The sequence below is a fragment of the Homalodisca vitripennis genome, chromosome 2 (assembly GCF_021130785.1).
Source record: "Homalodisca vitripennis isolate AUS2020 chromosome 2, UT_GWSS_2.1, whole genome shotgun sequence".
NCBI lineage: Eukaryota > Metazoa > Arthropoda > Insecta > Hemiptera > Cicadellidae > Homalodisca > Homalodisca vitripennis.
In genome coordinates, this window is record NC_060208.1 from 46866697 (window position 1) to 46982922 (window position 116226).

Genomic DNA, 116226 nt, shown 5'->3' on the forward strand with positions numbered 1-116226 from the left:
AAGCGCGCACGCTGTACGGCGTCTGTGCCGTGTGGCGGGGAGAGTGTCTAGACACTGCGTCTATTGTTTCAAACAATGTAACGCGACAGCTATATTTTGACGCTTGACATAGATCAATAACCCACACACATGGTTGACGCATACCGTTAGTGACATTGATCGGATTTAAAAGGAACTTAAATTTGCTATAGACGCAGTTTTGTGTCGATGCGCCGTACCGCGTCTTTGCCGTTTGGAGATAGTTTGTCTATGCACCATACGGCGTCTGTGACGTTATAAGGGTTAAATCTGTTTGTATATAAGTGAACATTTTATTCTACCTCATCTGTGTTTGAAGCTAGAAGCCGTAAAAAAAACAAATATTTACCTATTTTTATTACTGTATTTTATTCTATGCTTTATGACGAACAATTGTATATAAAACGTGTATTTTTATGTACAAATTCTTATTTTGATGTAAACAAAAAGTCCTTTACTGTGTCTTGGATACTTAAAACCAAATTCCTATCAATATTTATTTGCAGGAAAAGATTACACAGTTCATAAGGAAAATAAATACTACAATAATATGACACAAAGTTCTGGATGGTATAGATCGGAGCGTTAGATTCCCTAATGTTTCAATAGCATTATTACATGAAATCAGAAATAATTTTTTTTTTAAGAGGTAGTTAGCAAATCATGTAGTTTACATATAATATCTTGATGGTTTTTTGTTTGTCTATAAGCTAGTTTATCTAGATAGAGTTATACCAAATCGGGTAAAAACATTGGTTTGTTTGTTCACACCCAGTGGTTACACTTACGTTTATAGTTATTTTTGTGAAAATTGCCTTTTTTAACTCTGAGAGATTTCACTCAATATAGGATATTTCCAATAAAAACAAACATTCATAGATTTTTACACCATCATATATATTATGTAAGTGGAAAAGGGTATAGAATACTCTACAGAAAATTCATTTTCAATGTAAACATATTTATTTATTGCTATGGTATAAAGAAAATAATTTCTAATTATTTACAAAGATTTACAAATATTTTGAACAAAGACTTTTTCATAGAAACAGTATGCAGCCTTAACACAAATGAATTTGAAAACTATCAGTAAAATAAAAAAAGTTCATTATATGGGAGGAAAGAAGTTACAGAATGGATAAAAGGATTTACTAAGTTAAATTGCAAGAACTAAATAAGTTATCTGCTTTCTTCTTCAGGTGTAAAATTCTAAAAAAACAAATGAATAAATGTAATGTAATGAGTAAATTTTTGTAAACTTGCGTGGGAGGAGCAGGAATTACTTTTTTAATTCATGTGGAAAGTATTAGAACCACTCATGGTATAAAAAGTTATTTTTTTCATATATTTGACCATGGCTTTGCTAAATGCTTATGCTATATTTCTCTGTTTAATCGGAAAAGATCTGCATTTCAAGAGTTTCACTTGGAAGTCATTGTTAACTACTTGAAGAGAGCATGGACATACACTACAAAAAGAAAGGTGGACACGTGTCTCATGGAGACATTGTTCTATGTTTAATCAACGACACTTCCAAGTTTTATCCCGCCGACTAAACAAAAGAAAACCCAACGAGGAGATGTGTCGTCTGCAGCACAACCACGAGACGAGAAAAACCGAAACATGAAAACCGCCTACATGTGTGAGAGTTGCAACATCGCTCTATGTGTTGTTCAGTGTTTTACAGAATACCATGAACTAAACATCTTCTAAGATTCTATTCTAAAATCGTCCTATAGTACAACAACTGTGGAATAAACTGTCATTTATATCCTGATAGTTACTAGTCGATACACTTTAAAAGATTTCAGCATAACTGGCTCAGCCGGTTGCTTAATCTACAGCAGTCAAAAGGTTGTCGGATTCATTGTGAAATTTTTTGGACAAAAATAAATTAAGGTTTCAACATAAAATTATCAGATCAATTACTAAGGCAGCCTTATGTCGAAGTAAGGCCACTTTAGCTACCAATAAAAAAAGAAAACTAAGAAACCTAACACAATTATAAAAGTTAAAGAGACCTCATCCAATAAAATTTAGATATGTATATGACCGAGATAAAGAGTAAAATAGTAGGAAACCTAACACAATTATAAAAATTAAAGAGACCTCATCCAATAAAATTTAGATATGTATATGGCCGAGATAAAGAGTAAAATAGTAGGAAACCTAACACAATTATAAAAATTAAAGACACTTTATCCAATAAAATTTAGATGTGTATAGTGACTGAGTTCAAGAGTAAAGTAGTTAACAGCAAGGAGTCCATTCCTCTTTCCCCGTTCCTGTCCTTTGTTCCAAGTTGTTGAGCTAGGTTGTTCTGATGATGATGCTTAAAAAGAATTCCTTATTTCCAATGCAGTTTCATCACCTGCAATATTGAGTGTATCATTTGTTTTAGTAGTGCATTTGTGTTGTCATTATCTTCAATTTGAGCTTCTCCTGACTTGGTCCTTAGTTTCAAGTGTATGTTATTCTCTTAGGAGTATAGCTTATTTGTTGTTAACTTTGATTTTAATGTGTTTATTACTACATGTATGAATTACACAAAAATGACAAATGTTCTTAGCCCAATTATCTGTTCAAATCATACATCATTAACCCTTTAATGCCAACTTTCATATATATGAATGTCGTGAATACTACCGAAAAATAAAAAATCTGAAATAAGGAAGTTTATGATTAAAAAAACTGTATTCTTTCTAAAAAAAACAACATAACTTATACAGTTTTCAAAATATTAATCGCAACTTTTTATGTTTGTATTTAATTTAATTTTCTCTTTCAATTGATATTATGTTTTATAGTGGAATAATTCTTCAAAGCGCTATTTCCCATGTGAAACTGAAAAATATATGACTTGTATCTTGAGCAGCAGGTACCGTGAGAGAAATCTTTAGCACTTTTCGAACAAAATTTTTTATCATACTCTGGCACTAAAAGGGTTAATAATGAATTTTAAATGTTATAAAAGTTATAAATGTAAAGTTGCATTTACATTCAAATCCATAATAAATTATACAATTGTATGTATAATAATAAATAAATAAATATATTTAAATTTGCATATACTCTTACTGTAAATTTAAATTCACATTAATATTTTATTAACTACACAAAATTACATTACATTCATGTTGAAAGAAGGTAGGAGTGAATTATTTCACCAATCTTGCAGGGAGGTTAATTGTGTTGGAAGTAATCCATCAACTATATACACAACTATCCATTCTTCTAATATATGGATTCAAGAGGATCTGAAAAAAGAGAACATACATTTAATTCTAAAAAAATAAATAAAAAGCAAGAAAACAACATCTTGAGCAGCAGATAAAAGCCATATGGTATATACTCCAGTCAAGCCACTCCTTGCTGGCATCTATAGTACCGTAGTTAACAGAAATCTGGAAAGTCAGTTTTGTTTCCATGTTTTGGATATTTCAGTTTCTAAAGAAATAAAGAATATTTATTAATCCTTGCACAAAACAATATGGACCTAGTTAACAAATAATTAACTATGTATGTAAATATATGACAGTGTAATCTACTAATACATCTAATAAAATTTTTGTAATATGGTTATAGGTGATTGTGGTAAAGTTAAAAGTGTAATATTCAACATAAGGATAATCAATCATATTTGATTCATTCAACATGTGATTTTTTAATAAATTTGTATTGATATGACACACATATTTTTGACCAGATAGTTTACCATTTACAAATAAATAACAGGTTTCAATCACGCATAATCAATAATGAGTCACGATGACGTCATCTGATACTGACAACTACACTGCTGTCACAGACGATGAAATAGAAAACATCCTGAATGCCTAGCTTACAAACTTTCACATCCATTAAACACTTAGGTCTAATTTGGCAATTAAAGTATAAAAATAACCTGTAGCAAAACTCAACCTGAATTATGACTCCAGACTCCAATTCTCAATTTGAACAGTTTAAGATTTACACTTTATATCATAATAAATAACTGCAAGTAATGTAATGTATTCACACAAAGCAAATAAATGACACACATAAACAAACAAAAAAACAACAATGGTGTTACAATAATTATTCCTTCCAACTTAAGTCAAATATATATATATATATATATATATACAGGGTGTTTGAAAAGTATGAGTACGGCTTAATATTTTAAAAACCATAGGAGATAACATCTATAAACTTTGCACAGTGTCGTATGGCTATGTAAACTATTTTCCCTTGCTATTACCATGACATGCCAACCATGGGGGGACGGCCCACAGAGGAAAACATGGAAATCTTAAATTGAAGCATGGGTCGAGTGATACCTCATTTGAAAGAGCTCACTTAGTAGAGTTGAATTCCGCAAACCCCATCTCAAAAGGTTTATCCAATCAGAAATGGCGGGTTGTTTTAGGTACACATTGTGAAGTACATTATGCGCTGCCATTTCTGACTGGATCGTCGTATTCTGATGCGGTAGGCGGCGTTTCACTCTACTAACCAATGTGTTTTCACTGACTTTTTTTAATTAGCAAATTATGTCATAAATTTATAACACAATAAATAAAACTAAAAAACATCGGTATTTATTGTGTTTTATTTATTGTGTTATAAATTTATGACATAATTTGCTAATTAAAAAAAAGTCAGTGAAAACACATTGGTTAGTAGAGTGAAACGCCGCCTACCGCATCAGAATACGACGATCCAGTCAGAAATGGCAGCGCATAATGTATTTCACAATGTGTACCTAAAACAACCCGCCATTTCTGATTGGATAAACCTTTTGAGATGCGGTTTGCGGAATTCAACTCTACTAAGTGAGCTCTTTCAAATGAGGTATCACTCGACCCATGCTTCAATTTAAGATTTCCATGTTTTCCTCTGTGGGCCGTCCCCCCATGGTTGGCATGTCATGGTAATAGCAAGGGAAAATAGTTTACATAGCCATACGACACTGTGCAAAGTTTATAGCTGTTATCTACTATGGTTTTTAAAATATTAAGCCGTACCCATACTTTTCAAACACCCTGTATATATATATATATATATATATATATATATATTATTAAATTTGAAAAACTTTGTGTTACTATACAAAATAGTCGAGTTAACTATAGTGAATACATTGGTCATTGGTTATCAAAGGCAATAAATCAATGAAATTTAAACAGTTACCAATTCTTGGGTTAAATGAATTTAAGAAAAATTAATACAACTGATTAACACACATTGGGAACATAGTCAATGATTGAAAGAGCAGGTATACTATTAGGCCTGTGCGTGTACATGTGAAAGTGCTTGAATCAGTACAAATTTGTAATCCTAAAGATATGGCTCTCAGGACAGAGTACATAATGTTAATTATTATCTAATTGTGATGATAAATACCCAGCGTTAATTGGCATTAGCGAGCCTATCACTCCAGACACTGGAAAATTTCTTTATGTCTGTCTGTCTGCAAGATATTTCGATAACTAACTGTTCTATAGCCTTAAAAGTTTGCATGAAGCTTCATTTTTATATGAGCAACACTGAGTTTGATGATGGCACATGTCACTCCATGGGATTTGGCTGAGCCTTTAGTGAATATTCTTACATTCTTACATCATGAAGTATAACCATGATGTTGACAAGAAAATGGGATAATAAATAAATTTGTACACAAACTGAGTACAAACATATGAGGTTTTCAACATGTGACATTTTATTGATATAGATAAACAATATAGATATAGTGATATAGATTTCAGCGCACTCACTTTGTAGTACCCCCTCTAGCTCACTGAAATTTTCATTATTTTTACACTGTTATGAAACCTAACTTAAAAGGTGACAAAAATATGAATGTATTATGTGGCAAGATATATTGAGATATATTTCATATATACTCTTCTCATTTTGCATGAAACTTATTTCCACAGACAAAAATGAGTTATATGATGATGAATAACCATAAACATGGATTTTGGCCTACCACTCAGAAAGCTGACACAACTTCTCTTTGTCTAACGGGGATATGTAAAAATTTCTTTTCTATATGATTGTCTACGACTATATATCAGTCAGCAGGACATCTCAAGAATGAAATGAGCAATAGATTTGAAATTTAGCAAGCAACCTGAGCAAAGCCTATTACGCGACACATGGTGTAGGGCATACTCCTACCTTGTTGAAAAATATAGCAAGCAACTGAAAGATAAAATCCTTAAAAATTTGTTTTTTTAATATACAGTATAAAGGAAATAAGTGTATGTAATGCCTTCATAATCCACTGTCTATGCACAGAATATGTTCTATTGTATTTTTTAAGGTTTAATTTGATTTAGGATTTGTTTACAATGTAACGACATTTTCATTTGGCGCTTCATATGCCTTTAGTTTAAATGGTAGGAAAATTACTTTATTTTTTATTCAATGTTTACCGTGTTTAGTCAGCAAAAAACAACATTCAAGATCTCACCAAATATTAAGTTTATTTAATTAAAAGGTTTTTGCTGCCAAAATGGTTCAAAGCAGCTACATTCATCAAGAAATGTGTTGAGCGACAATATTTTTAATCAGAGATGTTTCTTTAGAGTGAAAACACAGAAATATCAATTTATAATTAGAGAAATGGAACCTTGTCTATGGTAAACATTAAAGTGCTAAACAATTGATGAAAAAAGGGTGTATATGTTATTTTGATGGTCAGAATTTTAATTAGGGTAGGTATAGGCCAACCCAACTGAGATAGTAAAGTGCACAGATAATCTTCTACTGTTGTCGTTACTACAGGCAGATAACAAACCTATGAGTATAAATCAAAGTACTGCCCAGCTTGTAGTAAACACCAACAGGATTTGTACTACAACCTTGAAATAAGATCTTCTGACATAGGAGAGAAATTTAAATTAAATCTAAATTTCTTTTAATAATTACAATATAAATACTTTTGCTGTATCAAAAACATGACTGACTATATCTGTGTTAGACATATATAATGATTCCATTTGCTGCAACTTCTTATTGTAATATTTGATTAATAGGAAGTTAGATGATCGTTATTACATAATTTTGGGGAACTGTTTTCCTACTACATTTATTTGCTGGGAGAAAACCAGTTAGGGATGTCATATTATGGTACAAAAAAGAGGAAAAAGAGGAGTGGAAAAAGAGGAGATTTTAGCTGATGAAGCGTGAGAGAGAGGAATCCAAGGATTAACTTTTGGAAATATTTTGAAGATAAATTAACTTTCGGAATCCAATCATTAAAATTTTAGAAGGGCGGAGTATTATATCATATGCAGACCCGGTATAATCATTTATTATAAAACTTCATTTTCATCAGTCGATAACAATTTATATAAAATACCACATGAAAAATCAAAAGTTTGAAAATGAAAGAATTAATTTAGTTCCAGTATACAATAGGCTAATACAAACTTTCTTTAAATAACAAAACCATGATAACTAAAAAACGACTACAACAGAAAACATTATAATTTTAATGAACCCTCTAATTTGCTCTCTCCTGAGTAACACCCCCTTTACCCAATGACCCAACCCCTTAAACCCATTTAAAATGATGTTGAAAAAGTCCCTCCAGAGAAGAAACATACTTATTAATCATCTAAATATTAATCAGAGAGATGATATACAAGGTCAGCATTCTGTTTTATGACCTCTATGACTTGCAACAGTGTATATTTTTACTAGTTGCCGGGTCACGTTTTAGTTGTGGTTGACAGCAAAGTGTACAAAACTACTTTCAAATAACCTAAAGTATGCCTTCCACATGCCAGTATAAATTCTTTATTGTTCAAATTAATTTTAATCAATAATATTGGTAGATAATTTATTTGTGGTTCTATTTTTTTAACTGTTTAATAATATTGGTATAACAACACAGTCTGCAAATTGAAGTCCAGTCTTTTAGAATCAGCATCATCGAAGCAAAAAGGAGGACAGCATTAAATATTCTGATGAACTTTGTGAAAACCTGTATTTATAGATTATTTAAAAAAACACACATCATAAATTAGTATTTTAGCATGTTATAACGTAAATTTTAAAAACACACACTAAATTTTTTTTGACATATTAGTAAAAGAATGATGGAATTCATAGCTCTACTATTTAAGTGAATATTGATGGATGACAATATTACTTGAGGCTACACGTAATTTAATAGAAGATTTAATTCATTGTTGTTAGAAATGTTTCTTTAAAAATTAGAAATGATTTTAACACAAAATTATTAGAAAGATATTAAAACGTAATGTGAAATAATTGCAATTAATTGAAATAAACAACTTGCATTGATTTATTAGATTATTAGTAAGCTATTCTAACAGACATATAAGAAATTATCACTATAAAATAAACACAACTTATAATAATAAAATTAACCCATCATAATACATCAGTGGTTACCTATCTTGTTTTTATATCCCAAGCCCCTTGTGTAGGCTTTCGTAACAAGTACCCCCTTCTTGTCAACCTCCCCTTGAGTTTGTCATTTACATACAGACTTTTATTGTTGACAATTGCTACAACAGGCAAAAATGATTCAAAAAACTTGTTTCTGTGTACTGAAAATATTATTGGTTATAAAAAGTTTACTCAATCTATATATATAAAAATGAAACTGTTCGTGTGTAACAGCATCACTCACAAACGGCTGGACGGATTCGCCTAATTTTTTTTTTAATTTGTTCGTCTTGATCTGTAGAAGGTTATAGGATACTTTTTATCCCTTTCCCGATTCAGGATTCCGCCCCACTGGTTACAGAAATACCCGTAAGAAATGCATTGCAGCAAACATATGTTATTAAGTGAAAGAGTCTTTTCAAATTTTTAATCAGCTGTTCTTTGTAAACATATATAATGCGACAAAAAATTGTTGTTATTTTTGACAGTAACTAAGTAAACATAAATATTTTTGACGTTTCTATGTAAACAAACATTTTTTGACATTTACAACGTGTCACAAATGTCAAATTTATGCTCCAAATAATACAACTAATAACGTTGTTTACCAAAACGCATTAAAATAAACAAAAAACTTTTATAATAGATTTTATGATATGCTACGATGTATTAGTAGAGCAATAAATTAATTGGAAAAACGTATAATAAAATTAGTATTTCTTTTCGATGCTTGATTGATGTAGCCCTCTCTACTGCCACGCGAGCGGAGCCGCGGGTTTAGGCTAGTCCTAAATAAATATGAAAAAAAGTTCTCAACAAGTACTAAGCTTGTAAAGGGAAAATATACTTCACTGCTTTATTCATCAATTCTTGCAGTAATATTTTTCAAATTGAGTTTAAAATTTGTGGAAATATAACGCTCTGCTTTCTTCATAAATTATCGCTGTTATATTTTTAATTGAGTTTATTTTTGAAAAAATAACGCTGAAGTATGTCAGATAGCTTATTACCATCAATAAACTTGCAATCTAATTCAAAAGAGTAATCTAAAAATAATTTAGCTTCTGTCTCAGTTAATATAATTTTACCTCTTTATGAAAAATTACTCCTACATGTAGAATGTCCATATTTTCATGTAATAACTTAAATAGTCTAGATTTTGATGCCCTGACCTTAATAAAATTACCTATTTTTAAAGAATGATTTAACACTTCTTTCAATGGACTAGAACAGTGTTTTGAAGCTAGATTTTGTCTATGTATAAAGCAATGCCTCCAAGCAACAAAAGGTGCTATTTCTTTGATGTGAGTTTGCAAATCTTTGCTACAGCCAGGCAGATTTTCCGCCATCAGTGCAAATATTGCAGTAAACAGTGTCAGGGACTTTGTCGAGTGCTCTGGTCAGACTAGCTTATATTAAGCTTTATGTTAAGACTAGCCACCTATGTAAGCTTTAGTTTATTTTATTTTAGCATTGACAAAAATTTTAATGCTATTTTAATTAATCTGACGTTTTTATATTTAATTTTATTAGGCTATTCTGAATATAACTTAATGTAATTAACTATTACATATTATTGTTGACGCTATTTTGCAGTGTTATACTGTCTGACAATAAAGAATTTCTGATTTCTGAATTTTCTTATATTATCATTTTTGTGGAAACCATGGATTGCATTAAATATAAACATGAGAGTAAATAGCAATAGGTTTCCCTCGAGTTTGTTACCATTCTATTATCTTTCAACAATAATCAAAATTGTTAAATTAGAAATGTCAGTGCTCTCATCTTAAATAGAAGATGGAAGGTTCAATATCATCAGACAAATCCTTAATTCTCCTGGAAATTCCATTATTTTTATAAGACATTTTTTTCAATTTTTTATACACGTTCTTCACCAACGCTCAACTGACAGCAAATTTTAATGAAATCAGAAATTAAATTTTTTACGAAACTATGGCTTTAAAACTAGGCTATGGGGTAACTAATTTAATAAGACGTTTTAACTGCATCCTCATTATCTTTGTTTACAGATGAAAAATGAAGTCACATTAGGTCTGTTCGCTAATCTTTGGAAGAAAGTAATGATCTATTTTTGTATTTAAATGACACATTAACAGAGACAGTCTCATTCTGCCATTAGATAAAATTTCTCCATATATAACGCAATATTGCTTTTGATAGGCATTATCAACCACAAATAAAAACCCATACCTCAAGTATTCATCAAAATATTTTCTTTTTTATGTGTGGAGAACAGCTGTTTTGAGATCTTTTAACAGTGCTTATCTTATCTCATAACAGCAAAGTATTGATTGTTGATGTACTCTTGTCTAACTGCGACTGTATGTCAATCTGCATTGAACTCTGCTTGCTACTGCCAATTCACCAAGATGAATCTCTGCACGACTTGCAGTGGTTTTTAGTATTCCAGTTATCAGCCACTATATTGAATGATGTATCATTCATTTCAAGATGTAAATAAATACTGTTATAACATATAAAAAACCATAATTACACACTAATAATCACTAAGCACAATTAAAAAATGGAGATAAGACTTGTTCAGACACCTAGTCCAAGCTTGCTCGAAATGAGTCATGCATACATTGACCACTGACAGATCGTCAGTTACTACACCACAGTATAATAATTTTTAAGTTTATTATACCAAATTCATGGCTCCTACCAAATCATTGTACTGAGACATAGCCTCTGAATAATGTATGTATTGTCCCCTTAATGCTATATAAAATGCCAATATTTAAAAATCTGGAGTTATAGAAGCACCACAGCCACACAAAGAGCAATATAACATTTTCTTGAAAAAGCATGAACTATAAACTGATCAAAACAAATAATTAATGAAACTGTAATTTTGTATCTTGCTTTTTTTTAGGTTTCATTATGGACCTCACCGATAACTCATGTTGACTTGGTGGGGCCATGATTATGTAAAATTATGTGTTACAAAAAAAAAAAAAAAAAAAAAAAAAAAAAAAAAAGTATCAATTTCCACCATTACTGATTTTATTTGCATACCCCAAGGCGTAAACGTACCACAGGTTGTGGGAACTGCTGTAATACAAAAATAGAAAACCAAGGGGTAGCAGAGAATCAGTAACACTATAAACAACTTTCAACACACAACTCAATCCAACAATGCCACCGCTTTACTTTCGCTGCAATAACTTTTCAAGGCCTATCTTTAGGACTTACACAGGGTGTCCGTGAACTCTCTACCAATATTTTTAGGTATCATTCCTGGAGTGAAGACAAACCTAAATATTATATTGAAACTTCCGAAAACTCAATAAACATCTAAATAGCCACCATTTAGTTTTTTTCACTTAAAAATTAATTTTTAATTTAAGAACGGTTTGTTGTAATAAGTTTAAATTTAGTGTATACCTTAATACTCTGAAAGCCCAATTACAGAAAAAGTTTCAACTTTTTAAAAGCTTTATTTTAAAATGGCGGTGGCTTCCTAAAATCTTTAAGCATAAATATATCTTAAAAAACGACTTATTATTAAAAAAGTCACAGTTATCACAATTTAATTCCAATGTTACTACCAAGTTTAAGAGAATCGGTTGATAAATAAGGGAGATAAACACGCTTACTTTTACTAAATTGATTTCAATAAACATAAATATATACAAACTATTGATGTGCATATACATAAATATAAAAGCTAACATTTCTCAAATTAATTCTTCTTATGTATATTTGGTCCCATCAACTTAAGATAATCCTATTCATTGTATACACAAATGGGAGCATATTCCATAGTCTAGCCTACAGTACTCAATCCTCTATTGTTTGTGAATAATGTAAGTTACATGGCCTACTACCTAAAATTTGGTTTAAGGAACCTTAACACGAGTAAAAAGTTCCAGGTCTTATTTTTGTTTAAATAATTTAATTCTCCTAAGTATTTAGTTTGTTTTTACTATGAACATTAAAAATGTAAAGCCCTTAAAATGAATTGCTATTTAAACATATTCTTAATTAATCCGTATCCAATACTCATTTGACTAATTCCTAATTTTTTTGAAGGCCTATTTAATTTTCTCTCAAATCTAACTTACTTTTATATTCACCTGTATATTAGATGGGAATAGGCAGATCCTTGGCTACAAGTATGAGAATTGCTTCAGTGACGAGCCTCCAGTTTTTAATATTCTTAGATACCTTGCACCATTGTTCTCCATGATGGGGTTCTGCAGCAATACACCTCTTCTTGACATCCTCTTGTTGTTCCTCAGTGCCATTGAGCAACTCAAATTTGTAGAAATATGCCCAGGCATCTCCTAGGTCTGGCTCTATCTTTACAGTCCGGTTAAACCATTCTCGACACTTTTGTAATTTTCTCTCACACCAGAACAATTTGGACACTGCAAGTAGTACATGGGGGTCATGCTCACATCGTTTCAAAGCATCCACACTCTTCGTCTTCCTCTGCGGTCGGGGTTCCATGAAGATTGCTTCGGCCCATAAAATTCCTGAATTAGGACATTCCTGGAGAGCCTTTGCCATCAGCGTGTTAGCAATGTCACGCAGGTTAGCACGAAATTCCACACGGATCGCCTCCAACCAGAGTTGGGCACAGTTAGAGTTCTTGAGACGTCCCTTTTTCCAACACAGACCTAGCTTTAGTCAAGTAGCCTCTCTTTTCTTCCAAACTACATAACATTAACCATAAGGGGACAGCTGTTGGACACTTTTTAATAGCAGTGTTATAAGTGTCCCAAGCCTTCTCTGGCTTTCCTTGTTGCTCTTCAATCTGACCCTTCATCATCCACAGTTTTGCGTAGTTAGGAAAAACTTTGATGGCTTCTTCCAACAAATGAAGGGCAAGTTCTAAATTTTCCAAACACCACTCCAGTTTGGCTGACTTCATCATAACCCGTGGAGTGGGAGCTGAGGCTCTGGCTTTAGCCAACAGTCGTCTTGCTCGCTCATATTCAGAATTTTCAGACTCTAACTTTACAGCAGCTAACCAGATCTCTTCGGAATTAGGATTCGCTTGGAAAGCCAATGAAAGGATTCCTCTGGCTGCTGGTACATCTCCAGCCATCCATTTTGACTTGGCTCCCATAAGCCATAACACTTCTGATTTTGGACAGTGAGCAACTGCTTTCTGCAATAATGCTTCAAGTGATTCCCTTGTTCCGTGGTTTTTTTCAAAGTAGGCTGCTCTTAACCAAATGGACTTCTTGCTAGGAAAAACTGCTAAAGCGTGAGCATATACTGCTCGAGCACACTCATAAGCACCCTGGGTAGCACAGGCATCAGCGTCTTCCATCCAAGTGTGTTTTCTATCTTCTTCTTCCACGCCATGTCCTATAATTGCCTTCACCAAAGATTGACAGCAAATCACAGAACCAGATTTTTCTGCTTCAATAGCCTCTTTGAACCAATGTTCTCTATTAATTTCCACACCATTGGCACTCAAAGATGTTATAGCCCTTTCTATTATTTTTTCCACCATATGATTGTTTCCATTAGCCTCCTCGAGTTTGGCTGCAGTAGTCCAAATTTGTCGGTCTGTGGGAATGTTTTCCCGAGCTTTGTTTAGTACCTTCCGGGCATTCTCATAGGTTTCCAGACGAGCTAATGCGAGCCATAGATCAACACTTGTAGGGCAACACTCTACAGCTCTACTCAAAAGTATCCGTGCATCTTCAGGGTCCTCCAATTCTACAGCTGCTTTCCAAAGACGTACAGAATTTGGAATATGTTCTAGAGCTTTTCTATACACTTTCCTCTTTGCTTTGGTCTCAATTTCTAAATCAGCTGCCTTTATCCAAATACGGACAGAAGTGGGAATATGACGGACAGCTTGAGCAATCACACCTCGGGCTGTATCAGGTGGTTGCAATCGTGCTGCTTCCAGCCATAAATCTTCAGACTTTGGGTTATCCTCACAACCTTTCATGATTAAGTTACGAGCTGCCTGTACTTTGCCAGTGACCTCCTCAAGTCGAGCTGAGGCAATCCAAGCAGGAGGATGGTTGGGATTGGTTTCTCGAACAGATTTCAATAGAAGTCTTGCTTTTTTAATATCATTTATGTCACCTCCATAAGTCGGTATCATACTTTGTAGATCAGTTAAGTAACCCTTGGGATCAACAACAGTCTGTCCTTCAACTGAGTCAGACACTTGATTTAATTTGACGTTCATCAAAGTATTACGAGCCTGTCCCATCTTTCGGAGATCAAGATCCCCTGTTGGTGTTAACATGCCTGGAGTAGCATTTCCATGTGGAATAGCACTCATCAAACCACTACTAGGGTCAATAGATGTGGTAGATTCTCCCCCTAAGTTACGAGACAATACAGAGTCTGGCAAAGGTGTAAATCTCTCGGCACGAGGATTACGAATCTTTCTGTTTCTAGCATCTCCTACTTCAGGAACATTCCGCCATTCATCTTCTGTAACTGTCACAAGGCCTCGTTTAAGATCACTAAACTGCTGCTGAATTTTTGGCCTCTCCTGTCGATATCTTTCTAATTCTTCTTTTAACCTTTTCTCTCTGTATTCCTTACGTTTCTCATCCATTCGCTTATCAATCTCTTCATATATCATATCAGCTTCCTCATCATCTTTATCATATGGATCCTTGCTAAATAAAGAACCTCCATAACCTGAAAACTCATCATAATTTGAATCATTTAAGTCTTCATCGTCATCTTCTTCTTCCTCCTTCTTTTTACGTTTACTCGGAGGTGCATGGCGGTCGTCTGAAACATCATTAGCATCTCTGGCAGGTCCAATATCAGATCTAGTAGTGAAGCCTGTTGCACCTCTTCCAACACCAGCTACATAACCTAAGGGAGCTGGAACCCCCATAAAGTGCTTTTTATTTCTGTTCACAAGAGCAGCTGGTGGAGCAGTCATTTTGTTTGCTTAAAATATTAAGAAGTATCAATTAATAAAAATATAATAATAATAAAACCTCCAAATACTTTGCAAACCTTAATGCAATGCCCTTCACTGAGTTAATCTAATACTTCTTTAACACACTGTGAAAAACTAATATACCCGAATAGAATCTTATATTATATCACTATACACAAATCAGAAATTATTTATGCAGCTTCAAATACACATTTGATAAATTAATAAACACAAAATTTCTAAGTTGTATACATCTCACTTTGTTTACCAATAATAACCTCAACTCAATTCTCTAACTACACCAACAAACGATTTATCCCCGTCTAACTTATTTTTTTTCATTTTTTTGGTACTACGAAGCCATGTATATTTTGTCGTCCAACTTGAAATGTGATCTATTTAACTTTTATATTATGTATACATTAATTACATTTTCACCATATAACATTTATTTCATAATAAATAAAATAAAATGTGGTTTTAAAACCATTTAAATATATATAAGTATATACTTTTTGCGATTCAATGTTTATTGAAATTAAATTAGGCTATTGACACTTATACAAATTTAACGAATGAATGAATATATATATATATATATATATATATATATATATATATATATATATATATATATATATACGTTTTACTAATCATAAAAAATAAAATTAGCAAATTTGTTAGAATATAAATGTTTCCTCTTCTTAATTTTCTAATAAGGTACATTTTAATATTTAAAAAAACGATACATTCATTGACACAAATTGATTTCTCAACACCACATTGTTCCTACGCGTCGTGCAGTTAGTACTATCTAATTAGTTTGTTTAATCTCATGTAGTCCTGGCGCGTTACAAATGTCTCATAATCTCAACCTACACAATCATTGTAATTATAAATTATTATTCTTTTATGATACTCGTTCCTATCCACTATGATTCGGTTAAATTTGTTTGTACTTGTTTTTACCACTGGCCTTTATAAGGATTCGTAAAAGCACTGCTAGCTCTTATAAAAATCGTATTTCTTATTTCTATAAATACGTCTATATTTTATGATAATTTATAATTTGCTTGAAAACTCATATTATCATTATTCAATTTAAAGATTTTACCAGAAATTTCACTTTCTTTAAAACTTTTGTGTCCTAGCATTCATTGCAATTTAATCGCTTTCATATTTGGTTTTTAATACAATGATTAGTAAAAAGAATATAATTCATTGACTAATAAAATAGGAAGCTATTCTGAATCATTTCTTTTCCAAATTGCATCTATTTTCTATTGACCATATTAGAATATTGTTTGAGCTGCAACACTTTCTTTTAAATAGGCCGTGAACACACTTATGTACGGTGTGTGTGTGTGTGTGTGTGTGTGTGTGTGTGTGTGTGTGTGTGTGTGTGTGTGTGTGTGTGTGTGTGTGTTGGCATAAAGTTACATTAATCAATGTAAACATCTACTGCAGAAGTATACATAATCTCTTTTATAATTTAAATAATTATAAAATTTACGTGTTAATTACAATGCAAGTCGGTAAAGGAAGTAATACTGTACTTAGGCTTTACCAACACAGGTTTACAGTTCATTATATATCATCGGCACAATGGTTTACTTGTACTTAAGACAATGCTTTGTAAATATGTTTAAAAAAAAGGAGATTATTAGCAATATTATTATTAAATTTAATGCACTCATTACAAATATAATATATCGGTACACTTTCTTCAAAATGTATGTTGTTAATGCATTTTCTGTGAAATGTTTTGTAACTTAGATCACATTCAACTTCCGTTTTACTGTCTTCTAGTTTGAAATTACCTCCACATTTGTAACACAGTCCAATAGTTGTAGGCCTATTTTCAATGCTAAACTTATCTAGTTTAGACTGTATCCTTAGAGCATCCTTGTTTGGCCAATACTTGAAACTGTGTTTTTCCATTTTTCTAGCACTCTAGATGATGCACTTGTATGGCTCTAGTTCTTTTACATTTCTCTTTGGAACAGTTTCATGTTTTTTTCTGTTCCCTGCTTTCTTTTTTGTTTTATTTCTCCTTTTTCACTTTCCTTAACCTCTTTTTCTTTCCTTTTTCGTCAGATAGACTTTCCACTGTTTTGAAGACACTACATATGGTATTCTTTCTACGTCATTTTCCTTTTCTTTTGAGGGTGTCTGGCCACAGTAAAACATCTGATAAAGAACTGCTGCTGCAATCAATACATGCAAAAACATACATGTGACTCCCTCTTTTTCATTCCCTTGACCAACCTCATAAAAATGTAAAGTTCCTTTGATATCCACTACCATACTTGTTTTAGGAAGAGAACAAAATTTGTCTCGTCCCAATTGTAAACACGGGTAGGATCACTAAGAATGTCACTGACATTTTCTTCTTTCATGTACTTTGTTATGTCCTTAAGCCATTCAATGGTCTTTTTCACTAAGGCAGGCAAAGGCCTTAGTAATAGATTCACTTTCCCTTTATCATATATTGGGATGGCAACTTAGAAACCCCTTATACCAGCTTTTGCCTGGAAAACTGTCATTGAAAGGGTTCTCTCTTCCACTTTTATCAAGAATTCTTGTACACTAATGGGAATTTCATCTTTTCTCCTGGGAAATCCCTTGCGTGTACATTCTGAGATCCATTTTTCTAAAAGATTTTCCTCGTCAGATATAAGAATAGATGCAGGTCCACGTGAAGCCTTAACAAATGTTGTACTCAGGCGAAATTGAATTGTGGCTCGTAGTTCTCTGTATTTTTAGAGGCTGCTTTTTCCACATCACTTACTGCATTTACTAGGGCCTTTAAGTCATATTTGGCCCTTTTTGGCATTGTAGCACGTTCTGAAACAATTAAGTACATGCTAAAAACTGAAAATGTTACAAAAAATACTTTGTGAATAATTTGTAAAGGTCTGAATTTAAATTAAAGTTTTCAGTTACAAATAAAAGCAAACCTCTCATGTATAATTCAAATGTTAGTAGTTGGAAATTGCATGTTTTATTTCAAGAAACCTACAATAACGATTTTGCAAGAGTTGAACCAAATTCAGATAAAAATATTATTTAATCGGCATGCCAATAAACCCAGTCGTTAGAAGCGCCAGATTTAATTACAACTACTTCCAATTGAAAGAGCACTCCTTCAATTCTCATGTCAATTCTTTACATAATTTATAAATATAGCTCAACTTTTTAAATAAACCTTATACTTAATAGCATAGTATAAAACATAAACACGTATTGAAAAGTACAAACATGAGAAAAGATTGCTTTAACTTTTGGGTGGATTTGAGAAAATGTCTGATTTGTCCTGTTTTTTACGTATTCCGGATTGGTAGATATCCTAACGAGACAATGTGACTGCAGCTATCGCAATTCAGTTGAAAAATATTTGAAACCGCATTTCAAATTAAAAGAACAAAAATTATTTACAACTTCGTTTATCGTTATTGTACATTTTGCGTGTAATTATCTTGTTAGCTAAATTATTCTGAGTTACTTAACGATTTTTCTCTAAACCTTTAAATATTTATGTTATTCAAAGAAATCAGGAAGCAGACATAAATGTGTTCAATCTAGATTGAACAAATCCAAAGGTTACGGTCCAGATTGTATTTCTCCAAATGTTTTAATATTCTATGTTGCTATCTTATCTGCGTAGTTACGGATTTGTTTAATGCATCATTAAAGTCAGGATTGTACCCGAATGTGCTTAAAACTGGTTTTGTTAAACCAATATTCAAATCAGACTCAAGAGAGTACCCAATGAATTTACAGGCCTGAAGTGATACAATCTGCGCTTGCTAAAGTATTTGAAAAAACAATGCAAAATATAATTTAGCCAGTGTTTGCCAACTGGATTTCCACTCAACAACATGGGTTTTGCAAACGAAGATTTACAGTAAAAAACCTTGTCACCCACAATAGTAGAGGCCTGCTCAGAGCGAAGTCAAATGGATGTCATCTATATTTTAGCAAAGTCTTCGACAAAGTTAATAATTATTTTCTGAATGCTAACCTTGAAGCTTATGGTATAAGTAGGACACAATTGTTATAGATTTGTCACTATTGTCAGGGCTATGTGACCGATAAAATACTTGAGAAGTTTGCTGGCTTTTCGAATGACTTTGTAGCATCTTCAGGGGTGCTTCAGGGTTCTCCCATTAGGCCTTTATTGTTCAATCTGTTAATAAATTACATCACAGCCAAGCTGAAAATGAATCGTATTTTTTTCTGGACATATTAAGCTCTACTACCACATTAAAGCTATTTAGGGTGGACCGATGCTTGTAGGTGTCGAACGAGACAACTCAACTTATGTGAATTACATTACTGTATTCTTACCTCAAAATATTGTTAATTAATTAAAAGAGTGATTGTACTTTATTGGAGTATGCCATACGTGAGGTTCAGCATTGGTGTAAACAGAATGATATGGTTTTAAATTCGGAAAAATCCTTTATTGTGTCATTTTACAGAAAAAAATCCCGAGTGACTTGTGATGATTATGTGCCACCTACTGAACCGGTAGACATCAACAAAAGACCTGGGAGTTTTTCTCCGCCATAATTTAAGTCCTGTCGACCATGTGCGTAGAGTTTGTGGAAAATCATTGAGAATGTTGGGAATGATGTCACGGGTCTCTCGCCATCTAAATGAACTAATGTCATTAATAGCCATTTATTGTGCGTACTTCCATCCTTTTATGGAATACTCTTCCATCGTATGGTCCCCTCATCTTATCTTAGGCAAGAAGTCCAGCGAGTCCAGAGAAGTCTTTTTTTTAGAATTGTTGGCTACAGGTTAGTATACAACTATAATGAAGTACCAGTCTCAGACTTGTTAAATTATATAAGTTTGAACTCCCCGGAAGCTAGAAGAGACGTTTAAGATGTCGTGTTTCTTTATGAGCTTAATAACAATTTGATAGGTTCTTCATTTCTTCTGGAACGTGTGCATTTTATATGTCATTGGCGTACTAGATCCCTGGAGTTGAGAGAAAGCACCATCCATCTTTCCTGAAGTCCAACAGCACAATTGAGCGGATACAACGACTGGGCAGCCACATCTCTAATCACCTGGACTTTTTTTTCTGTTCCCCTAGCCAGTGTAAAGCCTTTGTTAGGTACACTTTGTTGTAGTTGGAGTGACATTTTTGTAAGTGGGTTATCTTTTCTTTATTGTTCTCCAAAAAAATTTTTAAGTTGGCTGTTAATAAATGAATGGTTTCCTGTTATTTCCTTTTTGTTATCCATGCTAATTTAATGATATTTGTTACTAATGTAGTTACTCCTTGAGTGTAGATTTTTCTACGAATTATGTTTTTGCTGACAATATTTTGTTATTCATTTTGTTAAATAATGTGTGAACCCCAGCTGTGCTGTTTCAGTGTTAGTGTCCTTTTATTTTAATTTAAAGTGTAGTTTTTTTTTACCCAATTAGTGGTTAAAACTATATAAAACAGTTCTTAAAAACATTTTTGTTCATAAATTTACATAAAAATGTTTAGATTTTTTTCGTAATCTTTTTTTTTTCCAGTACTTTTCCTACAACTAACCTTACCCGTTAACTTTAATTGTTTTCAGTGTTTGTTTACTATTAGTAGTTTTTCAAGTGAGAAGGTAATGGACAACTTAAAATTTGCCCCTTCAAACAACTCAAACTGTTTGGATTTTGATACCATAACTAATGATCACAATTATTGTTCTAATAAGCAAAACAATGAACATCATTTCAGGTAAAAACTATTTCTAATGACGATGTTCAATAATCAAAACGAGTGGCAAATCGAAACAACTAGAAACAAAAGACATTTGTCAACAGCCAACGTTTCAGATGTTAAGAACCTTGTAGACCTACAGAGTACGTTGCAAAAACTGCTAGACCTATTGAATTGCACAACAGATTTGAAATGCTGAGTAGAACGCCAACCTAGGGCTCTGAAGAAGAAACGATGAATGACGACAAATGTAGGACGAAGGTGAGGCCTCCACCTATATTTGTCCCCAACATTGTCAACATAAGTAAAATGATGGTAAACATTGAACAAGTAATTAAAAAAGAGTCCATATTCATTTAAATGCATAGCTAGAGATAAAGTAAAAATTACACACTGTACTATTGAAGCCTACCGCGCATTAGTCAAACAATTTAACTAACATGAAAGTAAACTTCCATACATACCAAATAAAAGGTGACAGAGCTTATAGAGTAGTGCTTAAGAATATGCACTTCTCTACGGAACCCCAGGAAATTAAAACAGCTATAGAAGCTTATAACCACAAAAGTTAGGAATGTGTCGAACCTTAGAAGTAGCAAATCTAAAGATCCACTGTCAATTTTTTTTGTAGACTTAGAGCCAGCATCAAACAACAAAGACATTTTTAAAAATTGAATTCCTACTAAATGCCAAAATTGTACTTGAGCCCCCCTTACAAACGTAATGAATGTGGTGCAGTGCAAAAAGTGTCAAAGATATGGGCACACAAAGGCTTACTGCTGGTACCAAAACCGCTGTGTAAAATGCGGCTCAGATCATGATACTAGCAGCTGTAATAAATCTGTAAATGTTCCTCTCCCCAAATGTGTATTATGTGGTGGTGAGCGCCCAGCCAACTATAAAGGTTGCTCTATTTTACAAAGATATTAAGAAAAAGGCTTTTCCAGCCACCTCTAAGACCAGCGTTAAAAAAAGACACTCCTCCTCCAGTGCAAGATCGAGAAGTAGATAGACCTATATCTGTTCGTACTCAAAATTCAACAGGTAATCAGTCTCAAACCAGTATCACCAACCTTATCTTATGCTAGAGTGGCATCAGGTCAATCAAAATATAGAAGCAAATCACAATCTGAATCAAATAATTGATGGATTTTTAAATAAGTTCGAAATGATGATGTCTCAACAAGCCCAGCAAATAGGTACATTAAATTAACCTATTGACAACTGTCATATCAAAACTAAAATGAATAGATTTTATAGGATTGGACTCTGGAATGCCAATGGCTTGGCCCGACATGGCCAAGATATTCAACTTTTTATTTCAATACACAAAATAGATATTATGTTAATTTCTGAGACCCACTTTACAAACTTAAATTTTTTCAAAATCCCAAATTTTACTTTTTATTCTACAAACCACCCTGACAATACGGCGCATGGAGGTAGCGCTGTGCTAATCAGAATTAAATAAAACATTATGAATTACCTAATTTCAAGAAGATCATATTCAAGCTACAAGCATAGTGGTTGAGGACTGGATGGGACCACTTACATTTTCTGGTGTTTACTGCCCCCCGAGGCACAATATTACCAAACTTCAATTCAACGAATTTTTCGAAACTTTAGGGCCTCGTTTTGTAGCAGGTGGTGACTTTAATGCCAAACATGTCATGTGGGGTTCAAGGTTGATTAACCCAGAGGTAGAAATTTGTTAAATTGCATGAATGACAATCACTTGAGTTACGTATCTACAGGGGAACCAACCTATTGGCCTTCAGATCCCAACAAAATTCCAGATCTTCTTGATTTCTTTGTTACGGAGGTATTTCTCCTAACTATATGGAGGCTGTTTCATCTCTTGATTTATCGTCCGATCACTCTCCGGTCATCCTATCAATAAGTTTCATCATTTGTATTGAAAGAAAAGGCAGCGTCCTTATCGAATAAAGGCACAAACTGGGTGAAGTTTCGTGAAACGTTAAATGACAGTTTAAGTCTTAATATATCACTTAAAACAAGAGAGGAAATAGACAACGCTGTGGAAATTTTTAATTATACTGTTCAGAAATCTGCTTGGAGTGCAAACGCCTGAACTTAATACACAACGTGTGGCAATATCATTACCCAATATATATTAAGCAGCACATTGCTCAAAAAACGTCGCTTACGAAGAATATGGCAAAATTCTAGAAATGTAAGAGATAAAACAATGTTTAACAGAGCATCAAGACAGTTAAAGATTTTGCTTAAAAACTTAAAAAACATATGGTTTCAAGAATTCACTTCAAATCTCTCTCCCAACTGAAGCAACAGACTATTCTTTATGGAAAGTAACAAAAAGCACAAAGAAACCGCAAGTGCCCATTCCTCCAATATCTAAACCAGATGGTTCTTGGGCGAAAAGTAACAGAGAGAAAAACTGATTTGTTTGCTGTATATTTTAGTAATGTTTTCAAACCATACCCTGTAGATAACAACTTTGATAATAGACATGTTGTAAAGGAGTTTCTTGATTCACCTAACCAACTCTCACTACCTATTGGCTCCTTTAAACCATCTGAAATATATGATGAGATAAAAATCTTAATCCCAAAAAGGCCCCTGGTTATGAGTTAATAACAGGTAAGATACTACAAGAGCTTCCTAGGAAAGCCATACTCTTTCTTACCTTCGTATTTAATGCTATTTTGAGGCTTGAATACTTTCCCATCACAATGGAAGGTGGCTCAAGTTATGTTGTTCCTAAGCCAGGAAAACCTCAAAACGAAGTAATGTCCCTACAGGCCAATCAGTCTACTACCTATACCTTCTAAATTATTCGAAAAGTTATTTTTAAAACGACTTTCAGGTTTTTATAACTGAATGCAATTTAATTACCAATCATCAGTTTGGTTTTCAGAGTGCACCCACTCCACTATCGAACAAGTCCATAGAGTAGCTAATATAATAAGGCAAGATTTGGAATCAAGAAAATTTTGTTCTGCAGCATTTCTCGATGTGAGTCAAGCCTTTGACAAAGTGTGGCATGAAGGGCTTCTATTTAAAATAAAAAGTCATCTACCTCACACTGTTTACAACATTATAAAATCTTATTTAGAACGAAGGTATTTTCCAAATCAAGTTTGATGATTGTCTTTCAGATCTGAATGAAATAAACTCTGGTGTACCTCAGGGAAGTGTACTAGGACCAGTGCTGTACTTTAATTTTCACTGCAGACATTCCAACTAATCAAAATTCTTTGACAGCAACATTCGCCGATGACACTGCCGTACTGGCATCCCACTCCAACCATGTTGTAGCATCACAAATTCTACAAACTAACTAACTTAAATTCTATCACAGTTTGGCTTAAAACTTGGAGAATTAAAGTGAATGAAACTAAATCTGATTCACGTCACATTTACGTTGAAACATGACACCTGTCCACCAGTGTTTTTAAACAACATTCAAATTCCTCAAAGAAATGAAGCTAAGTATCTGGGTGTACATCTCGATAGGAAGCTGACTTGGAAACCACACATATGGGAACAAAAGGCTCCAATTAAATTCAAAATTTTCAAAACTAAATTGGCTTTTTGGGAACAAATCCCATTTATCAATAGAAAGCAAACTGTTGTTGTACAAGACTGTTCTAAAGCCCATCTGGACGTACGGAATTCAACTGTGGGGAGTTGCTTCTACATCAAATATTGAAATTATACAGCGTTTCCAATCTAAAGTTTCTCCGAAAGATATTACAGGCCCCATGGTATTGTTCGTAATTGAAGTCATTCACAAAGACACGAATATCCCTTTTGTTACTGAAGAAATTCCAAAGTTCTGCATCAAGTATCAAAACAAATTAAACCTCTCATCCTAACTACTTGGCTATTAATCTGCTGGACAACAGTGACCATCAATTTCGGCTAAAAAGACATGATTTCTTAAACTTAGCTGATCGATTTTAAAGATAAAAAATCTCTTAAATGTTTATGTTAATTAAGGTTAATGAACTTTGATTAACCATGTCCTTAAGATTTATCATCAAATTTTACTTATTGTTTGTTGTATATAAACAGATTGTAAATAAATTAAAGTCAAAAAAAAAAAAAAAAAAAAATTTGTTAAATTGTTGAGTAGTATAGTTATTATTAATTTAACTGTGAGTCAGCTGTCAATATTGTATGAATTAGATGCGCTCGCGTCGTACTGCGATTTGTATATTCTGTTCCGTGGTAGATCGCACTTTTAAAAGCAATCAACTTAATTTATATTTTAAAGGATTTTTTAAACCTAAAATAAATATAAATGATTAATAATAAATAGTTTATCACACAAATTTAAAGAGAAATATACTTAAATATATAGAGTATTTACTACATCCCACTATTACAGTGATATAATTATGAATAATTTTAAAGTTTAATTGGAAGTGAACAATAATATAATGTTTGGTTTACTTGATTCATCATTTGATTGATTTTAACTTATTCCGGTCTTCACAGTATAATTAATGTTTTGTTTAAAATGTATTATTAAGAATATACAAAGGATTTCAGACATTTGTCCTGGTACGGTACTCGGTAACTCCATTTGCTCGGAACCCCTTGTATCCTTTTACAATCAATATGTTTTTCAAAACATTAATTACATTTTTATTATTTTTCGTTGTGGACATTCGTATCTTCTTAATCAGACCACGAAGGCAGTATAGTTGTTAATAATAGCAAAATATTAATTGTACCACTATGGACTTAAGACAAGTTTTACGTATTTCTTGAATTATTGACGTTATACGAATATAGAACTCGAACTGGAATGTTAAATTTTTACCGAGCTTTGCACAAAGAAGTTTATTATTATTATATAATTTTGCGTTTTTATATAGATCTGGGCAACAGCTAGACCACACAGCTGATAATTAGGGTACTGTCTACACATTTAAAATAAATTATGGTTTATAGCACACAAAAATCAATATTTACTGTAATTTTAAATTATTCATTAACTGTAATTTTATAAAATATATAAGTTTTCAAATTTAATTTTAGTTGTGTTAAACCATTCAAATGGTACGGCTCAAATCTGTTGATTGTGTCTCACAAGACGAAGACAAGAAAAAACTTGAAAATTGAAGGAATTTTCTTTTTGATACCAGATCAGGACTCAGGCAGCATTGCATGAAGAGCTCGGGAGTTCGTTACATAGATTCATTATGGCTGCAGAACATCAGTATTTTTACGAAGATGAAGTATTTAGAATTAATAAAAAAGGCAACATTGAATTCGGAATGGTGCTTGAAAATTCGGAGTTAGTGAGTAGTGATGAAAATTCAGATGGAGAGGATGGAGGAAGGATGAAACAGGGGCATATTCGGGTTGCGTGGCACCCTACTGGTGAGGAAGAAGTGATTCAGGAGAAAAAGGTAATTGACTCAATTTTAAAGACTTTATTAGTTATCAATCTCAAAATGTTTGAAAACACTCCTATAACACATTGCAGTCTAAAGTATAATCTTGATTTCAAATTGGTTCAAATGTCATGGTAAGCAAGCCCAGCCCTTTTTGATATGCAAGGGTCCTGTCAGAAAAGATTAGATTTTAGAATATTTAGGTAGTGTTGGTCTACATTAATGTGTAAATATTCAGTTAATACTGAGGATTAGTAGTAAACTGGATCCTAGAAGATAAAAAGTCTTAGGAAAGTCTTGTCATTCATCCTAAATATTAATTGTGTTGAATGATATGCCTAAATATAAAGAGGGGGTCAAAGTCCTCCCCCCCAATAATTTACTGACAAAAATAGTAAGGTAAAAAGTGTGATTTTATGCAACAATTTTTGGTATTTATTTACAATACCGTGACCATGAAAAATGGACTTTTTTTCGTGGGTTGGGCATTTATGGCCAAGTATTATTATCACAGGTGCATATAAACTGGGGGGAAAGTATATTATTGTATTATATTGATGCCATTCGGGCATTATTGCGTTAAGGATGGAAAATAACCGACAAAATTTTGTCGAACAACACTTGGAGGGTTAAGGATCAGGGGCATCACGTGATCTGGGATTCGACTTTGGAAGATCGAGTTAATTTTTTTTCTAAAAGAGCAAGCAGTGCGCAGCACTGCGCAGCGGGCAGGCATCGTTGAAAGGATTAACGTACTAGATTTCAGTAAAATTGCCAGATGTACTGTCAAAAACAGAGTTTTCAGAGGATTTCAAAAAATCGTAACTCCTTTGATTTTCGTTGCCGACGAATTTTTTCTTCACTATTGTTTTCAGGAAAAATTGTAGTTTTCAGGAAAAAAAATGAACATACCTTTCCATGGTCACGTTATTGTAAATTGATACCCAATTTTTATATGTTTACTTTAAAGAAATTAATGTAGACTCAATTTTCAGAGAAGTTTTAGGCCTAAATTTATTCAGAAGATTTACCTAACTTAATCAAGTTTTTTTTGCTAATACTAAACTTGGGCAGAGTATGATAAGTGGACATGATTTTGTTTATCAATTATTAGTATAATATTGTTTTATAATATTTCTATGTAGAATACGAGATTTATCAATCAGTAATAACATATCCTCAGTGATTATAATCATGTTTGGAATTTAAATAATCAGTTTAATATACACAGTGATAGTATTATAAACAATAAAGAAAACATAACGATCAAACAAACAATTAGAAAACAATACGAAACTCATAAATAATAAGGAAATGCTAACAACACAACATAATAAACATTTAGAACAGAAAGTAGGAAAGGGTAGCTATAAGATAAAAGGCCGGGGCGGCAAATCACCAATTTGACGTTATCAACCTATTCTGCTCACCCTCCTGAACAAAAAATATATATAGTATTAGGGGGTGCAAATGACAAATAACATGATTTTAGGGGGTATATGCATAAGTAGTTAAGTTTCTAATGTTTTAATGTTCAGTTTGTGTGTTGTGTCTGGATAATCTGTTTACTTGAATATTATCTGCGGCCGGGACTGATAGCAGTCTGATAACGTATCTGTTATCTGAGTTCTCCGGGGCATGAGTCAGTGCTTCACAAGATATCGTGTTCAGTAGGTTGGATTGAGTGAGTGCGTTACAGTTATGAATCAACCATCCACTAGTTCGACCAACCCTAGTGAATTGTGTGTGTCGGAGTGTTTAGTAGGGCACGTAAAGAGTTTACGTTTTAACCGAAACGAAATTATTTCCTTTTTAATTGAACATGGAATTTTTAATAATGAGTGTATTTGTTCGTCGTGCGGTCGCGTGTTGTTTTGAAACCCGGGGAGACTTTGTTGTTTCGTTGCGATAGGAAAATTAGAAAAAGTACGTTAGTAAAAAAAAGTTTTAAATGTTGCAATTTTAAAAAATCCACTTTTTTGTTGCTGCGACTGCTCAGTTATATTCGCAACACACTAATGGTAAGTGTTCTCTATTAATATCCATCTATATTATTTATATTAGAGTTTTTCATAATTTATTAAGTTTTTTTTCACTTTACATAATTGCCTTTGCATTACATTTCAATTTATATTTCTGATCAGCCCCTCTAGAATTTGATATTTTACTGATAGGTACTATCTCGAGGGATGTTTTTCCTTCATTGACATCAGTGCGGGGCAGCACTGAAGGTGCTGCTGAAGCCTGTGCTGATGGCCGGAGGCACTCGTCTCATTTCGATAACAAGTATTTTGTAGCTTGAAATTAAGAACAACATTGTTCATTTGGATCAAAATACTGCTCATTTCAGTATTATTTTTTTCATTTACGTTTGCAAAGATGGCGGCGCAACCAATGACGTCATCAAAAGGTTGAATCATGGTTACAAAAGGTCACGTGACGCTCGATGTGGATGTAGAACATGGAAATGTTACTCCGCGCGTGAATAGTTGTTTAATTTTTTTATGTTCTAGAACTTTGTTATTTCTCATTTCCACCCCATCGAACCTTATACTTTTTTTGTTCTATAGGACGATTCCAATAAGTTAATAAAGCAAAACTCGTATTTTTCCGCGCTCCGGTCGTTAATATGATAATTACCGCATCTTCTCTAGAAAACTATTTCTCCCTCTGTAAAAATACTCAGAGATGATATGCAAGCCAGTTGGTTTGGGGCACCACTTTTTAACGTTTGTGTCACCAATTTCAACTGCCTGGTTATTAGTAAGAGCAGTCATAAGGTAATCGAATCTGGTTAGATTGAAAGTAAATTAAGAGCCGAAAGACACTTTATGATCGAAGTTGGTTTTTTGTTCGTATACATTTTCTTGATTAGGGCACAAGGCCAACTCTACAATAACATTGGAAATATCTTAGACAGAAAACAAATTTAAATAGACAGAATTTGATTCTTTATAATAGTCAATAGTCAAATATTCTTTATTCAAAAACATATAGTACATTTCTTACATTAGAATAGTGTCAAGTTTCAATAATATAAAAATAAAGACTACATCCAAAATTAAATCTAAAAAATCAATTGTTATTATTAAAAAATACCCTTTTCAAATTCCTCTATAGAGTACAAAGCTAAACCTGTCAAAAATGCTTTTAACTTTTTCTTAAATATATTACAATTGTCCTCTTTTTTAATTTCTTCTGGTAACTTTTTCAAAAATTTATTTCCTGCAAATGTTGTTTTTTTTTGTAGAACTCCAGACGGTAACTTGGAAAATTAGACTCATTTTTGTGTCGTGTATTGTACGAGTGAATAAAATAATGTTGATCCCTTAGTGGGTTGTATCTTAGGAACATTATGCACTCATAAATAAATAGCCCATAAACGGTCAATATTTTAATTCTTTGAACTTTTCTTTGACAGAATCATTAAAATTCAGATGTAACATGACTCTTGACTGCTCTTTTTTGGACTTTCAATATTTCCGTGAGGTTTTTCCATTTTTTGTTGTTCCATATACACAAATGCCATAGGCTATGTGAGACTGGATATGAGAATAATAAATCAATTTTAAAGTTTCCAAACTACACAAATTTAACATCTTTCGAATTGCAAATAGGCCTGAATTTATTTTGTTTAAAACCAAATTTAGTATGTTCATCCCATGACAAATTACTATCAACCAATAATCCTAGAAATTTTATCTGATCAACCCTCTCAATTACACTGTCATTAATTTCAATATTTAAATCTAAAATTTGATTGGATTGTTTTGTTTTAAGGGGAGCATGTACCTTTTTGGCACCAAAATATCGGTTTTTTGAAACATATCATAAAAAATACTATGTTTTTATGCCCTTTTCAAAAATATATAACACTCTATATCTGAGAGGTTTAGAAATATGTGTAAAATGTGTTTTATAAATGTATGCACGCTTTTTTCAGCTGACAACATGGCGCGCTATGGATTGTTAGTGTCAGAATGTATTATATACATATTACTTGCTCCAATTGTATGATTATTAAGTTTTTCCCCCTTTAGGTTGGTAAGCACTGCTTGCTCTTTAGATGCATTTGAAGGATGTAAGTCATCTGTAACTTACCTAACCTACACTATTGATATTATTGTTATTGTTTATGTTTACTAACAGTGTTTTGTCAGTGTAATTCTATTTTGTGTGGTGCCAGTGATCAAAACTTTTGGACTCTTAAGTGTGTATTTATTATATAAAATAAGTGATATTATTGTGTATTAGCCATGCCTAGAGTGAAAAGGTTCAATAAACAGTCTTACAGAGGTAACCAATTTCGTTTAAAAATTCAAGTGAACTAGGACTAAGTGCTTCTCCAGGTACAAGTGAATCTAATAGGCCTAGGCCTAAACAATCATCTAGTTCTAAGAAGATTAATGATTCAAAGTTGCCTAAATTTAGTGATTATGACATAAACAATGTAATATTTTATAATAGATTTACAACAGATTTCTGGCCTAATAAAAATCTTTCACTGCATGTAAATATTGTAGTAGTTCCGACTGCATTGACATAAGCCTAGATGAAGACTTCAAGTGTGGAATAGTACATCGTGTAAATATTTGATGCAATGTATGTAAACATACTGACTCAGTAATAAGCTCCAAATGTGTTAGAAATATGTATGAGTTGAATCTAAGGTAAATTCTATAGCAATATATGGGTCAACCTCGATTTTTCTCATATTACAATATAATGTCTCAATAGTCAATTAGAAAAGGGAAATGAGTAGAATTCTTGCCGGAAAGCAGTTATAGGGAGCAGGCAACCGCACCGCCAGAACGGTCTTATATTGCTTACTTACTTACTTACTGCCGGGGCGTAACAAATCTCAGTCGATTCTTTGCCTCGTCTATGAGCCTCTTCCACGCCACCACTGTTTTCCCGCCAGATCCACAGACCCTCCACACCGGGTCACATCTTCGACCCACTTGATCGCACCATCTTATCTTTGGCCTACCCAAAGGGCGCCTTCCTGCCGGTACCGCTACCGCCTGGTAGACCTCTTTTAACCTTGTGCCCTCCTGTCTCCGATGTACATGTCCTAGCCAGCTAATTCTCTTTGCCTTCACCAACGCCACAATATCAGGATCTTGGTATACATTGCGTAATTCTCTATTTTTTTCTTATTCGCCACACCTCTTCATCACATATTGGTCCAAATATTTTTCGGAGAACTTTATTCTCAAAAAACAATCAACCGCCCCTCATTTTTCTTCGTTAATGTCCATGTTTTCACTTCCATACATTAGGACTGGTTGAATGATTGTTTTATAAATTCTTATTTTGGAGCATTGTGACAACAATCTTGACGTAAAGAGTTTTGTACACGCCCCAAGACACCTATTTGCATTAGCTAATTTGCTTTGTATCTCTATATCCTCCACGTTTTTGCTGTTTTATTGTTACACCCAAATATTTAAAACTTTCTACCCAGCCAATCGAGTAGTTATCAATGCTTAAGTTTGTTCTCACATTTTCCAGCATGTCTTCAAAAATGAATAATTTTAGTTTTATCTTCATTTAGCTCTAAGCCTACTGTTTGACATTCTTTAATAAAACTTTTTGTTAGTGTGGAAGGTCATCCCTAAAAAACTTTCTGACAAGATCACTACATCATCCGCAAATGCCATTACGTTCCAGGTCCACCCCTAAATTTAAAAGTCTTTTAACTTTTAACTTATATTGCTTAGAGTTACCTATTGAGTGACTGACGTGATTTGGCTTCAAATTTGGAACTACTCGAGTTAATTTTTTTCTAAAAGAGCAAACAGCGCGAAGCGCTGCGCAGCGGGCAGGGCATCGTGCGTGATCCTTTCTTTATTAAAAATTTCTGATAATTGTTATTACATTTACAATATAATGTATGGTAAAACAATTTAAAACAAACAACACACATAAGCAAATACCTATAAATCCGCCCTAAACCTTTTAATCTCCGTAAAAATCTTAAAGGAATCTGTGTCATTCCTTTGGCCTGAATCAATTCCAGTATAGAAGAAGACGACGAATGCTTGCCCGCTGCGCAGCGCTTCGCGCTGCTTGCTCTTTTAGAAAAAAAAAAATTAACTCTGAGTAGTTACCAAATTTGAAGCCCAGATCACGTCAGTGACCTGATCACTAAATAATTCTCGCGGTTGCCTGCTCCCTATAACTGCTTTCCAGCAAGAAATTTTAGTCATTTCCTTTTCTAATTGACTATTGGAACATTATATTGTAATATGAGTTGCCTGCTCCCTATAACTATGATTTGGCTTCTTTGACCTATCTAATTTCTAATATGAAGAAACGCATTATATTGTAATAGAGAAAAATCGAGGTTGACCCATATATTGCTTATTAAAAATCTAAGAAAAATTAATGATATGTAGGCAAGTTCGGCAAATATTCTGTAGCCTGTATAATTCATCGCTGATCACGAATTGAAATATAATAAAAAATCTGCTTACTGCTGCAAGTAAGTGAATGTTCACTTAGACAGCAGCTGATGAAGTTCTAGCCTAAATGATGATTGTCGTGATATAGCAGCCGCTTTGTACGGTACCTGGCAGAAGCGAGGCTTCACCTCTTTCGGCGTTTAGCAAAATCCTTCGATACAGGAAAGGTTATGGACTTTGAGTGTTTCAGCAAATATTGTAATAAATGTGTCAGAAAACCTCTAAGCCATGACAAAACCCTATTGAAACAGCACAAAAATTTTATGGTCTATTTTTCAGGTACAAAGTGTTGTGAGTGGAATGGTAGGTGCCTGCTCTGCTCAATTTGCGAATTCTACCTTGGAATGGGGAGGCTCTAAGGGGTTTACTCATGTTGTAACAAAAAATGTGACTCTAAGGGGTTTACTCATGTTGTAGTAACCAAATCCCTATGGTGATGAATGTTTTGTTAGAAAAACTTGAATGTGTAGGCATATTCAAAGCGACTAAACAAACTGCGTCGATTGAAGAGGGATAAAAAAAAAATTGAAGGATGGTAAAGGACTTGGGGACAAGGTTGGACTGATGTGAGATATATCACTTACCAAACGTTTTTTATGGGATGGCAATATAAGGAATAATTTGGAAGATGTTGAAAAAATGAAGAGAGCAATATGGGCTACGTTCTATCACAAATTATCGACTGACGCAAAACCTCAGCACGAAACTATGCCGCCTGGGGATTGAGTGTTGGTGCAAATACAGGCAAGGCAAATAATAAGCTAGATGATTTCAAAATACAAACTCATTGCCTGAATCTATCTATTGAAGAAATAAAAACCAATCTATAAGGATTTATCAGCCCCAGCCCTACTAATGGAGAGGTGTCTGCACTTTGTAAAACAGAACCCTAATGAAAGCATCAATAGCGTAATTTGGAATAGGCTACCCAAACCACATTTGTGGCATTCAGACATTAAAATTAGGGGTTTGTGATGCAGTTCCTTATGTTCTTGTTTTAATGAAGGAGCAAATGGCCAAAGTGAATGTTTTGGAACGATTATGCATCCAACCCAACGCTTTATGGTTGAAGGCCTTCAACAAATCGATTCCAATAGGTTAAAAAAGCTGACAAAGAAGTCCAAGAAGAAAATAAAAAGAAGAGGATAAAAAGAAGGATAGGAAAAAAGAGTAAATGACAAGGTAGGTTTGACTGATGTCCAGGTGGATATTATTACAACGTGATTATGTGTTTTCAAATAACTAATAACTTTAAAGCTCGTTTTACCGAAAACCTGTGGTGACATTTCGGAACACGTTGTGAAACAATTATTAGACTTACAGACTTCAAAATTTTACACACTTATTGCAGACTAGTTGAGTGGTAGATTACATGCTTTTTTATCAATATATATTAGTTTTTAGATATTTAAAAAAAAACTCATTGTACATCTAATTAAAAAAAAAAAAAAAAATTTTAAGGATTTATTGCTACCACGATAATTTTTTGTTTATTTGAGATATTTAAAAAAAAAGGCATGAAAAATATAAAGCTGTTAATGAATAGAACAAAACCCTAAAGTTTAAAGTCAATATGTCTATAGTTAGGAGGACTAATGGTACTGACATGTTGCAGTGTTACTCCATTTAAATAACATGGGACCCGAAAAAGGAAAGTGACATGCTCCCCTTAAAATTTACAACCAGGACGCTTTTATCAGGTTTGAAGGTTAAATCAAATCGTTTACATTTTGAACCAACCTAGATCACAAGAAGAAATGACTATCAAAAAGAAGAGTTTTAGATGGTGATAGAAAAAGAATAAATGAATATACTGTCCAGGTTTTTTACCAGAAAATTATGTGTTTTGAAACCGCGGACACTAGTATAACTATTAAAACAAAGCTGGGTTAATTACACCGAAAGTAACCATTTGTGATTTCGGCTGTAACATTGTGAAACAATTATTGACTTGACTTCAATTTTACACACATCCCAATATAGTAGAATTAACTATTAAAATTCCTTAAAAGTTTTAAAATAAAAATTCATTTATATGGTAAAAGAAAAGATTTTTTTTATAACAGATAATTTTTTTGATTGAAAGAACCTGTTAAATGTAAATCAACTGTATGTGTAAACATTGTTTTGTGACAGCACAACCTAAAGTTTAACTAATATTAATAAACTATTTTGAATTTGTTACATGTGTGTACTCAATCATGTAAAACTACTGGGACTGAAAAAGGTACATTCTTAGGATACAGCTAGGTTACAATTTAGAGGCTCTATTCTCATTTCAAAAATCCCTTCAAGCTCACAAGTTTACTCACATTGGTTTTAAGTTGTGAAAAATCCCATCTTGGTCTCTAAAGATGCATTAAAGTAAACACAGTTATTAATTTATTGAAAGAGCCTGTTAATGTAATTAACTATGGATGGTTCCTTATAATTGATTTGTTGAGTTCGGCTCTCTAACCGAGAGATCACGGGTTCAAATCCTGGGGAAGTTAACATAAAAAACCATTTATTGGTAAAACGAAAGATTTTTATATAAGCAGGCTTAATGAGATTAAAAAGAACCTGTTAAATGTATCTGATGTGTAAACATTTTTTCATGATAGCACAACCATATGTTTAGTTAAATTTAACCACTATTTTCAATTTGATTAGTCTTAAATGCATAGAGTAAGCTTGTGATTGTAAAAACAGGACTTCTTATATTTCAACCTATTCTCAGTCAACTACATAACATAAGAAAAATCCCAGTCTCTAAAGTTTGCAAGTACAATATTTAATTTATTAAAGATTTAAATTTTAACTATTTTGTTCTCCAAACTAATTTTATAGTCTTCTCTAACCGAGAGTCGACGGGTTCAAACAGACAATCAACCGTATTTTGACAAAATAATACTTAGACCGAATAAATTATAAGGCGCTGCAATGAATAAAAAAATATTTATATTTTGAAATATTTTTTCTTGATACCAACAATGTAAAATCAACATTGCTTTCATTGGAAGTATAAATTCATATAAGCTTGTTTAGTAAAAACACTTCTTATAGCTTCAAATTTCTATACACATACACAAGAATAAGAAAATTATAGAAATAAAATTTTGAGTAAAATACTTTAATTTTATACATTTTATCAATATCCTTGGTCGAGGAAAACAAGACAATTAGTGGCAAAATAATACTTAGACCGGAATAAAAGAATTGGCCAAAATCATACACTTTTTGAAATATTTTCTTGATCGTCAACAAAAAAACTACATTGCATTAATAATTTACTTTGCACCAGATGCTTATACACATGCAAAGCTTACAAATTGTGTGTGAAGGTATCTATAAATAGTTTTCTTTAGTTGAAATTTTATAAAAATTAACGAGAAAAAAATACTATAATATCAGTATTTCAAGCGTAAAATATTTTCAAAGAAAAATACATGTTTTATGATGCCCACTTGCTAGAATCAATATCTTAATTATTTATCTATTTTAGATATGATTGTTTTGAAATTTTAAGTTACAAGATATTTGCTAAAAAACCAATTCTATTATTCGATTTTTAGCATAAAATACAATTCGTTGACCGTCATCCTATTCCATTTTGACACTGACATAATATCTTAATATAACTATTAATATTACTTTCCAAAAAGTTTTTCCAAAGAAATTAATTTTCTAGAAGTGAGAGTTCGCATATACTCCACAAAAATGATTTCTAATGATTTTTATTGTTACCTCTAACTTGAGCTGATGTTTTATTCATTGACCTGTAAAAAGTTTTCTTTAACCTGTTTTGATTATTACTTCATCAAACTAGAGTAAAAATTTTTATTTTCTTGTGGTTAGTATTTTACTGAATAAAAATATATTAGATATCTTACTTTCCAGCATGATTATGTATAACTAAACTTTAGAAGTTGGTTATCTCTTATTTCTTATAAATCGTGGGAACAACACTGTCATATGTATACATCTTTTTGAACTGTCATCACTCTGTGTTTAGTTTTTGCTATATAAGTATATATATATTCTTAGTTATATTATACAACTTGAAACAAAATGCTATTTATATGTAAAAAAATATTTGTTCGCATTTTGACTGGGCACTGATTTAAAAATATTATTTAGTGTATATTTTTTTTATTTAATTTTGAGTACATACGTAGGGGTATCCAGAAAGTAACAGGCATTTTGAAATAAAACATTAACCATCTGAAATAGAAACATTTTATTATATACATAAGTATATATACATATCTGCTGCCTGAGATATATATAAAAGCTAAACTCTTATGCTATTTTTCAACATAATCTCCGTTTAAATTGAGACTTTTATCATAACGTGACATAAGTTTTTCGATCCAGCTTTGTAGGAATCTGCTGCCTTGAGATATATATAAAAGCTAAACTCTTATGCTATTTTTTTCAACATAATCTCCGTTTATATTGAGACTTTTATCATAACGTGACATAAGTTTTTCGATTCCAGCTTTGTAGGAAGAATCTGCTGCTGAGATCTTAACCACTGATTAATCCAGCGTGATGTTCAGCTTCACTATCGAAGCACTGTGTTGCGAGCCAGGTCTTCATCACTGGAAAGAGGTGTAGTTGGTTGGTGCCAGATCTGAACTATAAGGCGCATAATATTTTACTTTCCAATCAAAAATCATCCAAGACTTGTCATGTATGATTGGCTGTAAGGGGACGTGCATTGTCGTGGAATATCAAAATTTTTTAGCTCAATTTTTCCCTACACTTGATTTTTTATCGCTTGCTGTAGCTTCTGCAATGTTTTACAGTACCTCTCTGAGTCGAATTGTTGATCCTCGTTCAAGAAAAAACAAGAATCACACTCTTAGTATCCCAAAAAAAAAAAAACAGTTGCCATAATCTTTCTCACTGACAGAGTTTGAAGATATTTTCTTGGTTTTTTTGGAGAATGTGTGCGACCCTTTTTCCATAGACTATGTTTTTGTTTCACAATTGACTTTGCTTCACCCATGTTTCATCACCAATAATGATATGATCCGAGAAGTTAATTATATACCATGTTTGTTGTGTATTCATCAAGGAAAGTTAAACGATACAGCAAGTATTTGCTTTTCGTGATCTCCCGTAAGGATTTTGGAACCCATCTGGCAAAAGATTTGTGATATCAAAGCTTTTCTCATAACAACTTCATGAAATTTGTGGGAGTCCAGTCATTGTGAAACAGTGACTTTCACGAACTTTTGTCGTTGATTTTCAATGTTTAAAATTTTCAGTCACTTGGCTAGGCCGACGGCTACAACTATCGTCATGAACATTGGTACAGCCATTTTTTAAAGTCAATATACCACTGCCTTACTCTGCTTTCGCTTGTTGTTCCTTTTCTATAAATTTCACATAGTTTGTAATAGATTTTCAATTGGTTTATGGTTTTTTAGCCAGCCAAAAACCTTATCTTTGAACGCACTTCACAAGTGGCGGGATTTTCAATTTCAGCACACATTTTAAGTAATCACAGTGAGAAAAGTAAAAGAGATATATAGATTTCATTTCACTTATAAATTGTTCACATAATCAGCATGGGCATCCTTCTTAACTTGTTCAAAGGGCCTGGCATGTCCTCACCAGAGGATTAAATGGGAGAGAGAGATAAGTGGAAACAAAACCTATCAAATTTTATTTCAATAGAAATAGACATATTGAAAATGGCTTTTTAACCTGAATGTAATTATTTTTTATATTTTTAAGACACTAAAGAACTAGTAGGTAAATATTTAAATTTTCTTCTCCCACTTTACATTATTTATTGATATTTTTGAATGGAGATGCTTAGAACGAGAATAGGCAAACAGGCAAATTAAAATGTGGAGAGCCCTACAAATTTAAAATAAATCTTTGGAAAAGGAATTTGTTGTCGAACAGGCAAACACCTTGCCTCTGCCCATCAGTGTTGCCTGCAGCTCAGCAACTTTGGTGGTAGGTCGTTCAAAGTTCATCACTATAGAATGCTAAAAAACAATATTTGTAATCTCTAACTGAAGTATAATTTAAGCCCATTACCTAGTAATTATAGAATAATTAATACGATAATGATACTCCTTGTGTACTGTGTAGTATTCAAATTTGTGAATCATTGTTTTTTACAAAGAAAGTCAAAGCGAGGTGAATGTTTACACTAAGTGCTGGTCTTTGACTCTTTTCAACCCCTTTAATTTACAATAATATAAATCTGACACAATACGTACTTACCTTTCATCCAAATTCTAGATGACCTCCGATTATAAATGCCTGAGATGACTGAAACATATAAACATAATTTTCTTGGTGGAATATCCCAAATTTTTGAATAGTTATGTTATTAACTTTTTATGTTAAAATAGTTTGTGACCACCATATAATTTGTCGTGGAAAAGAAAGTAACCTGTAAAACAAGAATTTGTCAAAAGCAGATTGAGGTCTTTTAGGTATAACATGGGAAAGTAAATAATAACCTAACAGCTTTAATAACTAAACGTACAGTGAAAAATATTTAAGTTACAAAACAATATTTTTTTGAAATTTCTTGCCTCAACTGTTAATAAATTTAATTTTTTTAATTAGCTATGAAATTATTTAAATTATGATGTTGATTTCAAGTTCTGTATGTTTATCCAGTTTGTTAACACCTTCTCTGTGACACCTATAATTCCCGACTTTTGAACAGCCATATAATTAGCAGCAACTGTCCGCCACAGTCAGTGTGTTTTTACTGTTAGGATAGTGCAATAGTTGTTTTGTATTAAATGTTAAAAGCACACAAAAAATAGTTTTTATCACAGTTAAAAAGCAACATTTAAAAATAATTTCTAAATATTCAGTTAGATGTTTTAGAATTTATATAAATTATGTCTTTTTAATTGGAAATGAATTTATACAATCTAGTAATGCTAGCAAGCTACGGTATTAGTTTATTTTCAGTTTTATTCGAGAATTCTTAGAAATGGTGAAAACAGTAAAAGGAAAAACTAGACTTCATTCTCTTGTATTGTGAACATAAAATATAAAGTAAATGTAACTAAACTAAACTTTGAGTACGAGTTAATTTCTTTCTAAACATTTTTTACTATCTAAACGCAAAATCACATATTCAAAACCAGGGTGACACTCCTTTGCACAAAAGGGAAAAATTGTACTGATGGCCCTTGAAAAGAATAAAATTACTCAATTGTTAAAATTTAATACAATTAAATCAAAAAAATACCTTTAAAATACTCATACAGATTAAAAAGTAATTTGGATAATCATCCTCAAAAAAATTCCCTTATTTAGGATGTTCTACAAGCCAATTATATAAAAAAACTTTTTTAAACATACTTGTTGAGACACGCCTTGCTGATGAGGAATCTTATTAAATTTTTTAGAAAATTAAACTACTCAGGATTGATTTTAAAGTCTACATTGAAAGTACTAGATTGGAAAATTTTACCTTCCAGAAAATCCAGTGGGTGTGGAAGATTTAGATACTATTTAATGTTAATCTAAAAAAATAAACAAAAAACAATAGCATAGAAAATTAACAAGAAAAAGAAAAGAAAAAATAAGGGAAAACTCATGAAAGGGAACAATAAGGTGCTAGAGTACAAAGCTATGGTAGCTCACCTTAAAGGAAATAATACAATTTTCCAGATAGTGGAATCATGATACTACCCAAAAAGTAATTGCTGATGTATTAAAAGGGCGTAATGTGTCACCATAAGTGTGAAAAATCTTATAAACAGGGGTAACTGATTTATTAATAACTTGAAAAATCTTAGATCTTTATTAATGGTTACCTTTGAAAAATACAGTTTCAATGTCTATTTATGATAAAGGTTGTTATGCCAGGCTTAAATAGTGTTATTGAGCAGCCATTGATGAAGTTTAAATAAATTACAAAGATAATCTTATGGAGAATTCAAGTAATAAGTGTAAAAGCATCCTGAGTCATTGTTAACGATATTAACCATACTTTTATCTAACTGGGATATATATGTATATAAACCCTGATAACAATTATTTTATTGATTCTGTAACTGAAACAAGATGAACTATAAACAGGTCTAGTTCAGTACTGGCTACTGGAATGTGTTCAATGTTTACAAACCCAGTTAATTTTAAGTGGAATTAAATGTCAGTCTGATGTGAGGTCTGTTATAAGTCAAATGCAAAAGAAACAGACAGTAAGGATTTATATGGCCTATCTAGCAATACACTGAAGGAATTAGTGGATCATGGCCGAACCACTTACCATTATTATTAATTTATGTCTGGAGCATGGTTTTTTCAGATTGTCTAAAAATTTCCAAATAGTACCAGTTTTTAAATAAGGGCCAAAAACAAGTGCAGTAAGTTTGAGGAAGCCTGAAATTACATATATAGCTGGCTATTCATCTCTTCTTCATTTGATGGATTTTTAAAGAAGCCAACATCAAAAATAAATGTTCCACAAGTCTGTTAAACATGAAAAATTTATCTATTTTATTTACAAAATCGTTTATTCATTTAATTTACAAATTATGTATTAATGTTTAACAATATTGTTTTATTTAAAAAAATTCTTATAGCCAAATAAGTTTTCATTGGATAAGTGATAAGTTTAATATTATTAATTACACTAGCCTAGCCCTACGCAAGCAGTATGAACATTGATTGGCCTATGACAAATTATGATTTGTAACTCAAAATGCTGACTATATCAAAAGACAATAAAGATTTTTATTTTTCTTGATTGGTTGAAGCTTAAACCAAATGGAAGATATCCAACTTCATAAGAAAAATACAATAATTTATTAACCTAACTGATGAAGAACTTGAAGGGTCTTTAACTTCTTTACTCCAGAAAGATCTAAATCCAGAATTGATCCCATAATCCCCTATATTTGTGTCACTGATACAAATCTGATCTTTTATATAATATGTAATAAGTACTCTGGATTAGATCAGTCTACAGTATGTATTCCTTATGGTTTGTTCATTACAATATTAATACTATTATTTTTCAATTTTATTTTGTATGTTTATTATGTTGAAAAATAAATAATACTTTATTTGTCATAGCAGCACAAGTCTCGAAAGCACCTGCAGTAAATTTATAATAGTTCTGATTTAAGTAGGCATTGATATAAATTATAGAATGTTGGTTTCTGATTGTATAGTGACAATGACAATTGGATACTCTATGTTGAAATATATCTTGAATATTTTGTATAGGCCTTCATGAAGAGGAAGAATAAAGCCTAATCATAAGGTGAACCAAAAAGTGGCAATGCAGTAAAGAACCATCAGTTCAAATTCCAAATGACATTGTTGAGGAAAATGCTATAGAAAATTAACAAATTCATTAAAAAACTTTGTCTAACCTATTATTCTTCCAAACCTTAGTGGTAAACCAAATAAGCAGTGGTTTACTAATAATTTAACAGAGACAATGAGTTCCTTTACAGAGAAAGACAAATGTGGCAAGATTACAAACTGTCTGGAAGCAGAGTAGTAGTAAACCTCTGAGGACATGTGCTTGCTATAATTAGGATGTTGCATATGGATTATAACATCTGGTTTTATGTTAAGCTACCTACAATTTTATTTTTGAGTTCATGTTACAAATACAAAAATTGCCCTTCCTTCTTAAAAAATTTCTAAATTTCATCACCAATGCTGACTCTGAATATGGAAACTACATAACTAACCCTCATCTCGTAAGTCAATTGCTACACAGGAAATTATTGCATAGCTCAACAGCTGGACTAACACATTCTGTGTATAAATTTCAAGTCTTGTTACAATGATTTTTTCAGCTGTTTAGAAGACAATATAATGAAAAATAATGGTTATATTAGACAAGTGAAGTTAAAAGAGACACTTGGCATTCTACGTTTTTTGCTGCAGAGAATCATGAAAGTGAGATATGTGGTAAACTATAAAGAACTGAGGAATCACAGAGGTGAAAGATGATTGCTGAATAACAATTTTGTTGGCACCACCTGAAGTTCTATAAAAAGACTTCTAGTATCAACGGGTGCTAACTGTTATTCCATCATCTTTATTCCTAGATAACTGAAAACTACAACAGTTTAAGAACATTGAAGAAGAAAGATTGTTTGTAATTATAATCAAGAAATGATTTTTGGCTGAGTTTGTGCCTTTATGGTTGTACCTGTCAGATGGACACATACTAATACTTTCCTAGATTCTATGTGGACAGTTGCTCTTTTTCAGGCGGGCAATCACAACCAAAAGCGTGTGCCATGTTGTATTTGGTAAAAATTTCACTTTAATTTTAAAGAGAAGGTTTTTTGAAATACTTATCAACTTCCATGGAATTTTTTAAGTTGGGCAATAAAAAAATGTAATGATCACAAAAATGGTTTTTTGTTTAAAGTTTGTTAAAGACGATGGGTGGTTTTTAAAGGATAATAGGTTTCGAACATTTACCACTGTTATAAGTTACAAAATGTATAATCATGTGCAAGCCTACTTAGCTGATTTGTAGATTTTTAAAAATCCCTTTAATATATGTTTTTTTTTTCAGCCAAAATAAAGAATATGTTGTAATATGGTTATTTTTACAATTCCTATACCAATGAACATTTTTCAGCATAAATCAAGGTAGCTAAAAATGTGTCTATCTATAAATAAGAAATATAATATATACAAGATGAAAACATGAAATACTAAAACAACTGCTTATTGGAAAAAAATGCAATACATGTGCATTAACTAATAAATATGGTGTCATATTCACATAATGCTTTAAAATTATTACGTATGTATGTTTTACTAGATGAGTTAGTTTTTGTTGGTGCTAAGTAAAAAAAAATGCTAATAACATTTGAATATATAAAATGTACGAACAAATGCTGTATACAATGTGTAATATTCTGTGGGAAAGATCTGTTGAGAATAAATATAATTTTACCTTCTAGTTGAAAATCAGACCTTTTAATTGATATACGTGTTTTTTAACCTGTACCAAAATTAACACATTGACTGTAGTGGATGCACCTCTCGACTATCCCAGCTGTCTTAAAGTTGTACATGATCTGTGTTACAGTTAAAATACTGAATCAACATTGTGGGGTCAGCACTAATCAATTTATATTTATTTATAGGAAGTTTGTTGTAGTATTAGTTGTATGAGTTACTATATAGAGTTTGTTGCAGGTGGGACTGGCTGACCGCTCGCTGATGCCAGGAGATGTTGTCCGCCGCATGGTGAAGGGGAAGGATACGCAGAGAGGTTACTGTCGTCACATCAAGGTGACAGCCTGTGTACAAGTCATGGGGACAAAACATATAATCATCAATGTAAACAGCGAGGAACTGGTGCCACTCGAGGTAGGCTTTGATTTTTTAGTATAAAAAGTATAAAATTGATTAAACAAATTGTATCAAATTAGTTAAATAGGTAATAGAAAGAAAGAAAATCATGTGATAATATGGCATATCTTGCTTTACTTAGTTTTCTCTGGAGAACTATTAATTTATCAACTGTCCCTTAATAATTTAAAAAATAGCGCTCATAGCTAAAACCATCAGGATGAACAAAATATACTTTGTTTACTTTTAAAATATTGTGTATTTAATCAATGTTCATGAAATTGCAAATTATACGTAATAATCAGGCAATGTAAAATTGACCACATTAAAGCTACAGAGTTGCCGATCCCATATTGTCTTGATATCCAGCTACCAATGTGGCTACCATTATTACTTCATTAGTTCATACACTTTTTTTTCTATTTTTAACACCTTTTAGGGTTCCATAAAGCCCTATTATTATTCTCCTGGAATTGGTTAGTGTCAATACCTTGAAATTTGATGACTTTCAGAATTGTACCGAAATTCCCTCACTTAAAGATTCTAAAAAACTTTAAGACAACCTGTATGCAATAGAAGAATATGTATCAGTAGTTATATGTTGGTGAACCCCATCAAATGCTCTACCATAACGTTTCATAGAAAGAAAACTTCAATCTTGAATTCCAACTACATCTCTAACTCTTGGATTCCAAGACTCAGAGTACAAAAGGCTTGGATGTTTGCTTTTGCAGTGATTCACTGGGCACCAAGATGCTATTTGCAACCAAGCAAGCAGTATGATAGGTCTCATTTCCATATTCTCTTGAGGCATCAATAGTCTCTACATTCTATCTTCTACTGTCTTGTAAGACAGGTTGTGGAATATACCAGTCCTGTATGGTCCCATTTACAATTGGTACCAAGACTAGAAGTCCTATAGTGTCTTTTCAATCATTTGGTTGGAGTCAGGATTGGCTGCAATTATTAGGAGACCTCTATAGAATCACTTACAGACTTACAGTGGAATCTTAAGAACTAAATCTTCCACCCTTTGCTTGGTGACATGATGTGGCAGATGATTTTTGCTATGGAATAAAAAATTAATATGGAATAAATATACTATGCAGTGCTTGGAATACCTGTGCGGTGCTCAGAATGAACAATGTACATGATTTTTTCCTGGAGTGTTATTCTTTTTTGTGTGTGACTTCTGAAATGATCACGTACTTAGGTGTTGTATATACAGTATATAAAACAAAACAATGTAATACTATATTTTAAAAATGTGTAAACATTTAAAGTTGTTATTTAATGCTGTTATTAGTTAGAGCAATTACAATCTTTATTGTGATTGTTAACCTTGACTAAGCCTAACCATATCTCACTGACAACTTTATCCCCAGGAATTCGCTGTAGACATAGCCGTCTGCTTGGACTCGTGGGTTGGAGGGATCAAAGCCGTCAACTCCCGTCTGACACTACAGTGTGCAGATGGCTCTCGTTGCGTGGTCAAGGACCCTGACTCTGTTTCTGGTCTTGAGGTGTTTGACGAGAAGCGAGACAACGTTAGTACTATACCCAAGTTCCACCTCAAAGTAATTATATCTCAAGTGTCTTCTTTCTATTGCACTCCTGGAGAAGAGTAGCAAAGTGCACTGGAGAAATTTTTTTGTAGGTTAGGCCTATTTGAGTTTATTAATTTGTTTCTGGCTCAACGTATGTATCTGATATAATAGCTATGTTAGATATAATAATGGCTTGATAACAGTGACTAAAAATGATTTCAATAACTATTATTGCCCCGCACTGATGGCAATGAACGAAGGCTCAAGATAGTACCGATCAATAAGATATAAAATTCCAAAATGTGATCACTAATGCTTGAGAACTAAAAATATTACAAACTTTCCTTACCATATTGTTTTACATAGCAGGGTAATGGCCTTTAACGCTATCGTAATAGTACACAATAAATTTTAATTCCCATTCCAAGTAAAAGAAAAAAACACAACTTCTTTTCTGTCCATTATGACACAACAATAAGTAATATACTTTAAAGTGCACTTAACAGTAATTTTTCATTTAATATGCAGAAAAACATAATGCACTAGCACCTCAAAGCAGAATAACAATGACTATTTCTGTAAGTGACTACACAACCAAATCTAACCAATCAGGAAAAGCAATGTCAAGATGCCCAATGAACAGAACTGAAATAACTAAGGAAAAACGATTAATAATCTTCACCGAGGGTTAGAGGCTTGCTGCTGGGGGGCCTGTGGGAGTGACTGGTTTCGTATTCTTTTGTATTTTAAGTATTCATTTAAATATATAGATTTTTATTTAAGGATAATTTAATTTTGTATAGGTTAAGTATTTTGTTTTTCCTATTTAAAGAATAAGTTAATGATTTACCACAATTTGTATTAAACTCTTGTAAATGTTCTGTATACAATATGAGGTTGAGTGGTAGAGAGGGCTTAATAGCCCTAACTCTGCCTCTTTAATAAAGGCATTTTTCATTCAAGGAGGTAGAAATGATGAATAAACTTCACCATAGAAACAGGAGGTAGAAACTGACCAAAATGAAAAAAAAAAACAGAAAAAAGTATAAAAAAACTCATCAATGTTAAAACTAAACCTACTCCTCCTTATTTTTTTATCCTTGTCGATCCAGAAACTCCAATTCCCCTAGATCGACACACTAATAAAAATGTAACAAAATTAAAACATTTTACTAATTTTTGTGCAATATTTGATTTGCCACTGCCTATAAATTCTTCCTGGAAATGAAAATATACTATTTTTAGAAATTGTTAAAAGTGATTTTAAATTGTTTTACATAACGTGGCTGAAATTAACAATATCTCTTAAATATACAGGGTGTCCCGTATCTCTCTGGAGAAAGGTATACTATGTTATTGCTCAGGTTAAGACAAACATATTTCACCATATGAACAAGGGTCTCTAATGCTTAGTTTCCCATCTGTCTGTCTGTCTGTGTTTTTTTTTATAAAAAATTTAATATTTTCAAAAGTATTAAATAAAATTATACAAAATTTGGCTTAAACGATAACCAGACCAGTTACTGAAAAAATATCATGAAATGGTCTGTAGTATTTTCGAAATGGCGGCCATTAAAAATTTAAACTTTGAATATCTTAAAAAACCAGCAAATTTTTCTCAAGAATACGAGAATAGCAGTTTTTAGAGGATTGAATTACAAATCTAATGACACCAAAATTGTTTAAATTGAATAATAAATAACTTAATAATTATTACTTAATAATAATTGAACAATTTAGAGCAGATTGACTGTGACAACACATGGTCCACATTGATAGCTGCTATTTATTCAGTTTTGTATTTTTGGCTGTTTGCTGAGAGAACCTCAAAATTCCTTAAAACATCCTGGATTAATATTTTAAATTATATACTTCAAAAATTCTTAGATACCAATTACAGAGTGGCTTGATAGAGCAGTACTATTATAGAAGAATATTTTCTTGTGCCTGTGTTATCAAATCTTTAGTTCAAATCATGTTTTGTAAATTTTTCATCTGTAAATCAGTATTTACTTCAAAATCCACAAATGTGTGTAGGTGTACAAGGTACGATCAAATTGAATCAGTCAACAATTGCTAAATGTCTGCAGTACACGCTTCCATTGTCCTTGTAGCAATCTTTTGTTTCCAAACAAACTCATAGCATTAACGTGGTAAAAAGTACTAAATTTTATTTGTTTTTTTTTCTATACAAATGTTTTTAGTCCACTTAAATAACATTTTAAGATTACTATTTTGCCTTCATAATATTCTTCTCTGCATTAAATATTTATTTGATGTAGATACATGACAAACCTCAACTTTTTAAAATCTACAAAATCTTTTTTTACTTAAATAAGTGAGAAACATTAGCAAATACAAATACTTGTTATTATAACATAGATTTCAAAAGAAAGGCTTTGAAGGAGATATATTAGGTTTTTCCATATTCAGTTTTTATATTCCATATTGACCATTCCTATCAATAAAAAAATAAAACCTGCTTTTTCTGGGAAAAAAATAATGTAATTTTGTGTATAGGTTTATCATAATCAAAATACACACACTGGCAATCTCATTACCTTAATTACCTTACGTGCTGGTGAAAGCCAGCTCTCACCTCAAATTCAAAGCAAATCTGTCTCCTTAAAGCTAAGTGTGTCAAATTGTAGATATGTAATTTTATCATATGATGTTAAATTCCTCTCATTATATTCAATAACTATTATCACATGTTTATACTAATGTACTTGATGAATATTTAGGACTAATTAAATATTATCACAGTGCACAAAAATCAATAATAAAATCAAAACAAATGTTTTTATGAGGCCTAAAATATGCACAGAACAGTGTTTGTGAATGTACTAAAAATATTATACCTAAAACCAAAACATATTTTTTCAGAAATCAGAGGACTGAAATAAGAATAGTTTATTCTCTAAAAAATTATAAATATTGTACCATATACCCTTATATTGTATTATATGTATATGCATATCAAACTTAACTCTCCAAAGTTAAATTAACCAAAGAACTGGCAGTCATTTTCCTCCCATGATGGCAGGCCATTTTTGAGTGTTTTGTACTATTACTTTAAAAACTTTGTAAAAAAATAGATTTTTATTATAAACCTACATGTATAATAGTGAAATGTGGAAGTAGGGTAACAATATTTTGTAATTTTTGAAAAATGGTGGAACTGCGCCTTGTAAAGAGTGATAACATATCAAATATTAGAATCTAAGCTAATTTAATCTTTATCTAGTTTCTAGAAATATACAGTATAATGGTATCCAGGTTCTCTTACAAACAAATTTAACTTATTGTAAAAACCATAAGTATATGTAAGGCTTTATTGGTTACTATGAGTACAATTATTTACAAAACATACAATTCTTACACTAAATGTTTCCAAAATATATCAAAATTTAGAGAATTACATGCACTACAAAATAATAAATAATTTAATAACCAATTTTTTAGTTTCTTATTTTTTTTAAATGGTGGAACGTACCTGGTAAAGTATCTTTGAAAAAATAATTTAAAAAATGAGTTGCTAATAGAGGTTATCTAGTAGTGGGGTCAACCCAATGTAAAGATATAATTTGTATTTTTATATTTTCTCTTGGTAGTAGCTTAGTAGTTCATTGATACACTGATTCATGTAGCTATTTTCTATTCAACCTATTTTAATGTTACGAGGGTGGTTTGATATGTCTGGTAAATTTGTATGAATGAGCGGGAAATTTTTGGAATGTGCTCTGTTGTTGATAAGCCTGATATTTCCATGGATATTACTGCAAGTTTCGAGTGGCAGCTGTTATTAGTTGATTATTGGCAGCCAGCTGAAGTGGTAACTGCGTAGTTAGTTCCTTAGGATGGAGACAAATGAATTTTGCACGTTCATTAAATATTGTCATTTTAAGGGTTGGACAGCTGCACAGATCACATCTGAGTTCAAATCAAGACCATCTATTTTAGGATCAATGAGTTTCAACATGGTCGGAGAAGCACGGAAAATGAAGCACGCTCCAGTCGGCCTGTTGAAGTCATCACATAGGAAACCATATGATATGGTAATGGAAGATTGAAGATTAGAACTTCACGACATAGCTAACATTGTAGGCATCTCAAATGAACAAGTGCATTGCATCCTCCTTGAAAAACTGGTCATGAAGAAGCTCTGTGCACGATGGGTGCTGTGCCTGCTTACTTTAAACCAAAAACGGAAACAAAAGAATATTTTTATCAGAATCTCACTCTTTTCAGGCAAAATCCACAGGACTTTTTGTGCAGATTCATAACTGTGGATGAAACTTTGATCCGCCAAATATTCCAGAGACCAAGCAACAGTTCAAACAATGGACGAAGAGTAGGGAGAGTGCACCAAAGAAGGTGAAGACTGTTTTGTCAGCTGGAAAGATGATGGTCACTGTCTTTTGGGATTCCCAGGGTATAATCCTGATAGATTATTTTGAAAAAGGCTGATCCATAACTGGGTCCTACTATACTGCTCTGCTGGATCATTTCAAACAGGAACTCATTGAAAAACATCTAAGATTGGCAAGGAAGAAGGTACTGTTTCACCAGGACAATGCTCCATCTCACACAGCAGCTATCGCAATGGCAAAAGTACTTGACTTGGGATTCAAATTGATTCCTCACCCCCCCCCCCATATCCACCAGACTTAGCTCTTAAGTGACTTCTTATTCCCAAATTTTAAAATTTGTTAGATGAGAAGAAATTTTCATCGAATGAGGAAGTGTCCACCACTGTGACAGACTATTTTGCAGAGTTCGACAAAACCTTCTTTACCAGTGGTTTGAAAAAATTGGAAACCCGCTGGACTAAGTGTTTAGCCTTGCAAGGAGACTATGTCGAGAAATAAAGTGTGAACTTTTACCTTTAAAACAATATTTTATTCTATTTTTACCAGATTTATCAAACCACCCTTGTACTACTCTTTCATTATTTATGCCTAACTAACATAAATTTGCCTGTAGTATTTTTTTTTTTTTAATGGCTTTAATGACTGAGTAGATTATATAGAGAAGGCATTGTACACTACATATTAATTTACGTACACTAGAAATTTGTACGGTTGCATGATTTTGTGATTAGCACGATTAGTTTAGTTTTTTGGCAGCATCATTTAGCAGGGAAGTGTTCAAAAAGTTTTCCTTTATTTAATATTTAGACAGTCGAAGGTAGAGGAAGGATACTTCTAGGTCAGTAGAATATATTTTTTGCCATATAATACATTTAGAGGGTATGCCTCAAACTCAACATGTTGAAATGGCTAGATCTATATTTAATAGAAGAAAATTGGAAACAAACAACCAAGAATTTTTACACAAACAAGAGTTACATTCCTTTGTTTTATAAGTATAAAAATGTTGACATTTTAACTAGACACTAAAATAAGCTTGACAAAAAAAATTAGTAAGTCATATGTGTATAAGGTTTAGATAAAGCTCTGGCAAAGAATATCATTGTATTACTTTTGAAATAAAAAGTATTTATTTTAACATTTTACACAACAGTTAATTTCTTAATAATATTGTTACATGAAAAAATTTAAAACTTACCATTTGTCAAAAAAAGAGGTTCTACATGTGTAGATTTCTGGTCTTATCCCTTTGAAACGACTTTAAATTTAGTCCTATAATTTATAGTTTTGCCTAACTTTTTTTAATACAGACATGATATTTTTTACTTTTTGTACATTATAAGATTATAAATAAAATAAATTGCTTCCGCACATATCCATAATTTATTGATCTTTTAAAAATGATAATGTTTTCTATTAAATCTCCATATGTGAAAAAGTAAAACCTTAAGTTTCCATATTTTCACAACCTGTCTGACTAACTGTCTAACTCAGTGGCAGTTGTTTTGTAAAACAGTATTGTAGTTATATTAAAATAATAACAAAATGTTTGTCCTCAAAGGACAAAAAGGTGTCAAAAAGCTAAAACACAATTGTTTGAAATATACAAAAGGATTATTAAACCATATAAGATTTGTACTATTTCCACCATCTCTAGCTTTAGTAATCATAAGTTCTATAGCTGAAGTGGTTGTAGGAACTGGTTGAACAGTTTATCCTCCTTTACCATCAGATGAAGCTCACTCAGGCCAAGTGTTATTTTGAAAGTAAATTTCTTTCCCTTACGGCTATCGTTTGAATAGTAATAGAGACACAATCTTAGTGGTTGTGGAGCTGTTTACTACATGCCTGGCATTGATGCTAACAAATTTTGTCTCTGTAACTGTTGACCTTTCATGCAAAACAGGTAGTTTCTTTTTTTGCTATTCAAAGCGCACATACATTTTATAAACTAGATATTGAAAGACTTATGATGAGGTATATTAAGTGATTAAATTTAAATGGTAGTATTGTATAGAAAAGTAACTTTAAACTTATATAGATAGGAGTTGGGTCATTGAAACGACTATATATGTCAACTATCTTAGTCGATTTTTTGCTTATCTTACATTCAGTGTGAAGTAAGCAATGCAATTATTCATCTTTCCAAAAACGGCATATTTGTTCTAGTTAAATAAAAAAAAATATAAAATGGAATGTTTATTTAATTTAATACTAATGTTATTAGTAAATACCCTAGTCAGAGAATATTATTTTCCTCCAATAGTTAAGGAACGTTGTTACAGGATTGTGAGTTCCCACACCGCGGTGACTACTACCCTGGTCAGACCTTGTGGGGACCTCTTCATGGTCTAGAGCAGGCCAGTTGGCTTAACTGTACCAAGGAGCTCAAAGCTATGAGGGCGAACACAACCAAGTCCTGTAAGACAGTCAAGGTATGTACAGTGTACAGCCACTTGGTTCATTTCACTAAATCATCCTATGAGTTTTACAGAAAAGTACCATTTTTAGGTAAATTTTGTATATAAAATAAGCCTATTGCAATCGTCCATATGGTAGCATTTACCGAAACTTTCTGCATAACTTCACCGAATATGACCCCTAGAGTCCAAAACCATTTAAAATACCATATATATACTCAACCCATATGTATGTCATTGTGGAAATGATGGCTCTAAAACAAGCCAAAACATGTTGAAACATGGTACAAAAATTGATCTTATGAAGTTTGTTTCTACTAAGTGCGTTGGCCACCTTGGTACACCATTTAATTTTAATTTGGCGGCCTTTTAAACTTAAAAAAATTCACAACTGTTATTTATAAACCTAGGAAAATAAAAAAAGTTATCTGGAATGTAAGATTTACTAAACATTTTATAATAACCATTTTGTTTATATCTTGAATGGTTTTTGAGATATTGAGTACATATAAAATCCTACCAGAATAATTTAATATTTCAGTTGTTACAAAATCTACCTAATTCTTTTGACTCATCTGGAAGGATTATTACATTTATTAGAGATTGATGTATCTTATCTTTACGTTGATGTGTTATCAGCTTATTGTAAATTTTTCTTGTCAGCATTTACGCTCTGTGTCTAAATATGTCTGCCAGTTATAATTTTCATAATACTTTACTATGTTAACTCCATTAAAAGGTTTTATATATTTGCTTATAATATAATTATGAATATTACAGTTACAATCATTTTTTGCTGATAAAGAAATTTTGTGTGGTCATTGAAGTTACATGTAAGAAATAAATTTGTAAGACAGCAGGGCAAGTCTTCATCTGTGATGTGTTTTTTTTTCTCAGTGTCATAAATGATATCCGATTGAGAGTATAGTACATTCAGCTTATACCTCAGTCATAAATTATTGGATAATGAAATAGGACATGTGTTACACCACAACCAATCATCCATAGATTTAGAATAATCCTACATTTCTTTTAAGTGAAGATGCAATTATTTTATTTCATTATTATAGCACAAGATATACGTCCTCCAACATAGAAGATCTATCTGTTCTGTATATTTGGATTGATTTATATTTTCATGCTGTGCAGGTTATTGTAGAAGGTATAGAGACAGAGTCAGTGGGCGTCCACTGGCAGTGTCGTGCCTACTCCAAGGACGGAGCTGGTAGCGAGAAGGAGCAGCCGAAAGGAACGGTAGAAGGAGAGGATTTGAAAAGGTAGATTACATTTTTAGAATGCTTGTCATTTTATTTTATTTTTAAAGCACAAAAGAAACTACTCTATAGAAGATTAACAATTCATATTTTTAATTCCCCTTCTAGACCTGAAAATGACATGGAATAGTATTATCCTAATCCTAATAATATTGTAAATGCAAAAGTGCCTTTGTTTGTTTAGTTTTCACATGGAAACTACTCAACCAATTGTACTTGCGGTTCCTGCAATGAATACAGGCCTATTCTTATTTTGAAAATACCTTCAGGCTATACCACAATGGTCTTTATAGTAGCGAAGAATCCCATCTTGGTCTCTAAAGTTGTATAATATTAATTGAATGAGCCTATCAAATGTAATCAATATGTCATGTGTAAATATTGTTTATTATTTTAAATTTGTTCACATTTATAGTGAGTACATTTTCTGACAAGCAACTATAATTTTTACTACAGTTTCAGATTTCAGCGGTTAGGTATTAATCTACCTAGAAAATGCCCTAAAACATAATATGGTCAGAATGTGACTCCGAAGACTCCGTTTTTAGCAGTTGACAAGAACTATACTATATGAAATTTTGCTGGGCTGTTCTTTTGATCTAATGTAACAATTCCAGCTCTTATTGTTTAAAACTATTTTAAAATGTTTACTGTACATTTAAAGACTGATATAAATGTTAGTTTTCTTTTGACAGAAGTAGTCTTCTCTGATCTGTGGTATATATTGTCTTTTCTTTGTGGAAAACAAAACAAAATTAAGTATTGGAACAAAACATACTAAGAATGAAGTAAATTATTTGATGTGTTCATATGATCTATAATATTGATTATAAAATTTTTATATAAAATGCTGCAAAATGTATAAAACTGGCCTTGCAATTTAGAGACATGCCTCTGTTCAAAAGCTTGGCAAGTTTGGAACAGGCTGAGCAAATAGCTTAGCAGTGAAAAAGCTAAGCAAACTTGCATTAATTTAAAAATTGCAAACTTTATGTATTTTCATATATCTATTACAATCATTACTGTCAGCCTATTCAACTACTAGTTTCTTATACATGCTTATGTAATAATTTTGAAGACCCCCTACCATTTTAATAGATCTTGTTCAAAGTATTACTTTAAAATATCTGTAGCAATTGTCTATGTTTTGGGAGAGCCGGAAGTGAAAAGTGTTTCCATTACCTAGGCTGAGGTTACTGAATGTGTTCGAGCCTTGTACGCTTCAAGTGGGCGACCGAAACTTCTACACCCTGACGGACAAGGATGCTGTTACCACCAAAGACCAGTGGCGCCGGACACAGAAGGAGGTCGTGCTGGCAAACTGTGCCACCCATGGGTTTGTCCCTGCACCACCGCCCCACGGCGGTACAAAGCGCAGGTCCAAACGTGCCCTCTGTCGTGAATGTCGCCCAAGTGTCAAGTCCCTACAAGGTAACATTTATGAATTACTAATTACATAAATAATAATTATTGTAATAATTCATAACAATTTACTGTGTTCCATTGTGATGCTTTATTTTGGTATTTAATACTAGTATAAATTCGAAAAAAAAATGATTTATTCAGATAAATTAATTAGTAATGTTCAGCTTTGTGTATGAAAACCTGTAGATAGGTAACTAAAGTAACAAATTATCGTACTTTTATAAATGACATTTAAACAATTTTAAAGCTAGTAAAAATATAATTTGATATTGTCACTTATAGGACATTTTAGTTAAACAACCATTATCCTAATTAATGGACATCAGTCATCTAAAACGTTGCTCTCACATTACAAAATATTTCACTTTAAATTAGTCTAGCTGGTACATATTTTTGACCATTTCTTTCACTGCAGACCAGTGGCACAAATACAAGGGCTATCCAGAAAGTAACACGTTTTTAAATGATGCAGCAGTTACGCACCCGTTTTTCACAGTTCATATAGTACATAAGTCAACACTACCACCACTATTTTTTATTAATATATTATTTAAAACAGAAAGAATTTCTGATTTCAATGCTGAAATTTGTTTTGATATTTTAGCGACAGTATGCCATAAAACTTTCCAAAACGATTGTCTTCATGTAGCCATTTTGAAGCCTCTGTTTGTCTGTTTTGGTCTTTAGATTTAGTCATATAAGGTATTTATTTCATATAGTGTTATACTTATAACAAGTTATTATGAATAATTTTAAGTCCATATTTAGTATTTTTGTTAATTTAGTGGTTTTATATTTGATATGTTGTAATTAGTGAGCCTAGGTCAATCTAGGCTATTGTGCAGTACAGTGAAAGTGTTTGGGAGCTACAACATTAGTGATATGTCATGGGTATGGGATATAGCTTGTTTTAGCATTTTTCTAGTCTCATTTCGTTTTTCATTTTTAGGAAATATTTTGTGAAATTTCTGCTTTGAGTACATGACACTATTAAAAAATATGATTTTTTTCAAACTTCTGTATTAATTAATTGTACTGTATACACCCAAGCATTTTTCTGAAAAATTATTTGCACTAATCAAAATTAAAATCTGGTGACAGTAGAATTGACTTACCTGAAAGGAGAATAACCGGATGTTCCAATATTTGTCATCTTAGTTTGATATATTTTCAAACTATATCTGTATCTCATATTATCTCATATCATGTATTGGCTCTTGAACAATATTCAGGATTTTTAATGCTTTTGGTTTACAGTTAGTCTGCAACGTAATTGATAAGCAGAAGTTGACGGTGTTTGTGTTTAATTGCAGTAAAGTCATCCGAGGAGATGTACAACTCCTCAGAGAGTGTGTCCAAGACAACCCCAGTAGACTCCAATTCCGTCAAGTCATGCTCTACTGATTCTTCAGGTGTCCAGTTAACCAGCAACTCCTTAGATCAGCCCCAAGAGGTAGAGAGGAAGTCATCAGAGAATATTCTGATGGAGAAGAAATCCTCTGAACCGATCATAAAGATCTCACCCGCGGAGTCAGGGAAAGGTATGTGGAAACTTGGTGATCACTAATCTTACGAGTGATGTATCATTGAACAGAAGTCACATTTATGTCCCACCACTTCCAGAAAAGTTTGGACATAAATGACATTGTAAGCCACATGACTTACCGACAAAGCGTGGTGAACCAAATCAATCTCCCCTTAAAAAGTTTAGCCGATATTGAATGTCTTCTTCCTCTTGCATTGCATAATCCACCTACTACATCTGCTATGCAGCATACACCAACTATAAGATGATGTGGTAGTAGATGTTATAGTTGAACAGTATTTAATTTAGAGTCGATACGTTAGAAAAATTAATGCCTACTTTTCATACATAACTTTTGTAAAGATTAATGCTAATTGCAAGCAATTTTTCACAATTACTTCATCTTTTTGGTGGCCAACTTTCAATATATTGGAACAGATAACTTTTTAGGTAGATAATCAGAGTATCATCAGTTCATAAATAATATTTAATTTGAATTCGTATATTCTATGTTTTTTTTTCTTTCACATCTATACACAGACAACTTATCAGCAATAAGCAAATAACTGGTTACTGAGCAATAAGTGAATAACTAATTACTGATCGCTAAAATATTTGTCATACTGTGTATGTAAAACCATATTGTAGCCCAACCAGGGTAACAAATATTGTATTTTTTAAATAATATTGAACTTAAAATTCGTATTTCTATGCTTATGTTTGTGCATTGCCACAAGTCTGCTGCATCTATGATTGGATGAAAGTTGTTCAGGCGTAACCAAACAGATGATCGCCAAAGTGTGTTCTTATATTTTGTATGTCTGATGTTAGTATATCGGCTCACGTTTGCCTTTATGCACGTGAGATGCTCGGCTGTTTAAAACCAACCATTATGTTTTGAGTTTAGTTGAAAGAGGAACAGTTATGTTGCAAGTTTTCTAGTTTGCATGGAAAAAATCTACAAGATTGGTGCTGCAGTGTTTTTCCTCATTGAGGAGTAAACGTAACCATGTGGTCAATCATGTAACTGTTTGGTGTTTTGTAAGATATTAAATGCTTATATTAAGAATTGTGTTGCTCCATGACAATATTCAGACCCCATGCTGCTTATAACACCCAAAAAAACTTATTTATATAATAGTTTTTATCCAAATAAAGTATAATAGTTCAGGTGGATGTGGTTCTACACCTACACTATAGTACAGATCTGGAATTGAAACTTATTCTTGCGTATGAAGTAAAAGTGTTTTGATGACATCAAACATTTTAAGTTGGATGAAATTATGTTGACAAATAATTTAAAAAATTATCTTTTACTTACAAATAATGTTAGCTTATTGCAATACTTTTCTACTTACTTATTAACACATTTACGATAACCACTTATTTCTGGAAATTTTAATTTGACGTTGATTATTTTCAATAATAATGGCAAAAAACTGTAATAATGTTTTGGTGTTAAACTTCGAAATAAAATGATAAATATATGTAGACTTTGCAATTTTGTATTGAAATAATTATTTCAATATGTTTCTTTGTGTACCGTATGGGGAACAGAAATTTAATTTACCTAAAAAATTAAGCAATCGTGACTGGGTACACAATAGGCTAAGGTATTTATTTAAGCGCGGGATCACATTTAACAAACCATTAAGACAGGAAAATAATAAAAACACAATAAAGAGTTGCAATGTTGTACCCTATCAGGCAAACAACGCACTTTACGAAAGCCCGGTGTGTACTCGATTGGGTACACATTGTTGTGAACCTATTAAACATCCTTTGTGCTAACCTTACTATAATGTCTGTCAACAGCAGGGGAGTGGGACACGGAGGACACAGATGACGACTACGGCACAGACACCGGGAGCAACACCAGCAGCACGGCCAGCTCGCGTGCGTCGTCGCGTGGTGGGCGCAACCGTAAGGGTGCACTAGCTCTCATGTCACGGATCATGAAGAAAAAGAAGCTGCGCCGCGCACGCAAGAAAGCCCCGCCGCTAGTGCTGGAGCCCGGGGCCCGACTGGTGGTGGAAACACTCAGCACTGCCAGTTGTGCAACAGTTGTGTGGCAGGTGTGGTGTAGTCAACAATATGGTAAAACTTTATTAGTTATTTTTATAGTTAAAATTATAAAATATTACATATTTGGAAACCAAGAATTTCATCCATTAACACATTTTCATTATTTTGAGAGTTAGTATAAAAATCAATAAACATACTTAACAAACTATAATACTTCTCCATAAAATTATTGTTCTTAGCTTTAATGACAGTCGTATTAAAAAAAACATCAGTAGAAAGCATGAGCATACAATTTGGTTTAGTAGTACATTTTAAACTTCTCTCTTACAGGATACACAAAATTAAAAGTTGTTCACACCAAATCTATACACCGTAACTCTTGTTATGGTAAATATAACCTTACAAATTTTATAGTTACAATTCAAAGCCATAATTACATTGATATAAGCAATAATTGGTTGAATACGAGGGCTTTCCAGAAAGTAACAGACATTTTAGATTGGTTCAAATTGACATCAATTGGAAATTTTGTGAAATTTATGGGAATGGAATAAAGAATGAAAGTAGAGTGAGACAGTGTTGTATTGATTTTTAAAATGACCACACCTATCTTCACAACTAGAGTCACAGTGGTCAGTGTAGTCTGGTTACTGGAGACTTGTGACATTCCCAATTTACACTCACTGAACTTCCGAACATTTCGCCTCAATTTTCTGTAGTTTAGTTCATAAAATTGTTGTGGATAAGCGTGGTTACCATACATTTTGCGCCAGATGGATTCCACCAAAAATTTGTATAGAATATCACAAAAGACAAATATGCTGCATTACTGAATTTCCTTGTAGACTACGATATAGGTTATAATGAACTTCTCTATCGTATTGTAACTGGTGATGAAACACGGGTTAAGCATGTTAATTAATTGTGAGATGAAAAGGCAGTCTATGAAATGAGTATAGCTTCTCCAAAAGAATCAAGAAAACGTCTCCAAACTGTCAGCCAGAAAGATCATGTTTTCTGAGACTGTAAAGGTATAATTCTGGTTGACTCCCATCAAAAACCAATGAAAGGTATTTTGAAACACCCCTTAAACTATGGCAGGTGATACAAAACATACATTGAAAAAATTGAGCTCAAACATTTGTTTTTCATCACAATTCACATCCACATACAGCCGACAGTTCTTGGATGATTTTATATGGGAGATGTTTGATCATCCTCCATATAGCCCAGATCTAGCACCAAGTGATTACCACTTCTTTCCAGTGATGAAGATCGCAATACAGAGCTTCAATAGTGACGACAAACTTTTTGCTGGTGTTAACCATCAATTCTTGCCTTCAAAGTTGTTTGATGGATTTCTTCAAAGTTGGAATCAAAAGAATTGTGTCACACACTTTTATTAGTGCCTCAATTGAATGGGTATTACGTTAAGAAATAGCTTAAGAATGTAGCTTTCAAATGTATGTAGTAAAGATTTTCTTTGACTCGGTTTTTCCTTTTATATTAATAAATAAGAAATAATTAAAATTTGTTAGAATGAGGTTTAAGAAAAAAGCGTTTTGACACTAACACATTCTGAGTAGCAGCAAACTACTGATTTAGATCAAGTAGGAAATTAATAGCTGAAAATAATATGTTGAGATTATTATTTTTATTGTTTTATTCAGGATGGATCGGTGGAGTCAGACATCCCATCAACGGAGTTGTATCCCATCCACCACTTGGATGATCAGGAGTTCTTTCCGGGAGACTTTGTTTATGAAGTGCGTGAGGAGAATGCTACGAGAGTGTATGGTGTGATACAGAGCGTAGACCATGCAGGCCGGACTGCGACTGTACAGTGGTTCCGCACCTACACATCAACCGATGACCCTCAGTGAGTATTATTTTCGTTTTCATTCAGAATTGTGAAAGGGACAAGAGCAATTAAGTTACTCCATAGATTGGTGACATAAAGGCTTGTAAGTTGAAGTCCAACCCCGAATGTACAGTCTTTCTCATACTATGTGGGAGTGAGAAATTAAATTTGATAAAATATAATGTATGTATAAAATAAGTAAAAGGAAACGTGAAGTAGATAAAACATAATATACTAAAATCTAAACCAAACTTGCAGATTCAAATCAAACTCAACCTAATTAAAATAACTCATTTCAAGCTAACTGACTCATGTGTTGTGGTCTAGGCCCTCTCTCCTTCAGAGAAACGAAGTTTCCGTATACGATCTGAAAGACCATCCAGATTTCCAGTACAGGCCAGGGACAGTGGTCATCAGAGTTGCCAATTTTGAGGGAGAAGATGCCAACTGTACTGCTGGACAGGTCTTGGACAATTATCCAGAAGGAAAGGTTTGTTTGCTTAAGCTTCTAAATAGGCTGTTTTTGTTTATGAACACACAGGTACCACTTGTGCAATTGTTTGGAGTTCCCAGTGTTCACAGTTATGTCTATTAGCACTCCATCAAGAAAGGGTTTACATCTTCAAGCTAAATTATGTCATAATGGTTTCTTGTAGCAAAAATTGCAAAATACATAACTTTGGTATGTATACTTACTGAATAAAGATTTTGTAATGTAACATATTTATTTTTGTACAAATTACAATAACAAGAAATGTTTTTTCAAAAAGGAATTACTAACATTTTATGGCTAGAATCAAATATACGTGAATATCAAATTTTTGGCTTAGTGATTTGGTTACTATAATGAAAAAACTATTTTGAGGCAAACTTCGGTAACCTGAGGTTCCAAAAATGAGGCATCAAATTTTTAAACCCATGATCTACTAGGGAAACGGCTATATCGATGCTTGAGTATGTTTTTGAAAGATTTTACATCGGCTCAGAAACATTCTGTGTTACTCCAAAGAGAGAGGTGTTTTTTTATTGAAAAAGATTTTTTATAACGTTAATTATAAACGTTTGCAATATTTAGTCGAACCATATTATGCTATATATAATTATATTTGTCTGCTGTAGTAAATTTGTATTGGTGCAATAACAAATATTTTTATGTGGGTTAAAAAATTTATTTAATCCTTACCAAACTTAAAATTTTATAAAAATAAACAAAAAAAGGAGAGAGAGTTAGAGGACTGTCCTTGACAAATCAGTGGCTGTGGTATCATGTAATCACTAATAAATGTACTAAATATTTTAAATTTAGTTTAGTTTGGTTTTTTAGAAATACATACTACATATTACATGTTTGAGTTAAGAAATATCTGAATTTTAAAAGCATTCAGAGAGAGCTGGGAATCAAACAGACTGTTGTCAGACTATTATTCTTGCCTTCTGGTGTTTTCTTGGCTGTAGTACCATAAAAACAAAAATTGGATGCACAAAACAGTTCATAATAAGTACAAACCCCCTACACACAACATTACTGTGGTACTTCAATATAATTAAACAATATTTACTATAGGAAATATATTTTTTACAATGCTTGGTTAAATAAATTATGGGAAACAAAATAAAAAAATAAACTAATTTGGTTACTTTTATGGCTTGCATTATTTTTTTACTGTCTTATAACTGGCAATCAAGAAATAGATTTTAATTTGTTTATTGAAACAAGTTTTTGATTCACTATATTCAAATGATCTTTTATTACTTTAAAATAACCAAACTAACTAATGATGGCCATAGGTGCGTGTGTGGTGGGTTGACGGACACATATCCATGTGCTGGCCACAGGATCTCTACAAGGTGCGGGAGTATGACAGTGATGATGGGGAACTGTGGGATGATGTCAGCACTGAGGCATCGTGGGAGACAGAGAGTATCTCCTCCTGGCCTGCTGACGAAGGGTGAGTGGTGGCTGACAGCTTGAATTTTAAGGTTTAACTCTCTCTTGATTTGGACGCAGAGTTTGGTGTATATCTGCAAGACGTAATCTAAAGTTCTACAAGTTTTTTAACTCAAATTTATTTTTAAAATGTGCAAGTTACTATCTATTGGTTACTGTAGTAAGTAAATTTACTAGGAAGGATGTAAGTGTTTCCACTGTTAAGAAGGTTCTGCAAACTCCTTTTCTGGAGTGATGCTGTTCATCTGCTACAGTTATTTTTCCTGAATTTAATCAATTAAGTCTAATTGTACTTTTTTGAAGGTATCTTTTTTTTTAAATATGAAAAAAGTTCACAAAGGTCGCAAGAGCTTGAGTGTATGGTGATCATGAGGTTTTTGGTCCAACTTTGAATGAGCAATGTAAATTTAATACAAATGGTTTAATATCAGATCCACATATTGCCACAGCTTAGGTCTCTTCCCCCCGACACAGCTACATTGGATAATAAAAATAATCAATTCAAGAAGTTCATGAAAAACCTGAACTGGTGTTATTTTGATCTTTGACAACAATCTCTAGACATCCATTTTCTTTTTTTTTAATTACTGCCCTGTTTTCCAAACCTAGATCCAACAGACTGTGCTTATCAACCACCGTACTGATAGATGTGCCTAAGATAGAGACGTACCATTTAGTGTCAGGCCACTTTCTTACTGAATTACAAAATCATATGTGAAGTACAGTCAAAACTCGATATAACGAACCTCAAGGGACTGGACAGAAAATTCGTTATATCGAGTTTTTTTTATAATGAGGTTCGTTATATTGAGGTTAGGTTAGGTAGAATTTCGCTACAGCGAGGTTCACAGACCATTGGCTCGGTCGTGAAATCGTATGCTGTACTGTATTTACGGGTAAATAGTGTGTAAAACGAAATAAAAATGCATTTAACTTGGAACAATGAAACTTTATTTTTATTTTTATTAAGAATACAGTATGTAAACAGAAAAACTTTAATACAGTAGCTATGTACTTTGAAAACACATTAAAAAAAAATTGAAAATCAACATGACCTGAACAAAACTTAAAAATCTTACGCTACAGATAGTTTTTACTATTAGATACTATTAGATTTTTACTATTATCAGATAAGTACTGTATTTTTTAATACAGTACTTGTCCTGTACAGTATTACTAAACTAAAAATTATAGATTGTTAAAGTTTAAATGGCCTAATCTACATTTTGTGTTTCGATGGCATCATTATTGATACTGTTTTCGCCCTGTTTGTTAGAGAAAAAGTCAGTAATAGTAGTCTGCTTACGTGATGTGACGTTAATAATATCCAATGAGCAATCCAATTCAGTTATAGATTTTACCACACAGCCACGTCGTCATCAAAAGTAACAAAGTCCTCGAACTCTGCATCCTTCTCTAGTTCTAATGCTTCTTTGACTGTTTCCCAACCCTCCGCAGTGTCGATTTCTTGTGTAGGAGGCTGGTCTGAATTGTCCTCCTGAGTTGTGACAGGGAATCCACTCTTCTTGAAACTATTACAAATTGTAATTTCTGTAATTTTACTCCACGCTTTTGTGATCATCCACATGGCGTCCAAGACATTTATATTTGTAGGTAAACGTTTTCCATGTCTCTAAGGAACTGTTGTACGACCTCTTTTCTATAATTTACTTTAAAACTTCGAATAATGCCCTGGTCAAGTGGTTACAGTTTGGAGGAAGATACTCGACCTTAATGCTACTCAGCCTAGGAATGTCTCCATGAGCCGTGCAGTTATCAATGAAGATGAGAATTTTCTTATTCAAATCTTTGTTAACACTTTGAAGCCATGTCCTGAAAGCGTCACAATTCATCCAAGCCTTTGTATTTGCCATGTAGTCTGTAGGAAGTTCATTCACGTTTTTAAAACAACGTGGTTTTTTTCGCTTTTCCAATTACTAAAGGCTTTAATTTATGAGTCCCTGTGCAGTTTGCTCCCAGCATAACAGTTAAACGATGTTTACTATTTTTTCCACCATGGCATTTATCACCCTTTAATGACAATGTTTTGTCAGGTAAACATTTGAAAAACAATCCAGTTTCATCTGCATTATAGATGTTTTCTGGTGCATATCCCTCGGTTAGCTCGGGAAGATTATCTTTCCACTCAGTACAAACACCGTCATCGACTTTTGCACTTTCACTGCACACTTTTTGAAAAATAAGTTTATTTCGTTTTTTAAAGTTTTGCAACCATCCATTGCTTGCTCGGAAGTTCTCGTGTCCCAGTTCAAAAGCAAACTGTTGGGCTTTTTCTTGAAGTATAGGTCCACTTATTGCAATATTTTTGTCTCTGCACTGCTTCAACCATTTAAACACACACTCCTCTATGTCCTTCAGCTCACATGATCTTATCTTTCTGATTTTGGAACACAGTACACTTCCGTCATCGAACTTCTCTTTCTTTTTTAAAATTGTAGCTAAAGTGCTGGGCAAAATGCCGAATTCTTTCGTGATGTCCAATTTTTTTTTTGTCGGATTGTCTTCAACGCATTTGATAAGTTTTCGTTTACACTCTATGCTCATAGCGCGCCGTTTCTTTTTGTTATTGGCGTCCATCGTCACTAAACTACTGTAACTTAATTCCGAAGCACCGCACAATCCAAACTTTCCACAACAACTGAATAAACTCGTCTAGCAGTTCAGACCGGAGTGGCTGTATTATTTGTTTGTTATCCTTTGTTACCGTTGCGACGTTTGTTTACGTTCGTTATAACAAGGTGCAGTCGTGGAACATTCATTATATAGAGGTGAATTTTGCTACAAGAGGTTCTAACAACGAAAAATTCACTATACCGTGTACATCCAGGATAACTAAAAATTCGTTATATGAAGGTTGTGAGCATGCTTTATTCGTTATGTAGAGGTGAAATTTGTATTGATTCTTATGGAGACTTCTAGGGGATTTAAGAAAATTCGTTATATCAAGAAATTTGTTATATTGAGGTTAGTTATATGGAGGTTTGACTGTATCACTCTGTACATGAGTGAATAGAGAGGATATAACGGTCATCAAAAGGAGTCAACAAAACTAGCAGATGAAGTCACTGATGGCCTTAAGGTTTTGACTTTTAATCTGTGTTAGTTCTTGACTGGACTCAGCTACTTCTGTGATTTTGAACACCTACCACGTGTTCATGACTTGGTTTGTTCATGTTCTTCACAATATTTTCATTTGTAACTTGTTTGCTGCAAGCAGTATCACCCCTACATTAAAAATTGACATGTATAACTCCTTTCAGTACTTGATGCTGCAGGGGAAGATCTTCAATGGCAGTTAGTGTCTTCAAAATCACCCTTGACTATTATTAATCCTCTGGAAGTGGTGAAGTTTCGTACGCCCAGGCATAGGGTAATGTAACAAGGATAGTAAACTAAACTCTCCTTAAAAAATGTAATGCTCAACACAGTTACTTAATTAAAATAAACAAATAGTTTTTATCGAAATACTGGAAAATAAGTTTTCAAAATTTTAAACCTCATTACAGGGTTGCTCTGGAAGAGGTGGGTTGCAATATTAAACCCAAGTTGGCAGCTAACATTGAGAAAGCACGCATCGCCATGTCTCGTCTGGAGGAGATCTTCACCCAAAACCCTTCACTACAGACAACAGACGTCATGAGGAAGCTGCTAGAGGTCTACAAGGATTGCAGGTTAGTTGTAGCTGAGGGGTAGAATTAGAGTTAGGGAGTGAATTATGTTTCATTCTGTACAATTTACATTTTTTTGTTCTCCTACACAAATATAGACATACAACAAAAGATTTATGTCATATAATGAATTGTAAATCCAGGTTTAAATACAATAAATACAGCGTATACATTAATTTAAACAATTGAACTGAATTAATAATAATATATATTGTTATGTTCATTGCTAAAGACAGTTTTGTTTGGAATTTTGATGTATAATTTTTTGTCAGTGCAAAATGATTGAAATGTAATAGTATAATCTATACTGCATATGAATTTATTGTTCTTGTTATGCTATTAATTGCTTTTCACACAGGTATTTGGACAAACTGATGGGGACTACGTTCTTCCACGAGAGTCATTTCCAGGGGTTGTTGGAGCGGGTGAGGGAGCGTGGCCGCGCCAACACTGCGCAGCACGTTGGTGATCAGGTGCGCAGGCTGTTCAGCAGCCCTGGAGACAACAAAGCTGGTGCTAGATGCTGTAAGCATGTGATCTCAACATTATACAGCCATGAATCCGGACAGGAATATATTCTCTTTACATATTGCCATGTATATGTCATATTGATAACTATATTGTCTAATAGTTCAATCCCATTACATAGGACAGAAATAGGACATTTTATTGCACAGGTGATTATTGAATTAGATTAATAATTTCCTCACAGAACATACTTTGCTGAAACAGGTTTTGTACTAAAAGACTATTCTCGTGTATTTTGAAAATGTTGAACTATACACAATTACATCGCTCACTGGCAAGAATCTGGTATGCACACTCAATAAGAAATATATTTCAGAATAAAATAATGCTGCTGGAAATTTATTTGATAAAAACTTATTTGGTGAAATAAAATTAAACCTAGTGGAAAAATATTAAGACGTCATTTAAAGAACTATCTGATTTAAATTATTCCACAATACTGACCAATTCAATGAATATTGATCAATATGTGTGTTTAATCACACTTGTGTTTTATACAGTACTTGTACTCAATTTTATTTACTTAGCATAGAATGTAAGTATTATAACGTGTCTACAACAAGAATACTAACTAAATATGTCAATCATTGCATTCAATATGTGAGTGTTGTTGGTTGTATTAATTATTTTAAAGAAATCTTAGTTATCATTAAGACTTAAGATGGCGTTTGCCTTCTTGAGAACATTGATTTATAAAATTTTTAAGACAGAGCTTTTATTTGTCACACTGGGTGAGCTGGGTGAGTCTCCCATTGTCGATCTTAACAAAAATGTAAGAACTCAGTCGTTGGAATTTTTAACTAAAAATCTCATAATGGGTTAAAGTTGATGTTGAAATTTAGAGTATGAATAATATTTATGGAATGTCCCAGATTTTAGAATACTGATTGATAACTTTGACAAATGTTATATAATCTATACTGGAACTAAATTTGCTTCAAAACTTTTAGTAATTTGAAACATAATACTATCCCATACTTGTTGTACTACACTTTTAGTACGAGTAGTTTCTTTAAACAATGTTATTGTATCCTTATTATGGTGCCCCAGACTTGGTATTAATTCAGGGAGGCTGGTCATTGGGAATTCTGAGAATATCTGGATTTAATATTGAATTTTTTTGCCAGAGAAAAACAGGAAATATGCTTGAATTTAATAGAAAGGTGCTTGAATCTCTCATCTACTGAAAATATTATTTTTACATCACAATTTGGCTCTCTGAAATTTAAAGAAATTGAGTTTTTGAAAATTATTACTACCATGATTAGTTAATGGTATAACATAGTGGATATGTTGAAGGCTATTCTCAAATCAACAGAATCTTTAAAAAATATTCGATTTAGGAGTAAAATTTAATAACAGTATTCATGTTGAATTTTCCATGTCACTGCTTGGTCAAAAGTCATAGTAATGTTCCACCACTCCAATTTGGTAATGAAAGATGAAATCTTCCTTATGGCAAACCATTTAATAATGAATGCTTTAGATTGAACAGTAGTAATGTGTATTGCTGATCAATACTGATGAAGAATCATTTAAAACAATTGACATAGCTGATGTGAGTTCTTTGTTGTATGAGTATTGTCATTGTATATCTAGTTATAGTAGACAAAAAATTGGAGATTTTAGTAACCAAAATAAAAAAAATATTGTGGTATTTAAAGCAAAATTTGACTTGAAATTAGTTTAGTCTATGCTTAGGCTCGTGCTTGAGAGCCTGCCTATTCGTGGATATCTGCTCATTAGCAGGATGCAAATTACTAACAAAAACTTGCTTTTGTTGAAATCCAGATTTTCCAGGGATGGAACAACCACGTTTGTGGATGAGTCGTGGTAAAAAAAATTAGTCGTCATCAAAAAAATAATTAATTGTATGTTCAATAAAAATTAAAAACAATTAAAAATAATAAACTTTATACCGTATTTACTAATCATAAATATGGTATAAAGAATCACCATGTAGCATTTTTGTGTAAGAGGTGAAATAATGTTTAAAAATAAAAAGCAGCGCCAGTGGCATGGCAGTGTAATGAGTGAAACAGGACAGCCGTAATAACTATTCACAGACAGACACATGTAACCACTGTGTCCATCTGGCTACTTACTAGTAGTAAATGTTTTGATAGTAGGTATTTTTAGGCTCCCTCTTTGTTTTCATGGGTTTGCCAGCTGAGTCCAAGATCTCACATGGAACAAGAATAAATCATCTTGAGTGTTTGCTAGGTTATTTGGAGGGGCAGAAATACAGTTTGCTTTGTGATAACGGGTTTAGCAGAAGTTATGTTTGACCATAATAAGAAAGCTGCTGCAGAATAAAAAAAATGATCATTTTTCCAAAAAAATAATAAATAATCATAACTCATCATTTGAACTGTAAATATTGTAAATTGTTTATTAAATTTCGTGGTCACTTAATTGTGTAACTTGTTTTTATCCTCAACTAAATAGACAGTATAAATGGATTGCAAATGCTTTTATTGGGTTAGTTTAACTAAAAACCATGTTATTTAGCAATTAATTACTAGTTTAACATTGTCAATAGCACCCTTTGTTTCAATCATGCCTTTGGGTTGCCGTCGATTATCGCGGATGATTGAGGGTTGATTGTAATTTGTATTTGAAAAACCATACATAGATAACATAATTAACAAACTATTGTAGTTTTATAAGCATTGACTTTTTTTAATTTTATATTCTTAATTTAGTTAATCTATGATGAATTGTTTCCTCAGTGATAACTTTTTAACAGCTTTATATTCTTGATTCCTGAGGATCTGATACCACATTAGATTATTGCTATGTGTTAGCATTTGTTTGGATTAAGGAAGTTAAGTGATTAAAAGAAAAAGTGTTTCAAGACACCAAACATACAGTCCTAACTATGAGTTGTCAGAAGAGAGTGTGGACCATAAAAAACAAAGATCATATTTTCAGGTGCAAGTAAGTTAATTTTCTTCTATTTCACAGGTGAGGGGAAGGAACCTTCGCAGGACCTTGACTCGGAGACACACCAAATCTCAGAGTCTTCTAATTCGGATTCTGGTGTGTTCAATACTCCACCACTCCCTCCAGTTCCGGCTGCAGGCACATTCCTGTCAGACAACCTGGCGTCTTTGGTTGCATCTTGTGCGGGGCCGTGCACAACGACAGAAGATGCACGAGCCAGTACGGGAGGCACGCAGGTGTGCTGTGACGATCAGACCGAGCCTACTGTCTGTAACTCTCATGTCTGTGTGAAACTGTGCGCACTAATACTGGGACAGCTGGTGGAAGCACATGCAGAGGTCATGAGGAGGTAAGTTTACCTTTACTTTCTTCTCTATGTGGTGTTTCATATTGTAATGGATTGCAAAATCAAATTTTTATAGGTGAAAATATCTGTTTTGGGACTCAAAGGGTGATCAGATGTAAAACTATTTAATCCAGTTGTAATTTTTTTTTAAGTTACAAAAATGACTTTTTGTTAAACATGTTATGACAAATATAATGGTTTTTTTTTTAATTGGGCCAAAATTAATTGACTTATTACAAGTTTAATACAACCATGCATGTCCCGTCTCAGGTTTCTTCACTTTAAGGTTCAACAATAAAACAGATAACAGTTAAAAAATAATTTTGAATCTGTTAATTTATTTTACACTCGTTGAAATGTTTGTTATTGTGAAGAAACTTGAAATTGGTTATGCATTGGACTAATGGACTAAATTTTCAGTAAGTCAGTTTGTTGTTTTTAGATTTCTGCATTTAAAGTATCATTTGATTTGTTGATAAAGTCCCAAAAAAAATAGTTCTTTTGTCACTTTTCTGCAAAATTAGTACATTTTAAAATATTTTAAATAACCATCATTTTGAAATTTAATTTGCAAGTTCTCTTTTATTGATAGATCTTGTCCTCATAAAGAGTTTACTAAAGTTTTGTTAAAGTTCTTTTAATTAGTTTTATTAGTTTTAAACATATGAATTTGTAAACAAAAAACATATTTAGAGAAATAGATAGATTGTAAACAAAAATGCATTTGACTACTAAATAAGTTCAAGGCATTAGGCTTCCATGAAAATTCAATAGCTCGTATTAAAAATATTATTGATGATCTCAATTTGTTTGTTATAAAAATCAGTACTTTAAGTACTTTAGTGACAAGTTAATAAATTAAGGTGTACCTCAGGGATCTATTCTGGGACCATTACTTTTTAACATGGATGTAAGTGTTTTACCTTTTACTTTATAAGACAATATAGATAAGTGTTGTTACATGTATGCTAAGATCTATGATGATACATCTTGTATTTTTACGTGTACGACCTTGTCCTTCTTTAGCTGATAACATTATGACAACTCAATTTAGTTAGTGGCTGATGTAACGCAAACTTGTTCTCCTTAAACTTAGATGAAACTCAAGATCTTGTTGTAACTCCACTACCACTGTCTAAATTGACAAGTTCCTAGGGATAATGTACAGTCCAACTTAATCCTTCAAGTACTGAAGAAAATTAGGACTTGGTGCAAATATTGTGCACTGATAGCATTCACAAAAGCTCTTTCATGTAGACAACACTGTATACATGGGCATGATGTACAGTTATATCCGCCTCACATTGTAAGACTAACATTGATAATAGAATTGCACTAGTATTTTATTGATTTTTCACGTGCTACGCAATCCCATTCGCTTCCCGACAAAAAAATCAATACATTTACACATTCACAGCATTTTCCTCAATTATAATGCACACAGTAAACTGAAATAAGACAGTACAGATATTTTCATTTGCCGCGTTTAGTGCAATTATGATGGTACGTCATAGTCATAGTCATAGTCATAGTCATATTTCTTTATTAACATATTCTTCAAGAACAGTAATAGAGTCACAATGTTAACAAATTACATAATTGATATTAATAAATAATCAATACAAGATGTCAGAGCCTCCAATCTTCCTTGTTTACTTCTGTGAATTCTTCGATGGTCCACCAGGAAGTTGTGAGACATCTTTTCAAGGCAGCTCCCTTGAGGTTTTTCACAGCTTGTGGCAGGAGGTTCCTCAGCTTCCTACCAATGTAGGATGGTTTTTCCTCGAAAAGTGATGTCCGATGTAGAGGTAGTGTGTAATTTCCTGCATGGCGTGTGTTATGTGTATGAAGGGTTTTTCCTGTTTGTACATGCAGTTGGTCAACGTGCAAAATTACTTCTTGTATGTAGAGTGCAGTAATTGTCATAATTCCCAAGGTTTTAAATGCTTGTCGGCAGCTTTGTTGGTGTTCGAGTTCCGCTAGGGTTCGGATAGCTTTTTTCTGCAGGAGTTAGTACTCTGTTCAGGTTTCCTGCAGAGGATCCACCCCAAACAGCAAGTCCATACCTCACATGAGTTTCCACCAAAGCATAGTAAGCTGTTTTTGCTGCCTCCAAGTTGTCGATACATTTTATTCGGCGTACTAACATATATACCAGTGCTGATTTTTTGGTTTACATGCTCAGTCCACGTAAGTTTGTGGTCAATAGTTACGCCAAGGAATTTGATATGGTCTTTTCTTGATACATCAAGTGGGTTAGGGATATGGTCCTTCCTCTTGCTGAAGTTGATGTGAACTGTCTTCGATGGATTCATGGCTAGATCATTCCTTCTGCAGTAAATTGAGGGCTTTACTGAGAGAGCTTGTGGCACTTTCGTACACTCCTTCAGCAGAGTCATTCTTAATCAACAATGTTGTATCGTCTGCATACATCACACAAGTGGTATTGTGATCACGTATATAAGCTGGGAAGTCATTCACAAATAAGACGAAGAGAACTGGGCCCAAAACAGATCCTTGCGGTACTCCGCGGTAACAGGTAGTGGATTGGATTGATGTGAAGTAGTTACACCATAAATGGTAGTTTGCAGCTCGACTATTTGAGATCGGCCTGTGAGGTAACTTACAAACCATTTGTTAGCTGTGTCTCTGATTCCTAATGATGTTAATTTCTTTGAGATGATGTCGTGGCCCAGGCAATCAAACGCCTTGCTGTAGTCAAGAAAGAGTGCAGATACGTATGTTCAACAAGGCTGATGATGGCAGAGCTGGTTGATTTTCCTTTCAAAAATCCATGTTGCTTTTTCGGTTTATCAGATTTTCTTGTTTTAGGTGAGCCATGAGTCTGTGTAGAGCTATTTTTTCTATGATTTTTGAGAATGTTGGAGATTAGAGAGATGGGACGGTAATTTTGGACTTCCAGTGTTGAACCTTTTTTATGTTTGGGGTATACTTTAGAGAGCTTAAGGCTGTAGGGAACTCACCAAGGCTGAAGGACTTATTAATTATGCTGACTAAAGGCGGCATTAGCTCTTCAGAGCAGTTTTTCACAATTTTAGAAGAATATTCATCCACTCCACTTGAAGATTTTGATTTTAGGGGCATTTATGATGTTCCGTACTTCATTGATGCATGTTGGGGTTAGATATAGAGATTTTATCAACATAGTTAAGTGGAGTTTCGTTAATTTTCATTATCATCTGCGTCCCCTGGGGAGCAGTTATTCTGTTTCAGCGTCAATTCTGCTACTTCTGTGAAGAAGGTGTTAAAGTGGTCTGCAGTTTGTGTGGGGTTGTCCACATGTTTCCCATTCACTGAGAGACATATGTTTGGCTGTAGTTGATGTTTTCCTCTTCTTTCATTGTTATGACATTCCAAAGAGCTTTACTTTTGTTGTCAGCTGAGTTGATGAAGTCAGCATTAGCATTTTTCCTTATTTCTCTAAGTTTTTTATCATAATTTTTCTTTTTTTTACCACCATATCTTCTTTGTCTTGGGTATTTCCTGTGGTCTCAAATTTGTGCAGGGCTTTTAGAAAGTTCATTTTTAAGGTCGTTGGCCTCGTTGTCATAATACACATGTTTCCTTTTTGTGTTTTTGACTACATGTTTTAGTAGGACAGGCAATGTCTAGCGTTGCTTGGAGAGTTCTATGAAAGATGTTGTATGCATGCTCTGCATCTGGGGCCATATAGACAGCATTCCAGTTTTTATTCATTAGGAGAGATTTTATCTGGTCTGTATTAGAATAACAAAAGTTTCTCTTGAGAATGATCTGTGGAGGGATGTTTACTCTCCAGTCATATATTTTTATAATTTGAGCAGTATGGTCAGAAAGTCCAGTTTCAAGTATGGCTGTGCCAATGTTGTCCTCGATTATGTTTTGTGCATATGAAGTCAATTGAGGTGGCAGTGCTAGGTGTGATACGTGTTGCAGAAGTGGCAGTCTTCGGATGTTATGGGTGTGTAGTTCATCTTCTAGGATAGTGTTGTCTAGGGTTGTTTTCATCCTGTCGATGTTTATGTCTCCAGCAAGCATGATTGATTTACTGTGTGCTTGAGTATATTCTAAGATGTTGGATAAGGCATTTACACCGGCTCGTACATTCTCTTTGGGAGATCGATATACCCCAAGAATGTGTATGTATTTACCCATGGATTCAATTAACTGCCATGGCTGCTTCACAGTTAAATTCTTGGCAGAGGTGGGATATGTCAGTTGCTGTTGTGCAGTTTTTTGAGGGTTTCTTTGGCATATATGGCAACACCACCAAGCGTTATGATTTTCTCTGCAGTATTCTGCTATGAGAAAGTACCCTTCAATTTTTGTATTCTCTATTTCTATTTTTTTCAGGCCATGTTCAGTAAGCACTAGTATATTGGGGTCAATGTCATTAAGAAGGTGGTTAAGTCTGTAATAATTTTTTTGTCTAGTCCACGGATGTTTTTGGTGTAGTATTTTTTAGGTTACTTAGGTTTGTTTTAGATTTGAGTTTATAATATACTTGTTTTTGAATTTGATCTTTTCTGTTGGGTTTGGTCTAAAAAAATGGTGGTTGTTTTTTTGGCTTGTATTTTCAGTTACTGTCGTCAGATGGGGTGATAGAGACTTTTCGTTAGTAGTGGTAAGTTCTTGTGTTGCCTTATAGTGCTCAATATACTTGTCGAAAAAGTCCTGGTATGTTTCATTGGGTTGCTTTAAGTTTAGCTGTACAAGGTGGTGACTTATTAGATTTCTGAGCTGGTTTTTGTAATCTTTAGACTCCGGCATTGTACAAATATTTTCTCTGTGAAACATGGCTTCCACTTCGATCACTTCAAAGTCTCCTTTGTCCCTTGGTATGCATGTGGGAATTGGTCCGCTGTTTATCTGATATGGTTAGGACTGGGTTGTTGTAAGGTTCTTTGGGGTAGGTTGTTTGCTCTTTAATTTTTTGTACTTGTAAGAGATACTAAATTTATTTTTGGAATTCCCATTAATCTTTTGTTTTTTTTAAAGAGTTAATGAAATTGGTTTTACAGCTTCCCTTTTCTTTTGATTTGTTAGATTTTCTGCACGGTTTTGACTATCTAGGTTTAAACGGTTAAGTTTTTGCTCTAGAAGATAGTGATTATTTTTTAGTTGAACAATCTCTGTTACCAGTGGGGTTGATTCAGCTACTGAAAATGGTGGGGAGTCTGTTTGTGTACCAGCTTCTTCAAGAACCTTTTCTTAGGACATATTTTCTTGGGTTTTTAAAACGTTTTTTAAAAATTAATATTTTTTTAGATAGCTCTTTAATCTTTTGTTCATAGTCATTTAGAACTTGTGTTTGTCGTCTATCGTGGTCTTCAAAGATTTGTTGTGTATCAATAAGTAGTTGCTTTTCTTTTCCAAGTTGCCTATCCATATCAGAAATTTTTTGTTGAAAATTTTCTACTCTTGAGAGATAAGTTTCTTCCTCTCGGCTGTAATCTTCAATTTTAGCCTCCATACTGTTTAGCAAGAAGTTTAACCTTCGATTGTCTTCTTTGAGGGCCTCGTTTTCTTTAAGCAGTGCTTTTCCCAATTTTGCTGCCATGATTAGACTGTCTTCCCCATTTTGCAGTTCACTTTCAATTAAGCTTTCTTCTAGCTCTGGTAGTGTACTTTTCTAATATTGAGTCTTGACTAATATAGCCTTTTAGGGTTTTATTGGAGTTGCTCTCTGTTAGAGACTTATTACAAGATGGGTTTTTAAAAAATGTCTCAGCTTCTTTCAATGCCTCATTAAATTTTTTGTTTTTGAAATTGTCTGTTTTTGGTTTTCCATGAATTAATTTGTATTCTGAATACAGACACATGTCATTTTGTTTGACATTTGCAGTGTTTTCATCTCCAAAGAATGTGACATTGTATTTGGTAGTTCTGTCAGTTTTTGTAACCCCTTTTATCACTGCCGGCCAGTAGGGATAGCCTTTTACCTTTGCAAATACCATAACTCCTACTTCATATAGAGCATTTGTGTCCGTGGCCATTTTATTGTTCAAAAATGAATATATGTTTTAAATGTAAAAAAATGAAAAACTGTTTTTTTATAACGAGGTTTGACAGACTCCTCGTGGTTAATGTTTTTTAAATGTCAAAATGGAAAACTGTTTTTAATAACGAGGTTTGACAGACTCCTCGTGTTAATGTTTTTTAAATATCAAGATGGAAAACTGTTTTTTATAACGAGGTTTGGCAGACTCCTCGTGGTTAATGTTTTTTTAAATGTCAAAATGGAAAACTGTTTTTTATAACGAGGTTTGGCAGCCTCCTCGTGGTTAAATTTTTTCATGCGGCAGATTGTTTAGAAAATCAAGGTCAGGTGGGAAGCAGGTCTGTTGATTGTTGACGGCTGTGTATACAAATAAGCTGCTGTCACTAGGTCAGGTGTGGAATGTGATGTTGTCAGCACAGTCAGCACTGTTTTCAGTTGTCACCATATGGCTTGAGTTTATTCGATGATTTTAAGTAAAGTATTCTTGATTGTGTAAATACAATTTTTTGACTTTTAGTGTTTATAAGCTTGTTATTATAATTTCATTAGTGATAAAGTTGTTTTATTTTAAAAAGTGCTTGAGATTTGATTACAGATTAGTTCTTGTGTTACAGTGAGATTGTTATAAATTGTCTTAGATTCTTGAGTAGTTTAGTTTTCTTGAAGTTTTATGGTGAAATGGACTTACAGTTGTTCCAGGTAAATTGCTGCACAAGTGAGTAAATATTTGTTGTTAAAATACACACTTAAATACACTTTTAACTGGGAGCCACTTCACTTTGACTGTAGTCAGTCAGCCATCTTGGGTGTGTTACGTACATGTTAGTATGCCACGTTTTAAAGTTAAAGTGGTAGTCTCAGATAGAATCTGTAATACCAAAACAAACCAGAGAGATTTTCTTTATTAGGAGACGAGATAAACCATATCAATGTACATACTATTGTCAGTTTATTGGATCTATATACATTGTTATCTGAATTACAATATAATTTTTTGGGGCAATATTACACACTCTCAAACCATATTCACCCTGCAGAATAGTGCTGCTCTAGCTCTATGTAAGGTACCAGCCATAACCAGTTGCAGACCTTTATCCGTTTGACATAGTATTTTCACTCTTCCATGTATTTATATTTTTCAATGTTTGATTTATTTGAAAAAGCTTACATCATTTTAAATGTAGTGATGATACTACACAATAACGACATAAATTGAAGTTGAAGACTGAGTATCTAACTTGCAGCACTGCTCAGGACAGCTTTAGGTACACACACATTCACAAAGCAGATTTTGAACAAGATAAAATATGTGCGTTTATGTATGTCAACTCTTAAAGGGTTAATTAATAATAAATTATTCAAGGAAAAATTTAATTTTTAAAATTATAGAAATGTAATAATTATTTGAAGGTTTGGTGGAAATTCAACCAATGGGATGACTCTGAGTGATGCTGCCAATACAGTGAGCCCTGCAGGCAGCAGTCAGGGCGATGTGGAGCCCCCACCTTGTCCTCCGTCCCCGCCCTCGACACCGCCCACCACTCCTGCTACTGCCCCACCCGAGTCACCCTCAGTTGAGAGCCTAACTGTTGGCGGAACAGACCTAGTCAAAGACGGAGATGGTGGTTAGTATTAGCAAAGCCTTTAACTCAGTTGTTTTGAAGTAAGTGCTTTTTCTTTTTGGTATATCCCAAATTTTGATTTTTTTTTGAGGATCAAGACTGGTTGCAGCCAGTTTGTTTGTTGGTGTACGTATTTTTGCCAGAACAGAAATGTAATGAGGCAATCAGTCCGGTTGTGCATGCTATCCGACTCGTATAGCAAGATGGGTATCTCGTGAGTCTTAATAATGGTTTTAATTCATTATCTTGAGTAGTGTAATATTATTGTACATTAGATACCAATTAATTATGATAGGTTATAATTGGGTTTAGACGGGGGATCACAGAGTTTCTGGGCAACGAGACTACAGGCAGCATGTGTCAGGTGTTGGGTGTAGTTTTTATCTATTATTACATAAGGGTCCTCCTAGTTATGATTCAAATATTAGTTTGGTGAATTTATCAAAGTTGACTAGAGGAGTGTCCCGAGATAGATACCGATCATGTCCTCGGGGGGAATGTAATAATTGTTTCTATTGTGAACACCATGTGCGGGTCACTAGTGCTTTAACTTCAACAGAAATTAATTTCACAACTTTGAATTGAATTGAACTAATATTAAAAAATTCACATTATTTCAGTTTACAACTATAATAATTAAACAACAAAAGAGAGAACACATCATTTTAAATTCAGAACTTTTACACTTTTTTTTTTCTTTGATGGACCATATTCAGTCTTATATTTCTCCCAATTTTTTTTTAATTAGAAGGGTGATAGTGGGAACAAGTTCAAAACTGTAATTCTTGTAGTTTGAGGAGAGTTATATAAGAATTTTCAGTGTACTATATTAATAACTGTAAGACCTTTAAATGTCATTTTTTCAGCCTTTTACCTAATACTAATTGCTTTATTTTAATTGTGTGTGCTTTAAAGAACCTTCAGCTGTGGCCTTAAAGTTAGTATTAACCCTTAGCACGCCGTAGACGGAATAATCCGCGATGTTGTTTGGTCTTATAACGCCAAAGACGAAATAATCCGCCGATCGATAAAAATATATTTTATTACTGTTTTTGACGTTTATAAGTTCAATACATAGGCCACAATACAAAGTAATGTACTGGCTTGACCAAATAATCCAGTTGCAGCTGTCAGCTGGCCGCAGTAGGTAAACAGTAAATTGTTTTCTTGCCGGCAGCTGTTCTCCCACTCCCGTCTGTACGCCAATGACGATGCTATTCGCCATTACCGACTGTCAGTGGAGCACGCATTGTGCCTTTGGGAAGTGTTCTTGCGTTGTCATTCCTTATACAAACAGTTGTAAAAAGTTATTGTTACCATGTTTTAGGTGTTATAATAAAGTATTTTGTTTCTTTTCTGTTGAGTAATTATGGCTGCAAGTCATGTCCCGAGACCCCATGGCTTTATCCCGATTTTTGTTTTGAAGTTTACCGTACAACTGCCTAAATCTAATATTATCAGAACTTATAAAACTAATCAAGATCAGCATATTACACTTTATTTGTTTTCTTATCCTTGTACATAGTTTTCATCACATGCATTTGATTACTCTGTAACCTAAATTTGATTTTGATTGTAATATTCCATTATTATGAAAAAATGTGATTATTTTAATACAAGTATTACATTATTGTAAAATTTTTTTTTTTTGTGTGACTATTAGTCATTAGGAATGAATACAAAAATTAGCTTTAAGGAATTTTCATTTTTATTTTTTCACCTTAAATGAGCGTAATCTAAAAAATGACTAAATTTATATCAGCGTTCAAAGGGTTAAACCTCAATCTAGTTGTATCCCACAGGCTAATAGACAGGATCAGTAACTTACTAACTTGTTCCCTTTATTGTTGTGTAAATCTAGCATGTCTGCATTTCATCTTTCAAAACCAACAAATTATTTTTTTATACTTTTATACAGTTGAAGTTCTCAGAATAAATTAGTTTAGTCTCTAAATGGTAAATAACGCCATTTTGGGTTTTTGGAATCTATACCTCTCCTTTGCCTCTATAGAGTTCTGTCAAACCATAATATTTTATATTTTGTCTAAAAAGTATACACTAAAGATCAAAATATCCCAATGTTAATCATTCAAATGTCATCGGTTATACTACATCTAATTATTGATTCAATTAACAAGACAATATATACAAATTAAAACTTTTAAAAGTAGCTAAGCTGTACAATCTTATTATATTAAGTATTATTGCAAATTTTTAGCTTGCCAACATTTACGTGGAGAGAACTAGCTAGGTGCTGCCACTTAAATATCAAAGTCCTGATCTCAGTTTGTCTAAAACAAGGTTTAAAAAATAATTCTATCAATATTATCAAAAGCTGTACACTGTATTTGTGTGGGGTAATAATTATAGAAAGGGCATGGACATTTTATTTAAGAATTCAAAGTTGATAACACTTATGGTTTTAAGGGATATACATTTCGCTATCTGTATGGTTATTGGACTAAACATCATTTTAACTTTTCTGTGGTTGTGCTACTCAAAACATAATGTTTCATGCAATGTTGCAGGGTTCTCTGTGCTGGACACAGCCCCCAACAGTCATAAGTTTAAGCTGACAATGTTCCAGCCTACAGACCCCAAACTGTTCTTCAAGACTGTGCGGAATGAGATAAAACTGCTCCAGAGCTCTCTGCCTAGCGGCATCTGGGTTAAGGGCTTTGAGGATAGAATGGTCAGTACAGTTTTGTTATGTGGTGTTCTGGCTGCTCACAGTTTAGATTTTTCATGCCAGTTTGAAGTACGTCTCAGTCAATGTTTGTCAAGTTTTGTTATGTTGGAGGTACTTATGATATTCTGGCTGTTCACAGTTTAGATTCTTCCTACCAGTTTAGACTATGTCTCAGTCACTGTTTAATCATGAATAAAGGTCAATGGATCGTCACTGTGACGTTTCTTGTATATACCTCTGTGACAAAATTTAGCTCTGTGACATTTCCTACAAATACAGCTGGTAACAGAAAACTACTTATAAACTGTTTATATTTCATTTTAAAGTGAACTAAAGAATCGCAAATTTTTGACCGAGAAATAACTGGGAATTTGAAAAAGGTTTTGAGTAGCCAATATGTCCAGACTTCCCGAGTCACAGTTTTATATGTTAATTAAATAAAATTGGTATACACTGTAGATAGTGGTAATAGATACATAAAAGTACTTTAATTTTGAAATTGTTGTAAATTGGTCTAATATTTGCTAGATCATACCATTTATTATCATTCTACGTCTTGGAATAGAGTTTGTGGTGTAAGACAAGAGTTTTTGGAGAATGAAGTGTCTATCAATGACCAATGGTCACAATTCGGCGTGGCACAAAAAGGCACAATAATTTGTAATTTAAAAATTTGCGTTGTTTTTCACTGTGGCATGGTTACATCTCAAGCAAAAAGAGTTAAATCACAACTAATAACCGACCAACTGATATTTTGTAATTTGTACCTTGTTCTTATTGTTTCCTTAAAAATTATGTAAGTTATGTTATTTATGTAAGTTAGAAATTACTTTGTAACTAATGAAAAAAAAAACTAAATTAAACTATGTTTAGTAAATATTTAGTTAACATATATTTACAATTTTGAGCAGAACCTTGATCACCCAACAATGAAAGTCTTAAATATTTCTGATGATAGTATTACACTTTTGTTGGTGTGGTTCTAGGATCTGTTTTCAGTGATGATTCGAGGTCCAGAGAAGACACCGTACGAGGATGGACTGTTCTTTTTCGACTTCCAGCTGTCAGCAGACTACCCGAAGGCTCCTCCACTGTGCCACTACGTGTCATATTGCAGTGACCGGCTGAATCCTAATCTCTATGAGGATGGGAAAGTAAGTTGGGCTTCTTCTCAGTATTCAAGTTGGTTCAACAAAGTTTAAAATTCTGCAAAGAAAAAAATAAGAAAAATATTTTATGCTGACAGTTAAAAGTCTATGTATTCCAATTAATTAAGTACTTTCCTTTTTTGTTAATTTAATAATAATTCATCCATTTTACGTGCATTGTTTTTATTGGCTGTTATACTTATCCCATTTTTTAGTATATTTTATAATGCAGCAAGGAACGCTAGTTGTTATTTCTGTCAAGAAAAGACTGTATCAAATAAATGATTTTTTATAATATGAAACATAAAACACACAGGTTGTATGTCATAATTTACACTACTTTCTCACTTTACATTCAGTACTAAACATGCATTTCGCCTTTACCTCACTATCAGGAAGTCTGAAAGGTCTAGATTGAGATATTCTTTTATATACTGTGAAAATATGGATTGTGTTCAAAATTCTGTTAAATAATTATTTATGAGTAATGGAAATATAATTCTAACTACAGATACAGACTTACATTTTAGGCCAAAACATAATTTTTTTCAGAAATATTCAAATGTGGGAAAATGTTGAATAAATTACTTCATTTCTGTGTTCTGAGAGAGAATATTGTGCTTCACAAAACCTTTCCTGCAGGTCTAGAGGAGACATATGAAAAAAAAACTTAAAAAACTAGCACAACATTAGAACTGATAAATAGCACTAAACCGGATTTATTTATTTTTTATGGTGAGCAATGGGCAATTAAATGAATTATGGAGAAATAGCCAAAAACTGTTATTGTTAAATAGATACTGAAGTGCATAAAGTAAAGAATTGGAGTGGAAAATGGCTTTTTCATATTGCCGCATTTGTAATATTATTTTATTAATGATCAGTGAAATTATTTTTATAGTTGTTAGGAAGTTTTAAAAATATTACAAAATGCTCTGTGTATTACAATATTTTAAACTAATTTACATAGCTGACAACAATTAAATAGCTTCCTTTGTAAATGATCTATCATTAATAAGTAATTTTTAATATAATGTTGACAAAAACACTTGCTAAAAAATACTAATGTTTTAAAATTTGCAAATATGATACATCTAAGTAAGCACTATATTATTCCACGTAACCTTTTAAGATTGAAAATAATCTAGAGAATTGCATTGCCATTGAACTAAAAGCTTAATCTTGGTTTTCCTTTTCAGGTCTGTGTCTCATTATTGGGTACATGGAGTGGTAAAGGGACCGAAGTTTGGACCGTTATTAGTAACCTGCTTCAGGTCATTGTGAGCATTCAAGGTGAGTAATTGTCTTTGCTTCAATTTTTTAGGATGTTTCAGTGTGCCATAAAAGTTGTCATTAGAATGATTCATGTAAATTTTTAACATTTAAATTTGTTTTATGGTAAAAACCTTTAAGAGGGGATGATTAAAGGTACATTCATTTTGTACTGTACCTTAACCATTTGAGGTCTCATTAAAATTATATTCTTTTAAAATATTTTGTTTTTAGGTGATAATTTGTAAAATATAAAAATAAAATATCAAATGTTTCATTCACACACATAACAATAGACCAAAAATGCATGGATAAAGGTAAAATAGCAGTATAATTCCTTTAGGGGCATGTTTTACTCACTTTACAGGTTATTTGAAGTTTTTTGGATGTGATACTTTTGAAAGCAGTCACTTATATGCATTGCAGGTTTTTTGGGCATGTCTTGCAGTAAGTTGAGCACCTCTCCTTCCACCTGGTGGCTTTCTATCACGGAAAACTGTGCAGTCTCTTGTTTTCTTGTTTGACAGTTTGTGAAGAGCATGAAACTTTTTGTTCAATTTAACTTCTCTGTCAAACTAAGTAGGCCTGCCTCGTTGTTGTTTTACATTATTTACAAGATGTTGGTTTACATTTTTCTGAACTTTCTTTGGCTAACTGGTTTTCTAATGTTGTGGAATACAGAATATAGGCAATTTATAACTGATGTTTCAATGAGCCAAGAAAAGTTTTCACCACCATTTGAGGGACTTTCTGGTGAAACCATAACTAGATACATAATTATCAGAAATGTTCACCAAGCCTTTGTTTTTTCTTATTTTGTCAGATTACCCTAGGTTTGATTATTGTTTGATTCACACCCTCTCTGACAACTTGATACACTTCTTCTATTTTGTTATGGCAATAAGTTGATAAAATGGTAACAACTCTTTTTATCTTTTGATACCAAAGTCATTCTCTTTCCGCCTTGGATTTATTTCATGATGTAGGATGTTTTTAAAATTTTTAGGTTTCACTACATCTGGCAGACCAAGTCAAGAAGGCATAATTGTTCCAGTTAAAAGCACTTACATTTTTATTAGTTCTAAAGCTAAAACATAACTAGTGTAAAACCTATCATTGAATACTGTACATGTATTCCTGATAAGTCATTTTCTTCCATTAATTTTATTACTGAGTGCTGAAATATCTGAACTGTAAATAGCTGTTCATGGTTAATCAAACTGTTGGTTATGCCTGAACCATAGTATGGTTCAATTGCACAGATATAGCCATTGCAAGAATCTGAAAGGATATAGGTTCTCAATCCCCATTTGATTGGTTTTAGTTTGTTATAACATTTGAAAAGGATTTGCCTTTAAAACCTACTGTACTTTCATCAACAGATACATTTTGACTGTGACAATAGTGTTCTCTGAATTTACAATAAAGGTAGGTAGTAATTTCTTTCACTTTTTGACTTCTAATTAGAGATGTTTGAGCAGGACTATCCTCTGGTGTACATAAATGTGAAGTCCAAAAAATTTGGAAAAACCTAGCCCTAGAAAAAAATGTTTTTGAAAATGGTTGTACGTCTAGCTAATCTTCACTAAAATAATCTCTTTTTGTTCATGGCCATGTTCAGCAAAACACCTATAAAAGCTTTCATTTCCTGTGCATCAACATCTCTCCAAGTAAGCCAGATGGATCTTTTTTGTAAAGGGGTATTTAGATTTATATTTCCCTGGCATAGTGGTTTGTTTCTGTAGTGATTTCACTAAAGAGTTCCTCAGTAAAAATAGTTGCCAATAATCTAATTCAGAGGTCATTTCTTTACCTAATGGTGGCCTGCAATGAGGATAGTTGTAAACAAACTTTTGAAGGGGGTTATAATTTTCCTCATATGAGATCCAACCTACATTGTAAGTAGGTTTATTTTGACCTGGGTTCAAGTCTAGGCCTACTTAAAGTAACATGTCTAGCTCCTTCTCTTAGCCTACTAGTTTATGTCCTAGGTTCACTTCTGTTACTTAAATCTCCTTGTCCTTTTTCTACCACATTTTGTATAAATCGTTCAATTTCTAGTTCATTGTTCCTGTCTAAAGTTTCTAACCCATACAATTGAACTTTCTTCTTGGTTATCCCCATTTACCACAGTTTCAGAAGAAATTTCACTTTTATTCGATTCAACATCACTATCACGGTCTTCCTCAATAATTTGTTGTTCATTCTGAATACTAATATCACTGTAAACACTATCAAAGTCGTTTAGTATTTAATATTTCATCATCATTGATGAAACTTCTAGTAGGAGAGGCCATGTTTACAAACGCAACACAAGTGCAGAAGACATCTGAGTTAGTATTATATTTTTCATTTTCAGTGCCTCTTATATCATAAGTAAAGATCAAAGTAGTATTTATTTAACACAATTAGAAGTCCATGAATAACTCAAATGTCGAACAGCAATAGTTATGAAAAAGTAAAAAAAAACCAGTGACAATATCTGGTTGACCTATAGTTGATGCGCAAGCGTTCCGCGGAAATACTGCGGTCAACCTATAGTCGACAGCCAGCCTTAAGGGGTTAAGGTTCAGTCTCTGTACCACTTTGTTTTTATTTACTTCTAGCACACAATAAAACGGTTAAAATGTGTTTCACCTCAACATTCAATATTAGAACCAAATAATTTTTCTTACTATTCCTGTTTTTAATTTTTAATCATCTTGCAGCCAGCAATTTTTTTTTTTTTTTTTCTTAGGGCAAGAAGCTTATAAATTGCACTTAGTCCTGTAAGGACCTTTGCGCTGGTTCCGAAGTGATAGGATATTCAGGATGGGTAAGGTTAGGGAGTAGGGGCCGCCTCCTATCGAGATCCATGAGGAAGAATTAGGGCACTACATCTCAAAGTCATCCCGGAAGAAGGGAGGCCAGCTGTGAACCAGCCTCTCCAGTCAAAGTAGGCAGGGGGTGGCACACACTTGTTGAGGTTAACAAGAGCCTCTGAGGTAAGGGAACAAACCCCACCAACTCCAACAGCCATACTCCACAGTAGGCTAGACCTATTGAATTGCCCATGAACCCCAGAATCTCAACATTTGCAAACAGTAGTGATGTGACGCTACTGGACATCCATAAGGTTGCCCAGATTGAAGTGGCACATCGGTTTTTACTATGCCCAGTGGTGGGTTCAACTGGTAGGTATAAACCAGCCAGAAGTGATCCCTGCTGGGTTGCAGCCAGCAATTACTATTACTGTTGTTCTTGCTAATTTTGATAATATTTATGTAAAGGACTGATATTGGTCAGCGAGCCGTACTTCAACGAAGCCGGCTACGAGAAACAGAAAGGGTCACAACAGGGGCGGGAAAACTCTCGGATGTATAACGAGATGGTGGCTCTCAAACTGGTACAGAGCATGAGTAAGCTGATACTCCACCCGCCACCTATCTTCAGAGCGGAAGTCACCCAGCACTTCACACAGAATGCTCACAAGTAAGTGGAGTGGATTTTTGGTCCTTTGGAATGAGAAATCTGTGCATAAAGAATCTTATGCATGGTTTCCACAGTAACAGGACATTCATGATTGGTAGAGGGGAATGGAACTCACCTTCTATGAAAATCCCATGAACAGCCACCAGGAGGCAAACTTGGGGTGCTCAGCCTCTACCATTCACCAACCTGAATTAGTCAGTGGAGGCATGAGATGCACCAACTTCAAATATGTAACTCAATGTGATATGAACAGTTTCAATATAAACTAACAACTTGACCTAGTATTTGGTTATTTAGTAGTTTATACTACGATTTAAAAAATCAAAAAAATTGCCCAGTACCATTAAAATCAATAATTACAGGCATTTAAATTAATTTATGATTTCAGTCTACTAATTAAGTTTGAAAAAATTAAGACAGTCCACTTTTTACACTTTTTTTGCTGAGGATTAGTAAAGCCTATCACTCGAGGGGCTGAAAAAATTTCATTTCTGTCTGTCAGCAAGCATCTCGAGAGTAAACTGACCTATAGAAACATTTTGCATGAAGGTTCATTTCCATATAGGCATCTTTGAGTTAAATAATGGTGCATGTCAAGCCATGTGATTGGCAGAGCATTAGGGAACATTTTTACATTGGTCTTATGGGTAACCATGATGACGACAATAAAATCATGATTTGGTTATAAACAAACTAAGTACAATCATATGACATTTTACCATGTATCATAGTACCACAAGTTGCCGTAAGAAAGATTTCATTTGTAAATGAAAAATTTCTTTTTTATATGAATGTCCGTCTGCAGGACAACTCAAAAGAATGAAATGAACTATATACTTGAAATTTTGCATGCAACTTCAGCGAACCTTTTATGTAACATGTGATTTTGCGTACTCCTACCTTGTAGTATAAACCAACATAGCCTACGATGAAAATTGGTAATTTGCTTGTGAAGGCACGGGTAACTGTTAGTATTCTATATATTGGTATCAAATCAAATCAAATCAAATCAAATATTTATTTGTTTGTAAACATGTTCACATGTATAACAAAGTCAACTTAAAAGGTTTACTTAACCTAACTAACTTAAAGAGTTAACAACTTCGTAAAATTCTGTTACACATCGTATAAGCAGGTTTGCAACTAGAAAGTTCTTTAGTTTTTGTCTAAATCTAGTGAGTGGCAAGCTCTTTAATACCTTCCGGCAAAACATTAAACATTTTTATGCCTTGGTATAGAAAACTCTTCTGAGTTGCAGAGTATCTGCATCGTTCACTTATAAGTTTATTTTTGTTTCTAGTTGCATAGTTATGGACCTCAGACATTGCAGGCAAAAGTGCCAAGTTCCTCTTAACAAACAAGAGTGTGCTAAATATATACATAGAAGGCAATGAAAGGACACCTAACCTAATGAAGAGCTCTTTACAGTGGGCCTGCCAGTGTGCATCACAAATCAGAACGGATTGCTTTTTTTTTGCAGCACAAAAAGCTTCTGTTACATATCCATGGTTTGCCCCAGATTGAAGTTCCATAAGAGAGGTAGCTATGTATGTGGGCCATAGTAAACACAGAGCAGAACACCAACAGAGACACTGCCTTTAAGTGCTCTGATCATGAAAATGCCTTTTGAAATTTTTGTTCGCAAGACTGTCAATTTGCTGATGCCATTTAAGATTGCTCTGGACTGTGAACCCCAAGAAATTTTGAGTGGGTTACTTCCCCCCGATTGCTAAGGCTGAAAGCAAGGTCCTGAGTTTTCCCGTCATTAAGGCTTAACTTATTTGCATTACACCAGTCATGAATGGTTTTAGTTTTGGTGTCGATTATGTAACCCACATTTTTCTGCACTGTTACCCTGGACACACACTGCCAAATCGTCAGCAAATAGAAATGATTTTACTGAATGAGCATTTTAGGTTGTACGGCAGGTCATTAACATAGAGTATGAAAAGCAAGGGTCCCAAAATGGACCCTTGTGGGACACCTTGTTTTACACTTAACTGTTTTGAGTAAGAGCCATTTTAGGAATACGGATTGCCATCGATTGTTCAAATAAGATCTTAAGAAACTGCACTAACACTGTTGTCAATAGAATAAAAATACATCTTATCCAGTAAAATATGATGCGACACTGTGTCAAAGGCCTTGGACATATCAAATGATCTGAAAGAGAACGTTCAGGTTGTTCTCCAGTCCTTCAAAACAATTCAAGATCAAATCCTGAGTAGCTTCAACAGTGCTATGGTTAGGTCTAAAGCCGTAACTGATTCTTGGACAATAACTTATTTGATTCCAAGAAGGAGGAAAGTTGTTCATGAATGAGACGTTCCAAGACCTTTGACAGCGTCGTCGGAACAATGGAATTGGCCTATAGTTGGCACAATCATCCCTAGGCCCTTCTTTTGTGTATTGGAATGACCTTACTTACTTTTAGTTTGTCAGGATATAAATACCCTGCTTAATACACAAGTTGAAAAGATATGTTAGTACTTCACAAATAGACCTAGCTGATAACTTCAGTATTGCTGCATTGGTGCCATATATATCAAGACAAGTGCTATTATTCAGTTGGTTTATGGCTAGGTAGACTTCTACTACTGTTAAAACTTCTAAGAGTGAATAACCCTACTGAATTGTTTCCTGTTGCACAGTTCTCACTATTGTCAAGAAAAACACTATGATTAGGCTTATTTACATCAGTTGGTATGCTATTACAAATTTGTTCTACACTGGTAAGAAAAAAACTGTTAAAAGCATCAGGCGTTAAATTAGCGTTAATATTGGGAGGCTTACTGTTAACATTTCTAAGCTGATTTATGACAGACCATGCAGCTTTTGATTTATTGTTTGAACTGTCAATTATGTTGTTATTATGATCAAGTTTGGCTTTTTTAATTTCTGCCTTGTACGTTCTCTTAAGAGCAATATAATTTTCTTTAGACCTGTTACAGTTAGTGTTGCAGAATAAATAGTAAGCATTGTCAAGTTGGACCTTTAATATTCTTAAGTCCTCATTGTACCATTTGTTGTTAGATTTTACTATTTCTGTTTGGTTATCCCAACAGTTTTTCATAGGCATTGCGCTGTTTACCGCCCCATCAACAACAAATCAAAGAACTTATTGAACTTATTGTTTAAGTCATCCTTACTATTATATATAGCTAACCAATTTATACTATTAAGGTAAGTTAGAATAGCTTAGAGTTCTGAGGATTGATAGGCCCTAACAAGTTTCTTTAACTTAAGATTGTCTGAAGTCACGTTCATTGGTGTACTGAAAATGATGGCGTTGTGATCAGACACACCTGTGTGCAAAACGGAAGCATTCCATCTATCAGGATGTAAGGATGTATCAAAAATATGGTGAGATTAAGATTGTGTTTATTTACGCTAATTGTAATTTTAAGACTAAACACCATTCGGTATTCTTGTAAAATTTAAATAGGAAACTTCATTTACATTTTAGTGTTTATTAAAAATATGAATTTATAATACTGCATCAAAATTATGCAGCTTTGTTCTAATATGGCGGACAACTTCAAAACTTCTTTAAAACTTTCCTACAGTTGTTTTTGAAATAAAATGGTGTAATAGTATGCTAAAATTAAAATAGGAAAATTCAGTACAGTTTTAATGTGATGACTTGATTTTGACAGTTTTTAAATAGATATACAGGAAAGGTGAACTTATTTATTGTTTATTAAAGTATTAAATTGAAACCAGAAACTGAAATGGATTATCTTTTTTGTTGATAAAAATCGAATATATTTGTTAGCTTTTTAAATTATAACAGTTTGTTTCGAATTAAGTTTAAAAAACAGACAATACTGTGTATATAAGCATTTTTGTGTGTATGAGAATATGATACAAGGTAAGAGTACGCCACACCACAACATAAACGTAACAAGCTTCACTGAGTTTTGTAGTCTATTTCATTCAACTGCATGTGTTACTGTGCCACATGTGAATCTCTCATATGATTGTACTCCGTTTGCTTACAAATTTATATATTCTGCTATTTTCTCATTGACATCATTACCCATAAGACCAGTGTTAAAATATTTCCTAATACTCAGCCAAACCCTGTGGAGTAACATGCACCATCATTTAAATTGATTTTTTGCCTATATAGAAAAAAGCTTCATGCAAAATTTCTATAGGTCAGTTTGTTTTTGAGATATTGTGCAGATAAAAAGACAAATACAATTTTTCCAGCTCTTTGAGTGGTAGGCTTCACTAATGCTCAACAAATAAAATAAAGATCTTTAGGACATTTTCTCTTATATGGTGTATTGAGAGAGAGAGAGAGATAAAAAATGGGGCCTACTAATTGTTTGTAACAAATTTTGTAGCCTGGTTTGGAATTTCCTGAATTATTGGCTATTATTACAGGTTGTGCAACCGTTTAGAAAGCTGGCTTGAGATCTCTGAGAGTTACAACAACTCTCATCCTTTCTCTCCCACCACACCCACATCCTTCAAGGAGCTTCACAGTGATGGTGAGTATACTTTGTCTCATTATGGAAGTCCATAACCTTTTTACAGTGAGCCACAAAAACGTTACAACTCTCACCATTTCCCTCTCGTACTTCAAGCAGATTTACGGTGGTTAAGTATGTTTTTAAGTCTTAATTATGTAACATTTGGTGATAATTAGTAAGTTATAGAGGGTTTAACCCTTTGGCTGTTTCACAACAATATATCGTTGTAGATAGTTTTACCGAAAACTGTTTCACAACGATATATCGTTGTTGGTAGTTTTTCTGAAAACTGTTTTAGAATGATATATCATTGTTTCGCAATCAATTTGTTTTAATGTAATTTTTTAAAATAAAATAGCGTTACTATATATCAATCAGCAGAGGAATACATGCTATACAAGAAAATAAATGTTTGTGCTCTTTTTACATATATCTGCTGTAATGAATCCAAGACCATTGCCGCGATTTGAGTGGCCTTGGCGGGCGGGCTTGCACTGGCAGTGCCAACACGAGATCGCTCGCTTGGCGCCTTTTATTGTTTTCGCGGCTGTCTCTCTGTTCTTTTGAGGTTATTGTGCGCTGTTTACATTATCTCTGTGAAGTGTTATAATAATGAGTGGAAAACGATAAAAATCTCCTATTAGTGAGAACACTCTGATAAACATTGTTCAAACTGCTGGTTTGAATTTCCGAAGTGACAGTGACTCTGAACATTCTTCTAATGTAGATAGCAGTGATTCTGATCAACAATCTAGCAATGATTTCATAGATGACACCGACGAGGATCCTAGTTATGATCCTTATCAACCTCAACAGGACTTCAACGAGGTAACATAAAATTACCAATTAGCAGCCGTAACCAGCCTGATGTGTCATCATCTGACTCTGAGGTAGATGAAACTCCGCCTAGGCCTAGGCAAAATCTATCAGTTCCAAAGCGTCGTAGGCGTTGTACAGTTAGTTTAGAAAGAACTGGGGCTAGTCAAAATGTCCCACAAAACGATACAACTGATAATCAAAATGTTCCACAAAATGATCCAGCTGACGATGATGATAGTAGTTGGGACGAAGTAGAGGAAGGCAATGATCCACCTTACAATCACCAATTTACATTTTCTGAAGTAAGTGGACCTAAACACTGCTCTCCACAAAACTCGAAACCTATAGAGTACATAAAACTGTTTTTTACAACTGCAATTTTGAATGTTTTCGTTACCGAGACAAACAGGTATGCTAGAAACTACATTGCTGACAATGAGCAGACCTTATCACCTTTCAGTCGAGTCAAAAAGTGAGTAGATGTTACCCTAGCTGAGATGAAAGCTTTTTTTTCAATCATACTGAACATGGGCATGATCAACAAGCCTAGTATTGCCAGCTATTGGGATACTCATTTCACACAAACCACTCCATTTTTTGGCAAAGTTATGACTTCAAATAGATTCATTTTGATATTAAAATTTTTCCACATTGTAGATGTCACTAAACTAGTCCCTCACGGAAATCCTGGGTATGACCCTTGTGGTAGGTTTCAACCTATAATCGACCATGCAACCCGGCTGTTCAAGCTTCATTACAATCCAACTGAAGCCCTATCTGTAGATGAGTCTTTGGTGGGAACTAAAAAACGAATTGGACTTACTCAGTACCTGCCTAAAAAAAAAACACCACAGGTAGGGTATTAAATTGTGGGCCCTTTGTGATTCAATAACACGCTACTGTGTATCTTTTTATTGTTATAAAGGAGCTCAAAGATCAGAAGAAAATGAAAGAGTTGTTGAGACGGGTTTGGGTGGCACAGTTGTAATGACCTTGCTAAGAATGGCAAATTGTTTGGGAAAAGGGCACCATATGTTTCTTGACAACTTTTTTACTTCAATTGCACTTGCTAGAACTTTGTACAGTCACCAAACTTTTGTTACTGGAGCTATTAGGAAAGACAGGAAAGGTATACCTAAACAGTTATTGGGAAAGTATGCTGTTGGTCAAAAGACCTATGTAATGAAAGGCCTAATGCTCATTATGGCACATAGGAGAAAAAAGAGCAACTCTCTCAATTTTTAATCCTATCAACTGACTGCCAGGCTGCTTCAAAGGCATACTCTATTAGAAGAAGTGGTCGTCTCCTTATAAAGACTAAAACTAAAATTGCCCATCAATACAACCGTGGTATGGGTGGTATCGATTCCACTGACCAAATGTTGTATGTATATATGGATGAACGTAGAACTATGAAGCACGCAAAAAAGGTTATATTTAATGTTTTTGGCCGCATGGTGCTAAACGCATTCATCCTATGCAAATTGAATACCACCAAATGGCGGCTACATAGAGCTGATTTCATGAAGGAAATTGTGGGAGAACTTGCCTCAGAATGGATGGCTGTCAAATCTGTACCCCATAATCTTCAAGGCAGTGGAGATGGCCCTTCAGCCAATTTTGGACTTAGGAAGCTCCCAGAGAAGAAGGAAAAACTCTGTAGAATGTGTTCAGGTGACAACCATCCTGAAGGAAAAAAACTTAGATCGCGCACAGTGTGTGTAAAGTGTGGGCAGGGCATTCACGCGGAATGCCTCGTCAAGCACGTGTGTCAGTAAAAAGTAAAAAAGTAAATAATGTAAATAGTGTGAAACATTTGTTTGTCCTTTCAAAAATTTGCTTTCTATAAATATAATGAGCTTATGTACACTTGCAGTAATGTACTTTATTTATTATTAACAAAGAGACTTTATAAGTATCTGGTGAAAATTGCATCAAACTCAACGTAAGTAACTATTTACTTATTTTTATTACAACTTGAACAGTTTTTATCCAAATTACTTAAAATTGTCACGGTCTATTCATAATTAAATGTACTTTTAGGATATTATACTGTCAATTCACACTCCTTAAAACAAATATATGTTTTATAGTTCCAAACTAAAAAAATAAAATAAAATAACACAATAAATAAAAAATAATACATTTTAAAAAATCTATTGAATTTAATTGACATGGGGTATTTTTTTTCTAAATCACGGCCTTATGTTCTACAGAATACAACAAGTTTCAAGCAAATATCTTGATTTTTAAAGAAGTTACACATTTTTGAGAAAATCCCTGCAAAAAGTCCATTTTGAGCTGAACAGTTCTGGGTATGACTCATGCTAAAAACCTAACAGTTTTATGTCAAAATTTAAAAAAATGGCAAACAGCCATAGGGTTAAAACAGTTCTTTCCATTTCTTTTTGACTTTCCCATATTTTCGCCATAAAATACTCTAAACAATATTTATAATTAACCCTTTTAGTGCCAAAGATAAAATCAAATCCATTTTGAAAAGTGCTGAGTTATTTTTTGTGTGACTATGCGAAAAGTGCCAGAGGGTTTTGGACAAAAACGCAAGGCTTTAGAAGAAAATGTGTATAAAATTTATATTTTATCATACAAAGCATATGTTTACTTCTTTTTAAAGGTAAATGTACTAGGTATCAAAAACTATTAAAAATTTAAATTTTTATTTTATTTTTAAAATAAAAAAATCACTTTAAACAGCAACATTTCCACGGAAACAAAATAAAAATCAAGTTTGGGGTCAAATAATTATTATAAAAAAATGTTATGTTGAGATTTCATTATTTTCATGATAAATAAAATTTAAATACAACCCATAATCATATGTAATAACTTAATATTGTACTGTAAACAAAATTGTTATAAATAGTTAATTGCTAGAGATTATTTACTAATATACAAGGTTTCATAAACAATTCACTTAAAATTTATTTTTGATAACTAAAAGCTTCTTTTGAATTCTTTTTAAAGGTGAATAAATTTTTCATCAGAAAATATAAAACAATAAGATGTTTATATAATTTAAAGAAATTTAAAATCATTTTAAACACTGGCTTTTCAAGGGAAACAAAATAAAATCCAGTTTAAAGTTAAATAACTAATATAAGAAAATTTTATTTTTAAATTTTAATACTTTTATGATAAAGAGCATTAAATAAAAAACACCTTAAAATCATGTTTCATAATCTAATATTGTACAATAAACACAATTATACAAATTATTCAAGCGCTAGAGATTTGTTTTGTTAAAAATCGCAGGGTTTTGGAAAATATTCAGTTAAAGTTTATTTTTCACTATAAAAAGCTTTTTTTAAATTCTTTTCAAAACTTTAATACTTTAATGATAAAATCCATTTAAAAAAATGCACAATTTTATTGTGTAATACCGGGTGTATAAAAAAGAATTACCTGATTTTGTACGGTAATAATTACGAAACATAAGGCATGCGGGCAAGGAAAGCTGTGTATTTGGAATGGGCGTGGCCTAAAGTTTCATAAAATCGCCGCTAGATGTCGGCCAGTGCGTCTTCTTCGTTTCCAGTCAGTCTGAAGTAAAATGGCGTCCGCTCAACAAAAGGCGTTTTGTGTGTTGCAGTTTGCCAAGGATGAGTCAGTTGTTTCGGTCCAGCGTGCTTTTCGTCGTCGTTTTCGGCATTGATCCGCCTTCACCTATAACATTCGTCGATGGTATCGCCAATTTGAAGAGAAAGGGTGCTTGTGCAAAGGTAAAAGTTCAGGCCGACCTCGCACTTCTGACGAAATGGTGGAAACAGTTCGGCAAACGTATGAGCGCAGTCCACGAACGTCTACTCGCCGTGCAAGCAGACAACTGGGTATGCCTCACATGACTGTCTGGCGAGTGTTAAGACGTTGTTTGCTGTACAAACCATACAGACTAAAATTAGCACACGCTCTCCGGGTTGGTGATAAAAGGAAACGTGTTGAATTTAGTAATGCTCTACTTGAGGACATGGACGTGGATACATTTTTATCACGATTAATTTTCAGTGATGAAGCAACATTTCATACTAGTGGTAAAGTAAACCAACATAACATGCGCATATGGGGACTCGAACAACCTCACGACGTTATTCAGCATGAACGAGACTCGCCGTAAGTGAACGTTTTTTGTGCAGTCTCTCGTAAAAAAGTGTACGGTCCCTTCTTTTTTGAGGGAGACACTGTGAATGGAATGAGCTATCTTCAAATGCTGCAGAATTGGCTTTTCCCACAACTTCAGGCAGACTCTGGTGACATCATTTTCCAACAGGATGGAGCTCCGCCTCACTGGCACAACAATGTTCGGCAGCTTCTCAACAACACACTGCCTCACCGCTGGATAGGGCGCACAGGACCTCGAGACAATGCCCTTCATTCTTGGCCTCCAAGATCACCAGACTTGACCCCATGCGACTTTTTCTTGTGGGGATATGTGAAGGAAAAAGTGTTTGTTCCCCCTCTAACTCATATTAGTTCACAAAACTATTTCCAGCTAGCTCGAAAATAGACAACAGAGGGTATCGCTTGGTGGGGCTACTTCAGGAAGTAGAGAAGTCATGCATGGAGTGCCACAAGGTTCCATCCTGGGACCTTTGCTCTTCTTAATTCTTGTGAATGAAGACTGGGAGGCAGGGTAGTGCTGTTTGCAGATGACACTACGCTCCTGTCCAGAGGAAAGCTGATACACTCCGTGCTTCAGGAAGCCGAGGACTTGTTAGCAGATGCCAAGAGGTGGTTCACCACAAACAAACTAAAATTAAACGAAGAAAAAACACAACTGATATTCTGTACTCTAAAAAATGGAGATGTCATAGAGGACTGTGATGAGGCCGTTAAATTACTCGGTTTCTGGCTGGACCCGAAGTTAAATTGGAATTGCCACATAGACAAAGTCTGCACAAAACTCTCCAGGGTTATCTTCTTGCTGAGAAAACAGAAACGTGGTACCAGAGCGGTGCCTGGTAACGGTATACCACGCACTTTTTCACAGCCACCTAGCCTATGGTATTCTGCTCTGGGGCCATGCATCAGCATGCAGCAGAATACTTGTTCTCCAAAAGAAGGCGCTACGCATCATTACATCTTCAGACCATCTGGAGCATTGTAGGCCTATTTTCAAATGCCTCAGGGTATTAACGGTTCAAGGCCAATATGTAATGAACTCGCTTATATACATAAAGGAGAATGAATCACTGTTTGGGAGAAGACAAGATGTCCATGGCTACAACACCCGCCATGCATGCAAAAGACCTAAACACCCTAAAATGTAGACTTTTCAAAATCGTTGAACAGTTTTCCAATAGCAGTGGTCAAACTATACAACAGCCTACCGGAAAGCATCAGAAATATGAACACTATTAAGTTCAAGGAAGCCATATGGTCCAGACTTACAAGTAGGCCTATCTATGCACTCAAGGAACTTGAAGATGACCCACTGTTCTAGTCCTGCCACCATAAACCTTTGTAAATAGTGTATATAGTTTTAAATACTTGACAAAATTGTTCTGAATAAATTGCAAACATTTTTTAAACAAAATTGACACAGTCTATCTGGTTTTATCAGTCAAAGACGAAGACATCAAGTATCAAGTAAGTAAGTATCAAGTATGACATCGAAGAACTAAAGAACAGAATAACTGTCGCAATAAGGTCTGTGAACGCAGATACGTTGTGTAAGGTTTATGAGGAATTTAGCTATCGTCTGGATGTTGTTCGTGTTGCTGCTGGTGGACATATAGAACATTTGTAATAACATACCTAAAACTTTAATATTTTGTAAGTATTTTGCAATAAATATTATTTTTGTAGTACATTTTTAGCAATAGATATTGAGTTTTAAAATCAGGTCATTCATATTGATACACGCTGTATAACAATAATTACTCAAACAAAACTCAAAACATAAACATTACCTTATTCAGGCAATTTTCAAACAAACTCCACAACACTGTCTTCATGGACACTCGGAAGTGACTGTCAACACTTTTTTTATTAATTTTAATATCTAATATAGCTTGGAAACATTTTAAATTAATAAAAACGCACAATTATATAACCTCAAAAACACTCCGCTATTCGTCTCGACACCGTGATCGCGATCCAACTGAGAAAGTGTTATATTTTAGTTAGTTGTTTACGTCACATAACAGCGTTAAAAAGTCGAAATAATAGTTTAAAAGATCAGTTTAGATGTATTGGCTTTTTGTATGATATTATTCAGTATGGGATAAGTTATAGAGGTACTACAAATGAAATAGAAATTGTCTCGTTCCGAGACTCTGGCACTCAAGCGTGTTTTTAATATCGTTTCGTAACAAAATCCCTGGCACTCAAGAGGGTTAATTTTTAAATGATTTCATTTTTAAATATTTCTTCTCAATTTCTTTATTTAGAACATTGAAATAGAGTTTACTTTGTGAAAATAACCATGCTACAAATATAAGTTATATAATTTTTAAGTGTTAATATATAATTTATTTCATTACTATTATTTATTACTCATTATTATTATTATTATTTATACTATTATTATTCATTAAACTATTATTTGTTTTACTAGTTATATATTTTGGCAGTATCTCACCTCAAAAATTCGATATGAAAAGATACGAGTAGCGGATGACATTACTATTTGAAAATAATTGTAGTCACCTGCTTTTTCTGCATTAACTTTTAAAGCACAACATATGCATATGGTTGTGCCAACGGAATTGTCGTAAACGTGACATACAGGATTATTGCTATTGTCTTATTTTAGTTTATTGTGTACATTATAATTTATGGAAATGTTGCGAAAGTGTAGGAATGCGTAAACGTATTGGTTTATGACTGTCGGAAAGCAAATTGGATTGCATGTCATATGAAAAATCGGATCAAAATAAAAAACAAGTGCTACTTGTTTATCAACATATTATCTTATGATGAGGGACGTGCCTTGCAAATATAACCATAAGCCCATGTATACAGTCTTCATGTAACTTTCAAACAAAAATTGTTTTTTATTTCTTCTTCCAAGAAATAGAAGATAAAAAACTTTGGTGATAACAGAATTTTTAAATATTTAAATGAGTGCTGATTTAACTGAGGCCAAATTTTCTTCAGTGCCTTAAAGGTTAAGATCCAAAGAACACTTTGATGAAAATTATATACTTTAAGGGGGGTCGGGAGCTCCATTTAAGCCCATGTTAAATTCTCATACTTTAAGGAACATTTACAAAAAAACTATAAATGATAGCACTTAGAACTTTTTTTTTCTTGATAAAGCACAACAATATACATATTTTAACACGAGATTTTTGTAAAAAAATATTTTTTTGGATTTTTGGCAATTTTTAAAAAAATACTCTAAAAATTACCAGTAATTTTTATAAATTAGTCGCAATAAAAAGTTTTCTGATTTAAATTTTTTTTAATCCATGTGTTAAAATGTGTAGAATAATGCCCTCTCCAAGATAAGGAAAAAATTATTGATCTATCATTTATATTTTTGGAGATAATGTTCCTTATTTACCGAAAAAAATTCATTTTCGGAAAAAGCCATTTATTTGGAACATCCATTAGCTTAGCAACTAAACTTGCTTTATAAATGCATTCTTGCACCATATGAGGGATTGTCTGCTTCCTCTGCTTCATAGTCGTCTTCTAGCCTCTTTTTTGCCACTGTAGTCTGTCTTCAACACTTTTTTTCTGTTTCATCGACGGCTTTATTCACTTTTTTGATGCGTAGCATGTCCATGTCTTGAGGCACATACACACAGTTTACCACAGGTACAATCCCTAATTTAGCAAACACTTCGCATCTGACTATATTGCCTTTGTTGAAGACAGCAATAGCATCATATACCCCTAATTCTAGAGTTGATAGCATGACAAAAGTTCGCTTGGGAATACGAGCCCAAATCATGTTATTGAGCGATTCACTTTGGTTCTGTTCAAGCAGGTTTTGAAGAATTTGCAGATTTACAATGTCATTAGTGCCACAGTTACCTTAGTACTTATTGTAATCTGCAAGACAAGAACTAATTTTCTTACTAGACAAACTCTCTTATTCAGGCTCTGGAGGAATTGGGCTTGGTGCACTAGTCCTAGGTTCTGGGCTTTGTGTACTAGGCTTAGATTCTAGGCTTCTCACACAGTCACTATCTACAAACACCACTTTAGGCTTCCCTACTTGCTTACGTTTTTTAAAGACTTTGTTAAAAAATCTAGGCATTGCAATACCTTTGAAATAAAACTTCTAACACACAGAAAACACCAGAAACTTCAGAAAATAAACTGTGACATTTGAAATGTTATTCTTGGTTATAAACAGAAGAAAACAATAACAAACAAGGTAATGAAAGAAAAAACAGGTGACAAACAACTGTACCAATAGCAAAAAACGTAATAGTAATACAGCTCTATTTTGCATAAAGAGTTATAGTACAATATAAAATACTATTTCCTCAATGCTGAAACTCTCACCAAAAATTTGAAGTACAGCCTTTAGAAAAAAATTTTTTATTCAAGAACTACTTGACCGATTTTCATGAAATTGGTCTTGAATTAACCGCTATGAAAAGCAGAATAATATTCAATAAAAACACAAAAAAAATAATTTTTGACCCATTTGACCTCCCAACCCCCCTTAAGTTTTTTCAATATAATAATATATCTCTGTTTATTTTTTACCATATACTAAAATAGATTTTGTTACACAGGTGTATATTTATGTTTATCTATGTATTATGTAAATCTTTGAAGCAATGATCCAAGAGAAATAAAAACAAAATTCACTGACATTGTCAGAAGATTACAGATCAGCTAATCAAGACTGAATAATTTTCCGGAGATGGTGGCAGCAGTCCTGTTATCACATTACACACTGATAAGCCTTGGGTCTTGTGTATTTTCCAAAATGCTTTTCTACAATGTTTATGTATACAACGTTTATCTGTACAAATTGTCTCAAAAACAGGTTCTGAATACTTAGTACTAGATTTTTGTAGTGATTAAATCACAAATATTAATATAGATTTCCTATCTCACAATCAAATTAAGTGCCCTTCAAGTATAAAATACAGGTTAAGTGGTTGACTTGCATATATGAATCTCAAACTGCAGTGATGTCAATTTGTAAAGTGAATTATTTAATTCGTTGTATTTTGTTGATAGAACTCAGAAATAAAGTTCAGACTATGCAGCTTATTTAGTGATAAAATTGGTGGTGGATAGTGTTATAGATGAGAAAGCAACTCATCTAAGTTGAACAATGAGATGAGTTGAGATTATCCCTTTGGGTCAATTGCAGTATTTTTAAGGAGCATGTTTATATCAATAATATGTAGTCATGATATATTTTCCAATTTTTTAAATGACAATTAAATAATTTAAATAATAATTGAAATATATTATTCTTTTCCAGTAAAGGCTCATGAATAACAGACAAGTTTTTAGTAAAATATCAGTGTTATAAATTATGTATAAAATTTTAAAAGAAGTGGGGAAACTGTTATCAATCTGCCATTCAAGTGTTGTAACTTTTCCTTATGGCTACTGTGTCTTGTTTCAGTTAAATTTAATAATATTATATTTAGTAGAAATTAATTTTGGAATGGAACTGTTCTTTCCAGCGTGTCTAGTGTTGGTTTTGGGTTCTTGGAATTGTGTCCAGTCCTACTGGTTCGACATCTTCTCAGTTCCCAGTTTATTGCTGATACACACATGCCACATCAGATGCTGAATTTCACACCTTTCTGTTGCAGACATTAAAGCGCACTGTAACGTCCCACTGCCAGAATTCCCTCTGATCCCTGCATCTAAGGGGTTCTGCCTGACGCTGCGTAAGACGCTGGTAACGTTCCGCGAGGTCCTGCTCTCTGTGGGGATCCCGCCGCCTGCCAGTTAGCGGTAGAATCCCAACAATAATAACTCGGCCTTTATTTTTTATATTACAAAAATTTACGTTGTATTTATTGTATTTAACATGTATTCTCGTGCAAGTTCTGTATTTTCGAGTGATGGAATACCGTTGTTATCGTAGTATATAGTTGGATACTTATTTCACTAAAATTGCTATTTTCGAAGAGTAGATCGTTATTTATTTCTCGGCAAAGTGGTGGCCTCAGTGTTTGGTGGGAATTATTTGTTGTAGACATTTGGGTTCAGTTTTAAAAGATTTGCCATAACTTTCATTTATTTAAAATATTTATTAATAATAATAGTTTAAAATTTAAGGAATGGGTTGTTTTAATGAAAGCAAAGCAACAGATTTTGTTATGGCCTTTATACAGTACATTATAAAATAAATAAGTAACTAAAGGTTGTATTGAATAACTCTTGAAAGTGTCTACTGAAGCCTCCACTTGGCCATGTACAAAGTATAGACAGCTGAGCTAAGATAGATTAGGCCTAGTGTAAGTTACTTCATTTAGCGGTTCAGCTGATTTAATTTATTTTTAGGTGTTTCCGTGCGCGTTTTATACCCCATTGTTATTATTCATATGTGAGGTCTCTCTGTCTGTTTCCAGCAAGACCGTTCCATAGCTTTACAATTGTAACTTAAGACTCAGTTCCTTTTATTTCAGTTGGATTTACGGGTAAGTGACGTGGGGTGGAGGGACGGATTGAGATTTGATTTTCCGACCTTCCAAGCTTCTTTGGTTTCTAGTGTCAATAATTTTTGTAATAAATATCAGATGTTGGAAGAAATATAGAAACTTCCAGGTGAACAAACACACTGTAAGTTGTTTTTGTCTGTTTTTCTGAATTTGTATAAGGTTTTTGGGAATTGGCTTTTTTGTATGGACAGTACTATAACAGAGGGAATGAAAGATTATTTATGGGACAAAAAACAAAGTTCAGTCAAATATGAATCAGAGTTTCTTTTATCCAGTACAAATAGTTTTAGTTTTTACAAAGTTTGGAATAGAGTTTAATTCAAACTTAGCAAAGTTTCGAGTTAAGGAAAGACATTGTGCAAAAGCTCCTGATATGATTTTAACTTGAATGAAATAATTTATGCGGTATAAGAATTTATACCGTCATAATGTCATTACTTACACGCTTCACAGTTGGGCATCTTAATATTTTCCAGTTATAATCTGAAAACAGCTTGCTGACCAAGTACTTTTAAACATATATGAGGCTTGTTTTTGTAAGGTCTACACTGTATGACATAATGATTCATTTCAACTACTATAACCTATGCGTGTGTTTTTTGGGTATATACAAACTTTCACGGAAATTAACAAAATGACTAGTGTTTACTTTAAGTATCCTTGACAATGAAAACAGTGAAATTGGATAGTTTTCAAGCTAAAAAGGGACCACAGGTAAAACTTGGATTTCCTATAGTTTCTCTTAGTAAAAATAAACATAGAGAGTGTAACATTCATTATCTCCCAAACAATAAGTTTAAAACATGTGAAGTTTTTTCTGGATAGTAAAGGAATTTTTCTAGTAGAATTTTTGGACAAAAGCAGCAGATGCTGAGTGTGCCCTTGTCCTGCTTTGTAACGACAAAGCTTGTGTCCACATATGGCTTGTCGCCAGTTACGTTGTTAGAGTAGATTAAAAAAATGGAGGTATTAGATAACTGTTTGTACAATGTAATATAAATGCATAAAAAATTGTGGCAAGCATAAAGAAAATTAGTAGAATAAGTTCGTTCCAATAGCTTCAGAAACTGGACGTCCTGTTCAGCTCGAGACTACACACTGTTACCATTTTAGAGCTAAAGTGTTCAAAATATATCTTTGTTGTTAGATAAATTTTTTATGTGCACTTTGATCTGATCCCAGACACCTTTTATAAGTATCTATAAAAAATCCCAGCAATTATCGTAAAGGATTTGTTAAAAATCAAAGCACTAAATATTTTTTATTTTTGCAACACTTTGCTAAATATTTGTTTACTTTTTATACTTATGTTATGTTTAAAATGATATAAATTATAATACATGCAAAGTAATAAGTTGTACAAATTAATAATATATAACAAAAAAGTACCTAAAAATTGTTACTTTAATCATTCCAGTTGTTCTCTCAGAGGTATACTTAAAAGTACAAATGCACTGATCATATTATTTAAGGCAAAAATAAATGCAATAAAGTGTGTAAAAATTAACAACCTCCCCAATTAAGTAGGCCTAATAATTGTTTATAAGAAAATGTACTATTTGACAATATGTCTTTTCTTTCATAGCTGGAATTTCAGAAGACAAAATTCATTGACTGAAACCTGACGTACTATCACTGTATTTTAAAACCCAGTTGCATACATTTTGTATACATTCAAGAAGTTGACAAATATGTAAAGTTGAGCTGGCCTCTCTCACTTTCTTTTAAGTTAGAAAACAAATCATACTCTTAACCATGGAATTGGCTAAGATCTGATATTGAATGTTCATGTTATGTTCTTGATGATGATACCTGATCTTATTTTTTTTATTAATGCAAAATATAAAATGATCGAACAGGATTAACATCAATACTGATAAAACTCTGAATAATCAAGTAAAGCTTTATTGACTGAACAATTAATTAAAGTGAAGTTTTGAGTGCAAATATTATGGAATTTGCCATTTGTGATTGTGTTTTACTTTCAATTAACGACATATCCATTAACAACATATATCACATTTGAAAAAGTTTGTTCTTAGAAAGTAAATTATCTTTTATACGTTATAGAATTTTCATACCACAAAATACTATATAATATTTCTATAATTAAAAAACTTCTATAAAATTAAAAGTTTTATTAAATTAAAAGAATGAATTATGTGCAAAATTTAAAATATGTTATTATGTTGTATAAAAAGAATTGCTTGAATAATTATTATGTATAAAATAATATACAAAATATGATTTACTTATTATAAACGTATATGAAAACAGGTTAAAATTATTATCATGTGCGATGATACTACAGTACCACTCAGGGTTATATAGGTTTTCTATTATACTATTCACACAAGTAGTTTTCAGTGAAACAGATTTAATAGTGTTTTTCTTGAATATAATGTAAACTTCATAGTTAACTGAATTCTGCCATAACAACAAAGGAGAATCAAGCAAAACACACACTATAAAACAAAATCTTTCTCCTTAGATAAAGCCAATATACTGAAATTGCAACAAGCGTAACCAATTGGCACAAATTCGTATCATGCCCTAAATAATTCTATATTGGTACTATTTGGTACATTGTTTATATTTGACTGATACTTAGAAAAGTACTTCAATACTGATGCTGATGAAACCAACACTATAACAAAAGTTTTATTTTTGCTTTGGGAGGTTGGAAAACAAATCATGCTCATATCAATTAGGTAGTAGGAAAGAGGAAGATATATTTTACGTAGTGGCCATTTCTACCAAATAATAGCTCTATTCTCTCATTACGATACCGGTGTCCAAATATTTTTGTATCATTGTAGTTGTAGCAATTATGTGTTATGCGTTTAATTATAGTTTGTTATTATATTATTACTTATTATAATTTTTTATATTATTTATTTACAGATATTATGTTTGTACTTTCAAAGGATTAACTTTTCCTTTTAATGCAAGTTGGTTATTAGTTAGATTAATTTTGTGGGGGGGAGGGGACTTGATGAATTTAGTTGCATTAGTATTATCGCATATCTTAAATTTCTACTTTGTAACTGAAGTCTATTGCAAACAAACCCCACCTATTATTTATCTTTCTATGTCATTCCTGTATTTTATAAAAATTAATATATACATCATTTGTAGTGTGAAAGAATCTATTTAAAATATTTTATAAATCTGTAGCTATATTGCAGAATAATTAATTTTTTTAACTAACCTAGTTATTTTTACACTTTACAAATTGAATTTTAACTTCTATATAAATTATTAGTAAAAAAATGTAAAGGGTGTATCAGAACTCATACAATAACAATAACTTTTTTACATAAAGAATCCTTTTGAAGATAAAAAAACTCTTAAGATTTGAAAAAGATGTAATTTTGCAGTAGTTAGCAAAAGATTTTCAAAACCGTTCCTCTTATTTTCTCATCTGGAAAGTTTGAACATTAAAATTTAGTTTACTTGAGAATGGTACATCATGGAAAATAGTAAAATATTTCATTTCTTGAATTTTTAATGCAAAATAGATATAATTGGTAACATAACATTTTGATTATTTTAAAAGAGAATTCATTCTCCCTAAAACGTGGCTTTAACGTCCTAGGTAATGTCTTATGGAAAAAATTAATTTACTTTAGTGAAAACAAAGAAACATTTATGTTTGTAATATTAGTCCAAATATTTCTTGTATTTATTCATGCATGTATCATTTAATTGTTTGATATTTGATGGTCCTGGCTCTGAAGAAGTTATGTTTGGAATAGAAAAGAAAAAGTTTTATATTTTCCTCTAAACTATGCTTTAGAAGTTTGCCACATGAGTTTAGGTACACCCAGTTTAATAATGGTATTTATTTATTTTTACTAGGTCATACAAAGTTGGTATTTCATCGTTAACAATAGTGACATTTTGTGTTTTAACTTCTGCCTTTTATTTACAACTTTTAATTATTGAAGGAACTAAAATTACTTTCCAACGTGCTCAACTATTGGAACCCCGACTTGAAGTGTTATTTGTAATTAGGTTTAATACATAATTATGGTTGTTGAGGATTTTGTTAAACATAGGTATTTGGATTAAGATTGAAGATTAGAATGCAAGAAAACCGGTGCTTTTATTTGAACCATTCCTAACTCACATTGTGTATTGATATGGTAATAAGTTAGATGTTAGTTACGTATTTCTGTTGTTGCCTTTCAATCAGTTAATTTATTATTCATCAAAATGTATCAGCAGACCAATTCTTTAGCGTTTTTTTGGAATATTTCTTTTACCTTTGTATTCTTGAGAAAATTATTCTTTGATAGTTGGTGCAGAGAAGTGATGCTACATCTTTGGTGGTACACTAAAATTACTAGTTGTTTGAATTGTTTTAGAACATATGTTGAGGAAATATTTACAGGTTTTAATTTTTCATCTAAAACAATGCTGTGAAAAGTTAGTGATTGAAAACCACTTCTGTTCAATTTTTTAAAATAAAATATTCATCACATTAGACCTTGGCCACTATACAAAGGGTAATCATTGAACGGTACAGTTATTAAGTGGCAATGCAAAGTTCAATGTTTGTATTGTGCACACAGAGAACGCCTGACACTGTCCGCGAAGCCCACTCTTTTCTTCTCCAAAAGGTGTCTTATCTTGCATAGGTCAAGTCAAAAGTTCCATTTAACTTTCTCAAAAAACATTGCAGCTCTTCTCAAACCATAGATGATGATATTCACCTAACCGATTTCTATACCTGTCTATAGGTGAAAACCGTACATTTTAGGCCTGTGCAACCCATCTACACATGTCTTTTTAAAATGCTGATTTCACTTAAGAACAAGAGTTGGACAGACTCGTCATGAGTCCACAAAAACATTGCTTATATCGCAGCCACTACAGTTTGTATCTTGGTCCAGGTCATATATGCAACAATGTGCAAATCAGTACATCACCCAGCCGCTGGATAGGCAACAAATTCATACCTATAGGTATGTTATTTTGGTGCTGCTCTCCTACACGATTTGTTGAAAATCGTACAGTACATGGTTCAGGCTACCTGTAGAACATTGGTTTGTTTCAATATGGCTTTGTTTAGTTGGCTGAATCAGTTTCTGAAAATGTTCTATAAGATGTATTGATATGTATCATTCAATTTTATCTAAACAATTTATTATGAGATTTATTAAATTGTTTTATATTAATAAACCGTTATTATTTCTAATCTTTATACATTAAAAAAAGAAACACTAAAATGTATTTCACTTTTGTAAGCATTTCTTGCTTTATTTGAGTGAAAATAGTAAAAGAAACAATGGAGTAAATAATTATATTTATGACTTTTTTTATATATTATTTGAGTACTTTAGTTTTATTTGGAGTTTATTAAAAATGTAGCTTTATAATGTAAGAAGATGAAATGATACCAAGCAACAAATACATAACAGAACTAAGATGAAAAGACTGAAGCAGGAAAAACTTACCTTGGCTACTGGCAATATTATAAAACAGAATTGAATTAAATAGACTAATGCTCTGTGTTAGTAGCATGCTGGTTCCAGCGTTAGGTGCATCATGCATGTGTTATCCTCCATATCAACCCAGCTTTTAATATTTTTACTTCTCACGCTATAATTTTTGGTAAAGACAACTACTGTTTTTGATTTTTTAAATTTGGTCTTTGGGTCTGTTTTCTACATATACAAAACGTGTGTGACAGCATGACTCGTTGTTGTTCATTTCATGAGCAAAATTTGCAGCCCTTTTTCACATAAATTATCTTAGTTCACGACTACCACTAATCCTCAACTTGCGATAGCAATAAAAAATGAAATTTGGCATGCCTTGTCTTAATTTCAAATGAAATTTGACCTCATAATTAAATTTTCTTAAATAGAAAAACGAAAGCATTTTGATAAAGATCTTATAAGGGTTCAAATGGGGTTGCAACTCCTAGAAGACCTGTATTTTTAATGACTTCAAAAAGGAGGAACTGTTCAAGTAAAATTTGACTGTGTTCCTTTTTTATGTATTGTCCACTGATTTTAACAAAATTACTGATTTGGATGAAACCTTTTGTAAACAAAAGAGAGCTGTCGGGTTAAGTTTTTTTTTATGGACTGGACAAGTATCTGACCAGGAAATCACTTTGGAAATTGTACATATAAACCCATATTGAGAAACCAGACAAAGCAATTTGTGGAGATGTGGTTTTCTAACATTGACTATCACATGCCTCAAAATTGGTTTGAAACATTACTTTTCAAGTTTGACTTCGGAATGATGATCCTATGGGACCCGATATATAAAAGCTGTCCTGAAGTAACGAGACAGGATTGATTGCTTCGTTTGAAATTTTTCACATTACTATAAGTTTTCATGTGGGAAGTTTTCTAATCTAAAACACCCCTATAGGAGGAGTACTTTGAAACGTATAATAAGTGCGGAGGTATAGTTATCTTCCAATGCCCACACCTTATATCAGATACTAGGGAACATACCATGGTAATGGTTCGAGTGATATCCCTGTTAGAGGCAATGTGGAATTTCTGTTCAAGCAAGATTGAGTATCGAGATGGGGATTTTCCAAATTACTATAAGTTGCCCTAGAATTACTGCTGGAAGATCCCTAGTCTACATCAGGGTAAAAAGAAACTCCTATTGGAGTCCTTAGAAATACAACTTGCAGCAACGATACAGAATGAGATCTGAGATTTAATTTTCTTTGAATGATCATAACTTACTTCACAGATTATAGGAAACATATCATTTTTCATGGTAGTGGTCAGAGTCACTATTCACTACTCACTGTCACTACTGGAGGTAACATAAAAAACCCATTCTGTAGTAACGGGACAGAATTGAGTGCGGAAATTGGAATTATTCCAATCATTATAATCACATCAAAGTTGTTGTGGGAAGTTTTTTATTCTATATTAGGGTTCCTGAAAATACTACTGTAGGAGTCCTTTAAATGAAACATAATTTGCCTTATATACGCATGACATTGGTAGCCAACATGTGGAGCTTGGAAGTATCTAAAGAAAACAATTCCATATTTTTCAAGGAGCTCTTTCTTATTGGGAGCAGCTCTTGTACTACTATTACTATACTCATTACTATTACTACTCCTTTTCTACTATTATTGTACATCATAAAATATGCTATTAAGTATCATTAGGTATCAGTCTATTTATCAATAGTGAATTTTTTTCCCAAAGTTTTGAATTAAAGTGTAAAAGTGGCTTTAAATGGAATGGTTTTAATAAAGTGTGAATGTTGTTTTATTTTCCTTTAGAAAAATTATTTTAATATATTTTATGTGACAAATAAGGTTTCTGCTGATACTTTTATCCATTTTTCAGTTATAAAATAAATAGCATTATAGCCTAAAGTAGACTAGCGTACAAGGCTAATGGCTATATAAATCCATGTATCTAACAATGCACAATAAATCGATCTTGTTTGTTGCCTAAACTTGTGTTTGTTCCTTATACCTGTTTCCAACTTCTCTTATGTTTCAAACCGCTTTTAATGTCTATAACATGTTTTGATACTCTCATATGATATACATTTGGTAGAGGTTTATAATGAAGGAAACAGGATTTTTCTGGACATTTGCCATCGTTCAGTGAAACAAGAAAACAGTAGGTAACACACTGTTTGTTACTGTTTTCTTGTTTCACTGAACGATGGCAAATGTCCGGAAAAATCCTGTTTCCTTCACAATCCTTCCATCGTCAAAAATAACCTTCAAACAAAGAGGAGGTTTATAATGTTGATAACAATTCAGTACAAGTGCAAGATGTCTAACCGTATCTAGTAGTCTAAAGATAATCTTAACTGTAAGCATAGGTTAAGTGGCTACTATCATTTAAACATTCTTCACTGTAGAAAATGAATTACATGGGGAGAATTACATTTCGGCTATGCCCACAAAACGTGTCATCAATAAATATTTTTTTAAAGCGTTCCATAATAATGTTTAGTACACGCAAACCGTCTAAAAAAGCTCATCCAGCTCACATCCTTCAGAATGTTAGGTTGTTGTTTCGAGGGGTTTTCAATTTAGAACCAATTAAGCACCACCACTACAAGGTCAAGTTTTACACCGAAGGTATTTTGTTCCAGCACTTTTCTTCGTAGATACAGCATAAAAGTACCAATCACCATTTGAAAACAACTTCCCGCCTTTAACGCCTAAACACTCAATAACTTTTCCCTCCATTTTAACAATACACTCATAGACTGACCTATCCATTACAGAATCTAGAGCTAGACTGTCCTAGAACCGGGTGAGCAATTAGGAGGAGTAGGAAAATTTCCAAAGCTGTGTGAAAACGAAAGTCTTCGCTCGGTGGAGGTGATTCACAAACATTCTATATTTTTGTGTCTTTTGTACATTGGTTAAAGTTCCTACTTCGTCTGAATGGCTTTCTGTGCATTTTGAAATCTGATTGAACTAATAATAAACAATTACACAAGATACAACAACTACAGGACACCTGTATACACTATATCTAAATTTTGGATCAACCAATAATTCGATTACGATTAAAATCATTATGTCAAAAAATACAACACATGACTTGCAGAACGATAATATAGAACAATCAGATGAATTGTGAAATATTTATGCTTACTTCAATAGATGTAATATATATATTACTTGATAAGTTTTAACAGACGACAGCTTACTGTTTTAATGTAATTAATTATTTAAATCTTTCTGAATAAGAACTAAAAACTATTGAAAGAATAATACCATTTCAGACAGTTTCTATTGTTTATAAGAAGCACTACCTTTCGTCCTCAAGAATTGGAATCTGTCTCCTTTTTATATGTAAAAACACTTGTTCTTCTGTCTAATATTAAACACCATAATATGCAAATTAATCACCACATATTAATTTTTGTTTCCTTGACATAATACATTAGGTTTTTTTATATTTTTAGAAAAGGATTGCCTCCGATTCTCGAAACACAGTGTTATATTTTTTATCATATAACCAAAACTAATGTCTCAAATCCTCTTAGTTATTCTTATGTCTTCTCTAATAAAACATTAATCGGCAATAATTCAAATCCTAACCATAAATAAGAAAGTGCCTTTGTTTGTTTGTTTTTCTTTCACGCATAAACTATTCATTCAACTGATTGTACTTAAATTTTACACGGACGTTAATAGGGTCCCTGGGATGAATATGATGGGCCTATTCTTCTTACAAGTCTCTCTCCGGGCTACACCCCACTGGTCTCTAAAGTTACGAAATATTAATTAGAAGAGCCTGTTAAATGTAATGAACTGTTAATTTAACTACTTTTTTCAATTTGTTTAATTGTTTCAATTTTCATAGCGTGAAAGAATAGAGTACGCTTTATAATAACTTCTTATTTTAGCCTCTTATGGAACCGCTATTGAGCACAGATTAAGAAAATATCCAGATAAGGAAATTAAAAGTCATCATAAAAATATACTTTTAACTATACATTTTTAGCAGATATACTTAATTAAGGTATAAATTTAATTAATGAATATAAAAGTCGTTTGACGGGTATTTGGTCTTCCGATCATACGTTAGTTTGTCTATTTGAACGCATATGTGACAGATACAGCCAAACACAAAATAATTGAATCGTAAAAAGTAAGGGCTCTTTTGTGTAATGGTAGCACATTCACCCGGCAAGTGAGAGATCCGGGTTTGAGTCCCGGCGGAGCTAGTACTTTTTGTGATTCAATGTTTATTGAAATTAAATTCGGCTATTGCCCTTTATACAAATTTAATTAATGTATATATATATATATATATATATAAATTTCATTTTCTAAAGGGAAATCTATGTTTGTATTCGGTACTTGTAGGTTGAAGGTTGAACAATCCTTTGAAGAAGCTAACAGTGTGTGACTATATCTCGTACATAGAAATTCTAATTTACCAAATTTTTGATTTTACATAAAATCATTATGAGTTACGCAGTTGTTTGATCATCCTTGAAGCAGAAAATGTTGCGTTATCGTCAATCGTTATTAACTAAACAGAGGCTATTGGTGATGTTTTAACTAGCAACGTTAACCAAACTTCTTATATTTCATTTTATATTTATTACTCCTAAGAAAAATAGTTTATTTCTTGTGAGAAAAAAAACCGAGTGGAAATGTTAATGATAAATCTGATCTGAAAAAGGACCTTAGTCTTGGTTTGCCTTCAGCTAATATCAATTTTGACTATCAGTAATTTAGTTATATTATTAGAAACATTCCAGTACTGCCAATCAATCATGTAGAAAGCCTAACTATTCCGATTGACAATGGAGAGAACAAGAAAAATAAAGGCAGTAGTTAATAGCGGCTTTGTAACTAAAAGAACGGCTGATTTGGAAACTGATACATCTGTGCCGGTCATCTTTGGAGAATTAAACACTAAATTGTACGGTGCCGAGATGTCCGGAGCATAGGATTTTGAACAAGCGAAATTGGAAAGAGGAGATGTGAACAATCAAAGTGACCTATAAAAGCGTATTAATTTGCAAACTCAACATAGTGGGCCTACTAAGAGGACAAATAGAAAGCCCGTGTTTGTAACAGGTTGGGCTTCTGTAATAATGACAGACTGATGGTTGTGGAGAAATAGACATGCTTTTGCTTCAAGATTCAGTGATAGTGTATAATTCAAAGACCTTAAACAGTATGAAAAAATAGGTTTCCAGGCAATAGCTCTTTTAAAATTGGAGTTCCCCTACCACTCTGAAAGAATGTCTTCGATCCTGATGTTTGGCCTGTAGGCATCTATGTAACACGGTTAGATATTCCCATAAGAGAACTCCTGGAGTGCCTATTTTGGAACCTGGATTTGCTTAAGAATCAGGCCAGAGATTTATCTTTAGTGCAAGTATGTAGCTCAAAGACTATTGTGATTGCTTCAGAATTTATTGGCCTTGTGAAACAACCCTACATTTAACTCATATTAATATTCATAGTTATAGCGAGAGATCTAAATATTGATCGGAAAAGGTCAACACTTTAAAGTCTTATGACTGCCTTTGCCTGAAATTATCTGCATACTAGAGGAGACTCATGTAATAATTTTTCAAATCTACAATGTAATTTTTTTCAGCTCACAATGTTTAGTCGTGAAATTATATCTTCATACCTCTGACCACCTCGATTTGTTTTAAAATGTAAACTAGTTTGTGCAAAATCTGAAACATCTTCCTCATTTTTAAATAAGTCTATACAGTCAGATTATAGTTACAGAATGCTATGAGTATTGAGAGATTAAAATGTAGGTAAGGTAAGTAATACTGACTGGAGTAAAGCAATTGCTGGGGATATTCTTCATGTGGCTTTTAACAACATTATGGAAATTGTGTCTCACAATTTTAATTATTTGTTCTTTAAAAACCAAACTTGGACAAAATCTTAGCAAATCTTAGGCTTTAAAGCCTAAATGTTGGTGCACAGCTTTTTACACAAACTTAAGCTATTACTTTTGATGTGAGGTACTAAAAATGCAAACTTAGTCCTCTCAAACTCAACCTCCCACCATTGATCATGATTTTAAAAATGACTTTATAAATATTTTGAATTATGTAAATAATGCTAATGCTTGTGCTATTATGATTGAGTCGGCTGGCATAAATAATCCAAGGGCACCACCTTTTAAATGGCATTCTTGTAAATCGTACATATATACTTAAGGCAGCTATTAGTTTAAGTAATTCTATTTGTTGAGGATTACTTTGGACTCTCTAATTTTATAATTTAAGAAACCATTAATGAAATTTTGTATTAGTTAATTCTCTTTATAAACTGGATGTTTAGTGTTGGAATCTTCCCACAGTGTATAAATATAACAGCCAGTGTGTCCATTATATAAAAAAGAGAATAATAATAATGTAAATAACTATCTGCCTAATGTTCTGGTACCTGTTCTGTCTAAGTTGATTGAAAATAGTATTAAGTATCAGATTGAGTACTATTTTAAATATAATTGCTCCTTTCTGCACAGTTTGGATTTGAAAAAAATTATCTACTATTAAGATTATTGAAAGTGTGGTTTATTAAATTATTTAGGGCATTGATTCGAAAATAAACAACAAGTTAGTGCCTTGTTATTGGACTTAAGTAAGGCATTTTATACTGTGCCTCACCAAGAACTGGTTAATAATGAATTATTATGTAGTTTAGGGTAACGAATTATCTCTTATAAATCCAAATGGTACCAGTTTGTTAAAATAAGCGGACAGAGGTTGGATCTTAAACAGGTTTTTAGTGGGGATCTCCCAGGGATCCATCGTGGGTCCTTATTTCTTCACTGTTCATCAATGACTTTCCAAATTCTGTGTCTAATAATTTCTGTGACTTTACGCTGATGGCACTATATTGATATGCTCTAACTTACTTCCTGACTCAATCCACGTATGATTAGCTGTATAAGAGAAAGCTCCAACCTCTGGTTCACCGCCAATGGTCCATGTGTCAATGAAGATGAGAAAGAAACTATTACCTTTAGCCTAAGCATTAGTTCTGCAACTAAATCAGTCAAGCTACTTAGAATTAACTAAGACTCAAAGCTTATGTAGAGACACAGCACAGATGCACTTTGTACTCGACTGTCTAGGTATATTTCTGTAAAAAACAAAACTTGAACCAGCTGTAGCTTGATGATGATAGCACACTTTCCATTTTTCCACTCTCGCCTTTTGTATCGAACTTTCCTCTGGGTAAATTCAAATGGACCTAAAGAGGCATTCTTATTCCAAAAGAGAGCCTTGCGCATAATGTTTCATGTAAATTTTAATCATAATTATATGTAAGCCAATTTTTGTAAGGCTTAGATTTCACTGTTCCTTATATTTTTATTTTACAAATCTTGATGTTTGTTAAAGAAAACTTAGAATGGTTTAAACTTAGAGGCTCTAATCATGATTACTTCACTAGACATCGAGACCTCATTCACTTAAAATATACTAGGCTAACTAAAACTCAGCATACATACTCTTATATTGGCGTCAAACTGTTTAAAAATCTGCCTATGGCTGCAAAAGATGCTACCCGTAAAAACTTAATGAATGCAGTAATGAAATGACTAAAACTAAAAATTTTATATTGTGGAGGAAATGCTACAGTGCAGCTTCTAAATTCTGAGGAAATTTTATCCTTTAGATACAATTTAATTTGTTTTATATCATTTAATTTTTTTACTTGTTCCTTTCACCATGATATGTATTACATAATTCTTTTGACCTGAGGACTTTGTCATTACAATCATTGTGGGACGATTAAAGATTCTTGATTCTTGAAATGAAAGATGACTTGTAGTTAATTAGAGGTGAGCAAATCCATTCCGGAACTGCAATAGTTCCGACCGGTTAACAGTGCCACAAAACTCAGTTCCAGGCGTTCCGTTCTCTGAGGTCTTGCCTAAATTATTTATTTTCTAGCTGATTATATGAAAACTATGCATTTATTACATGCAATGTTATTTATTTTCTTTAATTTAACGCTGAGCATATTTTGCGCTAAACTAAAATAGTTTTGATGAGATATTTGCAAAAAACTGTACCTTTGAACTCCCTGCCACCCTTAGGTCATCCCTCCGCATCACCACAATGGACTTAATATGTGTAGTAGAACCCTTTAAGGTACAAATGTACCAATTTTAAAAACTATTAGAAATTCTTTTTCCTAATTTGACTGAACTATGCGTAGGGCCTAAATCTTTTACTGGCTGATTGGATTACATCGACTGGTTGTGAAAGTCTCTGTGGTAGAATATGAGGTTGTTCGACCCTTGATTTAATAGGACCATATTGAGCAAAGCTCAGCAATATTTGTTAAAGATTTCAAACGTGATCACATTACAAGATTGTAGAAAGGACTTAGTAAATCGGGATAGGGTAGCCACCCAACCGGGAAAAAGCCGAGAATTTTCAAATATGCCTCTGTCGATAAGAATTTTTAATCTATATATAATTTGACAGCTCCTTGAATCAGGAGTT

General features: G+C 33.0%; 2 protein-coding genes across 3 annotated transcripts; one reads left to right on the top strand and one right to left on the bottom strand.

Annotated features, from left to right (window-relative positions):
- Window positions 1–958: 958 nt before the first annotated feature.
- Window positions 959–15658, bottom strand: LOC124353890 (pre-mRNA-processing factor 6). The gene is given in 3 exon segments (XM_046803936.1): window positions 959–3275; window positions 12528–13059; window positions 13061–15658. Coding segments are annotated over 2 exon segments (2793 nt in total). The 5' UTR covers window positions 15329–15658; the 3' UTR covers window positions 959–3275; window positions 12528–12534.
- A 10332-nt stretch (window positions 15659–25990) lies between these two features.
- On the top strand, window positions 25991–109701 carry LOC124353891 ((E3-independent) E2 ubiquitin-conjugating enzyme UBE2O-like). 2 transcript variants are annotated; one of them, XM_046803937.1, is made up of 21 exons: window positions 25991–26458; window positions 44068–44241; window positions 45609–45800; window positions 52429–52578; window positions 53713–53840; window positions 55024–55268; window positions 56576–56803; window positions 58603–58862; window positions 60483–60691; window positions 61001–61163; window positions 62462–62622; window positions 66149–66313; window positions 66669–66835; window positions 69806–70133; window positions 77542–77756; window positions 80282–80445; window positions 81429–81596; window positions 82790–82883; window positions 86132–86333; window positions 90726–90832; window positions 101392–109701. In XM_046803937.1, the coding sequence occupies exons 1-21, from the start codon at window positions 26249–26251 to the stop codon at window positions 101532–101534; spliced, it is 3873 nt and encodes a 1290-aa protein (XP_046659893.1). In that variant the 5' UTR covers window positions 25991–26248; the 3' UTR covers window positions 101535–109701. The 2 variants fall into 2 exon arrangements, with proteins under 2 accessions (XP_046659893.1, XP_046659894.1); XM_046803938.1 differs by having other exon boundaries at window positions 25992–26458; window positions 45609–45770.
- The last annotated feature ends 6525 nt before the right edge of the window (window positions 109702–116226 follow it).

Excerpts from the sequence above, each read along its gene's own strand:
- LOC124353891 (XM_046803937.1), top strand. The coding sequence starts at position 26,249 with ATGGCTGCAGAACATCAGTATTTTTACGAAGATGAAGTATTTAGAATT. Across the intron at positions 61,164-62,461 it reads ACAATTATCCAGAAGGAAAG|GTGCGTGTGTGGTGGGTTGA; the intron begins GTTTGTTTGCTT and ends TGATGGCCATAG. Across the intron at positions 70,134-77,541 it reads CATGCAGAGGTCATGAGGAG|GTTTGGTGGAAATTCAACCA; the intron begins GTAAGTTTACCT and ends AATTATTTGAAG.